This window comes from Mustelus asterias, chromosome 31 (genome assembly GCF_964213995.1).
Source record: "Mustelus asterias chromosome 31, sMusAst1.hap1.1, whole genome shotgun sequence".
Taxonomy (NCBI): Eukaryota; Metazoa; Chordata; class Chondrichthyes; order Carcharhiniformes; family Triakidae; genus Mustelus; species Mustelus asterias.
The window spans coordinates 5,343,093-5,475,224 of NC_135831.1; the positions used below are offsets into that span (position 1 = coordinate 5,343,093).

Genomic DNA, 132,132 nt, shown 5'->3' on the forward strand with positions numbered 1-132,132 from the left:
CATTCATGGGCTTCACTGCCTTCTTGCTTGGGGATTTAAATATAAAGAATAGCTCCTGGTTCCTAATGGTCTCTACCTGTTCCAAGCTAACTACAAACTGCCTTTTGCTACAAGGCTTTGTGAGGACCACTGTAGGTTTCTTCCTCTGGCTTTGAGCTGGGCAAATCTTCCAGCTGCTTTTCCCTTCACAAATTGCAAACTGAGCTCAAGCCTCTACCTGCATTCCATGCAGTGAACTATAGTTATTTTTAGTGTAGACTGCAGCTCACTGAGTTGGGAGAGCCAATGAAAATAAATGTTAGTCAGGCCTTCATTTTAAGCAGATTAAAATCCTAAAATTGCACCTGTCTATATTCCCAAACTGAACTGCTTGCTTCCATCAACAACCACACACACAGGAAAGTTAAAGAAAAGAACCATCTACCCCACCACACCACACCCCATAACAACATGGCATACTTTGGGATGTAAACAAATGATTTTACTTTCAGTACTACCCTTTTGATTCTGGAGCCCATATTGTCCAGGACTTGCTAAAACTGAAGTAGTCCATGTCCATATGCAGCAAGACCTGGACAACATTCAGGCTTGGGTTGAAAAGTAGCAAGTAACGTTCGTGCCATGCAAGGGCCCATCTCCAGCAAGAGGGAATCTAATTGTCATCCCTTGACATTCAATGGCATAACCATCTCTGAATCCCCTCACTACCAACATTGTGGAGGGTTTCCATTGGCCAGAAACTGAAGTGGACCAGCCACTTAATACTGTGGCTACAAGAGCAAGTCAGAGATTGGGAATCCTGCAGTGAGCATCTCTCCTCCGGACTCTCCAATCTCTGCCCACCATCTAAAAGTCTCAAGTTAGACGTCTGATGGAATACTCTCCACTCACTTGGATGAATGCAACTTCAACAACACTCCAGAAATGCACCACCATCCAGCACAAAGCACCCTACAAGGTTGGTTCCCCATCCTCCACCACTGTCACACAGTGGCAGCCGTCTGTATCATCTACAAGATGCAACTGCAGCAACTCACCAAGGGTCCTTCAGCAGCACCTTCCAAACCTGTGACCTCTACCACCTCGAAGGACAACGTCTCTTCCAAATCACTCACCATCCTGACTTGGGTCTATATCCCAGTTCCTTCACTGTCACTTGGTCAAAATCATGGAACTCCCTTTCTAACAGCACTGGGTGTACCTGTAGCGGTTCAAGAAGGCAGCTCACCAGCACCATCTCAATTAGGGATGGACAATAAATGCTGGCCTAGCCAGTGATGCCTACATCTTGTGAAAGAGTTAACAATGAATTTGTATTGCTAATGGAGTTGACAACTCTTACTCCAGACTCCCTGTGTCCATGTTGACAAAATTGCTTTCAGCTTCCTTTCATCTCAATTATACACATAATTGAAATCTTTTATGGGGCAGACCTTCTGGCTCTATTACACCAAGATAGAAGACCCCCTATTGTTTATGGCTTTCATACTGTAACTCTGACCTTGAAGTTACCTTTTAACTGTCATTAACTCTGTGCTTGTTTGAGTTGCATTTACATTCGAGTTATTTTACCAGTTTCTCAGCCAGATGCCTGCGTACTGTTTTTCTAATAAGCTAAAGGTTAGATTCTAAAATCTATACACCATCTATCTGACTTTTGCAATCTGGCGTAAATGGAATGAAAAGGTTTTATGGCGAATATCAGGTGGTTGTAGGGGGAGGAAACATAAATAATTGTGCACAATTCCTTATGATCTCTGGCTAAATGTTATTTTCCCTGTTTGTTTCACAGTGACTGCTAAAGGAAATTGCTGGATTCTCTCAATCTCCACATAACCTTCACCCCAAAACACCTGCATTCAGCACAGCAGCACACCATGGTTTGCATGTACTAAATATCCAAACCATTGTGTGCTGTTATGGGGAGTGTGGGGAAGTCTGGGTGACAGTGGGACAAAAAGGCTGCCTTCAGTGTTCCTGGGGTTTGTATGGAATGGAAACTTTATCTCTGCTTCACCCAGCATTAGCCAGCTAAGTGCATCTATGAATTCCACCTAGTTGTACTGTTCCATTTAGAAATTGGCCCAATTTATGACCAGGTGTGCCATTGTGATTCCTCCCTCACCCTCTCCCTCCCTCCCCCTTGTCCTTTTATATCACTGTTGTTGGGGCAGTAGTATGGTGGTAATGTTACTGGATTAATAATCCTGGATCAATGATCCAAAGACATGAATTCAAAGTCCACCATTGCAGCTGGGAAGCTTAAATTCAATGAATTAAATAAACCTGAAATAAAAAACTAGTCTCAGTAATGGTGACCATGAAACTACCAATTGTCATCAAAATCCATCAAACTTGTTGTTTAAGGAAGGAAATCTGCCATCTTTTCCCAGCCTGGCCTACATGCGATTTCCAGACCCCAGGCTATGTGATTGGCTTTGAATTGCCCTCTTAAATGGCCCACCAAGCCACTCAGTTGTATTCAAGCAGGTGTTTCACAGCCACCTTCTCGAGGGCATTTAGGGAAGGGCAGTGAATGCTGCCTTACCAGTGGCATCAACATCCTGTGAGAGAATAAATAAACTACCTTGGGTGGTCAGTGATTCCGCTGAACTGGTTATTATTCTCTTTCGGCTACACACACACAATCTACAGCCATTTATTTCTTATTACATTGACCGTAAGAATTTAGGTACTTTTTTTTTTGCTTTTAACTCCTTGAGAGCCCTCACTCCCCTATCTGTTCCCCACACAGCAAGATTGAACCTGGATTACTGCTGGTCTGCATGACTCCTGGAAGAGGTGGGAAGAATAATGGATTGGTATTTGTTAAACATTGAAGAGTAGTCTGAATTTGCATTTTTAACATATGCATGTGAATATGTCTCAAAACTAGTTAGAAATACCTTTAAGACACGTGCTTCATGAGATGATGCTTTCTGATGTGAGTCAAGCCAGTACATGAGCAGGGCTGCCTTGTTATGAAGGCATATTTCAATTATTACTGATACCTCCCAAATACCAATTGCTTCAGAAGGCCTGGTGCTGTCCACTCCACCCCTTCCAAATTAAAACCAAAACTTTTAATTCGGAACAATGTCGGCATTTTCTGATCACTAGTCAAAATTCTGGCGATGATCTTTGCGTCGTCGATGGAGACGGGAGGGGTGCCGGAGGATTGCGGATGTGGTTCCTATTTTCAAGCAGGGGAATAGGGATAGCCCAGGAAATTACCGACTGGTGAGTCTAACCTCAGTGGTTGGTAAGCTGATGGAGAAGATCCTGAGGGACAAGATTTATGAGCATTTAGAGAGGTTTAGTATAGAACATAGAACATAGAACATTACAGCGCAGAACAGGCCCTTCGGCCCACGATGTTGCACCGACCAGTTAAAAAAAAACTGTGACCCTCCAACCTAAACCAATTTCTTTTCGTCCATGAACCTATCTACGGATCTCTTAAACGCCCCCAAACTAGGCGCATTTACTACTGATGCTGGCAGGGCATTCCAATCCCTCACCACCCTCTGGGTAAAGAACCTACCCCTGACATCGGTTCTATAACTACCCCCCCTCAATTTAAAGCCATGCCCCCTCGTGCTGGATTTCTCCATCAGAGGAAAAAGGCTATCGCTATCCACCCTATCTAAACCTCTAATCATCTTATATGTTTCAATAAGATCCCCTCTTAGCCGCCGCCTTTCCAGCGAAAACAATCCCAAATCCCTCAGCCTCTCCTCATAGGATCTCCCCTCCATACCAGGCAACATCCTGGTAAACCTCCTCTGCACCCTCTCCAAAGCCTCCACATCCTTCCTGTAATGTGGGGACCAGAACTGCACACAGTACTCCAAGTGCGGCCGCACCAGAGTTGTGTACAGTTGCAACATAACGCTACGACTCCTAAATTCAATCCCCCTACCAATAAACGCCAAGACACCATATGCCTTCTTAACAACCTTATCTACTTGATTCCCAACTTTCAGGGATCTATGCACACATACACCTAGATCCCTCTGCTCCTCCACACTATTCAAAGTCCTCCCGTTAGCCCTATACTCAACACATCTGTTATTCCTACCAAAGTGAATTACCTCACACTTCTCCGCATTAAACTCCATCCGCCACCTCTCGGCCCAACTTTGCAACCTGTCTAAGTCTTCCTGCAAACTACGACACCCTTCCTCACTGTCTACCACACCACCGACTTTGGTGTCATCAGCAAATTTGCTAATCCACCCAACTATACCCTCATCCAGATCATTAATAAATATTACAAACAGCAGTGGCCCCAAAACAGATCCCTGAGGTACACCACTTGTAACCGCACTCCATGATGAATATTTACTATCAACCACCACCCTCTGTTTCCTATCCGCTAGCCAATTCCTGATCCAATTTCCTAGATCACCCCCAATCCCATACATCTGCATTTTCTGCAGAAGCCTACCATGGTGAACCTTATCAAACGCCTTACTAAAATCCATATATACCACGTCCACTGCCTTGCCCCCATCCACCTCCTTGGTCACTTTCTCAAAAAACTCAATAAGGTTAGTAAGGCACGACCTACCTGCCACAAAACCATGCTGACTATCACCTATCAATTCATTACTCTCCAAATAACTATAAATCCTATCCCTTATAATTTTTTCCAACATCTTGCCGACAACAGAAGTGAGACTCACCGGTCTATAATTCCCGGGGAAGTCTCTGTTCCCCTTCTTAAACAATGGGACAACATTCGCTAACCTCCAATCTTCTGGTACTATACCAGAGGCCAACGACGACCTGAAGATCAGAGCCAGAGGCTCTGCAATCACTTCTCTTGCCTCCCAGAGAATCCTTGGATAAATCCCATCCGGACCAGGGGATTTATCTATTTTCAGACCCTCCAGAATATCCTGCACATCCTCCTTATCAACTGTAATACTGTCTATTCTACTCCCTTGCAACCCAGTGTCCTCCTCAGCTATATTCATGTCCCCTTGCGTGAACACCGAAGAGAAATATTGGTTCAATGCTTCACCAATCTCCTCCGGTTCCACACATAACTTCCCTCTGCCATCTATAACTGGCCCTAAACTTGCCCTAACCAACCTTCTGTTCTTGACATACCTATAGAACGCCTTAGGATTCTCTTTAACCCTATCCGCCAAAGTCTTCTCATGTCCCCTTTTAGCCCTTCTAAGCTCGCTCTTCAACTCCCTCTTAGCCAATCTAAAGCTTTCTAGTGCACTACCCGAGTGCTCACGTCTCATCCGAACATAAGCCTCCTTTTTCTTTTTAACCAACAAAGAAACTTTTTTGGTGCACCACGGTTCCCTAGCCCTACCAATTCCTCCTTGCCTGACAGGGACATACCTATCACAGACTCGCAGTAGCTGCTCCTTGAAAAAACTCCACATGTCGGACGTTCCCAGTCCCTGTAATCTCCTAGTCCAACCTATGTTTCCTAATTCTCTCCTAATAGCCTCATAATTACCCTTCCCCCAGCTAAAACCACTGGCCCGAGGTTCATGCCTATCCCTTTCCATCACTAAGGTGAACGTAACCGAATTGTGGTCACTATCACCAAAATGCACACCAACTTCCAAGTCTAGCACCTGGTCTGGCTCATTTCCCAGCACCAGATCCAATATAGCCTCACCTCTAGTTGGCCTGTCTACATACTGAGTCAAAAAACCTTCCTGCACGCTTTGAACAAAAACTGACCCCTCTAACGAGCTAGAGCTATAACAATTCCAGTCAATATTAGTCAAGTTAAAATCCCCCATAACAATTGCCCTATTACTTTCACTCCTAAGCAGGATTGACTCAAGAATACTCAGCATAGCTTTGTCAAAGGCAGATCGTGCCTTACGAGCCTGGTGGAGTTCTTTGAAAATGTGACTAAACACATTGACGAAGGGAAGGCGGTAGATGTGGTTTATATGGATTTTAGCAAGGCGTTCGATAAGGTTCCCCATGCAAGGCTTCTAGAAAATGTGAGAGGGCATGGGATCCAAGGGGCTGCTGCCCTGTGGATCCAGAACTGGCTTGCCCAAAGGAGGCAGTGTGTGTGTATAGATGGGTCTTTTTCTAAATGGAGGTCGGTCACCAGTGGTGTGCCCCAGGGATCTGTTCTGGGACCCTTGCTGTTTGTCATTTTCATAAATGACCTGGATGAGGAAGTGGAGGGATGGGTTGGTAAGTTTGCCGACGACACAAAGGTTGGTGGGGTTGTGGATAGTCTGGAGGGATGTCAGAAGTTACAGAGGGACATAGATAGGATGCAAGACTGGGCGGAGAAGTGGCAGATGGACTTCAACCCAGATAAATGCATAGTGGTCCATTTTGGTAGGTCAATGGGATGAAGGAGTACAATATTAAGGGAAAGACTCTTAATACTGCAGAGGATCAGAAGGACCTTGGGGTCCGGGTCCATAGGACTCTAAAATCGGCCACGCAGGTGGAGGAGGTGGTTAAGAAGGCGTATGGTGTGCTGGCCTTTATCCATCGAGGGATTGAGTTTAGGAGTCCGTGGATAATTATGCAGCTATATAAGACCCTCGTCAGACCCCACTTGGAGTACTGTGCTCAGTTCTGGTCGCCTCATTCCAGGAAGGATGTGGAAAAGATTGAAAGGGTGCAGAGGAGATTTACAAGGATGTTGCCTGGATTGAGTGGCATGCCTTATGAGGATAGGCTGAGGAAGCTCGGTCTTTTCTCCTTGGAGAGGTGTAGGATGAGAGGAGACCTAATAGAGGTATATAAGATGTTGAGAGGTATAGATCGGGTGGACTCTGAGGCTTTTTCCCAGGGTGGAGATGGCTGCTACGAGAGGACACGGGTTCAAGGTGCTGAGGGGAAATGTTAGGGGGAAGTTTTTCACACAGAGGGTGGTGGGCGAGTGGAATCAGCTGCCGTCAGTGGTGGTGGAGGCGAACTCAATAGAGTCTTTTAAGAGACTCCTGGATGAGTACATGGGACTTAATAGGATGGAGGGTTATAGGTAGGCCTAAAAGGTAGGGATAAGTTCGGCACAACTTGTGGGGCCGAAGGGCCTGTTTTGTGCTGTAGTTTTCTATGTTTCTAAAAGAATCTACAGGATTGACAGTGTAAATGATCAGTGTCTCTGGAGCATCCAGAACTAAACTAATTCCGCTGTGGCACACAAATGTTTGCATGGAATCCAGTCACCACCTCATTTGCATCTGCAAGAACCAAAAATCTTCGTAAATATTGATGGGAGTAAAAAAATAACATAAATCAACCCCATCGAGCAGCAGAATTGGGGTGAATCACTTTTGGTGTCATCTCTACAGTGTTGGTGATGGATACTCGAACAGGCACCAGTTGTTTAAACTGATCCCTTCTGGAAAAGGTTTATTCATCCTCAACCTTTGCCGTGCACCATTAAAGAGGAATTACTCTTATCTCAGTGAGGAAAGCACATCTGCCAACGTGCCCCTTTAAGATGATCTTTCCCTGGTTTTGAACTAGTTATATTAATCACTGTCCCAAAATCCCAAACATTAGATCGGAAGGAATTCTATGTAAAGAATAATCAATGTCACCTATATAACAGAAAAACTTTCCATGTTACTTCATAGGGACAGGAGTTGGTCCTTGGGCACCTTGAGTTGCTTTGCCATTCAATAAGATATTTACTGATCTGACTGTGCTCTTAACTCCACTTTTCTATCTGAATTTATTCAATGACCCGGCTTCCACTGTTCGCTGTGGGAGAGAATTCCAAAGATTAATGACCCTCCGACAGAAGAAATTCCTCCTTATCTCTGATTAAATAAGACGCCCCTTATTTTTAAACTCTTAATTCTAGAGTCCCCCACGAGAGGAAACATCTTGTCAGCATCTATCCTGTCAAACTCAATCTCTGAATCTTGTAGGCTTCAATAAAATCACCTCTCATTCTTAATTCTGAGTATAGGCTCAACCTTTTCAATCTTTACAAGACAAACCCCGCATTCCAGTAATCCGCCGAATGAACCTTCTCTGAACTCCTTCAAATGCAAGTATGTTCCTCAAGGTGACCAAAACTTCCTCCTTACCTGCCTGCCTCCCTTCTTCTGAGGTGGTCAGCCAATCGCTCTGACTGCACTTCCTGAAGCTGCGGGGTGACCACGTGCTATTCATATACCTCTCGGCCTCGCGGATGCATCTCAGTGCCTCGAGCCGATACTTAACCCCCAAAACCCGGAGCTCACGTTGGTCAAACCTGTGGCACTTCCCGCCTATGTGGTTCTCCAGACTGTAAGGAGCGTCTACTAATTCCCATAAGCTGCAGCCAATACAACATGCAGGACTGAGTTCCGCTGTCATAACTTTAAAGACTCTTGTGTTAAATTTATGCCCAATAGAAATTTAATTAAGGTTCTTTTTAAAAAAAAATCTGGAACTCTGACCTTAATGTAGCTTTAAAGTGGAAAAAACAACTTACCCACTACCTGCTGAGTGTGTGTAGGGAGTGTTCTGCTCTCCTGTAGCTGTAACTTAATTCTCTATACTAGATCATGCCCCCTTATCTTCAAATTCCCAGTTAAGCCACTCTGTTGAGGGGCTACTCCATTTCAGAACCACTCTGAATTTATTCTGAGTTAAATTTTTGATAGGCAAGGATTTGAGGGTTGTGGGGACAGACCGGAAAGTGGAGTTGAGGTTGTCAGGTCCCAAGCCTTTGTCAGCCTTAAGTTCCTATTTTTCTTCTAGTAATAATGATCGTTTCAAACTCCTCCCTCCATTTTGTCTCTTGATTTTCTGCTATTCTGGGATGCTTATTCCTTCTGCTGTGAAGATGGATTCAAAATACCTGGCCTTTGCTGTTTCCTATTATTAATTCCCCAGTCTCTCTTTCTAAGGGTCTAATACTCAAGTACCCATTTCCTTTTTATTTACTTGTAGCAGCTTTTGCTCTCTGTTTTTATATTCTTGCCATTTTTCTCCTGTACTCCCAATCTCTCTCTTTAAAAATAATCCCTTGCTCATTTCTAAAACTTCCCCAGTCTTCTGGCGTACCACTAATCTTGGCAGTATTTTACACTTTCTAATTGAATACTATACTTTCATCCGTGGGCCACGGATGGTGCATCCTTTTGGGACCGTCTCCTGTCCCTCACCATGGACCAAATTCAGAGTTTCTAGCCTAAGGGGTAACATGTGTCCAGGTAACTTTCCCCCTTCCTGATGCATCAGTGTTCGAAGCTCAAACTCCAGTGCATCAACTCTGAGCCAAGGTTCCTCCAGCTGATGATACAGTTGCTGTGGGTCATCGAGTTCACCAGCTCCATACCACAGCTGCTACACATCTCTTGCCATGTTAACGAGTTAAGTTTAGAAATATCACTCATTATATAAATGTAATACAAAACTTATCGCCATTGTACCAGTTCTATCTACTGACCCGTTTATAGAGAGAAAACACACTCATTTGCTCAACTAATTAATACTCTCTGCCTTCAGTTCTCCTGTCCCACTGCTGGTTTCTGGCTCCATTTCTCAGACTACTTTTTTGTAAAAGAATCATAGAATCCTACAGTGCAGAAGGAGGCCATTTGGCCCAGCGAGCCTGCACCGACGACAATACCACCCAGATCCTATCCCCATAACCCCATGCATTTACCCTAGCTAGTTCCCCTGACACTAAGGGGCAATTTAGCATAACTAGTCCACCTAACCTGCTCATCTTTGGACTGTGGGAGGAAACCCATGCAGACACAGGGAGAATGTGCAGACTCAGCATAGACAGTGACCCACTACAGGTTCCAGGCGCTGTGAGGCAGCAGTGCTAACCACTGTGCCACCGTCCCACCCCAGAGGAAGTGTCAGCTTGGGAAGCTTTGGGCCAGAAAACATTCCCTCCTTAACCTAATTCCCAAGTTTACCCTGTGTCTCGGGCTGGACTCAGCTCTGAGTTGCTATCTCCGTGTTTGCTTACTTTGTATGCTTAGCAAGACCATCTCTATTTATACTAGCTGAAATTCTACAAAGCTGAGTCGGGCTTTGCTGGCTACAGAAATCCGTTTGAACTAGCGACCGTGTTAACTAACTGCAGCTGCCTCTCCAGCAGGGAACTTGTTTATCTCTGAGCAAGGCTAAGAAACATAACTGTAGATTGTCGTTAAATGCAAACATGACTGGATTTTACAACAAAAATAACCGTTCAAATTCCCCTCACTTACCAAATTCCAAAGCTTACTTTCCATCTCGAGTTGCGCTTAGTAACTAGTTGCTATCTTTGAGCTTGCTTACTCGGTGTGTTAATCGCCTCTATTTAGTAAGTGTAAGAAATCTCTGATCCCGAGGAGGAGAGATTAGGATGGGTGACCTGAAGCTTGATTAAGGAGATGAAAAATGATTTTCTTTCGACTGAGAAGGGCCAGCCTCTCGAAGAGGCGAAAGTAATTGATTATATCTTCTCAGTTGTAAACAGATTAGTCTAATTAGTCAACAAAAGAGTTTACAAGCTGTACGTGGAGGCTGATTTGGGTATAACTTTATAAGATAAGCTTCTGTGTGGAGTTGCACTTCAATTGATACAAGAGGTTTGTGCTATCTGCAGTGCTATATATAAACACCTCCATTAGCTGTATAGCACACTGTGCTCATTTGAGCTAGTGTGGAGAACATCCAGAACTAAACTGCATTATAGTCACAAGCTGATGCCAAGTTGGAAACGTAAATCCATACAGTGCCCAATTATGTTAGCTTTTCCCAGTGCCTGGAGCTATTTGTTTGAATTTGCATCTCGTGTCTGTAGAGGTTTATGTTTGTGTACACGTCGTTTTTGCTAAAGTCAGATAATCTTCGTGCTCCGACCATGGAAACTGGAGCCTTATCAATTCCAGCAGAGTTTTACTACATTTAGTGAACCTGCTTTGAGATGTTTCTTTAGTTGAGATGAAGGACTAAAGTCTACAATGCAGTCAGATTCACCGTGGACCAAAGGGGAGAGGGGATTCGGAAACCAAGATAGGCACCAAACTTGAATTTGGGTGATTGTATGTTAAAATTGAAGGCCAGTTTTTTATGGTGTAGTGAACCAAACTCTTGTGTATTAAATTGGGAAACTCTTGTGATGTAAGGTACAGCCAATTGTATGGCAAGTTTGCAGTGTTCAGTCAGTCATTTTTGCTGCTGGCCTACTTGAGTGTAGCTTTGCAGTTTAAGAACATTAAATGTCTATATTGCTTCTATAATATTTATACAGACAAGTGAAATATATAGTTTGCTGATGGATACACACAAACCATTTAACCCTCTGAATGGTTTCTAGCTACTGCACCCCATCTCTTTTTCTCAATCCTTCCACCAATGGAAGTTTCTCCCCGTGAATTCTGTTGAGACCCCTCAGCACTCTGTGCTACACCTGACGAATCCACCACTCCATGTTGACTGCGGTCTTTAAGATTCGAGCCAGATTCTTTTATGTCTGAAAAGTTTGCAGAGAAATCAGATTTGGAATGTTGTGGATTGAATTGCCCCTCTTCCCCAAACGAACTTGTGAACTTTAATAAAGCACGACCTGGTCAGAGATTGAGCCGTGAGGAACAGATTGTTTATAGCTTTCCTTATCCAGTGACTCGAGTTTAACCCGTTGACATTTATGTACATGTAAAATGCTTAAAATACATGTTTTAAAGATATTGGATTGTGCCGTTGTGTGTTTAATCAGATGGGTGGATGTGGGGTTTTGAGAAGCCCAGGTGTCGGGGTGAGAGAATGGAGCACACTGTCGACTCTGCTTTAGCAGCACATAAATATTGGCAGGTTCCAGTCCTGTCTTGCCAATATTGCGTGTGCTGCTCCAATATGGCTCGACGCTTACAGCAAATCGCAGAAGGAGCTCGTGGTTAATACGCAGAGGCCGCTTATTTCATCCTCAATGATGCTGTGTAAGAATCTCCTGTGAAAAATAAAAGCAAAAAAAAATCTGCTTAACAGTTCAGACTACTTTCTGGTTTTGTCTCCTGTCCTTTTGAATTAATATAGAAACTAGAAGCAGGAGGCGGCCATTTGGTCTTTCGAGCCTGCCCCGCCATTCATTTTGAGCATAGCTGACTATATTCTCGGTGCAGTGACCTTTGTGGTCTGTAATCTAATGCAGTGTCAAAATTCAATTCAGATTTTGCAACTTGGTGTGAATGATGTGGCAGTCTCCCCGTTACTGTATTATACTTTTAATCCAAAGGTTGAGTTTAAATCTCAGATAATTCTAGGCTGACACCAGAGAAATATGTTAGGGCCCCTGCTTATCCTGATTGTATTAATGATCTAGACCTTGGTTACAGGGCCTGTGAGGAGGATGGTGTAGAACTTCGAAGGACATAGGCTGGTGGAATGGGTAGAGAAGTTGAAGTGATTGTGCAGAGTGACAATATATAATGAAGAGTACAATTCTAGAGAAGGGTTTAGGGGCAGAGGAACCTGGCTGTATATGTGCATAAATCATTGATGCTTGTTGGAAACGTAGTGATTAATAAAGCATATACAGCATCTTGGGATTTACCAGTAGTGCCATAGAGTACAAAAGTAAGGAAATTATGTTAAAGTTGTACACAACTCTGGTTTGGCTTCAGTTGGAGTATTGTGTCCGGAACTTCAGGAAGGATGTGAAGGCATTAGGGAAGGTGCAGAAAAATGCAGTGGCTCCAGGGCTAAGGAACCTGGGTTATGTAGATCGATTGGGGTAGTTGGGACTTTTCTTTGAAGAAGTTTTGAGATTTGATAGAGGTATTCATGAGGGGTCTCAACCAAATTCATGGGGAAAAACTTCCATTGGTGGAAGGATTGAGAAAAAGAGGTAATTGGAAGTGTGGTGGAGGCACATTCAATTGAGGTATTCAAGAGAGAACTGAATTATCTTAAAAGGAAGTGCAAGGCTATGGGGAGAATGTGGATTGTGGCAATAGGTGAATTGCTGCTTCAGAAAGCTAGCACAGCCTGTTCTGTGCTGTAACTATTCTATGATTCTAGTCACATTCCTCTGCTATTTTACCACTGTGTAAATTTTTCCTCATTTAGCCAACATTGTTTTGAACATTATTGATTCTGCTTCCAAAAGCCCTTTCTGACTATTTGCTGGATAATTATTTTGCTGTCATGTTGTCTCTGGTTCTTTTGCCAATTACTTTGAATGTGTCCATTGATTTGCAACCTTTCTATCATGCAACAGTTTCTCCTTATTTACCCTAAAAAAACCATTCATGACTTTAACACCATTTTACTTATTTCTCTCCTCTCTGAACATTAACAGTTTCTTTAATCTCTCTACATAACTGAAGGTTTCAGATCTATGGTACCCTTGATGTGGAGATACCAGCATTGGACTGGGGTGGGCACAGTAAGAAGTCTCTCAATATCAGGTTAAAGTCCAACAGGTTTATTTGGAATCACAAGCTTTCGGAGCGCTGCTCCTTCAGGTGAGTGGAGAAGTAGGTTTCACAGACACACCATATATAGGCAAAGACACAACTGCAAGATAATGGTTGGAATGAGAGTCTTTTAAGATTCCTTTTAAGGTTGGAAGACTTTCATTCCAACCATTATCTTGCAATTGTGTCTGTCTATATATGACGTGTTTTTGTGAAACCTAATAAAGGAGCAGTGCTCTGAAAGCTGGTGATTCCAAATAAACCTGTCGGACTTTAACCTGGTGTTGTGAGACTTCTTACTGGTCTACCTTTGACATCCTTCCTAAAGTGTTGTGCCCAGAATTAGCCTTAATCATCCAGTTAGACTCTAACCAGAGATTTATGAAGGTTTGGCATAACTTCCTTGCTTTTGTCAGAACACACTTTCTGTATTTTCCCCTCAGTTTACACCCTGGGATGCCTCTGTCCCTGCATCATCTTTAAAGTTATACCGGTTAACTTGTATTCTCTCTTAATCACCACAAATCGCTATTAAATTCCATCTGCCATGTGTCTGTTGTTTCACTATTCTATATCCTCCTGAACTCTAGATTTTAGAGTCATTTCCAAACTTTGAAATTGTCTCCCTTAAACGCAAATCCAGGCTGTTAATTGTATATATCGAAAAGCTGTGGTCCTAATGCTGACCACTGGGTGACAGCATTGTGTACCCACCCACCCAGACAAAAACAAATGTTCACCAACATTGTCTCCTTTCTGGCCCGTGGCCAACTTCTAGGGTGTTTTGTAATTTTCGCAAGCCTGTCACTCTGCACATTAATAACGTTCACATCCCAGGAATAAATACAGCTGTCTGCATAATTTATCATTTTAACTCTGCTGTGTGTTAGACGGTGGCACCCAGAATTATGATGCCGCTTGTTCGAGAAGGAAAAGGAGGTTATCCTGTCTGTGCTGGCTTTTTAACAGAGCCATCCAGTAAACCACATGCTTCTTGCTCTTTCCCTATAACACCGCAAATCTTTCCTGTTCAAATGTTTATCCAGCTCCTGATAGAAAGTTACTACTGCGTCCGCTGCCATCACCCAGTGCTGGAAGCAGACTCCAGATAACACTGATTCTCCACATTGAAGTGCACCGAAAGGATTTTCACAGTAACTTCATTGCAGTATTAATGTAAGCCTATTTGTGACTCTAACGAAATAAACTTAAGCTAAAGCAGGATCAGTTCCAGAGTTAGGATACTTTTGCTAAATCGTTCTTTGGAGATGAGGGCAAATTTTAGTAAGTTTTTTTTTGGGGAGGAGGGGGAGAATTAAGTTGAGAATTAAGTTGAGCTTTGGCCGGAACTCGACTTACAAATACGTTTCTCTAGCAGCGTTCTGTTTGCTATTGCAGTTGTGCTCAGCAGAGTGGAGCGATTGCATCCCGGGTTGCTGCTTCCTGATCTTCATTGGGCCATGTGTTTAGGGGGGGGAGCACAGTTCATCTTCAGTCTCACGGTGTCTTCTGCTGGCAATCATTCCAGGACAAGTATCTCCGCAACGCGGTCTCTGCAATGGTCTGTAAGTGTGCACAATTCTTAGCAGCAGTAGTACTCTGATGTTTGATGACAGGGTGGAAAAATACACTCCGTGGTAAGGGGTGAGTCAAAACCACTTGAGAGGATCTCTCGCTCACCCAGCTGTGCAGTGCTTCTGGGGGGAGGGAGTTTCCTTCACTGATGACAGTGGAAGAGCATCAGGGAATTTCTCAGTCGCCACTGCCTGCTGTCCCTAGTTTGGAAGGAGTTTATGTCCATTTAAAACCCACAGCACCTACGCTTTCCTGCTGTGCACCGCTGAGGAGAGAGGTAGTCAGTACAAATTGACTTCAGCCCAAAATTTGTCCACGGGCGGGGTACGAGTACACACACAACCGAAAGGGTCTAACCACCAGGAAAGTCTGAACACGCTGGAGAAAATAAACCTTGAGGAGAGTTTTTTAAAAATAGGATAGACGTTTCTGCTTGTGAGGAAATACGAGTCATTGATAAATCGAGTAGGGAATTCAGCAACAACTTTACTCAGTGGCGAGTGTGAAACTTGCATTGAAGGGAAAGTTGTGTAAATATAAAGTCCACCCCCAAATGTTTTATCACCCCCCAGCCTTCCCACTCGCTCTTCCATCTAACTCTACTCCCTTTCCCACCCACCCCACATTTTCCTTCTCCCTCAAAACCCATGGATTAGCACAGAAGTTACCTTAAATCGCAGCCAGTAGGAGAACACTGCGGTCTTCTGTGTGCGCCTCAGACTGCAGCGCTCCCTGGGGATTGACTGGAGTGTCAGCCTCAGTCTCTGGTGTGGGACTCGACCCCACAACGTCCGATTGAGTCCCCGCTGACTATTGCTAACCGTTACCATCCTTCTCAGTGACAAGGTGTTGCCAGGTAACCTGCCCTGACAGCTTTTCCAACACAAATCACTGGACCAGGAAGTGTGCCGGAGTTCCCCCTTTCCTCACTGATTTGGGCCATTTTCTCCCCACTTTCTGCACATCAATTCCAGCCTATTTTTTAGCTGTTTCACTTGAATCTGCGAAACAGGAAGGATTAAGTGAAGATTGCGGGAGCAAACCTTTATCAAAATCGTTTCTTGTTTAAATAACCTTTCACAATGTACAATAAAAAAACTAATCACAGAACAAGTCTGCACCAATTCGTTAACCCCCCACCCCCCCGCTCGCCCAGCCAGCCAGCAGTCTCCAGCCACTGGCAAAGGTTTCCAGTTGATAAAGTGAGATTACTGAATATTATGCCAGAAAGCAGCAAATTCACCTCCTTCAGTCAAGTAAACCATCAGGATGGACCTCAGGCTCATTCAGCAGATAGGGGACAAGACCTCAGGCCATCACAAAATGTACTTTTGAATAATAATCAGTGGGTTTGAGAAACACAGAAGAATCAGGAAAACAATATCGGAGCAGCAAACACAGTCCCCCGGCACCTCCACTAGCAACATCTAGCAATGGGTGTAAACAGAGGGAGGTGGATACTCAGCCAGATATTGGAGTCCTCGTGCATCAATCACAAAGTAAGTACAGCAGGCAGTAAAGGCGGCAAATGGTATGTTGGCCTTCATAGCAAGAGGATTTGAGTATAGGGATATTTTGCTGCAATTCTACAGGGCATTGGTGAGACCACACCTGGAGTATTGTGTGCAGTTTTGGGGTCCTTATGAGGAAGGAGGTCCTTGCAGCGAAGGGAGTGCCGCAAAGGTTTATCAGGCTGATTCCTGGGGTGGCAGGTCGGTCATCTGATGAGCGACTAAGTTAGTTAGGATTATATTCATTCGAGTTTAGAAGAGTGATACAGTTCTCACAGGGTTAGACAGGGTAGATTCAGAAAGAATGTTCCTGATGATGGGGGAGTCCAGAACTAGAGGGTCATAGTTTGAGGATAAGGGGTAAACCTTTTAGAACTGAGGTGAGGAGAAATTTCTTCACCCAGAGGGTGGTGAATGTGGAATTCACTCCCACAGAAAGTAGTTGAGGCCAAAATGTGTGATTTCAAGAAGGAATTAGATATCGTTCTTGGGGCTAAAGGGATCGAGTGAATCAGGATATTGAATTTAATGATCAAAATGAATGGCGGAGCAGGCTTGAAGGGCCACGTCCTGCTTCTAGCTTCAATGTTTCCCCACACCCAGTATAAACTCAGATTGTGAAGTCTTGCTGTGCACTGATAGATACCAACTGGTGAACTTCCTGCCTGATATCATCCGACTGTTCACCCGAATAATCCATCTGCCCTCCAACCTCCTCTTCTTCTCTGACACCAATCTGACCACCTGATCTCTACCTATCATTTAAAAATCTAAACAGTCAACATGAAATAAAAGTTCATAGATCATAGAAACCCTACAGTGCAGAAGGAGGCCATTCGGCCCATCGAGTCTGCACCGACCACAATCCCACCCAGGCCCTACCCCCACATATTTTACCCGCTAATCCCTCTAACCTACGCATCTCAAGATTCTAAGGGGCAATTTTTTTTTAACCTGGCTAATCAACCTAACCCGCACATCTTTGGACTGTGGGAGGAAACCGGAGCACCCGGAGGAAACCCACGCAGACACGAGGAGAATGTGTAAACTCCACACAGACAGTGACCCGAGCCGGGAATCGAACCCAGGACCCTGGAGCTGTGAAGCAGCAGTGCTAACCACTGTGCTACCGTGCCGCCCGTGAAATTTCCCTAGTTGCCACAGTCCGGCGCCTGTTCGGGCCAATGCTCCTAACCGGCGCATCTTTCAAAATGTGGGAGGAAACCGGAGCACCCGGAGGAAACCCACGCAGGCACTGGGAGAACGTGCAAACTCCACACAGACAGTGACCCAAGCCGGGAATCGAACCAGGGTCCCTGGTGCTGTGAAGCAGCAGTGCTAACCACTGTGCCATCCCAATAAAGTTGTAGCTAAAGTAACGTCCAGCGTACAGAAAAAGCAAGTGGCTCAAATACTTGGGTAAATCCAGATACACATTTCAAAAACAAACATCTGCTCCCTCCCCCGTTAAAAGGAAATTAGATTTAACTTCTTTCTTTCAACATAATCTTTTTTTTCTCAAGTTGTTTTAGCCAGCTGTGACTCCATGTAAACCACATTTATTTGCTACAAGGATCCACAACTTCTCCAAGTTAGATACAGAGTAAAGCTCCCTCTACACTGTCCCCATCAAACACTCCCAGGACAGGTACAGCACGGGGTTAGATACAGAGTAAAGCTCCCTCTACACTGTCCCCCATCAAACACTCCCAGGACAGGTACAGCACGGGGTTAGATACAAAGTAAAGCGCCCTCTACACTGTCCCCCATCAAACACTCCCAGGACAGGTACAGCACGGGGTTAGATACAGAGTAAAGCTCCCTCTACACTGTCCCCCATCAAACACTCCCAGGACAGGTACAGCACGGGGTTAGATACAGAGTAAAGCTCCCTCTACACTGTCCCCCATCAAACACTCCCAGGACAGGTACAGCACGGGGTTAGATACAGAGTAAAGCGCCCTCTACACTGTCCCCCATCAAACACTCCCAGGACAGGTACAGCACGGGGTTAGATACAGAGTAAAGCTCCCTCTTTACTGTCCCCATCAAACACTCCCAGGACAGGTACAGCACCGGGTTGGATACAGAGTAAAGCGCCCTCTACACTGTCCCCCATCAAACACTCCCAGGACAGGTACAGCACGGGGTTAGATACAGAGTAAAGCTCCCTCTTTACTGTCCCCATCAAACACTCCCAGGACAGGTACAGCACCGGGTTGGATACAGAGTAAAGCGCCCTCTACATAGCCCTGAGTGTTTGATGGGGACAGTTGTCCTATCAAATTCCTATATCCCAGCTTTCACGGAATAGGTGTGGGGGGTGGTTCAAAGAATAAGGATCTACATTCACAGTTTAGGGAGATACTATCTCTACTTGGAAGCAATCGCAGAGATTGATACAGTTCCATAGGAACAGAAACATAATTTTTCTTTTTAGAAATGCAGAAAATAAAACAGCGTAAACATAAAATTCCACTGCGATCCAGATCTGCAAGCGATCCAATCCGGCAAATATTGCTGGAGGCAAGGTGGGAAGGCAGGATACAGGCAGAATGGTTCACAGAGCTCTGTGCTGTACATAGGCACGGTTCAGGAGAACTTCAACACTGGCTCCTCCTTGGTTGCAGATGTCAAGGACAAAGATGAACAGCATTTCCTCGAGGTCAGCTGCTGATCGGAGAATGTCACCTGGCAGCAAGCAAAACAATCATTTGTATTTTAAATCCACATTCCCAAGTCTATTTTCCCTTCTGTTTGTTTGCTTTTCAACACTAAGTCAGCTATGGCTCAGTGGGTAGCTCTCTATCTTCGTGGGCATCTCTATCTCTCACTGTGGATATCTCTTTCTCTGGGGTATCTCTCTCTCTCTCTCTTTCGATATCTATCTCTCTCTCTCTGTGTGGGTATCTCTCTCTCTTCCCCCTCCCCACCCCTCTGAGTAGATCTCGCGCTCTCTCTCTGTGGGTACATCTCTCTCTCTGTGGGTACATCTCTCTCTCCCCCTCTGTGGGTACCTCTCTCTCTCTCCCCCTCTGTGGGTATCTATCTCTCTCTGTGGGTATCTCTCTCCCTCTGTGGGTACCTCTCTCTCTCTCTCTCTGTGGGTATCTCTCTCTCTCACCTTAAGTATGTTCAAGGTGGAGATAGATTGTTAATCAGTAAGGGAATCCAGGGTTATGGGGATAAGACGGGAGAGTGGATTTGAGGATTATCAGATATGATCTGACTGAATGGTGGAGCAGACTCGATGGGCCGAATGGCCTACTTCTACATCCTGAGAGTCAGGGATCTAAGCTCCATTCTAGAGATTTGAGTTCATAATCCAAGCGCATAACATGGGCGTCAGCACACTGTCGTTTGTGGGATCTTGCTGTGTGCAAATGACAACAATCACCACACTGATTATCTCTGGAGCTTCAGGGTGTCCTGGGATTGTGATAAGCACTGCAGAATCACCAGTTCCTCCTTTGCTCCGAGTTCTATCCTCACTTCTCTCACTTGGTAGAGGCCTGGTTACTCCCTATGTGGCCACAAGTGAACCGAGGCAGCGAGTAGCAGCGCGCTATTAGACCGTTGGGTCGATCCACCAATAGGGGCTATTTGTTGATGATCAGAAAGAAGCTCAATGCCATCCAGGACAAAGCAGCCCCACTCGATTGGCATCCCATCCACCAACGTAAACACTCACTCCCTCCACCACTGAGGCACGGTGGCAGCCGTGTGTACCGTCTACAAGATGCACTGCATTCATTCACCAAGGCAGCACCTTCTAAACTACCACCTCACCCACCTAAAGGGACAAGGGCAGCAGAGACATGGGAACACCACCACCTGCAGGTTCCCCACCGAGTCGCTCACCATCCTGACTTGGAAATATATTGCCTGTTCCTTCACTGTCGCTGGGTCAAAATCTTGGAGTTCCCTGCCCAACAACACTGGGTGTACCTACACCACGTGGACTGCAGCGGGTTCAAGAAGGCGACTCACCCACCAGCTGCTCAAGGAGCCATTAGGGATGGGCAATAAATGCTGGGCCTAGCTAGTTGATGTCCATGCTCTGGATCTCCATACTGGCTGGCAACAGCAACTTACATTTATATAGCACCTTTAACATAGTGAAACATACCAAGGAAGTTCAGAGAACTGCTCATCAAGTGGGCTCCCAGCTGCGGAGGGGAGATATTAGGACAGGGGATTGAAAGCTTGTTCTGAGGTAGGTTTCCTGGAGGAGAGAGAGGCAGAGGGGTTTTCAGGGGGGGAATTTCAGAGCTCATGGTTCAGACCTGCACGGCCACCAGGGGTGGAGCGATGGAAATCGGGGATGTTCAAGAGAGCACAGAGATCTTGAAGAGTGGCAGAACTGGATAGGATTACAGAGATGGAGTGCGGGGGGCGGGGTGGATTTGAACACAAGGGGGACAGCTTAACGTTTTTAGGGTTGTTGGGGTCAGGATCCAATGTACACGCCAACACTATAGTTAAGAAAGTCCACCTACACCTCTACTTTCTCAGGAGGCTAAGGAAATTTGGCACGTCCGCTACGACTCTCGCCAATCTTTACGCCATAGAAAGCATTCTTTCTGGTTGTATCACAGCTTGGTCTGGGCTCCTGCTCTGCCCAAGACCGCAAGAAACTACAAAGGGTTGTGAATGTAGCCCAATCCATCACGCAAACCAGCCTCCCATCCATTGACTCTGTCTACACTTCCCGCTGCCTCGGGGAAAAGCAGCCAGCATAATCAAGGACCCCACGCACCTCGGACATTCTCTCTTCCACCTTCTTCCGTTGGGAAAAAGATACAAAAGTCTGAGGTCACGTACAAACCGACTCAAGAACAGCTTCTTCCCTGCTGCTGTCAGACTTTTGAATGGTCCTACCATACATTAAGCTGACCTAACTCTACATCCCATCAGTAACTGCAACACTATATTCTGCACTCTCTCATTTCCTTCTCTCCATATACTAGAACAAAGAACAAAGGAAAGTACAGCACAGGAACAGGCCCTTCAAGCCCATGCTGATCATGATGTCCTAACTAAACTAAAAATAAAACCTTCTGCCCTTACTCCATCCTTGTTCATGTACCTATCCAGATCGCTAATGCGCCTGCTTCCACCACCTCCTCTGGCAGCGTGTTCCAGGCACCCATCACCCTCTGTATGAAAAACCTCCCTCCACATCTCCCTTAAACTTACCCCCCCCCACTCACCTTGAACCTGTGGCCCCCTTGTAACTGACACTTCCACCCTGGGGAAAATACCTTTGACTATCTACCCTGTCTCTGCCTCTCATCATTTTGTAGACCTCTATCAGGTCTCCCCTCAGCCTCCATCTTTCCAGTGAAAACAATCCTAGTTTATTCAACCTCTCCTCAGTCAACACTCTCGAGACCACAGGCAACACCCTGGTGAACCTTCTCCAAAGCATCCACGTCCTTCTGGTAGTGTGGTGACCAGAACTGCACACAATACTCCAAATGCAGCCTAACCAAGGTTTTGTATAGCTGCAACTCTTGTACTCAATGTCCGGCAGATGAAGGCAAGCATGTCTTATGCCTTCTTAACTACCCTATAAATGGTATGTTTTGTCTGTAACAGCGCGCAACAAACAATACTTTTCACTGTATCCCAATAATAAATTAAATCAAATATTAAGTTGATTTTTCTCTAAACCCGAGCTATGACTACATTCTGCCCCAACTCCTTCTCCCCTATGTACTCTATGAACGGTATGCTTTGTCTGTACAGCGCGCAAGAAACAATACTTTTCACTGTATCCCGATACATGTGACAATAATAAATCAAATCAAATCCTTCTTCCCTATGTACTCTATGAACGGTATGCTTTGTCTGTATAGCGTGCAAGAAACAATATTTTTCACTCTATCCCAATACGTGACAATAATAAATCAAATCCTTCTCCCCTATGTACTCTATGAATGGTATGCTTTGTCTGTATAGCGCGCAAGGAACAATACTTTTCACTGTATCCCAGTACGTGACAATAATAAATCCTTCTCCCCTATGTACTCTATGAACGGTATGCTTTGTCTGTATAGCGCGCAAGGAACAATACTTTTCACTGTATCCCAGTACATGTGACAATAAATCAAATCCTTCTCCCCTATGTACTCTATGAACGGTATGCTTTGTCTGTATAGCGCGCAAGAAACAATATTTTTCACTCTATCCCAGTACATGTGACAATAAATCAAATCCTTCTCCCCTATGTACTCTATGAACGGTATGCTTTGTCTGTATAGCGCGCAAGGAACAATACTTTTCACTGTATCCCAATACGTGACAATAAATCAAATCCTTCTTCCCTATGTACTCTATAAACGGTATGCTTTGTCTGTATAGCGCGCAAGAAACAATACTTTTCACTGTATCCCAATACGTGACAATAATAAATCAAATCCTTCTCCCCTATGTACTCTATGAATGGTATGCTTTGTCTGTATAGCGTGCAAGAAACAATATTTTTCACTCTATCCCAATACGTGACAATAATAAATCAAATCCTTCTTCCCTATGTACTCTATAAGAACATAAGAACATAAGAAATAGGAGCAGGAGTAGGCCATCTAGCCCCTCGAGCCTGCCCCGCCATTCAATAAGATCATGGCTGATCTGACGTGGATCAGTACCACTTACCCGCCTGATCCCCATAACCCTTAATTCCCTTACCGATCAGGAATCCATCCATCCGCGCTTTAAACATATTCAGCGAGGTAGCCTCCACCACCTCAGTGGGCAGAGAATTCCAGAGATTCACCACCCTCTGGGAGAAGAAGTTCCTCCTCAACTCTGTCTTAAACCGACCCCCCTTTATTTTGAGGCTGTGTCCTCTCGTTTTAACTTCCTTACTAAGTGGAAAGAATCTCTCTGCCTCCACCCTATCCAGCCCCCGCATTATCTTATAAGTCTCCATAAGATCCCCCCTCATCCTTCTAAACTCCAACGAGTACAAACCCAATCTCCTCAGCCTCTCCTCATAATCCAAACCCGTCATCTCAGGTATCAACCTGGTGAACCTTCTCTGCACTCCCTCCAATGCCAATATATCCTTCCTCATATAAGGGGACCAATACTGCACACAGTATTCCAGCTGCGGCCTCACCAATGCCCTGTACAGGTGCATCAAGACATCCCTGCTTTTATATTCTATCCCCTTCGCAATATAGGCCAACATCCCATTTGCCTTCTTGATCACCTGTTGTACCTGCAGACTGGGCTTTTGCGTCTCATGCACAAGGACCCCCAGGTCCCTTTGCACGGTAGCATGTTTTAATTTGTTTCCATTGAGATAGTAATCCCATTTGTTATTATTTCCTCCAAAGTGTATAACCTCGCATTTATCAATGTTATACTCCATTTGCCATATCCTCGCCCACTCACTCAGCCTGTCCAAATCTCTCTGCAGATCTTCTCCGTCCTCCACACGATTCACTTTTCCACTTATCTTTGTGTCGTCTGCAAACTTCGTTACCCTACACTCCGTCCCCTCCTCCAGATCATCTATATAAATGGTAAACAGTTGCGGCCCGAGTACCGATCCCTGCGGCACGCCACTCGTTACCTTCCTCCAACCGGAAAAACACCCATTTATTCCGACTCTTTGCTTCCTGTCGGATAGCCAGTCCCCAATCCACTTTAACACACTACCCCCAACTCCGTGTGCCCTAATCTTCTTCAGCAGCCTTTTATGGGGCACCTTATCAAACGCCTTTTGGAAATCCAAAAACACCGCATCCACCGGTTCTCCTCCATCAACCGCCCTAGTCACATCTTCATAAAAATCCAACATGTTTGTCAAGCACGACTTTCCCCTCATGAATCCATGCTGCGTCTGATTGATCGAACCATTTCTATCCAGATGCCCTGCTATCTCCTCTTTAATAATGGATTCCAGCATTTTCCCTACTACAGACGTTAAGCTGACCGGCCTATAGTTACCCGCCTTTTGTCTCCTTCCTTTTTTAAACAGCGGCGTAACATTAGCCGTTTTCCAATCAACCGGCACTACCCCAGAATGCAACGAGTTTTGATAAATAATCACTAACGCATCCACTATTACCTCTGACATTTCTTTCAATACCCTGGGATGCATTCCATCCGGACCCGGGGACTTGTCCACCTTCAGTCCCATTAGTCTACCCAGCACTGCCTCTCTGGTAACATTAATTGTATTAAGTATTTCTCTAATTGTATTAAGTATTTCTCCTGCTGCCAACCCTCTATCGTTAATATTTGGCAAACTATTTGTGTCCTCCACCGTGAAGACCGACACAAAAAACTTATTTAAAGACTCAGCCATATCCTCATTCCCCACTATTAACTCCCCCCTCTCGTCCTCCAAGGGTCCAACATTCACTCTAGCCACTCTATTCCTTTTTATATATTTATAAAAACTTTTACTATCATTTTTTATATTAATTGCTAGCCTAGCTTCATAGTCTATCCTTCCTTTCTTTATCGCTTTCTTAGTCTCTCTTTGTTGTTTCTTAAATTTTTCCCAATCACTTGTTTCTCCACTATTTTTGGCCACTCTGTACGCAGCTGTTTTTATTTTAATACTCTCCTTTATTTCCTTCGTTATCCACGGCTGGTTCTCTCTTTTCTTACAATCCTTGTTTTTTGCTGGAATATATTTTTGCTGAGAACTGAAAAGGATCTCCTTAAAAATCCTCCACTGTTCCTCAGCTATCCTACCTGCCAGCCTGCTCTCCCAGTCTACCTTAGCCAATTCATCCCTCATCCTATCATATTTCCCTCTGTTCAAACAGAGGACACTGGTTTGGGACCAAACTTTCTCCTCTTCCATCTGAATCAGAAATTCGACCATATTGTGGTCACTAGACCCAAGAGGGTCCTTCACAATAAGATCCTTAATTCTACCTACCTCGTTACACAATACCAGATCCAAAATAGCTCGTTCCCTCGTCGGTTCCGTAACATGCTGTTCAAGGAAACTATCCCGACAGCATTCTAAGAACTCTTCCTCCATTCCACCCTTACCGACTTGAGTCTGCCAGTCAATGTGCATGTTGAAGTCCCCCATGATTATTGCCGTTCCGTTTTTACACGCATCCCTTATCTGCTTGTTTATAGCCCTCCCTACCTCAACATTATTATTTGGGGGCCTATATACCACACCTACTAGTGTCTTTCTCCCTCTACTATTCCTCATCTCTACCCATAATGATTCCACGTTTTGTTCCTCAGAGCCTATGTCATCCCTCAGTACTACCCTGATATTATCTCTTATTAATAGCGCGACCCCACCACCTTTTCCTTCCTGTCTATTCTTCCGAAACGCCTGATACCCCTGGATATTCATCTCCCAGTCCTGGTCACCTTTCAGCCACGTTTCTGTAATGGCCACTAGATCGTACCCACTTGTGCACGGTATGCTTTGTCTGTATAGTGCGCAAGAAACAATACTTTTCACTGTATCCCAATACGTGACAATAATAAATCAAATCCTTCTCCCCATGTACTCTATGAATGGTATGCTTTGTCTGTATAGCGCGCAAGAAACAATATTTTTCACTCTATCCCAGTACATGTGACAATAATAAATCAAATCCTTCTTCCCTATGTACTCTATGAACGGTATGCTTTGTCTGTATAGCGCGCAAGGAACAATACTTTTCACTGTATCCCAATACGTGACAATAATAAATCAAATCCTTCTCCCCATGTACTCTATGAATGGTATGCTTTGTCTGTATAGCGCGCAAGAAACAATATTTTTCACTCTATCCCAGTACATGTGACAATAATAAATCAAATCCTTCTTCCCTATGTACTCTATGAACGGTATGCTTTGTCCGTACAGCGCGCAAGGAACAATACTTTTCACTGTATCCCAGTACGTGACAATAATAAATCCTTCTCCCCTATGTACTCTATGAACGGTATGCTTTGTCTGTACAGCGCGCAAGAAACAATACTTTTCACTGTATCCCAATACATGTGACAATAATAAATCAATTCAATCAATCACCACGCAGTGGAGGACGCGGTGATCGTGCAAATTAGGACACGGGGGCTAATTTTGGATTAGATCGGGTTCAATGAAACCAATTCACTGCCTCCATTAACTCCCACTCCACCTGATGAAGGAACAGCCTGTTCCGAAAGCTAGTGGCTTTTGCTACCAAATGAACCTGTTGGACTTTAACCTGGTGTTGTTAAACTTCTTACTCCGTTAACTCTGTACAGACCAGGAATCAGACCTACAACTTCACTGAACTTAGCAAACTTGTTGAGCCATTGTGGAAAGGTTTGATCAGATTAACTGCAATCTCTTCATTCATTCCCCTCAATGCTGCAATAGACATGGGCAAAGAGCGCCCTCTCCTGGCTGCAACTAAGATTGCTCCTCACCGATCCTCTTACTCAGAGGGCTGGCTTGTGCCTACCATGGTGGGGTAAGTCGAGCTGAACCCCTCACAGTCAGGAGTACAATTCTCATTCTGGGCGGTTAGAAATAATGACAGCCCTTAGGTGAATGTCAACAAAGAGCTCGCTTGAAACTGCATATCCAGATGCATTTTTATCCTAACCTGCGCCTGTCATTCAAAGCACAGCAGCAAGAGGTTAATTTTTAATCGTCACAGACAGCGGCAGCCTTTTTCTTTAAATTTAAAGAGCGAGGCATCCAAACAAACTTCAGATTATGACAATTATGCAGATTTATCCACCTCTTCTAGAGAGAGACAGAGAGAGAGAGAGTTTGCTTCTACTCCTTCAGTTTGTGACTCCCACTCTGTGAATTAAAGCCCTCGCAACAACCAAAATGGGGTCTGTGTGAACTCAGCACTGAGTTCAAATGAAGTTTGGTTATCCCAACCCGGGCGCAGTAACAGCTGAATCTGTCCGAAGGGTGAGCTGATAAAAGTTTTTAATGAAAGGGATCATTACAGTAAAATTCTCGAACTCATTTCAAATTGCGGGGAAGACCAGAACTAGGAGGCCGGGAATACGCAACAGTCACAAATAAATTAAAGGAGAAACATCTTTACCCGGAGAGAACGTGGGACTCGCTCCCACGGGGAGTGGGGAGAATGTGCGACTCGCTCCCACGGGGAGTGGGGAGAATGTGCGACTCGCTCCCACGGGGAGTGTGGAGAATGTGGGACTCGCTCCCACGGGGAGTGTGGAGGATGTGCGACTCGCTCCCACGGGGAGTGGGGAGAATGTGCGACTCGCTCCCACGGGGAGTGTGGAGGACGTGCGACTCGCTCCCACGGGGAGTGTGGAGGATGTGCGACTCGCTCCCACGGGGAGTGTGGAGGACGTGCGACTCGCTCCCACGGGGAGTGGGGAGAATGTGCGACTCGCTCCCACGGGGAGTGTGGAGGACGTGCGACTCGCTCCCACGGGGAGTGTGGAGGATGTGCGACTCGCTCCCACGGGGAGTGTGGAGGACGTGCGACTCGCTCCCACGGGGAGTGGGAGAATGTGCGACTCGCTCCCACGGGGAGTGTGGAGGATGTGCGACTCGCTCCCACGGGGAGTGTGGAGGACGTGCGACTCGCTCCCACGGGGAGTGGGGAGAATGTGCGACTCGCTCCCACGGGGAGTGTGGAGAATGTGCGACTCGCTCCCACGGGGAGTGTGGAGGACGTGCGACTCGCTCCCACAGGGAGTGGGGAGAACATGCGGGAAGTGGTCGAGGTGAATAGTATCGAGATATTTAAGGGGGAAGCTGGATAAACACATGAGGGAGAAAGGAACAGGAGTATATGCTGGGGGGTGAGATGAAGTAAGATGGGGAGGAGGTGCAGTGGTGTGGGTTCGGTGTTTTGAATTTCCTGTCTTTCTGTTGTACCTTGTATGCTGTTCGAGGCTAACAATGTAGAGTGGCGCTGAGATGCACTGTCAGTGGACAGTTGGACTCTGTGCCCAGTGAGAGTCAGTGCCTTTGGGAGAGGGGAGTGAGAGCTGGAAGGGATATTTACCAGGAGAAGGTGGGGAGCTCTCTGCACACTCCGTGTCAATGTGACAGGGCTGTCTGAATGCAGGCCCTCCATGAGCCAGAATGGAGACGAGTGTGTTGCTGTGCTTGGCAGGATACATGACTCTGTGATCCAACCTGGGAACGATCGGGAGAAAGATGGCATCTAACGACAGTTCTTCATTTAGACCTGGAAGTGAGTGAGGATAAAACAATTAATATTCTGCCTCAACCTGCCTCGTCTCCCCAAGAGCCTGAGGGTTGAATCATAGAATCCGTACAGTGCAGAGGGAGGCCATTCGGCCCATCGAGTTTGTACCGACTTTCTGACAGAGTAACTGTCAGGGCCCTCTCCCTGTAACCCCACACATTACTAGAGCCAATCCACCGAACCTTCATATCTTTGGACTGTGGGAGGAAACCGGAGCACCCAGAGGAAACCCACGCAGACACGGGGAGAACATGCAGACAGTCAGGAATTGAATCTGGGTCCCTGACGCTGTGAGGCAGCAGTGTTAACAACTATGCCACTGTGCCGCCCCAGTCTTGGTTACATTAATCTCAGCTATGGGTTGGATATGATCACTCACTGGGGAAGACAAGGTTCATGCACCCGAGCACTGTCCAAACCACTCCCCACCATCCCCCTGTAGGAGCAGGTTTTGGATAGGACGGAGATAGACTGGCTCAGAACGCCCACTCAGGATGGACTTTTCCAGAGACTTCCACACTCAGAGAATGATTTGAAAAAGTAACTTCTATCTGCCTGCTGTCCAGATGTGTGTATGAGTGTGAAGAGCTGATGCACAGAGGTAGAATATGAACATCTCTTGCAGGAGATATCAGGAGGGTTGTTACTATCGGAACTATACTCCAGCAACATTCAGCAGCTTCTGGAGAGCTGAGGAACCAAATCTCCCGGGGATTAGAACTCAAGAGCACAGTTTAGCCCATCACAGCTGCCGTATCTTTACAAGAGGAACTCAAAACTAATCCCACTGCCCCGCGCTCTCCCCAGAGCCTTGTATCAATCCCAAACTAATCCGACTGTCCCGCTCTCTCCCCAGAGCCCTGTATCAATCCCAAACTAATCCCAATGTCCAGCTCCCTCCCCATCGCCCTGTATCAATCCCCAAACTAATCCCACTGCCCCACTCTCTCCGCATAGCCCTGTATCAATCCCCACTGTCCCATCGACTGCTCTCTAATACTGATTCCACTGCCCTGCACTGTCCCATCGACTGCTATCTAATACTGATCCCACTGTCCGGCACTGTCCCATCGACTGCCATCTAATACTGATCCCACTGCCCCATCGACTGCTATCTAACACTGATCCCACTGTCCCATCGACTGCTATCTAATACTGATCCCACTGCCCCGCACTGTCCCATCGACTGCTATCTAATACTGATCCCACTGTCCCATCGACTGCTATCTAATACTGATCCCACTGTCCCATCGACTGCTATCTAATACTGATCCCACTGTCCCATCGACTGCTATCTAATACTGATCCCACTGTCCGGCACTGTCCCATCGACTGCCATCTAATACTGATCCCACTGCCCCATCGACTGCTATCTAACACTGATCCCACTGTCCCATCGACTGCTATCTAATACTGATCCCACTGCCCCGCACTGTCACATCGACTGCTATCTAATACTGATCCCACTGTTCCAACGACTGCTATCTAATACTGATCCCACTGTCCCATCGACTGCTATCTAATACTGATCCCACTGTCCCATCGACTGCTATCTAATACTGATCCCACTGTCCCATCGACTGCTATCTAATACTGATCCCACTGTCCCATCGACTGCTATCTAATACTGATCCCACTGTCCCATCGACTGCTATCTAATACTGATCCCACTGCCCTGCACTGTCCCATCGACTGCTATCTAACACTGATCCCACTGTCCCATCGACTGCTATCTAATACTGATCCCACTGCCCCGCACTGTCCCATCGACTGCGATCTAATGCTGATCCCACTGCCCCGCACTGTCCCATCGACTGCTATCTAATACTGATCCCACTGTCCCATCGACTGCTATCTAATACTGATCCCACTGACCCATCGACTGCTATCTAATACTGATCCCACTGTCCCATCGACTGCTATCTAATACTGATCCCACTGACCCATCGACTGCTATCTAATACTGATCCCACTGTCCCATCGACTGCTCTCTAATACTGATCCCACTGCCTTGCACTGTCCCATCGACTGCTCTCTAATACTGATCCCACTGCCCTGCACTGTCCCATCGACTGCTATCTAATACTGATCCCACTGTCCCATCGACTGCTATCTAATACTGATCCCACTGTCCCATCGACTGCTATCTAATACTGATCCCACTGTCCCATCGACTGCTCTCTAATACTGATCCCACTGTCCCATCGACTGCTATCTAATACTGATCCCACTGTCCCATCGACTGATCTCTAATACTGATCCCACTGTCCCATCGACTGCTCTCTAATACTGATCCCACTGTCCCATCGACTGCTATCTAATACTGATCCCACTGCCCGCACTGTCCCAATGACTGCTCTCTAATACTGATCCCACTGCCCCGCACTGTCCCATCGACTGCTATCTAATACTGATCCCACTGCCCCGCACTGTCCCATCGACTGCTATCTAATACTGATCCCACTGCCCTGCACTGTCCCATCGACTGCTATCTAATACTGATCCCACTGCCCCGCACTGTCCCATCGACTGCTATCTAATACTGATCCCACTGCCCTGCACTGTCCCATCGACTGCTATCTAATACTGATCCCACTGTCCCATCGACTGCTATCTAATACTGATCCCACTGTCCCATCGACTGCTATCTAATACTGATCCCACTGTCCCATCGACTGCTATCTAATACTGATCCCACTGTCCCATCGACTGCTATCTAATACTGATCCCACTGTCCCATCGACTGCTATCTAATACTGATCCCACTGCCCCATCGACTGCTATCTAATACTGATCCCACTGCCCTGCACTGTCCCATCGACTGCTCTCTAATACTGATCCCACTGCCCTGCACTGTCCCATCGACTGCTATCTAATACTGATCCCACTGTCCCATCGACTGCTATCTAATACTGATCCCACTGTCCCCTCGACTGCTATCTAATACTGATCCCACTGTCCCCTCGACTGCTATCTAATACTGATCCCACTGTCCCATCGACTGCTATCTAATACTGATCCCACTGTCCCATCGACTGCTATCTAATACTGATCCCACTGCCCTGCACTGTCCCATCGACTGCTCTCTAATACTGATCCCACTGTCCCCTCGACTGCTATCTAATACTGATCCCACTGCCCCGCACTGTCCCATCGACTGCTCTCTAATACTGATCCCACTGTCCCATCGACTGCTATCTAATACTGATCCCACTGTCCCATCGACTGCTATCTAATACTGATCCCACTGCCCCGCACTGTCCCATCGACTGCTATCTAATACTGATCCCACTGTCCCATCGACTGCTATCTAATACTGATCCCACTGCCCCGCACTGTCCCATCGACTGCTATCTAATACTGATCCCACTGTCCCATCGACTGCTATCTAATACTGATCCCACTGTCCCATCGACTGCTATCTAATACTGATCCCACTGTCCCATCGACTGCTATCTAATACTGATCCCATTGCCCCGCACTGTCCCATCGACTACTATCTAATACTGATCCCACTGCCCCGCACTGTCCCATCGACTGCTATCTAATACTGATCCCACTGTCCCATCGACTGCTATCTAATACTGATCCCACTGCCCCGCACTGTCCCATCGACTGCTATCTAATACTGATCCCACTGTCCCGCACTGTCCCATCGACTGCTATCTAATACTGATCCCACTGTCCCATCGACTGCTACCTAATACTGATCCCACTGTCCCCTCGACTGCTACCTAATACTGATCCCACTGTCCTCTCGACTGCTATCTAATACTGATCCCACTGTCCCATCGACTGCGATCTAATACTGATCCCACTGCCCCGCACTGTCCCATCGACTGCTATCTAATACTGATCCCACTGTCCCGCACTGTCCCATCGACTGCTATCTAATACTGATCCCACTGACCCATCGACTGCTATCTAATACTGATCCCACTGACCCATCGACTGCTATGTAATACTGATCCCACTGTCCCATCGACTGCTATCTAATACTGATCCCACTGACCCATCGACTGCTATCTAATACTGATCCCACTGTCCCATCGACTGCTCTCTAATACTGATCCCACTGCCTTGCACTGTCCCATCGACTGCTCTCTAATACTGATCCCACTGCCCTGCACTGTCCCATCGACTGCTATCTAATACTGATCCCACTGTCCCATCGACTGCTATCTAATACTGATCCCACTGTCCCATCGACTGCTATCTAATACTGATCCCACTGTCCCATCGACTGCTCTCTAATACTGATCCCACTGTCCCATCGACTGCTATCTAATACTGATCCCACTGTCCCATCGACTGCTCTCTAATACTGATCCCACTGTCCCATCGACTGCTCTCTAATACTGATCCCACTGTCCCATCGACTGCTATCTAATACTGATCCCACTGCCCGCACTGTCCCAATGACTGCTCTCTAATACTGATCCCACTGCCCCGCACTGTCCCATCGACTGCTATCTAATACTGATCCCACTGCCCCGCACTGTCCCATCGACTGCTATCTAATACTGATCCCACTGCCCTGCACTGTCCCATCGACTGCTATCTAATACTGATCCCACTGCCCCGCACTGTCCCATCGACTGCTATCTAATACTGATCCCACTGCCCTGCACTGTCCCATCGACTGCTATCTAATACTGATCCCACTGTCCCATCGACTGCTATCTAATACTGATCCCACTGTCCCATCGACTGCTATCTAATACTGATCCCACTGTCCCATTGACTGCTATCTAATATTGATCCCACTGTCCCATCGACTGCTATCTAATACTGATCCCACTGTCCCATCGACTGCTATCTAATACTGATCCCACTGCCCCATCGACTGCTATCTAATACTGATCCCACTGCCCTGCACTGTCCCATCGACTGCTCTCTAATACTGATCCCACTGCCCTGCACTGTCCCATCGACTGCTATCTAATACTGATCCCACTGTCCCATCGACTGCTATCTAATACTGATCCCACTGTCCCCTCGACTGCTATCTAATACTGATCCCACTGTCCCCTCGACTGCTATCTAATACTGATCCCACTGTCCCATCGACTGCTATCTAATACTGATCCCACTGTCCCATCGACTGCTATCTAATACTGATCCCACTGCCCTGCACTGTCCCATCGACTGCTCTCTAATACTGATCCCACTGTCCCCTCGACTGCTATCTAATACTGATCCCACTGCCCCGCACTGTCCCATCGACTGCTCTCTAATACTGATCCCACTGTCCCATCGACTGCTATCTAATACTGATCCCACTGTCCCATCGACTGCTATCTAATACTGATCCCACTGCCCCGCACTGTCCCATCGACTGCTATCTAATACTGATCCCACTGTCCCATCGACTGCTATCTAATACTGATCCCACTGCCCCGCACTGTCCCATCGACTGCTATCTAATACTGATCCCACTGTCCCATCGACTGCTATCTAATACTGATCCCACTGTCCCATCGACTGCTATCTAATACTGATCCCACTGTCCCATCGACTGCTATCTAATACTGATCCCACTGTCCCATCGACTGCTATCTAATACTGATCCCATTGCCCCGCACTGTCCCATCGACTACTATCTAATACTGATCCCACTGCCCCGCACTGTCCCATCGACTGCTATCTAATACTGATCCCACTGTCCCGCACTGTCCCATCGACTGCTATCTAATACTGATCCCACTGTCCCATCGACTGCTACCTAATACTGATCCCACTGTCCCCTCGACTGCTACCTAATACTGATCCCACTGTCCTCTCGACTGCTATCTAATACTGATCCCACTGTCCCATCGACTGCTATCTAATACTGATCCCACTGCCCCGCACTGTCCCATCGACTGCTATCTAATACTGATCCCACTGTCCCGCACTGTCCCATCGACTGCTATCTAATACTGATCCCACTGTCCCATCGACTGCTACCTAATACTGATCCCACTGTCCCCTCGACTGCTACCTAATACTGATCCCACTGTCCCCTCGACTGCTATCTAATACTGATCCCACTGTCCCATCGACTGCTACCTAATACTGATCCCACTGTCCCATCGACTGCTATCTAATACTGATCCCACTGCCCTGCACTGTCCCATCGACTGCTATCTAATACTGATCCCACTGCCCGCACTGTCCCATCGACTGCTATCTAATACTGATCCCACTGCCCTGCACTGTCCCATCGACTGCTATCTAATACTGATCCCACTGCCCTGCACTGTCCCATCGACTGCTATCCAATACTGATCCCACTGCCCTGCACTGTCCCATCGACTGCTATCTAATACTGATCCCACTGCCCTGCACTGTCCCATCGACTGCTATCTAATACTGATCCCACTGCCCTGCACTGTCCCATCGACTGCTATCTAATACTGATCCCACTGCCCTGCACTGTCCCATCGACTGCTATCTAATACTGATCCCACTGCCCGCACTGTCCCATCGACTGCTATCTAATACTGATCCCACTGCCCTGCACTGTCCCATCGGCTGCTATCTAATACTGATCCCACTGCCCTGCACTGTCCCATCGACTGCTATCTAATACTGATCCCACTGCCCGCACTGTCCCATCGACTGCTATCTAATACTGATCCCAATGCCCTGCACTGTCCCATCGACTGCTATCTAATACTGATCCCACTGTCCCATCGACTGCTATCTAATACTGATCCCACTGCCCCGCACTGTCCCATCGACTGCTATCTAATACTGATCCCACTGTCCCGCACTGTCCCATCGACTGCTATCTAATACTGATCCCACTGTCCCATCGACTGCTACCTAATACTGATCCCACTGTCCCCTCGACTGCTATCGAATACTGATCCCACTGTCCCATCGACTGCTACCTAATACTGATCCCACTGTGCCCTCGACTGCTATCTAATACTGATCCCACTGTCCCCTCGACTGCTATCTTATACTGATCCCACTGCCCTGCACTGTCCCATCGACTGCTCTCTAATACTGATCCCACTGCCCTGCACTGTCCCATCGACTGCTATCTAATACTGATCCCACTGCCCTGCACTGTCTCATCGACTGCTATCTAATACTGATCCCACTGCCCTGCACTGTCCCATCGACTGCTATCTAATACTGATCCCACTGTCCCATCGACTGCTATCTAATACTGATCCCACTGCCCTGCACTGTCCCATCGACTGCTATCTAATACTAATCCCACTGCCCTGCACTGTCCCATCGACTGCTATCTAATACTGATCCCACTGTCCCATCGACTGCTATCTAATACTGATCCCACTGCCCTGCGCTGTCCCATCGACTGCTATCTAATACTGATCCCACTGCCCTGCACTGTCCCATCGACTGCTATCTAATACTGATCCCACTGCCCTGCACTGTCCCATCGACTGCTATCTAATACTGATCCCACTGCCCTGCACTGTCCCATCGACTGCTATCTAATACTGATCCCACTGCCCTGCACTGTCCCATCGACTGCTATCTAATACTGATCCCACTGCCCTGCACTGTCCCATCGACTGCTATCTAATACTGATCCCACTGTCCTGCACTGTCCCATCGACTGCTATCTAATACTGATCCCACTGCCCCATCGACTGCTATCTAATACTGATCCCACTGCCCTGCATTGTCCCATCGACTGCTATCTAATACTGATCCCACTGCTCCGCACTGTCCCATCGACTGCTATCCAATACTGATCCCACTGTCCCATCGACTGCTATCTAATACTGATCCCACTGCCCTGCACTGTCCCATCGACTGCTATCTAATACTGATCCCACTGCCCTGCACTGTCCCATCGACTGCTATCTAATACTGATCCCACTGTCCCATCGACTGCTATCTAATACTGATCCCACTGCCCTGCACTGTCCCATCGACTGCTATCTAATACTGATCCCACTGCCCTGCACTGTCCCATCGACTGCTATCTAATACTGATCCCACTGCCCGCACTGTCCCATCGACTGCTATCTAATACTGATCCCACTGCCCTGCACTGTCCCATCGACTGCTATCTAATACTGATCCCACTGCCCTGCACTGTCCCATCGACTGCTATCTAATACTGATCCCACTGCCCTGCACTGTCCCATCGACTGCTATCTAATACTGATCCCACTGCCCTGCACTGTCCCATCGACTGCTATCTAATACTGATCCCACTGTCCCATCGACTGCTATCTAATACTGATCCCACTGCCCTGCACTGTCCCATCGACTGCTATCTAATACTGATCCCACTGCCCTGCACTGTCCCATTGACTGCTATCTAATACTGATCCCACTGTCCCATCGACTGCTATCTAATACTGATCCCACTGTCCCATCGACTGCTATCGAATACTGATCACACTGTCCCCTCGACTGCTATCTAATACTGATCCCACTGCCCTGCACTGTCCCATCGACTGCTATCTAATACTGATCCCACTGCCCTGCACTGTCCCATCGACTGCTATCTAATACTGATCCCACTGTCCCATCGACTGCTATCTAATACTGATCCCACTGCCCTGCACTGTCCCATCGACTGCTATCTAATACTGATCCCACTGCCCCGCACTGTCCCATCGACTGCTATCTAATACTGATCCCACTGCCCTGCACTGTCCCATCGACTGCTATCTAATACTGATCCCACTGCCCCGCACTGTCCCATCGACTGCTATCTAATACTGATCCCACTGTCCCATCGACTGCTATCTAATACTGATCCCACTGTCCCATCGACTGCTATCTAACACTGATCCCACTGTCCCATCGACTGCTATCTAATACTGATCCCACTGTCCCATCGACTGCTATCTAATACTGATCCCACTGTCCCATCGACTGCTAATACTGATCCCACTGTCCCATCGACTGCTATCTAATACTGATCCCACTGTCCCCTCGACTGCTATCTAATACTGATCCCACTGTCCCATCGACTGCTATCTAATACTGATCCCACTGTCCCATCGACTGCTATCTAATACTGATCCCACTGTCCCCTCGACTGCTATCTAATACTGATCCCACTGTCCCATCGACTGCTATCTAATACTGATCCCACTGCCCTGCACTGTCCCATCGACTGCTATCTAATACTGATCCCACTGCCCGCACTGTCCCATCGACTGCTATCTAATACTGATCCCACTGCCCTGCACTGTCCCATCGACTGCTATCTAATACTGATCCCACTGCCCTGCACTGTCCCATCGACTGCTATCCAATACTGATCCCACTGCCCTGCACTGTCCCATCGACTGCTATCTAATACTGATCCCACTGCCCTGCACTGTCCCATCGACTGCTATCTAATACTGATCCCACTGCCCTGCACTGTCCCATCGACTGCTATCTAATACTGATCCCACTGCCCTGCACTGTCCCATCGACTGCTATCTAATACTGATCCCACTGCCCGCACTGTCCCATCGACTGCTATCTAATACTGATCCCACTGCCCTGCACTGTCCCATCGGCTGCTATCTAATACTGATCCCACTGCCCTGCACTGTCCCATCGACTGCTATCTAATACTGATCCCACTGCCCGCACTGTCCCATCGACTGCTATCTAATACTGATCCCAATGCCCTGCACTGTCCCATCGACTGCTATCTAATACTGATCCCACTGTCCCATCGACTGCTATCTAATACTGATCCCACTGCCCCGCACTGTCCCATCGACTGCTATCTAATACTGATCCCACTGTCCCGCACTGTCCCATCGACTGCTATCTAATACTGATCCCACTGTCCCATCGACTGCTACCTAATACTGATCCCACTGTCCCCTCGACTGCTATCGAATACTGATCCCACTGTCCCATCGACTGCTACCTAATACTGATCCCACTGTGCCCTCGACTGCTATCTAATACTGATCCCACTGTCCCCTCGACTGCTATCTTATACTGATCCCACTGCCCTGCACTGTCCCATCGACTGCTCTCTAATACTGATCCCACTGCCCTGCACTGTCCCATCGACTGCTATCTAATACTGATCCCACTGCCCTGCACTGTCTCATCGACTGCTATCTAATACTGATCCCACTGCCCTGCACTGTCCCATCGACTGCTATCTAATACTGATCCCACTGTCCCATCGACTGCTATCTAATACTGATCCCACTGCCCTGCACTGTCCCATCGACTGCTATCTAATACTAATCCCACTGCCCTGCACTGTCCCATCGACTGCTATCTAATACTGATCCCACTGTCCCATCGACTGCTATCTAATACTGATCCCACTGCCCTGCGCTGTCCCATCGACTGCTATCTAATACTGATCCCACTGCCCTGCACTGTCCCATCGACTGCTATCTAATACTGATCCCACTGCCCTGCACTGTCCCATCGACTGCTATCTAATACTGATCCCACTGCCCTGCACTGTCCCATCGACTGCTATCTAATACTGATCCCACTGCCCTGCACTGTCCCATCGACTGCTATCTAATACTGATCCCACTGCCCTGCACTGTCCCATCGACTGCTATCTAATACTGATCCCACTGTCCTGCACTGTCCCATCGACTGCTATCTAATACTGATCCCACTGCCCCATCGACTGCTATCTAATACTGATCCCACTGCCCTGCATTGTCCCATCGACTGCTATCTAATACTGATCCCACTGCTCCGCACTGTCCCATCGACTGCTATCCAATACTGATCCCACTGTCCCATCGACTGCTATCTAATACTGATCCCACTGCCCTGCACTGTCCCATCGACTGCTATCTAATACTGATCCCACTGCCCTGCACTGTCCCATCGACTGCTATCTAATACTGATCCCACTGTCCCATCGACTGCTATCTAATACTGATCCCACTGCCCTGCACTGTCCCATCGACTGCTATCTAATACTGATCCCACTGCCCTGCACTGTCCCATCGACTGCTATCTAATACTGATCCCACTGCCCGCACTGTCCCATCGACTGCTATCTAATACTGATCCCACTGCCCTGCACTGTCCCATCGACTGCTATCTAATACTGATCCCACTGCCCTGCACTGTCCCATCGACTGCTATCTAATACTGATCCCACTGCCCTGCACTGTCCCATCGACTGCTATCTAATACTGATCCCACTGCCCTGCACTGTCCCATCGACTGCTATCTAATACTGATCCCACTGTCCCATCGACTGCTATCTAATACTGATCCCACTGCCCTGCACTGTCCCATCGACTGCTATCTAATACTGATCCCACTGCCCTGCACTGTCCCATTGACTGCTATCTAATACTGATCCCACTGTCCCATCGACTGCTATCTAATACTGATCCCACTGTCCCATCGACTGCTATCGAATACTGATCACACTGTCCCCTCGACTGCTATCTAATACTGATCCCACTGCCCTGCACTGTCCCATCGACTGCTATCTAATACTGATCCCACTGCCCTGCACTGTCCCATCGACTGCTATCTAATACTGATCCCACTGTCCCATCGACTGCTATCTAATACTGATCCCACTGCCCTGCACTGTCCCATCGACTGCTATCTAATACTGATCCCACTGCCCCGCACTGTCCCATCGACTGCTATCTAATACTGATCCCACTGCCCTGCACTGTCCCATCGACTGCTATCTAATACTGATCCCACTGCCCCGCACTGTCCCATCGACTGCTATCTAATACTGATCCCACTGTCCCATCGACTGCTATCTAATACTGATCCCACTGTCCCATCGACTGCTATCTAACACTGATCCCACTGTCCCATCGACTGCTATCTAATACTGATCCCACTGTCCCATCGACTGCTATCTAATACTGATCCCACTGTCCCATCGACTGCTAATACTGATCCCACTGTCCCATCGACTGCTATCTAATACTGATCCCACTGTCCCCTCGACTGCTATCTAATACTGATCCCACTGTCCCATCGACTGCTATCTAATACTGATCCCACTGTCCCATCGACTGCTATCTAATACTGATCCCACTGTCCCCTCGACTGCTATCTAATACTGATCCCACTGTCCCATCGACTGCTATCTAATACTGATCCCACTGCCCTGCACTGTCCCATCGACTGCTATCTAATACTGATCCCACTGCCCTGCACTGTCCCATCGACTGCTCTCTAATACTGATCCCACTGCCCTGCACTGTCCCATCGACTGCTATCTAATACTGATCCCACTGCCCTGCACTGTCCCATCGACTGCTATCTAATACTGATCCCACTGTCCCATCGACTGCTATCTAATACTGATCCCACTGTCCCATCGACTGCTATCTAATACTGATCCCACTGCCCTGCACTGTCCCATCGACTGCTATCTAATACTGATCCCACTGTCCCATCGACTGCTATCTAATACTGATCCCACTGCCCTGCACTGTCCCATCGACTGCTATCTAATACTGATCCCACTGCCCCGCACTGTCCCATCGACTGCTATCTAATACTGATCCCACTGCCCTGCACTGTCCCATCGACTGCTATCTAATACTGATCCCACTGCCCCGCACTGTCCCATCGACTGCTATCTCATACTGATCCCACTGCCCTGCACTGTCCCATCGACTGCTATCTAATACTGATCCCACTGCCCGCACTGTCCCATCGACTGCTATCTAATACTGATCCCACTGCCCGCACTGTCCCATCGACTGCTATCTAATACTGATCCCACTGCCCGCACTGTCCCATCGACTGCTATCTAATACTGATCCCACTGCCCGCACTGTCCCATCGACTGCTATCTAATACTGATCCCACTGCCCTGCACTGTCCCATCGACTGCTATCTAATACTGATCCCACTGCCCTGCACTGTCCCATCGACTGCTATCTAATACTGATCCCACTGCCCTGCACTGTCCCATCGACTGCTATCTAATACTGATCCCACTGTCCCATCGACTGCTATCTAATACTGATCCCACTGCCCTGCACTGTCCCATCGACTGCTATCTAATACTGATCCCACTGCCCTGCACTGTCCCATTGACTGCTATCTAATACTGATCCCACTGTCCCATCGACTGCTATCTAATACTGATCCCACTGTCCCATCGACTGCTATCGAATACTGATCACACTGTCCCCTCGACTGCTATCTAATACTGATCCCACTGCCCTGCACTGTCCCATCGACTGCTATCTAATACTGATCCCACTGCCCTGCACTGTCCCATCGACTGCTATCTAATACTGATCCCACTGTCCCATCGACTGCTATCTAATACTGATCCCACTGCCCTGCACTGTCCCATCGACTGCTATCTAATACTGATCCCACTGCCCCGCACTGTCCCATCGACTGCTATCTAATACTGATCCCACTGCCCTGCACTGTCCCATCGACTGCTATCTAATACTGATCCCACTGCCCCGCACTGTCCCATCGACTGCTATCTAATACTGATCCCACTGTCCCATCGACTGCTATCTAATACTGATCCCACTGTCCCATCGACTGCTATCTAACACTGATCCCACTGTCCCATCGACTGCTATCTAATACTGATCCCACTGTCCCATCGACTGCTATCTAATACTGATCCCACTGTCCCATCGACTGCTAATACTGATCCCACTGTCCCATCGACTGCTATCTAATACTGATCCCACTGTCCCCTCGACTGCTATCTAATACTGATCCCACTGTCCCATCGACTGCTATCTAATACTGATCCCACTGTCCCATCGACTGCTATCTAATACTGATCCCACTGTCCCCTCGACTGCTATCTAATACTGATCCCACTGTCCCATCGACTGCTATCTAATACTGATCCCACTGCCCTGCACTGTCCCATCGACTGCTATCTAATACTGATCCCACTGCCCTGCACTGTCCCATCGACTGCTCTCTAATACTGATCCCACTGCCCTGCACTGTCCCATCGACTGCTATCTAATACTGATCCCACTGCCCTGCACTGTCCCATCGACTGCTATCTAATACTGATCCCACTGTCCCATCGACTGCTATCTAATACTGATCCCACTGTCCCATCGACTGCTATCTAATACTGATCCCACTGCCCTGCACTGTCCCATCGACTGCTATCTAATACTGATCCCACTGTCCCATCGACTGCTATCTAATACTGATCCCACTGCCCTGCACTGTCCCATCGACTGCTATCTAATACTGATCCCACTGCCCCGCACTGTCCCATCGACTGCTATCTAATACTGATCCCACTGCCCTGCACTGTCCCATCGACTGCTATCTAATACTGATCCCACTGCCCCGCACTGTCCCATCGACTGCTATCTCATACTGATCCCACTGCCCTGCACTGTCCCATCGACTGCTATCTAATACTGATCCCACTGCCCGCACTGTCCCATCGACTGCTATCTAATACTGATCCCACTGCCCGCACTGTCCCATCGACTGCTATCTAATACTGATCCCACTGCCCGCACTGTCCCATCGACTGCTATGTAATACTGATCCCACTGCCCGCACTGTCCCATCGACTGCTATCTAATACTGATCCCACTGTCCCATCGACTGCTATCTAATACTGATCCCACTGTCCCATCGACTGCTCTCTAATACTGATCCCACTGCCCTGCACTGTCCCATCGACTGCTATCTAATACTGATACCACTGTCCCATCGACTGCTCTCTAATACTGATCCCACTGCCCTGCACTGTCCCATCGACTGCTATCTAATACTGATCCCACTGTCCCCTCGACTGCTATCTAATACTGATCCCACTGCCCCGCACTGTCCCATCGACTGCTGTCTAATACTGATCCCACTGTCCCATCGACTGCTACCTAATACTGATCCCACTGTCCCCTCGACTGCTATCTAATACTGATCCCACTGTCCCATCGACTGCTACCTAATACTGATCCCACTGTCCCATCGACTGCTATCTAATACTGATCCCACTGCCCTGCACTGTCCCATCGACTGCTATCTAATACTGATCCCACTGTCCCCTCGACTGCTATCTAATACTGATCCCACTGCCCCGCACTGTCCCATCGACTGCTATCTAATACTGATCCCACTGTCCCATCGACTGCTACCTAATACTGATCCCACTGTCCCCTCGACTGCTATCTAATACTGATCCCACTGTCCCATCGACTGCTACCTAATACTGATCCCACTGTCCCATCGACTGCTATCTAATACTGATCCCACTGTCCCATCGACTGCTACCTAATACTGATCCCACTGTCCCATCGACTGCTACCTAATACTGATCCCACTGTCCCATCGACTGCTACCTAATACTGATCCCACTGTCCCATCGACTGCTATCTAATACTGATCCCACTGCCCTGCACTGTCCCATCGACTGCGATCTAATACTGATCCCACTGCCCTGCACTGTCCCATCGACTGCTATCTAATACTGATCCCACTGAACCGCACTGTCCCATCGACTGCTATCTAATACTGATCCCACTGCCCTGCACTGTCCCATCGGCTGCTATCTAATACTGATCCCACTGCCCTGCACTGTCCCATCGACTGCTATCTAATACTGATCCCACTGTCCCCTCGACTGCTATCTAATACTGATCCCACTGTCCCATCGACTGCTATCTAATACTGATCCCACTGCCCCACACTGTCCCATCGACTGCTATCTAATACTGATCCCACTGTCCCATCGACTGCTATCTAATACTGATCCCACTGTCCCATCGACTGCTATCTAATACTGATCCCACTGCCCTGCACTGTCCCATCGACTGCTATCTAATACTGATCCCACTGCCCCGCACTGTCCCATCGACTGCTATCTAATACTGATCCCACTGTCCCAACGACTGCTATCTAATACTGATCCCACTGTCCCATCGACTGCTATCTAATACTGATCCCACTGTCCCATCGACTGCTATCTAATACTGATCCCACTGTCCCATCGACTGCTATCTAATACTGATCCCACTGTCCCATCGACTGCTATCTAATACTGATCCCACTGTCCCATCGACTGCTATCTAATACTGATCCCACTGCCCTGCACTGTCCCATCGACTGCTATCTAACACTGATCCCACTGTCCCATCGACTGCTATCTAATACTGATCCCACTGCCCCGCACTGTCCCATCGACTGCGATCTAATGCTGATCCCACTGCCCCGCACTGTCCCATCGACTGCTATCTAATACTGATCCCACTGTCCCATCGACTGCTATCTAATACTGATCCCACTGACCCATCGACTGCTATCTAATACTGATCCCACTGTCCCATCGACTGCTATCTAATACTGATCCCACTGACCCATCGACTGCTATCTAATACTGATCCCACTGTCCCATCGACTGCTCTCTAATACTGATCCCACTGCCTTGCACTGTCCCATCGACTGCTCTCTAATACTGATCCCACTGTCCCATCGACTGCTATCTAATACTGATCCCACTGTCCCATCGACTGCTATCTAATACTGATCCCACTGTCCCATCGACTGCTCTCTAATACTGATCCCACTGTCCCATCGACTGCTGTCTAATACTGATCCCACTGTCCCATCGACTGCTCTCTAATACTGATCCCACTGTCCCATCGACTGCTCTCTAATACTGATCCCACTGTCCCATCGACTGCTATCTAATACTGATCCCACTGCCCGCACTGTCCCAATGACTGCTCTCTAATACTGATCCCACTGCCCCGCACTGTCCCATCGACTGCTATCTAATACTGATCCCACTGCCCCGCACTGTCCCATCGACTGCTATCTAATACTGATCCCACTGCCCTGCACTGTCCCATCGACTGCTATCTAATACTGATCCCACTGCCCCGCACTGTCCCATCGACTGCTATCTAATACTGATCCCACTGCCCTGCACTGTCCCATCGACTGCTATCTAATACTGATCCCACTGTCCCATCGACTGCTATCTAATACTGATCCCACTGTCCCATCGACTGCTATCTAATACTGATCCCACTGTCCCATCGACTGCTATCTAATACTGATCCCACTGTCCCATCGACTGCTATCTAATACTGATCCCACTGTCCCATCGACTGCTATCTAATACTGATCCCACTGCCCCATCGACTGCTATCTAATACTGATCCCACTGCCCTGCACTGTCCCATCGACTGCTCTCTAATACTGATCCCACTGCCCTGCACTGTCCCATCGACTGCTATCTAATACTGATCCCACTGTCCCATCGACTGCTATCTAATACTGATCCCACTGTCCCCTCGACTGCTATCTAATACTGATCCCACTGTCCCCTCGACTGCTATCAAATACTGATCCCACTGTCCCATCGACTGCTATCTAATACTGATCCCACTGTCCCATCGACTGCTATCTAATACTGATCCCACTGCCCTGCACTGTCCCATCGACTGCTCTCTAATACTGATCCCACTGTCCCCTCGACTGCTATCTAATACTGATCCCACTGCCCCGCACTGTCCCATCGACTGCTATCTAATACTGATCCCACTGTCCCATCGACTGCTATCTAATACTGATCCCACTGCCCCGCACTGTCCCATCGACTGCTATCTAATACTGATCCCACTGTCCCATCGACTGCTATCTAATACTGATCCCACTGTCCCATCGACTGCTATCTAATACTGATCCCACTGTCCCATCGACTGCTATCTAATACTGATCCCATTGCCCCGCACTGTCCCATCGACTACTATCTAATACTGATCCCACTGCCCCGCACTGTCCCATCGACTGCTATCTAATACTGATCCCACTGTCCCATCGACTGCTATCTAATACTGATCCCACTGCCCCGCACTGTCCCATCGACTGCTATCTAATACTGATCCCACTGTCCCGCACTGTCCCATCGACTGCTATCTAATACTGATCCCACTGTCCCATCGACTGCTACCTAATACTGATCCCACTGTCCCCTCGACTGCTACCTAATACTGATCCCACTGTCCTCTCGACTGCTATCTAATACTGATCCCACTGTCCCATCGACTGCTATCTAATACTGATCCCACTGCCCCGCACTGTCCCATCGACTGCTATCTAATACTGATCCCAATGTCCCGCACTGTCCCCTCGACTGCTATCTAATACTGATCCCACTGTCCCATCGACTGCTACCTAATACTGATCCCACTGTCCCATCGTCTGCTATCTAATACTGATCCCACTGCCCTGCACTGTCCCCTCGACTGCTATCTTATACTGATCCCACTGCCCTGCACTGTCCCATCGACTGCTATCTAATACTGATCCCACTGCCCGCACTGTCCCATCGACTGCTATCTAATACTGATCCCACTGCCCTGCACTGTCCCATCGACTGCTATCTAATACTGATCCCACTGCCCTGCACTGTCCCATCGACTGCTATCCAATACTGATCCCACTGCCCTGCACTGTCCCATCGACTGCTATCTAATACTGATCCCACTGCCCTGCACTGTCCCATCGACTGCTATCTAATACTGATCCCACTGCCCTGCACTGTCCCATCGACTGCTATCTAATACTGATCCCACTGCCCTGCACTGTCCCATCGACTGCTATCTAATACTGATCCCACTGCCCGCACTGTCCCATCGACTGCTATCTAATACTGATCCCACTGCCCTGCACTGTCCCATCGGCTGCTATCTAATACTGATCCCACTGCCCTGCACTGTCCCATCGACTGCTATCTGATACTGATCCCACTGCCCGCACTGTCCCATCGACTGCTATCTAATACTGATCCCACTGCCCTGCACTGTCCCATCGACTGCTATCTAATACTGATCCCACTGTCCCATCGACTGCTATCTAATACTGATCCCACTGCCCCGCACTGTCCCATCGACTGCTATCTAATACTGATCCCACTGTCCCGCACTGTCCCATCGACTGCTATCTAATACTGATCCCACTGTCCCATCGACTGCTACCTAATACTGATCCCACTGTCCCCTCGACTGCTATCGAATACTGATCCCACTGTCCCATCGACTGCTACCTAATACTGATCCCACTGTCCCCTCGACTGCTATCTAATACTGATCCCACTGTCCCCTCGACTGCTATCTTATACTGATCCCACTGCCCTGCACTGTCCCATCGACTGCTCTCTAATACTGATCCCACTGCCCTGCACTGTCCCATCGACTGCTATCTAATACTGATCCCACTGCCCTGCACTGTCTCATCGACTGCTATCTAATACTGATCCCACTGCCCTGCACTGTCCCATCGACTGCTATCTAATACTGATCCCACTGTCCCATCGACTGCTATCTAATACTGATCCCACTGCCCTGCACTGTCCCATCGACTGCTATCTAATACTAATCCCACTGCCCTGCACTGTCCCATCGACTGCTATCTAATACTGATCCCACTGTCCCATCGACTGCTATCTAATACTGATCCCACTGCCCTGCACTGTCCCATCGACTGCTATCTAATACTGATCCCACTGCCCTGCACTGTCCCATCGACTGCTATCTAATACTGATCCCACTGCCCTGCACTGTCCCATCGACTGCTATCTAATACTGATCCCACTGCCCTGCACTGTCCCATCGACTGCTATCTAATACTGATCCCACTGCCCTGCACTGTCCCATCGACTGCTATCTAATACTGATCCCACTGCCCTGCACTGTCCCATCGACTGCTATCTAATACTGATCCCACTGCCCTGCACTGTCCCATCGACTGCTATCTAATACTGATCCCACTGCCCCATCGACTGCTATCTAATACTGATCCCACTGCCCTGCATTGTCCCATCGACTGCTATCTAATACTGATCCCACTGCTCCGCACTGTCCCATCGACTGCTATCTAATACTGATCCCACTGTCCCATCGACTGCTATCTAATACTGATCCCACTGCCCTGCACTGTCCCATCGACTGCTATCTAATACTGATCCCACTGCCCTGCACTGTCCCATCGACTGCTATCTAATACTGATCCCAATGTCCCATCGACTGCTATCTAATACTGATCCCACTGCCCTGCACTGTCCCATCGACTGCTATCTAATACTGATCCCACTGCCCTGCACTGTCCCATCGACTGCTATCTAATACTGATCCCACTGCCCGCACTGTCCCATCGACTGCTATCTAATACTGATCCCACTGCCCTGCACTGTCCCATCGACTGCTATCTAATACTGATCCCACTGCCCTGCACTGTCCCATCGACTGCTATCTAATACTGATCCCACTGCCCTGCACTGTCCCATCGACTGCTATCTAATACTGATCCCACTGCCCTGCACTGTCCCATCGACTGCTATCTAATACTGATCCCACTGTCCCATCGACTGCTATCTAATACTGATCCCACTGCCCTGCACTGTCCCATCGACTGCTATCTAATACTGATCCCACTGCCCTGCACTGTCCCATCGACTGCTATCTAATACTGATCCCACTGTCCCATCGACTGCTATCTAATACTGATCCCACTGTCCCATCGACCGCTATCGAATACTGATCACACTGTCCCCTCGACTGCTATCTAATACTGATCCCACTGCCCTGCACTGTCCCATCGACTGCTATCTAATACTGATCCCACTGCCCTGCACTGTCCCATCGACTGCTATCTAATACTGATCCCACTGTCCCATCGACTGCTATCTAATACTGATCCCACTGCCCTGCACTGTCCCATCGACTGCTATCTAATACTGATCCCACTGCCCCGCACTGTCCCATCGACTGCTATCTAATACTGATCCCACTGCCCTGCACTGTCCCATCGACTGCTATCTAATACTGATCCCACTGCCCCGCACTGTCCCATCGACTGCTATCTAATACTGATCCCACTGTCCCATCGACTGCTATCTAATACTGATCCCACTGTCCCATCGACTGCTATCTAATACTGATCCCACTGTCCCATCGACTGCTATCTAATACTGATCCCACTGTCCCATCGACTGCTATCTAATACTGATCCCACTGTCCCATCGACTGCTAATACTGATCCCACTGTCCCATCGACTGCTATCTAATACTGATCCCACTGTCCCCTCGACTGCTATCTAATACTGATCCCACTGTCCCATCGACTGCTATCTAATACTGATCCCACTGTCCCATCGACTGCTATCTAATACTGATCCCACTGTCCCCTCGACTGCTATCTAATACTGATCCCACTGTCCCATCGACTGCTATCTAATACTGATCCCACTGCCCTGCACTGTCCCATCGACTGCTATCTAATACTGATCCCACTGCCCTGCACTGTCCCATCGACTGCTCTCTAATACTGATCCCACTGCCCTGCACTGTCCCATCGACTGCTATCTAATACTGATCCCACTGCCCTGCACTGTCCCATTGACTGCTATCTAATACTGATCCCACTGTCCCATCGACTGCTATCTAATACTGATCCCACTGTCCCATCGACTGCTATCTAATACTGATCCCACTGCCCTGCACTGTCCCATCGACTGCTATCTAATACTGATCCCACTGTCCCATCGACTGCTATCTAATACTGATCCCACTGCCCTGCACTGTCCCATCGACTGCTATCTAATACTGATCCCACTGCCCCGCACTGTCCCATCGACTGCTATCTAATACTGATCCCACTGCCCTGCACTGTCCCATCGACTGCTATCTAATACTGATCCCACTGCCCCGCACTGTCCCATCGACTGCTATCTAATACTGATCCCACTGCCCTGCACTGTCCCATCGACTGCTATCTAATACTGATCCCACTGCCCGCACTGTCCCATCGACTGCTATCTAATACTGATCCCACTGCCCGCACTGTCCCATCGACTGCTATCTAATACTGATCCCACTGCCCGCACTGTCCCATCGACTGCTATGTAATACTGACCCCACTGCCCGCACTGTCCCATCGACTGCTATCTAATACTGATCCCACTGTCCCATCGACTGCTATCTAATACTGATCCCACTGTCCCATCGACTGCTCTCTAATACTGATCCCACTGCCCTGCACTGTCCCATCGACTGCTATCTAATACTGATCCCACTGTCCCATCGACTGCTCTCTAATACTGATCCCACTGCCCTGCACTGTCCCATCGACTGCTATCTAATACTGATCCCACTGTCCCCTCGACTGCTATCTAATACTGATCCCACTGCCCGCACTGTCCCATCGACTGCTGTCTAATACTGATCCCACTGTCCCATCGACTGCTACCTAATACTGATCCCACTGTCCCCTCGACTGCTATCTAATACTGATCCCACTGTCCCATCGACTGCTACCTAATACTGATCCCACTGTCCCATCGACTGCTATCTAATACTGATCCCACTGCCTTGCACTGTCCCCTCGACTGCTATCTAATACTGATCCCACTGCCCCGCACTGTCCCATCGACTGCTATCTAATACTGATCCCACTGTCCCCTCGACTGCTATCTAATACTGATCCCACTGTACCATCGACTGCTACCTCATACTGATCCCACTGTCCCATCGACTGCTATCTAATACTGATCCCACTGTCCCATCGACTGCTACCTAATACTGATCCCACTGTCCCATCGACTGCTACCTAATACTGATCCCACTGTCCCATCGACTGCTATCTAATACTGATCCCACTGCCCGCACTGTCCCATCGACTGCTATCTAATACTGATCCCACTGCCCTGCACTGTCCCATCGACTGCTATCTAATACTGATCCCACTGCCCGCACTGTCCCATCGACTGCTATCTAATACTGATCCCACTGCCCTGCACTGTCCCATCGACTGCTATCTAATACTGATCCCACTGTCCCATCGACTGCTATATAATACTGATCCCACTGTCCCATCGACTGCTATCTAATACTGATCCCACTGTCCCATCGACTGCTATCTAATACTGATTCCACTGCCCTGCACTGTCCCATCGACTGCTATCTAATACTGATCCCACTGCCCTGCACTGTCCCATCGACTGCTATCTAATACTGATCCCACTGCCCGCACTGTCCCATCGACTGCTATCTAATACTGATCCCACTGTCCCCTCGACTGCTATCTAATACTGATCCCACTGCCCCGCACTGTCCCATCGACTGCTATCTCATACTGATCTCACTGTCCCATCGACTGCTATCTAATACTGATCCCACTGTCCCATCGACTGCTATCTAATACTGATCCCACTGTCCTGCACTGTCCCATCGACTGCTATCTAATACTGATCCCACTGCCCTGCACTGTCCCATCGACTGCTATCTAATACTGATCCCACTGCCCTGCACTGTCCCATCGACTGCTATCTAATACTGATCCCACTGTCCTGCACTGTCCCATCGACTGCTATCTAATACTGATCCCACTGTCCTGCACTGTCCCATCGACAGCTATCTAATACTGATCCCACTGCCCTGCACTGTCCCATCGACTGCTATCTAATACTGATCCCACTGTCCTGCACTGTCCCATCGACTGCTATCTAATACTGATCCCACTGCCCTGCACTGTCCCATCGACTGCTATCTAATACTGATCCCACTGCCCTGCACTGTCCCATCGACTGCTATCTAATACTGATCCCACTGCCCTGCACTGTCCCATCGACTGCTATCTAATACTGATCCCACTGCCCCGCACTGTCCCATCGACTGCTATCTAATACTGATCCCACTGTCCCATCGACTGCTATCTAATACTGATCCCACTGCCCCGCACTGTCCCATCGACTGCTATCTAATACTGATCCCACTGTCCCATCGACTGCGATCTAATACTGATCCCACTGTCCCATCGACTGCTATCTAATACTGATCCCACTGTCCCATCGACTGCTCTCTAATACTGATCCCACTGTCCCGCACTGTCCCATCGACTGCTATCTAATACTGATCCCACTGCCCTGCACTGTCCCATCGACTGCTATCTAATACTAATCCCACTGTCCCATCGACTGCTCTCTAATACTGATCCCACTGTCCCATCGACTGCTATCTAATACTGATCCCACTGTCCCATCGACTGCTATCTAATACTGATCCCACTGCCCGCACTGTCCCATCGACTGCTATCTAATACTGATCCCACTGCCCCGCACTGTCCCATCGACTCCTATCTAATACTGATCCCACTGCCCTGCACTGTCCCATCGACTGCTCTCTAATACTGATCCCACTGTCCCATCGACTGCTATCTAATACTGATCCCACTGTCCCATCGACTGCTATCTCATACTGATCCCACTGCCCCGCACTCTCTTTACAGTCTTGTACGAATCCACAAACTGCTTTATTCCAGCAAGTCTGATTAGGATCAGAATCGCCTGCACAAATTGCCGCTATGTGCTGATAACAGCGGTGAAAGCTTGACTTTCTTACCGAGAATGGTCATGGTGTAGTATCCGTGGCAGCAGAATGGTTCGCAGCGTTCCAGATCCGCAGTCTGAGCAGCTGGGCTTCCAGTCAAACTGGAGGGCTGGAGCCCGAAGGTTTGGAGGAGGAAGGCTTTGTCCCGGAAGTGGAATCGGCGCGCCACCATGTGCGAGATGTTCCCGCGGTGAGGGATGTGCTCACGCTGGGGTGGGCATTCGGCCAGGGAGGCGATGGGCAGCTCTGAGCAGGGGCTGCCTGTACCTGGCATCGTCTCTGTATCATCCGGGCCTGTACAGAACTCCTGGCAAGCCTTGCTGAAGCTGAGGCCTTTAAAAGAAGGAAGAAAGACGGCATTTGTAGTAGTCCACGTTTACACCGCGGACTGCTTCACAGACAGCAGTTTATTTTAGCAACGCACTCACTGCTGTGTAAGTAAATGCGGCAGCCATTTTGTGCACAGCCCAATGCCACAAGCAGCAACGGCAAAATGGTGACGATGATATTATTAATGTTTGAGAAAGGAACTCTGAGGAGACCACAAGGAAAACTCTCTGCTCTTCCTCATCTAGGACTGTGGCCTCGTTTGAATTGGACAGATGTACAGCGTCAATGTTTAACATCGCAACCCTCAGGACTGAACAGACAATTTAGCCAGGGTTAATTTTTGGATACGGTTGAAACGCACAATATGAGAGCAATAGAAATTCAGAGTACAGCACCTCAGCTCCAGCCTCTTCTATCTGCCATCTCTTTGCAAGATTAATCCCAAACTGCCCGCCCTCCCCCCATAGCCCTGCATCAATCCCAAACTAATCCCACTGCCCCGCTCTCCCCCCATAGCCCTGCATCAATCCCAAACTAATCCCACTGCCCCGCTCTCCCCCCATAGCCCTGCATCAATCCCAAACTAATCCCACTGCCCCGCTCTATCCCCATAGCCCTGCATGAATCCCCAAACTAATCCCACTGCCCCGTCCTCTCCTCATAGCCCTGTATCAATCCCCAAACTAATTCCACTGTCCCGCTCTCTCTCCACAGCCCTGTATCAATCCCAAACTAATCCCAATGTCCAGCTCCCTCCCCATAGCCCTGTATCAATCCCCAAACTAATCCCACTGCCCCACTCTCTCCCCATAGCCCTGTATCAATCCCCAATCTAATCCCACTGCCCCGACTCTCCCCACAGCCCTGTATCAATCCCAAACTAATCCCACTGCCTCGCTCTCTCCCCACAGCCCTGTATCAACCCCCAAACTAATCCCACTGCCGCGCTCTCTCTCCACAGCCCTGTATCAATCCCAAACTAATCCCAATGTCCCGCTCTCTCCCCACAGCCTTGTATCAATCCCAAACTAATCCCACTGCCCCACGCTCTCCCCATAGCCCTGCATGAATCCCCAAACTAATCCCACTGCCCCGCTCTGTCCCCATAGCCCTGTATCAATCCCCAAACTAATCCCACTGCCCCTCTCTCTCCCCATAGCCCTGTATCAATCCCCAAACTAATCCCACTGCCCCGCTCTCTCCCCACAGCCTTGTATCAACCCCCAAACTAATCCCACTGCCCCGCTCCCTCCCCACAGCCCTGTATCAATCCCCAAACTAATCCCACTACCCCACTCTCCCCATAGCCCTGTATCTATCCCCAAACTAATCCCACTGCCCTGCTCTCTCCCCACAGCCCTGTATCAATCCCCAAACTAATCCCACTGCCCCGCTCACTCCCCACAGCCTTGTATCAATCCCCAAACTAATCCCACTACCCCACAGCCCTGTATCAATCCCCAAACTAATCCCACTGCCCCACTCTCTCCCCATAGCCCTGTATCAATCCCAAACTAATCCCACTGCCCCACGCTCACCCCATAGCCCTGTATCAATCCCCAAACTAATCCCACTGCCCCGCTCTCTCCCCACAGCCCTGTATCAATCCCCAAACTAATCCCACTGCCCCGCTCACTCCCCACAGCCCTGTATCAATCCCAAACTAATCCCACTGCCCCGCTCTCTCCCCATAGCCCTGTATCAATCCCCAAACTAATCCCACTGCCCCGCTCTCTCCCCATAGCCCTGTATCAATCCAAAACTAAGCCAACTGTCCCGGTGTCTCCCCATAGCCCTGTATCAATCCCCAAACTAATCCCACTGCCCCGCTCTCTCCCCATCGCCCTGTATCAATCCCCAAACTAATCCCACTGCCCCGCTCTCTCCCCATAGCCCTGTATCAATCCCCAAACTAATCCCACTACCCCACTCTCCCCATAGCCCTGTATCAATCCAACACTAAGCCAACTGTCCCGGTGTCTCCCCATAGCCCGGTGCCAATATCAGATTAATCCCACTGCCCCGCTCTCCCTATATCAATCCGACTCGATCTCCCATACATACATATATATATATATATATGTATGTAGAGATAATTCATATTTGTAATCACATTAATGACCTGGGGAGAATGCAAAGGACACATTTTCAGATGACATTAAGCTCAGAAACTGAGAATGTAAGAACAGCCCCCAGGGGGACCTCGAATAGTGAAATGGGCAGACAGTGGGCAGATGAGGTTTCATTCGAGATATCTTAAGTGATTCATTTCGCTTGGATGAATGAGGATAGCCATTGTAAAGGAAATGGAAGAGAGAGAGAGAACCATTGCATTTTTAAAAGTTGTTGTCATGGTGCAGAAGGCACTGCCCAAAAACAGAATAACCTTCAGAAGAGAATCGGATAAATACTGGAAGGGAAAACATTGATAGGGCTGGGGAGGCTGGGGGGGCAGGGGGGGATAGAGAACAGGGACTAATCTTGCTCAACTAAGAGCCAGCACCAACACAACGGGTCGAAGAGCCTCCTTCTGTGCTCTAGGAATCATCATCCTATGGAACAATCCACTTTTATCCATGACTATTGCATCGGACAGTTGGGACATTCACTATCTATACTTGTTCAGGGAGGGGAACCTGCCAACAGATAATATCACTCACGTGAACCTCTCAATGAACCTGACTGCTTTTTGGGGTGGAGGGGGAATTAACTCCTTTCCAAGCTGTGTTCCGACGAATGCAGCAGGGTTGAGATGGTTCTGGAATGCAGCAGGGCTGAGATGGTTCTAGTTAAGCACTCTTTCTCTCTCTCTCTCGCCACACCATTATTCCCAGAAAACTCATCTCCAAACTCCATGGCCTGGGCCTTGGCTCCTCCCTCTGCAATTGGACCCTGAACTTCCTACCCCATAGACCGCAATCAGTAAGGATAGGAAGCAACATCTCCTCCATGATCATCCTCGACACCAGTGCCCCACAAGGCTGTGTCCTCAGTCCCTTATTATGTTCCTTATACACCTATGCCTGTGTGGCTAAATTCCCCTCCAACTCGATTTTCAAGTTTGCTGATGACACCACCATAGTGGGTCGGATCTCAAACAATGATGAGACAGAGTACAGGAAAGAGACAGAGAATCTGGTGAACTGGTGCGGCAACAATAATCTCTCCCTCAATGTCAGCAAAACGAAGGAGATTGTCATCAACTTTCAGGAAGCGTAAAGGAGAACATGCCCCTGTCTACATCAACAGGGACAAAGTAGAAATGGTCGGGAGCTTCAGATTTCTAGGTGTCCAGATTACCAGCAACCTGTCCTGGTCCCTCCACACCAAAGCTATAGTTACAAAAGCCCATCAACGCCTCTACTTTCTCAGAAGACTAAGGAAATTTGGCATGTCCGTTACGACTTTCACCAATTTCTACAGATGCGCCATAGAAAGCATTCTTTCTGGCTGTATCACAGCTTGGTCTGGCTCCTGCTCTGCCCAAGGCCCATTACGGCCACTGCAACGGACTGACTGACAGCACTTCCAACAGTGCAGCACTCTCACTCCTGGCACTGGGAGTTGTTGTACCCAAGTTTCTGGAGTGGGACTGGAATCCGTGCCCACTTAGAGATGAGAGTGACGTGCATGGAGCCATGGCTACAGGTTAAGAACAGAGTTAAACAGTGGGTTGTGCAAGGAGGCAGCTATGTGTTCAAACCTTGCCCAGGACTTCCAGCACGGTTCACGTTCCTCTCACAAGTTTGTGGACGGGGGGTCGGAGGCCGATCCTCACCACTTGATCCTGTATCTTTACCGAATCTAGGTCAAAAAGGAACCAGTTAGATGGTGCTCTATACTCTGTGCTACATTCGCTAAATGCTGCGCAGGGAAGAGGTTAGGTGAGGCGAGATGTTTCAGATCACGACAACTCACTGTGGAAAGATAAATCTCCTCACCTCCTCCTCTGGTTCGATTGCTAATGATTTTATATTAGTCTTCTGTTCACTGCAGGTGGCACAGTAGTTAGCACTGCTGCCTCTCAGCGCCAGGGAACCGGGTTCGATTCCGGCCTTAGTCACTGTCTGTGTGGAGTTTGCACATTCTCCTCGTGTCTGTGTGGGTTTCCTCCGGGTGCTCCGGTTTCCTCCCACAGTCCAAAGATGTGCAAGCTCGGTGGATTGGCCGTGCTAAATTGACCCTCCGGACAGGGGGTTATGTGGGGTTACGGGAATAGTGCCTGTGTGGAATTGTGGTCGGTAAAGACTTGATGGGCTGAATGGCCTCTTTCTGTACTGTAGGGATTCTATTGGATTCGATGATTCAGCCACCAATACTCTGGTCATCAACACTTTCCAATCCCTCCCTACTGAAGAAATTATCTGCCTTTCTGTTTTTCTAATTTAAGTGGATATCTCCACATTTTTTCAGATTATATTCCGCCTGTCACGTACTTGTTCATTCACTTAGTCTGTTTAATCCCCTTGAAGCTTCTGTATCCTCCTCACAGTTCACATTCCCACCCAATTTTCTGCCATCAGCAAACTTGGAAATATTCCATCTGGTCCCCACATTAATATCATTGATAGAGTTTGTGATTAGCTGGGGTCCTCAAGCACTGATCCTTGCAGTGCTCCATTATTCATAGCTCACCAATCTAAGCATGGTCTGTTTATCCTTCCTCCGTTTCCCGCCAATTAACTAATCCTCAAACCACACCAGTATATTACCCCCCAATCCCATGTGCTCTCATTGCGTTTACTAACCTCTTGTGTGGAACCTTATCAAAAACCTTCTGAAAATCCAAATACACACACCACACCCAACTGGTTCTCCTGTATCTAATATATTTTAGGGGTGGCACAGTGGTTGGCAGTGCTGCCTCACAGCACCAGGGACCCGGGTTCGATTCCCGGCTTGGGGTCACTGCCTGTGTGGAGTCTGCACGTTCTCCCCGTGTCTGTGTGGGTTTCTGCCGGGTGCTCCGGTTTCCTCCCACAGTCTGAAAGACGTGCTGGTTAGGGTGCATTGGCAGTGCTAAATTCTCCCTCAGTGTTACCCGGACAGGCGCCGGAGTGTGGCGACTAGGGGATTTTCACAGTAACTTCATTGCAGTGTTAATGTAAGCCTGCTTGTGACACTAATAAGGTTTAAATTTTAAGTGTATAGTATTGTGTGTAATTGGATGCAAGTACGGAACATGAACTGGGCAGGGGGTTCACTTGTGTCCCTACAAAAGGGGCACAGACTGAACCTGTGGTTGTTGGGTTAGGAGGTATGTGCCTATAATGTGAAACTCCGTAAATAAATGCTGATAAAATTGTGTATAGATTGACTCTAGTTCCATCCTTCACCAACCGGCTTCCTGGAATAAAGCTCAGCGACTCCGAATGCATGGAGACAGAGGGAGACAGCATCGGGTACACCTCCCCACCCACATGCCACACAACCACCATGGTCAAATTGCCACTTTAAACTTAACCATCTAGATGATTCAGTCAATGGACCTGGGTGAGGGGTCAGCCCCCCGGGTGAGGGGTCAGTGCCCCCCCCGGGCGAGGGGACAGTGCCCCCCCCCGGGCGAGGGGACAGCCCCCCGGGCGAGGGGTCAGTGCCCCGGGCGAGGGGACAGTGCCCCGGGCGAGGGGTCAGCGCCCCGGGCGAGGGGACAGTGCCCCGGGCGAGGGGACAGTGCCCCGGGCGAGGGGTCAGCGCCCCGGGCGAGGGGTCAGCGCCCCGGGCGAGGGGTCAGTGCCCCGGGCGAGGGGACAGTGCCCCGGGCGAGGGGTCAGCGCCCCGGGCGAGGGGTCAGCGCCCCGGGCGAGGGGTCAGCGCCCCGGGCGAGGGGACAGCCCCCCGGGCGAGGGGACAGTGCCCCCCCCGGGCGAGGGGACAGTGCCCCCCCCGGGCGAGGGGACAGTGCCCCCCCCGGGCGAGGGGACAGTGCCCCCCCCGGGCGAGGGGACAGTGCCCCCCCCGGGCGAGGGGACAGTGCCCCCCCCGGGCGAGGGGACAGTGCCCCCCCCCGGGCGAGGGGACAGTGCCCCCCCCGGGCGAGGGGACAGTGCCCCCCCCGGGCGAAGGGACAGTGCCCCCCCCGGGCGAGGGGACAGTGCCCCCCCCCCGGGCGAGGGGACAGTGCCCCCCCGGGCGAGGGGACAGTGCCCCCCCGGGCGAGGGGACAGTGCCCCCCCCGGGCGAGGGGACAGTGCCCCCCCCGGGCGAGGGGACAGTGCCCCCCCTGGGCGAGGGGACAGTGCCCCCCCGGGCGAGGGGACAGTGCCCCCCCGGGCGAGGGGACAGTGCCCCCCCCCGGGCGAGGGGACAGTGCCCCCCCCGGGCGAGGGGACAGTGCCCCCCCGGGCGAGGGGACAGTGCCCCCCCCCGGGCGAGGGGACAGTGCCCCCCCGGGCGAGGGGATAGTGCCCCCCCCCCGGGCGAGGGGACAGTGCCCCCCCGGGCGAGGGGACAGCGCCACGGGCGAGGGGACAGTGCCCCCCCCGGGCGAGGGGACAGCGCCACGGGCGAGGGGACAGCGCCCCGGGCGAGGGGACAGCGCCCCCCCCGGGCGAGGGGACAGCGCCCCCCCCGGGCGAGGGGACAGTGCCCCGGGCGAGGGGACAGCACCCCCCCCGGGCGAGGGGACAGCGCCCCCCCGGGCGAGGGGACAGTGCCCCCCTGGGCGAGGGGACAGTGCCCCCCTGGGCGAGGGGACAGTGCCCCCCTGGGCGAGGGGACAGTGCCCCCCTGGGCGAGGGGACAGCGCCCCCCCCGGGCGAGGGGACAGTGCCCCCCTGGGCGAGGGGACAGTGCCCCCCCGGGCGAGGGGACAGTGCCGCCCCGGGCGAGGGGACAGCGCCCCCCCCGGGCGAGGGGACAGCGCCCCCCCCCGGGCGAGGGGACAGTGCCCCCCCCGGGCGAGGGGACAGTGCCCCTCTGGGCGAGGGGACAGTGCCCCCCCCGGGCGAGGGGACAGTGCCCCCCCCGGGCGAGGGGACAGCGCCCCCCCCGGGCGAGGGGACAGTGCCCTCCCCGGGCGAGGGGACAGTGCCCCCCCCGGGCGAGGGGACAGTGCCCCCCTGGGCGAGGGGACAGTGCCCCCCTGGGCGAGGGGACAGTGCCCCCCTGGGCGAGGGGACAGTGCCCCCCTGGGCGAGGGGACAGTGCCCCCCTGGGCGAGGGGACAGTGCCCCCCTGGGCGAGGGGACAGCGCCCCCCCCGGGCGAGGGGACAGTGCCCCCCTGGGCGAGGGGACAGTGCCCCCCCGGGCGAGGGGACAGTGCCGCCCCGGGCGAGGGGACAGCGCCCCCCCCGGGCGAGGGGACAGCGCCCCCCCCGGGCGAGGGGACAGCGCCCCCCCCGGGCGAGGGGACAGTGCCCCCCCCGGGCGAGGGGACAGTGCCCCCCCCGGGCGAGGGGACAGTGCCCCTCTGGGCGAGGGGACAGTGCCCCCCTGGGCGAGGGGACAGCGCCCCCCTGGGCGAGGGGACAGCGCCCCCCCCGGGCGAGGGGACAGCGCCCCCCCCGGGCGAGGGGACAGTGCCCCCCCCGGGCGAGGGGACAGTGCCCCCCCCGGGCGAGGGGACAGTGCCCCTCTGGGCGAGGGGACAGTGCCCCCCTGGGCGAGGGGACAGTGCCCCCCTGGGCGAGGGGACAGTGCCCCCCCGGGCGAGGAGACAGTGCCCCCCCCGGGCGAGGGGACAGTGCCCCCCCCGGGCGAGGGGACAGTGCCCCGGGCGAGGAGACAGTGCCCCGGGCGAGGGGACAGCGCCCCGGGCGAGGAGACAGCCCCCCCGGGCGAGGGGACAGTGCCCCCCCCGGGCGAGGGGACAGTGCCCCGGGCGAGGAGACAGTGCCCCGGGCGAGGGGTCAGCGCCCCGGGCGAGGAGACAGCCCCCCCGGGCGAGGGGACAGTGCCCCCCCGGGCGAGGAGACAGTGCCCCGGGCGAGGGGACAGCGCCCCGGGCGAGGAGACAGCCCCCCCGGGCGAGGGGACAGTGCCCCCCCCGGGCGAGGGGACAGTGCCCCCCCCGGGCGAGGGGACAGTGCCCCCCCGGGCGAGGAGACAGTGCCCCGGGCGAGGGGACAGCGCCCCGGGCGAGGAGACAGCCCCCCCGGGCGAGGGGACAGCGCCCCGGGCGAGGGGACAGTGCCCCCCCCGGGCGAGGGGACAGTGCCCCCCCCGGGCGAGGGGACAGTGCCCCCCCCGGGCGAGGGGACAGTGCCCCCCCCGGGCGAGGGGACAGTGCCCCCCCGGGCGAGGGGACAGCGCCCCCCCGGGCGAGGGGACAGCGCCCCCCCGGGCGAGGGGACAGCGCCCCCCCGGGCGAGGGGACAGTGCCCCCCCGGGCGAGGGGACAGTGCCCCCCCGGGCGAGGGGACAGTGCCCCCCCGGGCGAGGGGACAGTGCCCCCCCGGGCGAGGGGACAGTGCCCCCCCGGGCGAGGGGATAGTGCCCCCCCCCGGGCGAGGGGACAGTGCCCCCCCGGGCGAGGGGATAGTGCCCCCCCCCCGGGCGAGGGGACAGTGCCCCCCCGGGCGAGGGGACAGCGCCACGGGCGAGGGGACAGTGCCCCCCCCGGGCGAGGGGACAGCGCCACGGGCGAGGGGACAGTGCCCCGGGCGAGGGGACAGTGCCCCCCCCGGGCGAGGGGACAGCGCCACGGGCGAGGGGACAGTGCCCCCCCCGGGCGAGGGGACAGTGCCCCCCCCGGGCGAGGGGACAGCGCCCCCCCCGGGCGAGGGGACAGTGCCCCCCCCGGGCGAGGGGACAGTGCCCCCCCCGGGCGAGGGGACAGTGCCCCCCACCGGGCGAGGGGACAGTGCCCCCCTCGGGCGAGGGGACAGTGCCCGCCCCGGGCGAGGGGACAGCGCCCCCCCCGGGCGAGGGGACAGCGCCCCCCCGGGCGAGGGGACAGTGCCCCCCCCGGGCGAGGGGACAGTGCCCCCCCCGGGCGAGGGGACAGTGCCCCCCCCGGGCGAGGGGACAGCGCCCCCCCCGGGCGAGGGGACAGCGCCCCCCCCGGGCGAGGGGACAGTGCCCCCCCCGGGCGAGGGGACAGTGCCCCGGGCGAGGGGACAGCGCCCCCCCCGGGCGAGGGGACAGCGCCCCGGGCGAGGGGACAGTGCCCCCCCCGGGCGAGGGGACAGCGCCCCGGGCGAGGGGACAGCGCCCCCCCCGGGCGAGGGGACAGCGCCCCCCCCGGGCGAGGGGACAGTGCCCCGGGCGAGGGGACAGCACCCCCCCCGGGCGAGGGGACAGCGCCCCCCCGGGCGAGGGGACAGCGCCCCCCCCGGGCGAGGGGACAGTGCCCTCCCCGGGCGAGGGGACAGTGCCCCCCCCGGGCGAGGGGACAGTGCCCCCCTGGGCGAGGGGACAGTGCCCCCCTGGGCGAGGGGACAGTGCCCCCCTGGGCGAGGGGACAGTGCCCCCCTGGGCGAGGGGACAGTGCCCCCCTGGGCGAGGGGACAGTGCCCCCCTGGGCGAGGGGACAGCGCCCCCCCCGGGCGAGGGGACAGTGCCCCCCTGGGCGAGGGGACAGTGCCCCCCCGGGCGAGGGGACAGTGCCGCCCCGGGCGAGGGGACAGCGCCCCCCCCGGGCGAGGGGACAGCGCCCCCCCCGGGCGAGGGGACAGTGCCCCCCCCGGGCGAGGGGACAGTGCCCCCCCCGGGCGAGGGGACAGTGCCCCTCTGGGCGAGGGGACAGTGCCCCCCCCGGGCGAGGGGACAGTGCCCCCCCCGGGCGAGGGGACAGCGCCCCCCCCGGGCGAGGGGACAGTGCCCTCCCCGGGCGAGGGGACAGTGCCCCCCCCGGGCGAGGGGACAGTGCCCCCCTGGGCGAGGGGACAGTGCCCCCCTGGGCGAGGGGACAGTGCCCCCCTGGGCGAGGGGACAGTGCCCCCCTGGGCGAGGGGACAGTGCCCCCCTGGGCGAGGGGACAGTGCCCCCCTGGGCGAGGGGACAGCGCCCCCCCCGGGCGAGGGGACAGTGCCCCCCTGGGCGAGGGGACAGTGCCCCCCCGGGCGAGGGGACAGTGCCGCCCCGGGCGAGGGGACAGCGCCCCCCCCGGGCGAGGGGACAGCGCCCCCCCCGGGCGAGGGGACAGCGCCCCCCCCGGGCGAGGGGACAGTGCCCCCCCCGGGCGAGGGGACAGTGCCCCCCCCGGGCGAGGGGACAGTGCCCCTCTGGGCGAGGGGACAGTGCCCCCCTGGGCGAGGGGACAGTGCCCCCCTGGGCGAGGGGACAGCGCCCCCCCCGGGCGAGGGGACAGCGCCCCCCCCGGGCGAGGGGACAGTGCCCCCCCCGGGCGAGGGGACAGTGCCCCCCCCGGGCGAGGGGACAGTGCCCCTCTGGGCGAGGGGACAGTGCCCCCCTGGGCGAGGGGACAGTGCCCCCCTGGGCGAGGGGACAGTGCCCCCCCGGGCGAGGAGACAGTGCCCCCCCCGGGCGAGGGGACAGTGCCCCCCCCGGGCGAGGGGACAGTGCCCCGGGCGAGGAGACAGTGCCCCGGGCGAGGGGACAGCGCCCCGGGCGAGGAGACAGCCCCCCCGGGCGAGGGGACAGTGCCCCCCCCGGGCGAGGGGACAGTGCCCCCCCGGGCGAGGAGACAGTGCCCCGGGCGAGGGGACAGCCCCCCCGGGCGAGGGGACAGTGCCCCCCCCGGGCGAGGGGACAGTGCCCCCCCCGGGCGAGGGGACAGTGCCCCCCCGGGCGAGGAGACAGTGCCCCGGGCGAGGGGACAGCGCCCCGGGCGAGGAGACAGCCCCCCCGGGCGAGGGGACAGCGCCCCGGGCGAGGGGACAGTGCCCCCCCCGGGCGAGGGGACAGTGCCCCCCCCGGGCGAGGGGACAGTGCCCCCCCCGGGCGAGGGGACAGCGCCCTGAGCGAGTGGTCAGCGCCCCCCCCGGGCGAGGGGACAGTGCCCCCCCGGGCGAGGGGACAGTGCCCCCCCGGGCGAGGGGACAGTGCCCCCCCGGGCGAGGGGACAGCGCCCTGAGCGAGTGGTCAGCGCCCCCCCCGGGCGAGGGGACAGCGCCCTGAGCGAGTGGTCAGCGCCCCCCCCGGGCGAGGGGACAGTGCCCTGAGCGAGTGGTCAGCGCCCCCCCGGGCGAGGGGACAGTGCCCCCCCGGGCGAGGGGACAGTGCCCCCCCGGGCGAGGGGACAGTGCCCCCCCGGGCGAGGGGACAGTGCCCCCACCCGGGCGCGGGGTCAGCGCCCCCTGAGCAGAGATGAAGTTTATTGGTCACAGTGTTGAGTGAAGGCTCCCGTTACCTTGCCGATCCCTGTTTTTTCCTGCGGGTTGGTCCCTTCCTTTTCCTTTTCTGTGACGGGCCCACTTGTTTTCCCAGAGGAGTTCCATTCCTGAAATATCAAGATGCAGTTTATTCAGCCAGTCGCTCCTCCAGCACAGAGCAGCTGAGGCTCGCTGTGGATGTTAAGTCACAACGGCTATGGCGGGCGGCTCTGTCAGGAAGGATGGAAAAGGCTGATTATCAGACAAGGCCTCCTGGAAGGTCAGCGGTTGTGTAGTCAGGAGAGAGACTAGTCTAACCCTGTGTCAGTTTCACAAACACTGCATTCCCGGTCTTGGCCACAGGATGAAGCAAAGATAAGTTACCATGACAAATACCAAAAAAACAGGATATGGTGACATATTATGCTAATGAAGGAGACAGTTTTCTATTGGCAAAAGGCTATGCTATGATTGGTGGACGATGTCTACAAATTAAGGATTACAAAGTTGTTCATTTCTCAGTTGCTGTAATTAACTATAACTGCTGATTGTATGAATCAACGGAACACCGAGCAGTGCATTGCGCTGAATGCGTGTTCTCCTTGCGAGTGAATTATAAAGCTCGGAGATTGAGAACTCCCCGTGCATTCTCTGGTTAATCCTCAACACTCCCATCCCTCGTCTCAAAGCTAGCTCTTGTTCCGAGATCAAGCCTCACTGCGGAGGCTTGATCTCAGCCTCAGAAGGATGTGGAGGCTTTGGAGAGGTTACAGAAAAGATTTACCAGGGTGTTGCCTGGTCTGGAGGGCATTAGCTATGAGGAGAGGTTGGAGAAACTTGGTTTGTTCTCATTGGAACGACGGAGGTTGAGGGGCGACCTGATAGAAGTCTACAAGATTATGAGAGGCATGGACAGAGTGGATAGTCAGAAGCTTTTTCCCAGGGTGGAAGAGTCAATTACTAGGGGGCACAGGTTTAAGGTGCGAGGGGCAAGGTTTAAAGGAGATGTACGAGGCAGATTTTTTACACAGAGCGGTGGGTGCCTGGAACTCGTTGCCGGGGGAGGTAGTGGAAGCAGATACGGTAGTGACTTTTAAGGGGCATCTTGACAAATATATGAATCGAATAGGTATAAAGGGATATGGTCCCCGGAAGGGTAGGGGGTTTTAGTTCAGTCAGGCAGCATGGTTAGAACATAGAACAGTACAGCACAGAACAGGCCCTTCGGCCCACGATGTTGTGCCGAGCTTTATCTGAAACCAAGATCAAGCTATCCCACTCCCTATCATCCTGGTGTGCTCCATGTGCCTATCCAATAACCGCTTAAATGCTCCTAAAGTGTCTGACTCCACTATCACTGCAGGCAGTCCATTCCACACCCCAACCACTCTCTGCATAAAGAACCTACCTCTGATATCCTTCCTATATCTCCCACCACGAACCCTATAGTTATGCCCCCTTGTAATAGCTCCATCCACCCGAGGAAATAGTCTTTGAACGTTCACTCTATCTATCCCCTTCATCATTTTATAAACCTCTATTAAGTCTCCCCTCAGCCTCCTCCGCTCCAGAGAGAACAACCCTAGCTCCCTCAACCTTTCCTCATAAGACCTACCCTCCAAACCAGGCAGCATCCTGGTAAATCTCCTCTGCACTCTTTCCAGCACTTCCACATCCTTCTTATAGTGAGGTGACCAGAACTGCACACAATATTCCAAATGTGGTCTCACCAAGGTCCTGTACAGTTGCAGCATAACCCCACGGCTCTTAAACTCCAATCTCTTCCTCAAAAACATAGAACCATAGAAAATTACAGCTCAGAAACAGGCCTTTTGGCCCTTCTTGTCTGTGCCGAACCATTTTATGCCTAGTCCCACTGACCTGCACTTGGACCATATCCCTTCACACCCCTCTCATCCATGAACCCGTCCAAGTTTTTCTTAAATGTTAAAAGTGCATTTACCACTTTATCCGGCAGCTCATTCCACACTCCCACCACTCTCTGCGTGAAGAAGCCCCCCCTAATATTCCCTTTAAACTTTTCTCCTTTCACCCTTAACCCATGCCCTCTGGTTTTTTTCTCCCCTCGCCTCAGCGGAAAAAGCCTGCTTGCATTCACTCTATCTATACCCATCAAAATCTTATACACCTCTATCAAATCTCCCCTCAATCTTCTACGCTCCAGGGAATAAAGTCCCAGCCTATTCAATCTCTCTCTGTAACTCAGCTTCTCAAGTCCCGGTAACATCCTTGTGAACCTTCTCTGCACTCTTTCAATCTTATTTACATCCTTCCTGTAACTAGGTGACCAAAACTGTACACAATACTCCAAATTCGGCCTCACCAATGCCTTATATAACCTTACCATAACACTCCAACTTTTGTACTCGATACTCCGATTTATAAAGGCCAATGTACCAAAGGCACTCTTTACGACCCTATCCACCTGTGACGTCACTTTTAGGGAATTCTGTACCTGTATTCCCAGATCCCTCTGTTCAACTGCACTCTTCAGAGTCCTACCATTTACCCTGTATGTTCTACTTTGATTTGTCCTTCCAAAGTGCAATATCTCACACTTGTCTGCGTTAAATTCCATTTGCCATTTTTCAGCCCATTTTTCTAGTTGGTCCAAATCCCTCTGCAAGCTTTGAAAACCTTCCTCACTGTCCACTACACCTCCAATCTTTGTATCATCAGCAAACTTGCTGATCCAATTGACCACATTATCATCCAGATCATTGATATAGATGACAAACAACAATGGACCCAACACCGATCCCTGCGGTACACCACTAGTCACAGGCCTCCACTCAGAGAAGCAATCCTCCACAACCACTCTCTGGCTTCTTCCATTGAGCCAGTGTCTTATCCAATTTACTACCTCCCCATGTATACCTAGCGACTGAACCTTCCTAACTAACCTCCCATGAGGGACCTTGTCATGGCCCCTCTCCTTGGTGAACACTGAAGAAAAGTATTCATTCATCACCTCGCCTATCTCTACTGACTCCATACACAAGTTCCCACTACTGTCCTTGACCGGCCCTAACCTCACCCTGGTCATTCTTTCATTCCTCACATAAGAGTAAAAAGCCTTGGGGTTTTCCTTGATCCGACCCGCCAAGGACTTCTCATGTCCCCTCCTAGCTCTCCTAAGCCCCTTTTTCAGCTCATTCCTTGCTAACTTGTAACCCTCAATCGAGCCATCTGAACCTTGTTTCCTCATCCCTACATAAAGCTTCCCTCTTCCTTTTCACAAGACATTCCACCTCTTTCGTGAACCATGGTTCCCTCACTCGGCCATTTCCTCCCTGCCTGACAGGGACATACCTATCAAGGACACCCAGTATTTGTTCCTTGAAAAAGTTCCACTTTTCATTAGTGCCTTTCCCTGACAGTTTCCGTTCCCATCTTATGCCCCCTAATTCTTGCCTAATCGCATCATAATTACCTCTCCCCCAATTGTAAACCTTGCCCTGCCGTACGGCCCTATCCCTCTCCATTGCAATAACAAAAGACACCGAATTGCGGTCACTATCTCCAAAGTGCTCTCCCACAACCAAATCTAACACTTGGCCCAGTTCATTTCCCAGTACCAAATCCAATGTGGCCTCACCTCTTGTCGGCCTATCCACATATTGTGTCAGGAAACCCTCCTGCACACACTGCACCAAAACTGCCCCAAAAAGGTTCCAATCAATATTTGGAAAGTTAAAGTCCTCCATGACAACTACCCTGTGACCCCCACACATATCCATAATCTGCTTATCCATAATACATCCATAATCTGGTCGGTGCAGGCTTGGAGGGCCGAAGGGCCTGTTCCTGTGCTGTAATTTTCTTTGTGCTGTTTCCAAGTCTGGCTCATTCTTCCCCCCTAACCATTCTTTAACTCCCGCAGTTATTTCCCTGCTTCCCAAACCCAAACGGGTTTAAAAGCCGATTTTGGTGTCGCTGCTCACAACTGTTTGACACCATTTCCAACCTTGGTCACATTTTGCCAGGTTATTGCTGCTGATGCCAGTCAGGTATTGATACCTGAGCTGTGTGAGGCAGTCTCTCAGTGCCAGGAAGGTGAGAAAACCTCCTGTCTGTGACCTGGCCTTAGCCCTGGCAGCAACGTAATGGGTTTTTTGGGAGACTGGGTATAAGAGCAATTCTTACTCCTGCACGGTCACCAGCATCACCCCGCCCTCCCGCACAGAAATGTGTGGTTGGGTGCACATCAGGCTACACCACAACGCCCCTCAAGTGTCCAGTTATTACCAGAGGGAGCTTTGAACCCAGACACCGAAGGTTGATCACCACTTGGCAGGAGGAATCCAATGCGGACCAATAAGAGGTTGTTTCCTTGAGCCAGCGATATAACTGACAAAAAAAGCTCGATGTGGACCCCTAGAAATATTTTATATTTCCTGCAACAAATATGTGGGGCAGTGGCACAGTGGGTTAGCGCTGCTGCCTCACAGCGCCAGGGACTCGGGTTCAATTCCGGCCTCAGGTCACTGTCTGTGTGGAGTTTGCACATTCTCCCCGTGTCTGCGTGGGTTTCCTCTGGGTGCTCCGGTTTCCTCCCACAGTCCAAAGATGTGCAGGTTAGGTTGATTGGCCATGCTAAATTGCCCCTTAGTGTCCAAAGATGTGCAGCTTAGGGAGATTAGTAGGGTAAATACCTGGGGTTACGGGGATTGGGTCTGAGTGGGATTGTGGTGTAGCTTCGATGGGTTGAATGGGATTCTATGATTCTTCTACGATTCTAAATACACCCCCGCCTTCATCCACCATCACCCCACCATCACCCCTAGTTCCTGCCCGGCCCACCTTCGCGTCCCCCCCCCCCCGCGCCCTGCCTCCACCCCCCCCCCCCCCTCCCCAACGCCCCCCCCCCCCACGCCCTGCCTCCACCCCTACGCACCAGCTTCACAAATACAAATATCCTGCAACAGAAAAATTCCACCTCCTCCACACACGGAAAATAAGCCTCACCTCTTGACGGGACTTTTATTTCCTGCTGTGCCCAGGAACGATCGGTCATCATCAAATAATTCTTCAAACTCCACGATCCCTCCAATGGCCGGCTCACTGGTGGCACAGGCTCCAGCAGACTGGAAAACAAACACCTCTTGAGAAAAAGAATCCCTCAGCGACTAGTGGCCAGGCTGGATCACAGGACAGCAAACCCTCCTGCTGTACCCTCGGGAAAGCTGCTTCACTGAAGCCTCTGTCAGTGTGTCTATTACCCAAGCACACCAGCTCTAAGGGTTGGCCTGGTGGTATTATCGCTAGACTATCAATCCAGAAACCCAGCTGGGGGACCCGGGTTCGAATCCCGCCACGGCAGCTGGTGGAATTTGAATTCAATAAAAAATATCTGGAATTAAGAATCTACTGATGACCCGTTGTCGGAAAACCCCATCTGGTTCCTTTAGGGAAGGAAATCTGCCGTCCTTACCCGGTCTGGCCTACATGTGACTCCAGAGCCCACAGCAATGTGGCTGACACTCGACTACCCTCGGGCAACTAGGGATGGGCAATAAACACTGGCCCAGCCAGCGACGCCCGTGTCCCACGAATGAATAACAAAAGGTGCTGTTGTTAGCTTTGCAAGATAGTTATAGTTTTGCATACTCATACTAAAGAGAAAATTATCTTTCTGTAACAGCTTTGGGAAGTTTGAAAACTCTCCACAGCCGATGATTAAGTCACTATTGTGATGGAGGGAGTCAATTTGCACGCAGACAGTTCCCATATGACAGCGAGCAGAAAACCTCTTTTCCACGGGTGTCAGTTGCGGGATATATATCAGCCAGGATATTTCATCAATGAAATAGTGGCTGTCAGATCTTTTATGCACACCTTTTGGGGCAGATCAGGACTGGGGTACCTTCTAATGGTGCAAAACCCCCTCATTCCCCCCTGGAATGTGAACCTGGAACCACGGCTCAGTTTTCTGGAGTGAGACTTGAATCCACAGACCTCATCGTGTAAGCCCTGGCACAAGATGTGTGTGAGAGACGGGTAATCCTGCCCTAGTGATTCCACCATACATACAGGGTGGCACAGTGGTTGGCACTGCTGCCTCACAGAGCCAGTGACCCCGGCCTCGGGTCACTGTCTGTGCGGAGTCAGCACATTCTCCCCGTGTCTGCATGGGTTTCCTCTGGGTGCTCCGGTTTCCCCTCTCAGTCCGATGTGCAGGTTAGGTGGATTGGCCATGCTAAGTTGCTCCTTAATGCCTGCAGCAACACCCACTCCGCCTCCGCCACCTCCCCCCCCCTCCCCACCCCCCACACACCTCCACAACCACACCTGTCATTGGGTACAATTCTGGTACAATTTCCCAATGCCTTCACCACTAAGTCGTCACTGAACAGCCGTTTAAGCAGTCTGGTTACCTCTCCATCCACCCTGGCCAGCGGCTGGTATTTGACAGACAGGATTCGTCCCTGGACAGTGACCTGCCTGTATTCACGGTACTCCAGCTGATTCACAAGCTGCTTTAACTCAGACATCGTAGTCAGGGGGCATCTGCCTGAGAAACAAAGAAGTTATTGCTGTTTAAGTAAAAACTCTCTCTCCTAAATCCCCCAGTTCCTTTCCTGAAGGCACTGCCAGTTCACATATCGACAAACATGACCAGAGCAGAATGAATAGCAAGCCCTTCACACAGTACAAATTTACAGCACAGACTGAGAACATTTGGCCCATCCTGCCATAGAATATTTGACTGGGCAATCAGTGGAGTGATATTACTGAGGGAGTGTCGCACTCTACTCCCTCAGTACTGACCCTCTGACAGTGCGACACTCCCTCAGTACTGACCGTCTGACAGTGCGACACTCCCTCAGTACTGATCCTCTGACAGTGCGGCACTCCCTCAGTACTGATCCTCTGACAGTGCGACACTCCCTCAGTACTGATCCTCTGACAGTGCGACACTCCCTCAGTACTGATCCTCTGACAGTGCGGCACTCCCTCAGTACTGACCCTCTGACAGTGCGGCACTCCCTCAGTACTGACCCTCTGACAGTGCGACACTCCCTCAGCACTGACCCTCTGACAGTGCGGCACTCCCTCAGTACTGACCCTCTGACAGTGCGGCACTCCCTCAGTACTGACCCTCTGACAGTGCGACACTCCCTCAGTACTGACCCTCTGACAGTGCGGCACTCCCTCAGTACTGACTCTCTGACAGTGCGGCACTCCCTCAGCACTGACCCTCTGACAGTGCGGCACTCCCTCAGTACTGACCCTCTGACAGTGCGACACTCCCTCAGCACTGACTCTCTGACAGTGCGGCACTCCCTCAGCACTGACCCTCTGACAGTGCGGCACTCCCTCAGTACTGATCCTCTGACAGTGCGGCACTCCCTCAGCACTGACCCTCTGACAGTGCGACACTCCCTCAGCACTGACCCTCTGACAGTGCGACACTCCCTCAGTACTGACCCTCTGACAGTGCGACACTCCCTCAGTACTGATCCTCTGACAGTGCGACACTCCCTCAGTACTGATCCTCTGACAGTGCGGCACTCCCTCAGCACTGACCCTCTGACAGTGCGGCACTCCCTCAGCACTGACCCTCTGACAGTGCGACACTCTCTCAGCACTGACCCTCTGACAGTGCGGCACTCTCTCAGCACGGCACTCTCTCAGCACTGACCCTCTGACAGTGCGGCACTCCCTCAGCACTGACCCACTGACAGTGCGACACTCCCACAGTACTGACCCTCTGACAGTGCGACACTCCCTCAGCACTGACCCTCTGACAGTGCGACACTCCCTCAGTACTGATCCTCTGACAGTGCGACACTCCCTCAGTACTGATCCTCTGACAGTGCGACACTCCCTCAGCACTGACCCTCTGACAGTGCGACACTCCCTCAGTACTGATCCTCTGACAGTGCGACACTCCCTCAGCACTGACCCTCTGACAGTGCGACACTCCCTCAGTACTGATCCTCTGACAGTGCGACACTCCCTCAGTACTGATCCTCTGACAGTGCGGCACTCCCTCAGCACTGACCCTCTGACAGTGCGACACTCCCTCAGCACTGACCCTCTGACAGTGCGACACTCCCTCAGTACTGACCCTCTGACAGTGCGACACTCCCTCAGTACTGATCCTCTGACAGTGCGACACTCCCTCAGTACTGATCCTCTGACAGTGCGGCACTCCCTCAGCACTGACCCTCTGACAGTGCGGCACTCCCTCAGCACTGACCCTCTGACAGTGCGACACTCTCTCAGCACTGACCCTCTGACAGTGCGGCACTCTCTCAGCACTGACCCTCTGACAGTGCGGCACTCCCTCAGCACTGACCCACTGACAGTGCGACACTCCCTCAGCACTGACCCACTGACAGTGCGGCACTCCCTCAGCACTGACCCTCTGACAGTGCGGCACTCCCTCAGCACTGACCCTCTGACAATGCGGCACTCCCTCAGCACTGACTCTCTGACAGTGCGGCACTCCCTCAGCACTGACCCTCTGACAGTGCGGCACTCCCTCAGTACTGACCCTCTGACAGTGCGGCACTCCCTCCAGCACTGACCCTCTGACAGTGCGGCGCTCCCTCAGCACTGACCCTCTGACAGTGCGGCGCTCCCTCAGTACTGACCCTCTGACAGTGCGGCGCTCCCTCAGTACTGACCCTCTGACACTGCGGCACTCCCTCAGCACTGACCCTCTGACACTGCGGCGCTCCCTCCAGCATTAGGCTGGACGTCTACACGTGATGGTCGAGCCTGCAACCATCTGCCTCACAGTCAAGGCAAACAGCAAGAGAGAAGGGATGGTGCAGAAGGTAAATCTGGTGGGACGTCAATAATCTCTCCCTCATTGTCAGTAAAACAAAGGAGATTGTCATTGATTTCAGGAAGCGTATTGGAAGACATGTCCTTGTCTATATCAACGATAATGAAGTGGAAATGGTCGAGAGCTTCAAGTTTCTTGGTGGTCGTCGAAATCATAGAATCCCTACAGTGCAGAAGGAGGCCTTTTGGCCCATCAAGTCTACACCAACCACAATCCCACCCAGGTCCTATCCCCGTAACCCCACGTATTTACCCTGCTAGTCTCCTTGACACTAAGGGGCAATTTAGCACGGTCAATCAACCGAACCTGCATATGTGGGAGGAAACCGGAGCACCCGGAGGAAACCCACGCAGACACGGGGAGAAAGTGCAGACTCCACACAGACAGTGACCTGAGGCCGGAATCGAACCCGGGTCCCTGGAGTTGTGAGGCAGCTGTGCTAACCTGCTGTGTCACCGTGCCGCCTGGTATGTGCACAGCAACATACCAGTTGTTGGTCCAGATCACCAACAACCTGTCCTGGTCCCTCCACACCGACACTATCGTTAAGAAAGCCCACCAACGCCTCTACTTTCTCAGAAGACTAAGGAAATTCAGCGTGTCAGCAACGACCCTCACCAACTTTTACAGATGCACCATAGAAAGCATTCTTTCTGGTTGTATCACAGCTTGGTCTGGGCTCCTGCTCTGCCCAAGACCGCAAGAAACTACAAAGGGTTGTGAATGTAGCCCAATCCATCACGCAAACCAGCCTCCCATCCATTGACTCTGTCTACACTTCCCACTGCCTCGGGAAAAGCAGCCAGCATAATTAAGGACCCCACGCATCCCGGACATTCTCTCTTCCATCTTCTTCCACCGGGAAAAAGATACAAAAGTCTGAGATCATGCACCAGCCGACTCAAGAACAGCTTCTTCTCTGCTGCCGTCAGACTTTTGAATGGACCTACCTTGTATTAAGCTGACCTTTCCGTACACCGTAGCTACGACTTTAAAACTACATTCTGCACTCTCTCCTTTCCTTTTCCCCGTGTACTCTATGAAGGGTATGTTTTGTGTGTATAGCGCGCAGGAAACAATACTTTTCACTGTATCCCAATACATGTGACAATAATAAATCAATTCAAAATACACAACACCCCACGTGAGTGGCACTGGGTTCCTCACCGAGGATTTCACGTCGATAATCTCGCTCGCTCGTGGGGAGGGGAGGATAGTTGTAAGATCCACCAATCAGAGTGCGGCACAGTCTGTCCCTTTCCTCATCCTTGGCCGATTGTATCCACTGAATAAACTCTTTTACCTTTCTCTGTCTCACATATAGTTTTCCTTGATGATGCCCTGAAGGAGGTGGGGGGAAAATAAAAACCTATTAAGCTCAAGAGTGGAGACTTAAGGCAACAAGTTACTTCTGTGCTCAGAGAGCGGTGGAGCTGGTCATTACTATCATACCCGGTGCATTCCTGGCTCCGAGGTGGACAACTATAAATGCCTGAAGTTCACCAGTGCTCACAGGTTTGTCAGTCATTCTGTGCCCTTCACTGGTCTCCAGCTGGGCCAGCAGTTGTCTACCTGTTACTTCAATTGGCCCAAATCAAAAACGAGACAAAGTCCGTGGCCGCTAGGTTTGGGATCATGTAAATGTATAAATTAGGAGCAGGAGTGGAGAATTCAGCCCCTCGAACCTGCTCTGCTATTCAACAAGATTGTGGCTGATCTGATTGTAACCTCAACCTCACATTCCCTGCTGAACCCCAGTAACCTGTCGCCCCGAGGACCTGTCGCCCCGAGGACCTGTCGCCCCGAGGACCTGTCGCCCCGAGGACCTGTCGCCCCGAGGACCTGTCGCCCCGAGGACCTGTCGCCCCGAGGACCTGTCGCCCCGAGGACCTGTCGCCCCGAGGACCTGTCGCCCCGAGGACCTGTCGCCCCGAGGACCTGTCGCCCCGAGGACCTGTCGCCCCGAGGACCTGTCGCCCCGAGGACCTGTCGCCCCGAGGACCTGTCGCCCCGAGGACCTGTCGCCCCGAGGACCTGTCGCCCCGAGGACCTGTCGCCCCGAGGACCTGTCGCCCCGAGGACCTGTCGCCCCGAGGACCTGTCGCCCCGAGGACCTGTCGCCCCGAGGACCTGTCGCCCCGAGGACCTGTCGCCCCGAGGACCTGTCGCCCCGAGGACCTGTCGCCCCGAGGACCTGTCGCCCCGAGGACCTGTCGCCCCGAGGACCTGTCGCCCCGAGGACCTGTCGCCCCGAGGACCTGTCGCCCCGAGGACCTGTCGCCCCGAGGACCTGTCGCCCCGAGGACCTGTCTCCCCGAGGACCTTTCGCCCCGCCTTGTTAATCAAGAATCTAACTCACTCTTAATAATATTCACAGACACTGCTTCCACTACCTTTTGTGGAAGAGAGTTCCACAGACTCACCACCCTCATACTAAAATTCTCCCCATCTCTGTCTTAAATGATTGACCCCTTATTTTTAAATGGTGTACCCTCCCCCCAGTCCTAGATCTGTGCCTCGAACAGTGGAAAATGACACTGCAGTGCATGAGGCTTCCTCCTTTCACAGACAGAGTGTAATTCTATTGTGGGATTGTTCCCCGTCCTCCTGTCAATTCACCACTCTAAACAGCACCAGATCTCAGATAAAAAGGATTCTTGCCCATCCAGACCACCTCTCAAAAGCAGTCACCTCATTCCGTTCCCACCGAACAGTCCTCTTGGCAGTGTACATACCATTGACATATACCTGGCTGTATTCGGTGGTGAGCAGGTAAGGGAATGTTGTCTGTCCACTGGGATCGATCACTTGGCAGTCCACCCTGACATTCGTGCACACAAGCAAGGTCACTTAAACCAGAGAAAACAAGAAAAAAACTTCACAGCAAGTATTTTATCTGAATCGTTCTGTTTATCTTGGATCATATTTACTACAAGGTTGAACCAGAGAATCCCTACAGTGCAGAAGGAAGTCATTCGGCCCATGGAATCGGCACCCTCTTTGGCAGAGCATCTTACCCAGGTCCACACCCTGCCCTATCCCCCATAACCCCATGAATTTACTCTGCTAATCCCCCTTACCGACAGATCTTTGGACACTAAGGGGCAATTTAGCATGGCTAATTCCCCTAACCTGCACATCTTTGGACACTAAGGGCCAATGTAGCATGGCCAATCGCCCTAACCTGAAAATTTTAGACACTAAGGGGCAATTTAGCATGGCTAATCCACTGAACATGCACATATTTGGAGTGTGGGAGGGAACTGGAGCACCCGGAGGAAACCCACGCAGACACGGGTAGAATGTGCAAACTCCACACAGACAGTGACCCGAGGCCGGAATTGAACCCGGATCCCTGGCGCTGTGAGGCAGCAGTGCTAACCACTGTGCCACCCATGCGCACTTTCAGGTGGGAGGTTAAACCTTTCAGATGAATGGACTGAAAAGATCCCACGATATGGGAGACAGGCTGGGGAGTTCTCTCAGTGACGCGGACCACAAGGCAAACAATCTGCTCATTATCAGATTGCTGTTTGTGGAATCTTCCTGTGGACAAACTGGCCTCCACATTGTCTATATTATAAACTGTCTACACATTGGTTGCAATGCACTTTCGGACACCCTGAGGTTATGAAACTAGGTCGTTAACAGTTTCACATCAAACAACAGAGTGAAGTATGTAACTACGGCTTTTCACCAAGGCCGGATGCGTGTCAGAGATGTGCAGCCTCTTACCAGTATTGTCCGCCAGGCTGCACGGGGATATCTGAGCCTGAATCTCAGGCTGCGAGGTGGAGAACAGTTTCAGGACAAAAGGTTCTGATGCCGTCCCATCGACCAGGTGGACCCAGCGGTAAACCAGGAATTCATCAGAGCGCTCTGCGAAGATCAAAGGAGGAGAATCGGGAATTAACTAGTTCATACAAAGTGTGTAGGCTCTTCCCAAAGAAGAGCATTTATCACGCTAGGTGCCTGGGAGTGAGGTACAGGGAGTGAGGGGTGCCTGGGAGTGAGGTACAGGGAGTGAGGGGTGCCTGGGAGTGAGGTACAGGGAGTGAGGGGTGCCTGGGAGTGAGGTACAGGGAGTGACGGGGGCCTGGGAGTGAGGTACAGGGAGTGACGGGGGCCTGGGAGTGAGGTACAGGGAGTGACAGGTACCTGGGAGTGATGGGTACCTGGGAGTGAGGTACAGGGAGTGACGGGTACCTGGGAGTGAGGTACAGGGAGTGACGGGTACCTGGGAGGGAGGTACAGGGAGTGACGGGTACCTGGGAGGGAGGTACAGGGAGTGACGGGTACCTCGGAGTGAGGTACAGGGACAGACTGCCTGGGGGAGTTAACGTACACACCTGGGTTACGGATACGCTCCTGTCTACCGACAAAGGTAACAAGGCCAATAATGTCGCACAGATCTCCGGAGCGAAGGTCGGACAACTCCTTCCTGCAGGAAGAAACAGGATCTAATTACTAATTCATTAGTGACAGTCGCTTCATCGTACAGAATTTGGTACGGCTGAAAAAAAAAGAGACTCGCCATCAAAACTTTTCCTTTTTGCACTCATCAGGACAGATGCAAGAATACCAAATTTTAAAGGGAAGAATGGTTTATACTCTTCTAAAGAGTTGTCGTGTTGGACTCAAACCTCAATTCTGTCTCTCTCACCATCGAATCGGCTGATTCTTCCGGTTTTCATTTCAGATCTCCAGAATCCGCAGCATTTACTTTTATTTTAGTCGGGTTAGCTGATGTCATGGAAATGTCATATTTTTCCTTTGGTCATATCACTGTCATAATTCTTACATGCTGGAAGACCGTCATGTTAGAGTGTGAGTACGGTAACTGGAGTAAGCAACAGGGTGACTGCCAGAGTTTAACCGACAGTAAGAAGTGGTTTTGATATGTTAATGAGCCAAGAGCAACTTCAATTAGAATTTTACATGAAGCAGTAACAGGAGTCATTATGATTCGAGTTGTTTTGGTTCAAAGGGGGATATCATAGAATCCAAAGTGCAGAAGGAGGCCATTCAGCCCATCAGATCTGCACCAACAACAATCCCACTCAGGCCCTATCCCCGTAACCCTACATATTTACCCAGCTAATCCCTCTGACCTATGCATCCCGGAACACAAAGAGGCAATTTAACCTAATCCACACACCTTTGGACGGTAGGAGGAAACCGGAGTACCTGGAGGGAACCCACGCAGACACGGGGAGAATGTGCAAACTCCACACAATGACCCAAGCTGAGAATCAAACCCACGTTCCTGGAGCTTGTGAGGTAGCAGTGCTGACCACTGTGCCACCGTGCCGCCCAGAAAACCCACGCAGACACGGCAAGAACGTGCAAGCTTCACACAGAGAGTCACACTAGGCTGGTCCCTGACACTGTGAGACAACAGTGCGAGCCCTGTGCTGCCTGGTTACACAGGTTGTAAAAAAAAAATCTAAGTAGGTATGGTAAAGAAGCCAAAAGCTAAAGTAAAGAAATAATTATAGTCAATTCTGGGAGGAAAGCATTTCTAGAGGGATTAGAAACGCAGAAACATAGAAACTAGAAGCAGGAGATGGCTATTCGACCCTTCGAGCTTGCTCCATCATTCATTTTGATCATAGCTGATCATCAAATTCAATATCCTGATCCTGCCTTCCTCCCCCCTCCAATATCTCTCGATCCCTTGAGCCCCAAGAGCTATGGTTGGTTGAAAGTAATAGAGAGATCAGAGGGAGTGAATGTATTTAAGGAAATCCTGAAGCCTAAGTAAGGAGGTAGCGGCTTAGATCTCCCAGAAGACAATGCGAATCAGGCCAGAACAGGGCCTCAAACGACACCCCAAGAGAAAATGGCACTGTGTGGTAACAATTTCTGAAATTCTATAGATTTCAAAATTTAAAAGAAGTTGCTGAACAGAAAAGGGGAAGATTAGCTCCGAGGGGAGTTTAGGTTAAGATCTGTTGGAATTGTTAGACCAGAAGACCATAAGACATAGGGTTAGGGTTAGGAGCAGAATTAGGCCACTCGGCCCATCGAGTCTGCTCCGCCATTCAATCATGGCTGATATTTTTCTCATCCCCATTCTCCTGCCTTTTCCCCATAACCCCTGATCCCCTTATTAATCAAGAACCTATCTATCTCTGTCCTAAAGACACTCAATGACCCGGCCTCCACAGCCTTCTGCGGCAAAGAGTTCCACAGATTCACCACTCTCTGGCTGAAGAAATTCCTCCTCATCTCTGTTTTAAAGGATCGTCCCTTTAGCCTGAGGTTGTGCCCTCTGGTTCTAATTTTTCCTACTAGTGGAAACATCCTCTCCACGTCCACTCTATCCAGGCCTCACAGTATCCTGTAATTTTCAATAAGATCCCCCTCATCCTTCTGAACTCCAACGAGTACAGACCCAGAGTCCTCAACCGTTCCTCATACGACAAACTCTTCATTCCATTGTTAAAGTACCAAGTGAAGCCATTCTGGTGTTTAAGTGCAATTTTGTTTTATTCCTATTCTTTATCGTTACTAAACATTTACTTTATATAAAATCATCACAAGTAGTCAGGGACATCATTTCCAGATTTCAGAACCTCTTCATATCCTCCAAATTGCAAAACCATTTTATAGAATAGAATAGAATCCCTACAATGCCAAAGGAGGCCACTTGACCCATCGAGTTTGTACCAACCACAATCCCACCCAGCCCTTATCCCCGTAACCCCCATGCATTTAGCCTAGCTAGTCCCCCTGACACTAAGGGGCAATTTAGCATGGCCAACCTCACCCGCACAGTCTTTGGACTGTGGGAAGAAACTGGAGCACTCGGAGGAAACCCATACAGACGGGAGAGCGTGCAGACTCCAATCAGTCAGTGACCCAAGCTGGGAATCGAACCCAGGTCCGTGGCGCTGTGAAGCAGCCACGGTTTCACCACATTTTGGCAGCTGTGTCCCCTTGGGATTTGGGCAGCTTGGCATTCACCATCAGCCGTGCCATAACACTGAAGCCTGCCTTCTACTGCTGTGCATTACATCCCTCTGGGTACAAAGGCTAGAATGCCACTTTTTGATTTATTTACTGTAACTGTTCATGGACTCTCTTTGGACCTCCACTGTCTCTCGCTTTTCACCATTTAGTGTATACTCTGCTCAGTCCTGTTGAGGTCCAAGGTGGAGAAGCTCACACTTGCCCACAATGGAATCCATTTGCCACAAGTTGCACATTCACTGAATCTATAGATTCTTTGCAAAGTCATGCTTCCATTTAGGTTGCTTACAATGTCACCCATCTTTGATTATGTGTTTTTCTGTCCCATCGTCTCCAAGTTGTTAGAAACATGGTGAATATTCGAGACCACAATAAAGATCCTTGTGGGACACTACCTGTCAATTTCTGCCAATTAGATAGCCTGTAATTATCTCTACTCTGTGTCCGGATGAAACCCCCGCAGACACGAGGAGAATGTGCAAACTCCACACAGACAGTGACCCAAATCGGGAATCGAACCCAGGTCCCTGGCACTTTGAGACAACAGTGCTAACCCACTGTGCCACCCCATCCACTACAGTCAGGTCTTCAAGGAAATTCAATCAAATTCATCAAGCATGACCTACCCTTTACAAAGGGCGGCACGGTAGCACAGTGGTTAGCACTGCTGCTTCACAGCTCCAGGGACCTGGGTTCGATTCCCGGCTTGGATCACTGTCTGTGTGGAGTTTGAACATTCTTCCTGTGTCTGCGTGGGTTTCCTCCGGGTGCTTTGGTTTCCTCCCACAGTCCAAAGATGTGCGGGTTAGGTTGATTGGCCATGCTAAAATTGCCCCTTAGTGTCCTGAGATGCGTAGGTTAGAGGGATTAGTGGGTAAAATATGTAGGGATATGGGGGTAGGGCCTGGGTGGGATTGTGGTTGGTGCAGACTCGATGGGCCGAATGGCCGCTTTCTGTACTGTAGGGTTTCTATGATTTCTATGACTTGCTCTCTCTAACCAGGTGTTCAAGGAGTTGGATAACTCTTGATTATCTTTGATTATAGATACTCTAGTAATTCCCTCACCACGGGTTATAATTACCTGATTTCCCCCCTCACCATTCTTAAACAATGTTCTCAGTTTATTTATCAGTGTCACAAGTTGGCTTACATTAACACTGCAATGAAGTTACTGTGAAAATCCCCGAGTCGCCACACTCCGGCGCCTGTTCGGGTAACACCGAGGGAGAACTTGGCACGGCCAATGCACCCTAACCTGCACATCTTTCGGACTGTGGGAGGAAACCGGAGCACCCGGAGGAAACCCACGCAGACACGGGGGGAACGTGCAGACTCCGCACAGTGACCCAAGCCGGAAATCGAACCCGGGTCCCTGGCGCTGTGAGGCAGCAGTGCTAACCACTGTGCCACCCAGAGTAAGGGAATTACATGTGCGATTTTCCAATCTAAAAGAACGGCTCCAGAATTGGGAAGATAATAGTTCGGACACCTGCATTTTTCCTCTGCTATTTCCTTTAAAACTCTAGGATGGGAACGATCCATAAAATTCCTGCAGTACAGAAGGAGGCCATTTGGCCCATCAAGCTTGCACTGACAACAATCCTACCCAGGCCCTATCCCCGTAACCCCATGCATTTACCCCCCCCTAATCCCCCCGACACTAAGGGGCAATTTAGCATCAACCTAACCCACACATCGGATCCTGGAGATCTGTCACGGTTTAGTGCCATTTTTCTCTTCATCGTTGTTTGGCTTACGTTAATTTGGTTACTTAGCAGAAATCAGAAAGTGTGCGCTACCTGGTGGCAAAGCAATACTGCAGTGATGGTAACTGCCATTCTTCTCTGACACTCCTGGAATTGATCACAGCAATTTCAGCCGCCGGGTTCCTTGGGTTTAAATTTAGCTCTGCAAAGAGTGCAAAGGTTAAAGGGCAAAGGTGAAACGTGGTATAAAAGGTCGCTGACACATTATCGTAGTTTAAAAAACTATCTTGTGTGGATAGACATACGTGGGGTTACAGCGTAGGAGGTAACGTAACTGGGCACCCATTTAAAGATCCTCTATTCTGCCCTGTCTATGCAAGATTTTGGCTTCCATTTTCTGCTTAAGGCTTAAACTCTAAAACAGAAACAGGCCTGGAGGAACTTGGAGATAAAAGACATAAGCACTGATGAGAAGCTCCACTCCAAACAGTGCTGAGGGATCGCTGCAATGTCCAAAGTGCCACGCTTTGGCTAAGACCTTAAACCAAGGCCCCTGTCGGCACACTATCCCTGAGGTCAGGGGAATTCTCAAAGATAACTTGGTCAATATTTATCCCTCAGTCAACCTGACAAAAATGGCTGATTGTCATGGTGCCATGCACAGATTGGTTGGGATATTCCTCAAGAACACAAGAATTAGGAGTAGGAGTAGACTATTAGAGCATTCAGTCAACATTAAGAGCATTCAAATGGTTATTGGATAAACATATGGATGATATTGGAATAGTGTAGATTAGAGGGGCTTTAGATTGGTTCCACTGGTCGGTGCAACATCGAGGGCCGAAGGGCCTGTACTGCGCTGTAATGTTCTATGTTCTAGACTATTCAGCTCATCGAGCCTGCCCCGCCATTCAATGCCATCATGGCTGATCTTGGGCTTCAACTCCAGATTCCCACCCGCTCCCCATATCCCTTAATTTCCCGAGAGACTAAATGTCCACCTAGCCTTAAATATATTTAACAATGGAGCATCTGCAACAATAGATTCCCACAGATTCACAGTGAAGTAATTTCTCCTAATCTCAGTCCTGTTGGACAGGCCTCTGTGCTAAGACTGTGCCAGACTGTCAGATTCCCCCAGCAGCGGAAAAAATCCCTCACTGTCCACCCAATAAACCCCTTCAGAACCTTGTCTGAGATCACCCTCTCATTCTTCCAAAGGCCAGAGTATCAGCCCAATATACTTAGCCTCTCAGCATAGCACAGGGACCATCTAGATAACCTTTGTCGAACTGCTCCCCAGTACAAGTATATCCTTTCTTAAATATGGGGACCAAATTACTCCATATGTTGCCTCACCAAAGTCCTGTACAAATATAACAGGACTTTCTTATCCTTGTATTATAACAGACATGACATGGCATGATATGACTACTCTTCAAATGTACTTTATTAGCCGTGAAGCATTGTAGAATGTCCTGATGAGATGAGAGTTGGCACAGGTCTGGAAATGCTCCCTTTCTTTAAATGTTCACATTTATTTTATTCGTGTCACAAGTAACATAGAAACCCTACAGTGCTGAAGGAGGCCATTCGGCCCATCGAGTCTGCACCGACCACAATCCCACCCAGGCCCTACGCCCACATATTTTACCCGCTAATCCCTCTAACCTACGCATCCCAGGACTCTAAGGGACAATTTTTAACCTGGCCAATCAACCTAACCCGCACATCTTTGGACTGTGGGAGGAAACCGGAGCGCCCGGAGGAAACCCACGCAGACACGAGGAGAATGTGCAAACTCCACACAGACAGTGACCCGAGCCGGGAATCGAACCCGGGACCCTGGAGCTGTGAAGCAGCAGTGCTAACCACTGTGCTACCGTGCCGCCGTGCTACCGTGATGTAAGTAGGCTTACATCAACACTGCAATGAAGTTGCTGTGAAAATCCCCTGGTCGTCACACTGTGGGAGAATTTAGCACGGCCGATCCACTTAACCAGCACATCTTTGGACTGTGGGAGGAAAGCGGAACACCCGGAGGAAACCCACGGAGAACCTGCAGACGCCGCTGGGAATCGAACCCGGGTCCCTGGCACTGTGAGGCAGCAGTGCTAACCACCATGCTGCCGTGCCCATGGACATGTGGACAAAATTGAAATAGTTAACACAGTTTTCCAGCAGAACTGTGACACGGCAAGTATGCGGGTGTGTGATTCTTAATGTCGGCACTTTCAGCTTCTCTGCTTTTGAAGTTACTGAGATATGGTTGCAGCGTCTCACGCACATGGCCATTCTTGAATCAAGGGGGTGAGGGAGGTGCGGTTTAACCTGAGGGCTGCTTTAACTCTGAGAGACATCAACACAATGTCCAGTCCTCTGTTCACTCGACAACCAGACCCTTTTTAACAAGGACAGCGATTCATGACAATGGATGAATCAAACCACACCCAAATGATCAGCACGGAGGCTTCCTCTGATAAACCATAAGAATCTGGGATAAATGAACTGAGTCACAGCCCCAAAGCCCAAACCTTTCATGCTTTTGCACTGAACTAGCATTCTCATTCTCCATGCTCGCAGGGACAACTGCAATAAAGAATTGAATTGAGGATAGGGTTCAAGCAAAGTTTGGGGTGAAGCAGAAGGAGCTTTACTCTGTATCTAACCCCGTGCTGTACCTGTCCTGGGAGTGTTTGATGGGGGACAATGTAGAGGGAGCTTTACTCTGTATCTAACCCCGTGCTGTACCTGTCCTGGGAGTGTTTGATGGGGGACAGTGTAGAGAGAGCTTTACTCTATATCTAATCCCGTGCTGTACCTGTCCTGGGAGTGTTTGATGGGGACAGTGTAGAGGGAGCTTTACTCTGTATCTAAACCCCATTCTGTACCTGTCCTGGGAGTGTTTGATGGGGGACAGTGTAGAGGGAGCTTTACTCTGTATCTAACCCCGTGCTGTACCTGTCCTGGGAGTGTTTGGTGGGGGACAGTGTAGAGGGAGCTTTACTCTGTATCTAACCCCGTGCTGTACCTGTCCTGGGAGTGTTTGATGGGGGACAGTGTAGAGGGAGCTTTACTCTGTATCTAACCCCGTGCTGTAGCTGTCCTGGGAGTGTTGGATGGGGACAGTGTAGAGGGAGCTTTACTCTGTATCTAAACCCCATTCTGTACCTGTCCTGGGAGTGTTTGATGGAGGATAGTGTAGAGAGAGCTTTACTCTGTATCTAACCCCGTGCTGTACCTGTCCTGGGAGTGTTTGATGGGGGACAGTGTAGAGGGAGCTTTACTCTGTATATAACCCCGTGCTGTACCTGTCCTGGGAGTGTTTGATGGGGACAGTGTAGAGGGAGCTTTACTCCGAATCTAACCCTGTGCTGTACCTGCCAAAGGAATATTTGATGTGACAATATGAGCTAGACAGTGGTTAACACTGCTGCCTCACAGCGACAGTGACCTGGGTTCGATTCCTGGCTTGGGTCACTGACTGTGTGGAGTTTGCACGTTCTCCCCGTGTCTGCATGGGTTTCCTCCGGGTGCTCCAGTTTCTTCCGACACTCCTAAGATGTGCGGGTTAGTATGTTATTGACCATGCTAAATTGCCTTTTAGTGTCAGGGGGACCAGCAGGGTAAATATGGGGAGGTTACGGGGATAGAGTCTGGGTGGGATTGTTGCCGGTACAGACTTTAATGGCCGAATGGCCTTCTTCTGCACTGTAGGGATCCTGTGATCTGAGAGTTTTTTCTAAGGCTGATTCACACTGTACTTGCTTTGTGTGAGTGTTTGTGGGGACAGTAGCAAGGGAACCCTACTCTTTGTCTAAAAGTGCTAATGCAGAACCAATAACTTAAACATTTGTAAAAGCAAAAGATATGATGCAGATATCCACTCTGATAACTTGCTGCGCTGTTCACTGTACCTAGAACTGGCTCTTGTGTCACTTCAGGGTCTTGTCCCATCCGTGTGGCGTAACTTTTCTTCACAATGTAGTTGTGCAGACGGATCACCATCCCTGGTTCCAGATGTTTGTACCAGTCCATACACAGGGAGTTCCACAACACCACTGTCACCGACCACGATTTATCTGCTACCAGGAACTTGGCCTATGGGATAGAAATCGGGAACAGGTAGAGGAAAATAGAAGTGTTGTTCGTAGAAATCATAGAAACCCTACAGTGCAGGAAGAGGCCATTCGGCCCATCGAGTCTGCACCGACCACAATCCCACCCACGCCCTACCCCCATATCCCTACATATTTTACCCGCTAACCCCTCGAACCTACACATCTCAGGACACTAAGGGGCAATTTTAGCATGGCCAATCAACCTAACCCGCACATCTTTGGACTTTGTTGTTTTAAAGTACTTTGTAAGTACTCAGAAACTATTTGATTCTCACAGCAGTGCTTGGCCCTGACATCTGCACACATGCATATTTCAGCCAGGGATCCCTGGCTGGTGATGATCAGAAACAATGGGCAGTGGAATTAGTCCCTGAGCTACTGAACGAGCAAAATTGCTAATTTTTTCATGCCTAACTGAAAATGTCTGAACCATGTTCAGGGTTGTGGGTTTTAAACAAAAAGAAAAGATGTGGTTTACACACATAAATTCAAACTTAAATCAATAGCTTTATTCTAGGGGCTTTTGCCTGTACAGAGTACAAAATGAAGCTAAAACAGCAACCTGTGCAACACCCTAATGACATCGCCCTCAAATCACGTGATCAACTCCTGAAGCAATCATGCAACCATTTAAATATATAACAAAAGGGCCAACGACGAGCAAGGTTTATAGGGGCGGCCCCGAGCAGGGGTTAGAGGGACGGCCCCGAGCAGGGGTTAGAGGGACGGCCCCGAGCAGGGGTTAGAGGGACGGCCCCGAGCAGGGGTTAGAGGGACGGCCCCGAGCAGGGGTTAGAGGGACGGCCCCGAGCAGGGGTTAGAGGGACGGCCCCGAGCAGGGGTTAGAGGGACGGCCCCGAGCAGGGGTTAGAGGGACGGCCCCGAGCAGGGGTTAGAGGGACGGCCCCGAGCAGGGGTTAGAGGGACGGCCCCGAGCAGGGGTTAGAGGGACGGCCCCGAGCAGGGGTTAGAGGGACGAACCCGAGCAGGGAGTCAAGGGGTTAAGCTTGAGCAGCGGTGGAAAGACTAATGCAGAGTTGGGGGAAGGTAGAAAGGATACAAAAGAAGTAAGCAGCATGATAAAATGGATTTTAAAGGAACATTTTGCAAGGTGAAATGATTTTGAGCTTAGTTCCTAGGAACGGAGTGATAATGGATTAACAAGTGGCAGAGTGAAAGGTGTGGAGCACACAAAGCAGACGGTGCACTGTGGAGCAGGAGGCTGGAGTGCTTCGCTGAGGCAGAGTGGAGAGAAGCCACGGACTGGCTGCAAAGGAGATCAAGAACCTTCAGACCAAGTTGCCAGTGAGCACGGAGAATCTGTAGAGGGTGTGGAGGGAATGTGCCACCTTGGAGCAGGTAAGATGGTGAGAACTAACCACCAACGTGAGTTCTTCCATCAATTCTATGGGAGCAGAATGGGTCTCAGCCCTTCGTTCCCTCACTGTGAGCCGGCACACCTTCTCCGGGCACTTGCATGAGGACAGACATCTGGTCAAGACGCTGAAGAGTTCCAAGTGCCCAGGGACATATACCCAGCAGGAGTGAAGTGTGGTGCAGAGGTATAGCAATAATGGCGTTTACCTGGAATGGGCATTCCGAATATCGGTCAGGTCGTCCAAAGTGATAGAGTCTGAACTTGCGGAGGATACGGACAATCACTGGCGGAAGGTCCTTTCTCTTTGGCCAGATGTGATCTTCCAGCTGTTTCAGGTTGATATAACGCGATCCTGCGTACATCCAGCAAAAACAAAATCAAAGGCCAGGTCAATACCTGTATTGTGCACCCACAACATCCATCCCCCTTGTGCTCCCCCCTGTTATCATACAGCACAAGAGGGGGCCATTGGGCCCATCATATTGTGTCAGCTCTTTGAAAGAGGTATCCAATTAGTCCCACTAATTCCTGCCTGATCGCCATTAGCCCTGCGCTTTCCCCCCTTATCAAGTATTTATCCAATTTTCTTTTGGAAGTTACTGGTGTACCTGCTTCCATCGCGCTTTCAGGCAGCTCATTGTGGAAAAGAATGTCTCCTCACCGGCGCGCTGGAGATTTTGCCACTTATCTTAAATCTTAAGACTCCATCCCTCATTCCAGCAGAGACAGTTTCTCCCAGTCTAATCTATCAAAACCATTCATGACTTTGAACGCCTCCACATTAACCTTCATAGAATCCTACAGTGCAGAAAGAGGCCATTCGGCCCATCGAGCCTGCACCGACAACAATCCACCCAGGCCCCATCCCCATAACCCCGCTAATCTCCCGAACACTAAGGGGCAATTTAGCATGGCCAATCAACCTAACCTGCACATCTTTGGACTGTGGGAGAAACCTGGAAGAAACCCACGCAGACACGGGGAGAAGGTGCAAACTCCACACAGACAGTTACCTGAAGCTGGAATTGAACCCGGGTCCCTGGCGCTGTGAGGCAGCAGTGCTAACCACTGTGCCACCGTGCCATGAAGTTGAAGCCCTAGATCAGCCATGATCGTATTGCATGACACAGCAGGCTCGACAGGCCATCTGGTCTACTCCTGCTCCTATTTTGTACATTCTGAGGACAAATGCAACTTCTCTAATCTCTCCACTGGGACACTGTAAGGCAACCAGTACCTCACCCTGTGTGGCTGCACAGCCAGCTACCAACATACACTTACATCCTTAATTCATCACGACCCGGGTGTAGCCATTGTTATTGTCCACTCCTAGTTATCCTGAGCAGTGATGATCATGATACTGTTGGTTTTTACCACCGAGCAACTTGTTAAACCAGTCTAGAGGGCATGAAGAGACAGCCACATCATGTGGACTGCAGTCACTTGGGCAAGGCCGGCAGCATCCCTTTCCTGAACTGGTTAAGGTTTGACAACAATCCAATGATTCGCTCGCTGATGCCAGACCACAAATGACCCACATTTACTGACCTTTCCATTGTGGATTTGAACTCAATCTCGAGACTGCTCAACGGAAACATCAAACCCATCACTCAGTAACAATTCAGTTCAATTTCCTCAAGATGCAGATAAAACCAAACAAACATTGTCTCCAATAGCTCAGCAAGTAAGAGCGGCACTGCTGCCTCACAGCGCCAGGGACCCGGGTTCGATTCCCGGCTTGGGTCACTGCCTGTGTGGAGTCTGCACGTTCTCCCCGTGTCTGCGTGGGTTTCCTCCAGGTGCTCCGGTTTCCTCCCACAGTCTGAAAGACGTGCTGGTTAGGTGCATTGGCCGTGCTAAATTCTCCCTCAGTGTTACCCGAACAGGCACCGGAGTGTAGTGACTAGGAGATTTTCACAGTGACTTCATTGCAGTGTTAATGTAAGCCAACTTGAACACTGAATACCAGCAATGGTAGGTAACCTTTCTTTGGCCCCAAAGTTTCTGCAGCTCCTCAACCATCATGGCCAATTCTGGTCTTACACTTTCCTATACAAGTCAATGAACAATGCTCTGAAGCAGGGGAGGTTTTAATCGTCCCTATAGTTATCTGATAGCCAGTACTGCCAGGGTGCCGGTAATCCTGCCTAACTAAACCTGAGAGTTTTGCTACTTGTTTGTACTGGAGGATAGCTAATGTGGTCCCGTTATTTAAGAAGGGTAGGAAGGATAACCCGGGAAATTATAGGCCGGTGAGCTTGACGTCTGTGGTAGGGAAGTTGTTGGAGAGGATTCTTAGAGATAGGATGTATGCGCATTTAGAAAGGAATAAACTCATTAACGGTAGTCAGCATGGTTTTGTGAGAGGGAGGTCATGCCTCACTAACCTGGTGGAGTTTGTTGAAGAAGTGACTAGAATGGTTGACGAGGGAAGGGCCGTGGATGTCGTCTATATGGACTTTAGTAAACCGTTTGACAAAGTCCCTCATGGTAGGTTAGTGCAAAAGGTTGGATCTCATGGGATAAAGGGGGAGGTGGCTAGATGGGTGGAGAACTGGCTTGGTCACAGAAGACAGAGGGTGGTAGTGGAAGGGTCTTTTTCCGGCTGGATGCCTGTGACTAGTGGTGTTCCGCAGGGCTCCGTATTGGGACCTCTGCTGTTTGTGATTTATATGAACGATCTGGAAGAAGGTGTAACTGGGGTGATCAGTAAGTTTGCGGACGACACGAAAATGGCTGGACTTGCAGATAGTGAGGAACATTGTCAGAGACTACAGAAGGATATAGATAGGCTGGAAATTTGGGCAAAGAAATGGCAGATGGAGTTCAATCCAGATAAATGTGAAGTGATGTATTTTGGTAGAACTAACGTAGGGGGGAGCTATACGATAAATGGCAGAACCATAAAGGGTGTAGATACGCAGAAGGACCTGGGTGTACAAGTCCACAGATCCTTGAAGGTGACGTCACAGGTGGAGAAGGTAGTGAATAAGGCATATGGCATGCTTGCCTTTATAGGATGGGGTATAGAGTATAAAAGTTGGGGTCTGATGTTGCAGTTGTATAGAACGTTGGTTCAGCCGCATTTGGAATACTGCGTCCAGTTCTGGTCGCCACACTACCAGAAGGACGTGGAGGCTTTGGAGAGAGTGCAGGGGAGGTTTACCAGGATGTTGCCTGGTATGGAAGGGCTTAGTTATGAGGAGAGATTGGGTAAACTGGGGTTGTTCTCACTGGAAAGACGGAGGATGAGGGGTGACCTAATAGAGGTGTACAAAATTATGAAAGGCATAGATAGGGTGAACGATGGGAAGCTTTTTCTCAGGTCGGTGGTGACGTTCACGAGGGGTCATAGGTTCAAGGTGAGGGGGGGGGGTGGTTTAACACGGATATCAGAAGGACGTATTTTACACAGAGGGTGGTGGGGGCCTGGAATGCGCTGCTGGGCAAGGTGGTGGAGGGGGAACGTTTAAGACTTATCTAGATAGCCACATGAACAGAGTGGGAATGGAGGGATACAAAAGAATGGTCTAGTTTGGACAGGGAGCGGCGCGGGCTTGGAGGGCCGAAGGGCCGGTTCCTGTGCTGTATTGTTCTTTGTTCTACCATCTTCCAACTGCCTTGTCAAGTTTCTGGAACAATTGCTCCTGCTTCCTCAATATGGAGGCTTTTACGAGTGAGAAAGTATGAATCCTATTGGATGAGGATTGGATCTGGCTTACTGATCTGCACCAGCATCCTTGCCTCGGAGTCAGAGGGTTGTGGGGTCACGTCTCCAGAGACTAAAGGCTGGCATCCACAGTGCAGCACCGAAAGGCCGACAGACTTACATTTCTATAGCGCCCTTCAGAACCTCAGGACATCCCAGTACGTTTTGTGCCCAATTCATGACTTTTTGAAGTGTCGTCACTTGTTGCAGTGCAGGAAAGTCGCACAGCAAGCTCCCACAGACACCAAATTTATAACAACCAGAGTTAGTATGATGTTAACTGATGGATAAATATTGACCACCACCACCACCCCCTGCTCTCTCCCTCCCCCCCCACCCCACCACTACCCCCCGCTCTCCCCCCCCCCCCCACTACCCCCGCTCTCTCCCCCCCACCCCCGCCCCCCCCCCCCCCCCCCCCCCCGAACTTCCCTATTTTTCTTTGAACAGCAACTGTAGCAGTGTTTACTTCCACCCGGGGCTGGGTTGTACGTCTCATCTGAAAGGTGGCATCTCTCACAGTGCAGCGCTCTCTCAGTAAACCATTGGTTGCAAAGCGTTTTGGGAGGTGCTGGTACCGTGTGCGATGGAACAATGACGCAAATTTCTTTCTTTAAGGTGTTAAACCTGCCAGCGCTTGTGCACAACTTCTGATCGTGAGTTTCAAATCAGTGAAAGATGTGGGTGGGTGGAAAGGCACACTGAGGCTCAGCTGAAACAGGAAATGAGTGATGTGAGTTAGAACATAAAAGCATTTAAGAGGCACCTTGACAGATACATGAATAGGCAGGGAATAGAGGGACCGCGTAGCGGCATAAGGTCTTTAGTCTGGAAATGCGTCATGTGTCGATGCAGGCTTGGTGAGCCAAAGGGCCTGCTCCTGTGCTGTACTTTGTATGACAGAGAATTCAATCTATGAGCAGTTTTTTAAATTCATTCGTGGGACATGGGCATTGCCGGCTGGGCCAACATTTATTGCCCATCCCTAGTTGCCCTTGGAGGGCAGTTGAGAGTCAACCAGAACTCACTAAAAATTGTTTGCAATTATCAATTTTAGTATCAACCTCCCTGAACTTTCTAATGATGTAAGGTTGCAATTTCACATTTAAATCTCTCTGGAATTGGACAGTGCAGTCACTACTGGTACCTCAGTAAAATGTAATGTTCGGTGGGAGGGATTTTCACACAGTGGCCACTTGAACCAAATTGGAGTGGCGACACAGTCCTTCCAAATTTGGATTGCAGGTAAATAATTCAGGCCCAATGTGGTCCAGGCCATCCTCAGTGTTACAACATTCGAGTTACCACAATTGGCACTAACAACATTTAAATTTTTTTGGGGAGTTTCAAACATAGAAGATAGGAGCAAAAGGAGGCCATTCGGCCCTGCTCCGCCATTCATTACAATCATGACTGATCGTCCAACTCAACAGCTTTCTCCCTATACCCATTGATCCCATTCGCCCCAAGTGCTATATCCAGCCGCCTCTTGAATACATTCAATGTTTTGGCATCAACTACTTCCTGTGGTAATGAATTCCACAGGCTCACCACTCTTTGGGTGAAAAAATGTCTCCTCACCTCCGTCCTAAATGGTCTACCCCGAATCCTCAGACTGTGACCCCCTGGTTCTGGACTCCCCCGACCATCGGGAACATCCTCCCTGCATCTACCCTGTCTAGTCCTGTTAGAATTTTATAAATCTCTATGAGATCCTCCCCTCTCATTCGTCTGAACTCCAATGAAAACAATCCTAACCTAGTCAATCTCTCCTCATACATCAGTCCCGCCATCCCCGGAATCAGCCTGGTAAACCTTCGCTGCACTCCCTCGAGAGCAAGAACATCCTTCCTCAGAAAAGGAGACCAAAACTGCACACAATACTCTCGGTGTGGCCTCACCAAGGCCCTGTATAATTGCAACAACACATCCCTGCTCCTGTACTCGAAACCTCTCTCAATGAAGGCCAACATTCCATTTGCCTTCTTTACCGCCTGCTGTACCTGCATGCTTACCTTCAGCGACTGATGCACAAGGACACCCAGGTCCCTCTGCACACTCCCCTCTCCCAATTTACAGCTGTTCAGGTAGTAATCTGCCTTCTTGTTTTTGCTTCCAAAGTGAATAACCTCACATTTATCCAAATCATACTGCATCTGCCATTGGTTTGCCCACTCACCCAACCTGTACAGATCATTCTGAAGGATCAACTTTCAACTTTACAATGTTGGTTTTGACTTTACGATGCCACGCCAGCCCATCTGTTATATTCCTATAAATATGACTTATAAATTTGACATGTTTTGAACGAGCCTTGAGAAGTTGTGAAACCTCTTGCTGAAACCACACCCCCGGCACCCTTCACTCATCAGGTCGACAAGTCGCTATGGAGAACAGTCAGAGGCCCCCACCGGCAGTGTACTGCCTGGCCAAACTATAGCCCAGAACCCGGAAAACTGAGAAACGAGGCCACAATTTGCCGGTAAAAGTCCTGCCTGGATTACAATGGAATTTCTCGCACCTGTGATCCAAAGCTTTTAGCTCGGCAAGCTGGTGTGGCCCACCAGCAGAGGCCTAAACGTATCAGGACATCGAAACGTCTAAAACCCACTGGTTGCAATGTGCCGGTACAAACGCGGTCTTGTCCTGTTGGCTGAACCAATCCCCCATTTCTAACCCTCTCCTTCGGGGAAATCGTTTCCGACTTACGACGGTTTGACGTACGACGCGGTTTCCAGGGACTAACTGTGGCGTAGGCCCGAGGATTGCCCGTACTGAGAGTGCTCCACTGCTTAGGATGCCGTCCTTTTGGATGAGCCACGATACCGAGGACTCCCCTGCCAAGATCCTAAAACCACATTTCGAGGGGGAGGGGGAGACATGGAAGTTCTCCTGAACAGAGGATCTCCACGGGTTGTGGTAGGGTCCTTTAATGTTTCCGAGACAGAGCTAGATAAGTTCCTGATTAACAATGTAGACCAAGTGTATGGGGGGGCGGGGGGGGGGGGGGGGGGGGGGAGGAGAAATAGAGGGGGTGGAGGGAGGGGGGGGGGGATGTTAGTAGGAAGGCTGTTGAGGCCGCATTCAGATCACACATGATCTTATTGAATGGCGGAGCAGATCAAGGGGCGAGTGGCCTACCTCTGCTACTATTTCGCATGGCCCGATGTTTAGCCGACACACGTTATCTCACGGTCATAGAATCATAGAATTCCTATGGTGCGCAAAGAGGCCATTCGGCCCATTGAATCTGCACCAACTCTCTGACAGAGTATCTTTACTCTGGCCCTATCCCCGTAACCCCACGCCTTTACCATGGATAATCCCATTAACCTACACATCTTAGGACACTAAAGGGCAATTTAGGATGGCCAATCCACCTAACCCGCACATCTTAGGACACTAAAGGGCAATTTAGGATGGCCAATCCACCTAACCTGCACACCTTTGGACACTAAGGGGCAATTTAGCATGGCTAATCCACACACCTTTGCAGTGTGGGAGGAAACTGGAGAACCCGGAGAAAATCCACGCAGACACGGGAATGTGCAAACTCCACACAGACAGTCATCGTTGGACGGAATCGAACCTGGGTCGCTGGCACCGAGAGGCATGGGTCTCCTCCGGGTACAGTGGTTACCTCACAATCTAAAGATGTGCGGGCTAGGTTGATTGGCCATGGTAAATTGCCCTTTAGCGTTGGGGGAATTAGCAGGGTAAATACGTGGGGTGATGGGGATAGGATCTGGGTGGGATTGTTGTCAGTGCAGGCTTGAGGGCTTCTTTCTGCACTGTAGGGATTCTATGATATCTATGTCAAGATCAGGATGTGGAGATACCAATGTTGGACTGGGGTGCACAAGATGAGGTGTCACACTTCACCCGACGAAGAAGCAGCGCTCCAAAAGCTTGTGATTTCAAATAAAACTGTTGGACCATAACCTGGTGTCATGTGACCTCTCATCTCCGTAAAGGTTATTAAGTCATTGCTGTTTCTGGGAGCTTGCTGGCCACAGATTGACGGCCAGGCTACTGCAGTTCAAAGAACAGTACAGCACAGGAACAGGTCTTTCGGCCCTCCAAGCCTGCGCCGACCATGATGCCTGCCTAACCTAAAACCGTACGCACTTACAGAGTCCGTATCCTTCCATTCCCATCCTATTCATGTGTTCGTCTAGTTGCCCCTTAAATTCCGCTATTGTACCCGCTCCCACCACCTCCCTGGGCAGCGCGTTCCAGACATTCACCACCCTCTGTGTAAAAAAAACTTGCCTCGCACATCTCCTCTAAACTATTCCCCACGCACCTTAAACCTAAGCCCCCGAGTACTTGACTTTTCTACCCTAGGAAAGAGAATCTGACTATTCACTCTGTCCATGCCACTCATAATCTTGTAAACCTCTATCAGGTCACCCCTCAACCTTCGTCGTTCCAGTGAGAACAAACCAAGTTTCTCCAACATCTCCTCATAGCTAATACCCTCTAGACCAGGCAACATCCTGGTTAACCTCTCCAAAGCCTCCATATCCTTCTGGTAGTGCGGCAACCAGAATTGTACACAATATTCCAAATGAGGCCTAACTAAGGTTCTGTACATCTGCAGCATGACCTGCCAGTTTTTATATTCAATGTCCCGACCGATGAAGGCAAGCGTGCCGTATGTCTTCTTGACTATCTTCTCCACCTGCGTTGTCATGTTCAGTGATCAGTGAACACGTACGCCCAGATCTCTCTGCCTGTCAATACTCCGAAGGGTTCTACCATTTACTGTATAATTTTTACATGCATTGGACAACTTCACATTTGTCCGGATTAAACTCCATCTGCCAGTTCTCCGCCCAAGTGTCCAAACGGTCTATATCCTGCTGTATCCTCTGACAGTCCTCTTCACTATCTGCAACTCCATCAATTTTTGAGTAATCTGCGAATTTACTAATCAAACCAGCTACATTTTCCTCCAAATGATTTATATATACTACGAACAACAAAGGTCCCAGAACTGATCCCTGTGGAACACCGCTAGACACAGCCTTCCATTCAGAAAATCACCCCTCTACAACTACCCTCTGTCTCCTATGCCCAAGCCAGTTTTGTATCCATCTTGCCAGCTCTCCTCTGATCCCATGTGACTTCACCTTTTGTACCAGTCTACAATGAGGTACCTTGTCAAAGGCTTTGCTGAAGTCCATGTCTACAGCATCCACTGCCTTTCCCTCATCTATCATGTTCGTTGCTTCCTCGAAAAACTCGATCAAGTTAGTGAGGAACAACCTCCCCTTCACAAAACCATGCTGTCTATCACTAATAAGTCCATTTGTTTCCAAATGAAAGTAAACCCTGTCCCTAAGAATCTTTTTCCAATAATTTCCCTACCACTGACGTAATGCTCACCAGCCTACGTCCTGGATTATCCCTGCTGCCCTTCTTAAACAATGGAACAACATTGGCTATTCTCCAGTCATCTGGAACTTCACCTGTAGCCGATGAGGATACAAAGATTTCTATCAAGGCTCCAGCAAATTCCGCCCTTGCCTCCCTCAGTATTCTGTGGTAGATCCATAGAATTTTATAGTGCAGAAGGAGGCCATTCGGCCCATCAATTCCACACCAACCACAATCCCACACTATCCATATAACCCCATGCATTTACCCTATCTAGTTCCCCGACACGAAGGAGCAATTTTCCATGGCCAATCCACCTAACCCCCACATCTTTGGACTGTGGTAGGAAACCGGAGCACCCGGAGGAAACCCACGCAGACACGGAGAGAACGTGCAGACTCCACACAGACAGTGACCTGAGGCCGGGAATCGAACCCGGGGTCCCTGGCGCTGTGTGAGGATCCAGTGCTAACCCACTTGTGCCACCCATCAGGCTCTGGGGACTTATCTACTTTGATGCTTTTTCAGCCCAGCAGCTCCTCCTCATCTCCAGAGTGCCCAGCGCGCTGCACCCAACAGGGGTTATGCCAAGCGCGGTCACCCAGTGGGTATCGATTGGACATTCGTGACTCGGCTGGAAATTGAGACGTCCCTAAGAAACGAGAGATCCTGGTGGTGCAGTTCACCTTCGAGTGGCTGCGCATGGTGCCCTGGGGGTCGTTGGTGCCAGGCTTCCCCATAGTAGTTGGCACTGTCCCACAGGGGCAGGTAGTAACGCCTCTTGGCTCTGATGGGCAGCTCTGGACCCTGGGCTGCCTCCTCCCCCTGGCCGAAGACCAGCAGCTTCTGCACTTTCACCATCTCAGCCGCAGGGGGCGCAGCGGCGCCGTTACCCGGTGAGACCAGCCGGGCCTCCAGCAGGACGAAGACCCGCCGGGCGCCGCCCAGCCGCCGCTCGTCGTACTCGAGGCCCAGGCGCGCCTCCCGCAGCTCGGAGCCGCAGCGCAGCCGGTTGCGGCGGACCAGCGAGTTGAGGGCCGGGTGTAGGACGGCCCGCAGGCGGCAGTGACCGTCCGACAGGCCCAGGTCGTATAAATCGCCGCCGCCGCCTGAGGCCTCCAGCAGGCCGCCGCCGCTGCCCGGGTCCCGCGGGTATCGCTCCACCGACAGCACGTGGATCGCCGCCGGGCAGGCCGGTGGCCAGCTGACAGGCCCGCAGCCGGTCGGTAAGCCGGGAAACATCGCCCGGAAAGCGCAGCCGCCCGCTGCCGCCGCCATCTTGGTGTAGGTTGAAGCCGACGGGCTCAGTGACGCCATTGCGTCATCGTGTTGCGCACTGTCACAATGGTGGTGACGTGTGGCATCGCAAGGTTGGGGGGCGTGGTGGCGTCACAATGTGGATGACGTCACAATGTGGGTGACTCATGGTCAAGCTCACCCATTGAGACCAGAAGCAGGAGGAGGCTGTTCGGCCCTTCCAGCCTGCCCCGCCATTCATTATGATCATGGCTGATCATCAAATTCGATATCCTGATCCAGCCTTCCCCCTCATATTGCTCGATCTCTTTAGCCCGAAGACCTGTGCCTAATTTCTTCTTAAAATCACACAACCTTCTGGCCTCAGCTGGGCCCAGCTGAGTGGCAGCGACTGGATGCGGGTGTTTCTTGGGGGCCTTTGCTTTTCCTGATACGTATTAATAATCCAGGTCCTGGTGTGCCGGAGACAATTTGTGCCCTTGAAAGCCGTGCGGGTTAGGTGGATTGGCCATGCTAAATTGTCCCTTAGTGTCAGGGGGACTAGCAGGGTAAATACGTAAGGTCACAAGGGTAGGGCCTGGGTGGGATTGTTGTCGGTGCAGACTCAATGGGCTGACTAGCCTCTTTCATAGTTTCAGAGGCAAGGACAACAGGAAACTGAATCCACTTATAAAAGAACACACGGGAGAATCAGCGCCGAGCAACTATAACAACATGCCCAGATATGAGCTCGCATTGATTCTGAAAGCCATGCAGCGGACAGAGAAAGTTGCTGCCGTACGTCGCACGGTGGAGGCATTACTGAAGCAGAGAGCGGTGGTGAGGAACCTGGAGAGCTTGGGAGAACGGAGCCTGCCATACAACATGTCCAAACACAATCTGCGGCACACCAGCGCCGGATATTTCTTAGTGGATTTTGACGCCCCTTCTACCATTATCCCAACTGTGTTGGATCAGTTAGGACGTGACATAGATGTAATCAGAACTTCGATATTCAAACACCGCACCCCAGAGACCAATGAAACCTGCGCAGGAATGACCAACCCAACTACGAAGCAAAATTGCATTCCAGAAAGAAATGATATCATGTCATAAGTCAATTAACTATTTAAAAGAACTTATGTCCATGTATTCGATATTGAAAGCTGTAATTTTATTAAAGGAGAAAAGTTTTGGGAAAAAAACGACTTTGTGGGAGTGAATTCCACACATTCACCACTCTCTGGGTGAAGAAATTTCTCTTCACCTCAGTTCTAAAAGCTTTACCCCTTATCCTCAAACTATGACCCCTAGTTCTGAGCTCCTCCACCATCAGGAACATCCTTTCTGAATCTACCCTGTCTAATCCTGTTAGAATTTTATAAGTTTCGATGAGATCCCCTCTCACTCTTCTAAACTCCAGTGAATATAATCCTAGCCGACTTAATCTCTCCTCATCTGATAGACCTGCCATCCCAGGAATCAGCCTGGTAACCCTATACTTGCACTCCCTCTATCGCAAGGACATCCTTCCTCAGGGGGTGGCATTGTTGGTCAGGGAAAATGTTACAGCGGTACTCAGGCAGGATAGATTAGGGAGCTTGTCTACAGACGCCCTATGGGTGGAGCTGAGAAACAGGAAAGGTATGACCACATTAATGGGGTATTATAGACCACCCAATAGTCAGCGAGAATTGGAGGAGCAAATCAGCGGAGAGATAGCTGACAACTGCAAGAAACACAAAGTTGTGATAGTAGGGGATTTTAATTTTCCATATATAGATTGGGACTCGCATACTGTTAAAGGTTTAGACGGTGTAGAGTTTGTAAAATGTGTTCAGGAGAATTTTCTACATCAGTATATAGAGGTGCCAACTAGAGAGGATGCGATATTGGATCTCCTATTGGGAAATGAGTTAGGGCAGGTGACGGATGTGAGTGTGAGGGAACACTTTGGATCCAGTGATCATAATGCCATTAGTTTCAACCTGATCGTTGATAAGGATAGATCTGGTCATCGGGTTGAAATTCTGAACTGGAAAAAGGCCAAATTTGATGAAATGAGAAGGGATCTGGGAAGTGTGGATTGGCACAGGCTGTTCTCTGGTAAGGATGTAAATGGAAAGTGGGAGGCCTTCAAAGGAGAAATTTTGAGAGTGCAGAGTTTGTACGTTCCTGTCAGGATTAAAGGCAAAGTAAATAGGAATAAGGAACCTTGGTTCTCGAGGGAGATTGTAACACTGATTAGGAGGAAGAGAGAGTTGTATGAAATGTACAGGCAGCAAGGAACAGATCAGATGCTCGAGGAGTATAAAAAGTGCAAAAAGCTACTTAAGAGGGAAATCAGGAGGGCTAAAAGAAGACATGAGGTTGCTTTGGCAGACAGAGTGAAGGAAAATCCAAAGAGCTTCTATAGGTATGTTAGGAGGAAAAGGATAGTGAGGGATAAAATTGGTCCTCTTGAAGACCAGAGTGGTACACTGTGTATGGAACCAAAAGAGATGGGGGAGATACTAAATGGTTTTTTTGCATCTGTATTTACTGAGGAAACGGGCATGGAGTCTACGGAAATAGGGCAAACTGGTAGGGAGGCCATGGAACCTTTACAGATTAAAGGGGAGGAGGTGCTTGCTGTCTTGAGGCAAATCAGAGTGGATAAATCCCCAGGACCGGACAGGGTATTCCCACGGACCTTGAGGGAAGCTAGTGTTGAACTTGCAGGGGCCCTGGCAGACATATTTAAAGTGTCAGTATTCACGGGGGAGGTGCCGGATGATTGGAGGGTGGCTCATGTTGTTCCGTTGTTTTAAAAAAGGTTCCAAAAGAAATCCGGGAAATTATCGGCCAGTAAGTTTGACGTCGGTGGTGGGCAAGTTATTGGAAGGTGTGATAAGGGATAGGATCTACAAATATTTGGATAGACAGGGACTTATTAGGGAGAGTCAACATGGCTTTGTACGTGGTAGGTCATGTTTGACCAATCTATTACAGTTTTTCGAGGAGGTTACCAGGAAAGTGGATGAAGGGAAGGCAGTGGATGTTGTCTACCTGGATTTCAGCAAGGCCTTTGACAAGGTCCCTCATGGGAGGTTAGTTAGGAAGGTTCAGTCGCTAGGTATACATGGGGAGGTAGTAAATTGGATAAGACACTGGCTCAATGGAAGAAGCCAGAGAGTGGTTGTGGAGGATTGCTTCTCTGAGTGGAGGCCTGTGACTAGTGGTGTGCCGCAGGGATCGGTGTTGGGTCCATTGTTGTTTGTCATCTATATCAATGATCTGGATGATAATGTGGTAAATTGGATCAGCAAGTTTGCTGATGATACAAAGATTGGAGGTGTAGTGGACAGAGAGGAAGGTTTTCAAAGCTTGCAGAGGGATTTGGACCAACTAGAAAAATGGGCTGAAAAATGGCAAATGGAATTTAACGCAGACAAGTGTGAGATATTGCACTTTGGAAGGACAAACCAAAGAAGAACGTACAGGGTAAATGGTAGGACTCTGAAGAGTGCAGTTGAACAGAGGGATCTGGGAATACAGGTACAGAATTCCCTAAAAGTGACATCACAGGTGGATAGGGTACATTGGCCTTTATAAATCGGAGTATCGAGTATAAAAGTTGGAGTGTCATGGTAAGGTTATATAAGGCATTGGTGAGGCCGAATTTGGAGTATTGTGTACAGTTTTGGCCACCTAGTTACAGGAGGATGTAAATAAGATTGAAAGAGTGCAGAGAAGGTTCACAAGGATGTTGCCGGGACTTGAGAAGCTGAGTTACAGAGAGAGATTGAATAGGTTGGGACTTTATTCCCTGGAGCGTAGAAGATTGAGGGGAGATTTGATAGAGGTGTATAAGATTTTGATGGGTATAGATAGAGTGAATGCAAGCAGGCTTTTTCCACTGAGGCTAGGGGAGAAAAAAACCAGAGGGCATGGGTTAAGGGTGAAAGGAGAAAAGTTTAAAGGGAATATTAGGGGGGGCTTCTTCACGCAGAGAGTGGTGGGAGTGTGGAATGAGCTGCCGGATAAAGTGGTAAATGCGGGGTCACTTTTAACATTTAAGAGAAACTTGGACGGGTTCAAGGATGAGAGGGGGGTGGAGGGATATGGTCCAAGTGCAGGTCAGTGGGACTAGGCATAAAATGGTTCGGCACAGACAAGAAGGGCCAAAAGGCCTGTTTCTGAGCTGTAATTTTCTATGGTTCTATAAGGCGACCAAAACTGCACACAATACTCCAGGTGTGTCCTCATCAACAGCCTGCACAATTGCAGCAAAACATCCCTATCCCTATATTCAAATCCTCTCACTATGACGGCCAACATACCATTTGCCTTCTTTACTGCCTGCTGTACCTGCACGCTTACTTTCAGAGACTGAGTATTCTTTATTCATTTTTATTTATTAGTGTCATAAGTAGGCCTACATTAACACTGCAATGAAATCCCCCTAGTTGCCACACTCCGGCGCCTGTTCAGGCGGACAGATTAGAACCCTGCAGTAACAAAGTTCTTCACCTCAAGAAGGCAACACTGACCTCGGGAGGGGTGGGGAGTGGTTGCATGTGTGGATTGACCAGAATGGTACTGGGGTTAAAGGCCTTAAATTCTAAGGACAGGCTGCACAGTCTAGGCTGGCATTCCCTCAAGTACAGAAGATTAAGGGCGGCACGGTGGTTGGCACTGTTGCCTAACAGCACTCGGGTCCTGGGTTCAATTTCAGCTTTGGATGACTGTGTGGAGTTTGCAAGTTCTTCCTGTGTCTGCGTGGGTTTCCCCTGGGTGCTCCGGTTTCCTCACACACTCCAAAGATGTGCGGGTTAGGTGGATTGGCCATGCTAAATTGCCCCTTAATGTCCAAAGATGAGGAAGGTAGGAGATTAGCGGGGTTAATGTGTGGGGTTACGCGGATGGGGTCTGTGTAAGATGATCCCTTGGAGAATTGGTGCAGACCCGACGGGCTGAATGGCCTGTCTCTGCCCTGTCGGGATTCTGGGGTAACACTGAGGGTGCATTTAGCACGGCCAATGCACCCTAACCAGCATGTCTTTCAGACTGTGGGAGGAAACCAGAGCACCCGGAGGAAATCCACGCAGACACGGGGAGAAGGTGCAGACTCAGCACAGACAGTGACCCCCAAGCCGGGAATCGAACCCGGGTCCCTGGCGCTGTGAAGCAGCAATGCTAACCACCGTGCCGCCCCAAGTTCCACCCACAGATTTTAGTGTCAGACTTGGTGACCACATTGCAAAACACCTTCGCTCTGAGTCCAAGCAGGACCCAAACCTCCCTGTCGCTTGCCACTCCAACACCACCCTATCCTTGTCCTTTTGCAATGTCCATGTGAAGCCCAACTAAAACTGGAGGAACAGCATCTCGTCTTACAATTGGGCACTTTACAGCCTTCCTAGACTGAGTTCAGCAACTTCAGAACATCAACTCTCTCTTTCATCCATTTCCATTTATTTTATTTCATTTCTTATTTACATCTTATTCATCCACTTTTGATTTGATTTATTATTGTCACATGTATTGGGATACAGTGAAAAGTATTGTTTCTTGCGTGCTATACAGACAAAGCATACCATTCATAGAGTACATAGGAGAGAAGGATTTGATTTGATTCATTATTGTCACATGTATTGGGATGCAGTGAAAAGTATTGTTTCTTGCGCGCTATACAGACAAAGCATACCGTTCATAGAGAAGAAAAGGAGAGCATGCAGAATGCAGTGTTACAGCCATAGCTAGGGTGTAGAGAAAGATCAACTTAATGCAAGGTAGGTCCATTCAAAAGTCTGATGGCAGCAGAGAAGAAGCTGTTCTTGAGTTGGTTGGTACATGTCCTCAGACTTTTGTATCTTTTTCCCGACGAAAGAAGGTGAAAGAGAGTATATCTGGAGTGCGTGGGTTCCTTAATTATGCTGGCTGCTTTTCCCGAGGCAGCGGGAAGTGTAGACAGAGCCAATGGATGGGAGGCTGGTTTGAGTGATGGACTGGGCTTCGTTCATGACCCTTTGTAGTTTCTTGCGGTCTTGGATAGAGCAGGAGCCATACCAAGCTGTGATACACCCAGAAAGGATGCTTTCAATGGTGCATCTGTAAAAGTTGGTGAGAGTTGTAGCTGACATGCCAAATTTCCTTAGTCTGAGAAAGTAGAGGCGTTGGTGGGGCTTTCTTAACTATAGTGTCGGAATGGGGGGACCAGGACAGGTTGTTGGTGATCTGGACACCTAAAAACTTGAAGCTCTCGACCCTTTCTACTTCGTCCCTATTGATGTAGACAGGAGCATGTTCTCCTTTACGCTTCCTGAAGTCGTTGACAATCTCCTTCGTTTTGTTGACATTGAGGGAGAGATTATTGTTGCCGCACCAGTTCACCAGATTCTCTATCTCATTCCTGTACTCTGTCTCGTCATTGTTTGAGATCCGACCCACTATGGTAGTGTCGTCCGCAAACTTGAAAATCAAATTGGAGGGGAATTTGGCTGCACAGTCATAGGTGTATAAGGAGTACAGTAAGGGGTTGAGGACACAGTCTTGTGGGGCACCAGTGTTGAGGATGATTGTGGAGGAGATGTTATTGCCTATCCTTACTGATTGTGGTCTATGGGTTAGGAAGTCTAGGAGGCAGTCACAGAGGGAGGAGCTGAGGCCCAGGCCACGGAGTTTGGAGATGGGTTTTGTAGGAATAATGGTGTTGAAGGCTGAGCTGTAGTCAATAAATAGGAATCTGACATAGGTGTCCTTGTTATCTAGGTGTTCCAGGGTTGTGTGCAGGGCCAGGGAGATGGCGTCTGCTGTGGACCTGTTGCGGCGGTCGGCGAACTGTAGTGGATCCAGGTTGTCCAGGAGGCCGGAATTGATTCGTGCCATGACTAACCTTTCGAAGCATTTCATGATGATGGATGTCAGAGCCACCGGACGATAGTCATTAAGGCACGCTGCCTGGCATTCCTTTGGTACAGGGATGATGGTGGTCTTCTTGAAGCAGATAGGGACCTCAGATTGTTGTAAAGAGAGGTTGAAGATGTCTGTGAATATCCCCGCCAGCTGATCCGCGCAGGATCTGAGTGCTTGTCCGGGTATCCCATCCGGGCCAGTCGCTTTCCATGGGTTGACTTTCAAGAAAGCTGCTCTGACATCTGCAATGGTGACCTCGGATACTGGTTCCCCTGAGGCTTCCAGGGTGGGAAAGCATGCTCTCGCTGACCTCTTGCTCAAAACGGGCACAGAATGTGTTGAGCTCATCAGGGAGGGGTGCGTTTTTATTTTTATTACTTCATTACTTTTATTTCACTTATTTTAAAGTAACTTATTACTTTATATTATTTTTCCCCATCTGTAATCTTGCTCTCCATCTTGTCTTCCAACCTCCCTCCCCCACCCGCCCCCTGAGCCAGCTGAAGACATTATCCAACCGTTGATCATGTTGCTTCTCTTCCTGCGACAGCTTTCTGTGCACAGATTGGCTGCCCAAGTTTCCTACATTATAACAGTGGCTAAGTTTCAAAAACACTTTGTGAAATGTTCTGGGCTGATCCCAGAAGGGAAGGATACAAATCTTGTCTTTTCTTTTAGCTTGGATGGCACTGTCGCACAGTGGTTAGCTCACAGTGCTGCCTCACAGCGCCAGGAACCCGGGTTCAATTCCGGCCTTGTGTAACTGTGTGGAGTTTGCACGTACTCCCCCGTGTCTGCGTGGTTCCGGGTACTCCAGTTTTCTGCCACACTTCAAAGATGTGCGGGTTAGGTGGATTGGCCATGCTAAATTGCCCCTTAGTGTCCAAAGATGTGCAGGTTAGGTGGATTGGCCATGCTAAATTGCCCCTTAGTGTCCAAAGATGTGCAGGTTAGGTGGATTGGCCGTGCTAAATTGCCTCTTAGTGTCCAAAGATGTGCAGGTTAGGTGGATTGGCCATGCTAAATTGCCCCTTAGTGTCCAAAGATGTGCAGGTTAGGTGGATTGGCCGTGCTAAATTGCCTCTTAGTGTCCAAAGATGTGCAGGTTAGGTGGATTGGCCATGCTAAATTGCCTCTTAGTGTCCAAAGATGTGCAGGTTAGGTGGATTGGCCATGTTAAATTGCCTCTTAGTGTCCAAAGATGTGGAGGCTAGGAGGATTGACAATACTAAATTAAACCTTAGTTTCCAAAGATGGGCGGGTTAGGTGAATTGGCCATGATAAATTAATCTTTAGTGTCAGGGGAACTAGCAGGGTAAATATGTGGGGTTACGGGGAAAGGGCCTGGGTGGTATTTTTGTCAGTGCAGGCTCGATGGGCCGAATGGCCTCCTCCTGCACTGTACGGATTGTATGATTTGTCAACCAAATTCCAGTCACTGACCAGAACTTGACATTGCAGGGATCGCCTATCACAGGACACGATGCGTGGGGGGTGGTTCTGTAATGCTAAGATACAACGTGGCACCAGTTGCCCGAGTCTCAAATACTTGCTAGAACCTTGACGTTCACATGACAACTCATCATGCCCTCAGCTTTGAAATCCTGCGAGGGAAGTGGCGATTCTAAATGACCGTCTGGAATCACAAGTGAGACAGCTGAGAGATTTGGAATTACTGACATTGTTGGCTCATTCGCCACCTGACGACAGCATAGAAACATAGAACACTGCCAGGCACCCACTAAACATCCAAGCTCACAGGTCCAATTCGAACACATACAACTGACACCAGCCTACAGCCTCGAATCTTGGACCATCCGTCACAAGGCTGGCAATGAGGAAATCGGCCAGCACTGCGATGGTGGCAGCTCTCTGTCTGGCTCTGGCCTTGAAGGCCGAAGGCTGCATGTTGTGCGCTTTCCCGCATAAAATGATAAGGGATAGATTTGAGAGGCTGTGCGCCAAGTACAAGGAATTGACAGGGATGACAAACTGTACCACGCATTCCGACGCAGAACTGAACAAGTTTCTATTTGGTGAGGTTATCTGTTATGGAATAGAATCACTGAACAGCACAGCACAAGAGAGGCCATTTGGCCCATCGAGTCTGTGTCGGCACTGTTTATTTCTGTCTTAATTAAAACTTTTTCTCTCTTGCCCTCCACCCACACTCCCCCCCCTTCCCTCACCCATATATATTTCTCAGAATTACCACATCCCCACATGACCAGGGAAGTCTCCTTACAAATCCATCTGATTAGCACCTAGACTAATATCCTTAACCACGCAGACAATCTGACTTCAGTTTAATTCAATTGGTTTCCCCCTCACACAGGCCCACAAGGCTGCTTCACAGAGTAGCACAACAGACATACGAAATATTAACAGTGAACCATCTCTTGTCACACAGAAATTAAAGCTAATGGCCGGATTTTTACCGCTCGTAGAACGGCATTCTCTTTTGGCCTCGGAGTCAAGTACCAACCGCCTCAAGAACAGCTTCTTCCCTGCTGCCATCAGACTTTTGAATGGACCTCCCTGTATTAGGCTGATCTTTCTCTGCACCCTAGCTATGACAGTAACACGACATTCTGCACCCTCTCCTTTCCTTCTCCCCTCTGTACTCTGAACGGTATGCTTTGTCTGTATTGCGCGCAAGAAAATACTTTTCACTGTATCCCAGTACATGTGACAATAATAAATCAAATAATGGTGACCACGAAACCACTGGATTGTGGTAAAAACCAATCTGTTACCAATGTCCCGTTAGGGAAGGAAATCTGCCGTCTTTACCCGGTCTGGCCTCCACGTGACTCCAGACCCACAGCCAATGTGACTGACTCTTAACTGTCCCTCTGAAATGGCTGAGCAAACTCCTCAAATCAAGGTCAACTGGGGATGGACAACAAATGTTGGCCTTGCCAGTGGTGCCCGCAACCATGCGCATTGTCAATGAAAGGCCTCGCTTTCACCTCTGATACTCTTTGTTTTTCTGCCCAGATGAAGTGTCGGTGGACATGATCTCGGAAAAGGTGCATCGAGTCCTCCGAGTAATAGGTAGCCTTGATTTTTCTGCCCGTATGTTACGCCACAGATACTAATCTAGTGGAGGACTGTCACAATCTCTGCCACTGTCTCCACAGAGATCAACCAGACTCTGACAGACCTGCCCATCTTTTGGAATTGGTTGTACGAAGTAAAGCTTCCAAAGTTGACCCAAGAGGGTGAGAAGACCTTTGCTATTAATATGTATTTTTGCAATGATTATCCTAAGCCTGAGTGCAGGTGCTAACTGAGGTGTGAACGATACTCACTAGACAAGAGTGACTGAGGTGGGAGCCAGGTGCCTTCTGTAGGGTGGCACGGTGGTTGGCACTGTTGCCTCACAGCGCCAGGGACCTGGGTTTGATTCCAGCCTCGGGTCACTGTCTGTGTGGAGTTTGCACGTTCTCCCCGTGTCTGCGTGGGTTTCCTCCGGGTGCTCTGATTTCCTCCCACAGACCAGAGATGTGTAGGTTAGGTGGATTGGCCATGCTAAATTTCCCCTTGGTGTCTAAAGATGTGCAGGTTAGGTGGATTGGCCATGCTAAATTGCTCCTTAGTGTCCAAAGATGTATAGGTTAGGTGGATTGGCCATGTTAAATTGTCCCTTAGTGTCCAAAGATGTGCAGGTTAGGGGGATTAGCCATGCTAAATTGCCCCTTAGTGTCCAAAGATGTGCAGGTTAGGGGATTAGCGGGGTAAATGTCTGGGGTTACAGGGATAGGGCCGGGGTATGATGCTCTGTCGGAGAGTTGGTGGAGACTCAAAGGCCTCTTTCAGCACTGTAGGGATTCTTATATTTTTACCTCTGGGGATAAGAATCTGGCAAATCCCACAGCTAAATATCCCCATCCATCCCTTCATAGGGGTGAAACAGGATGGAGGAACCCATAGTCAACAGATTCAATCGAACCGCTGGATGCTAATCCAGTGTCGCGGCCTGGTGCAGTGTCTGGGGCTGGCCAGAGTGAGGCACTAACCCCTTCACCTTCTGCCTTTTGATTCGCCCAATCTAATATCTCCTCGGTCTCAGGTTCCATTCCAATAATGCTCTTGGCAAGCGCCGTGGCTCGTTTCCTGACATTATAGGTGCTATATAAATGCAAATTGCTGTCACTGATAATTCTTTCTTTTGTTTCTGCAGCCATGTGTGCCCCCAGATGCAGTGAGTAGAAGCTACAGCCCCTTGTTAGCAGACAATGTGTCCGAGTTGGGATGGGCAGCCTGGAGGTTGTGCGTTCGAACCCCCTCTATATGGAAACGCTCAAACTGAATTCTACAGAGAATTCAGTGTGTGCAGGGCAACTGGGTTTACTCTGAGGGAACAGAGAGCAATACCGGGCAGGGGGGGTGTAAAACCTGCGCGATTCTTGCTCATTGAGATCACTTAGGGTGGCACCGTGGTTAGCACTGCTGCCTCAGAACACCAGGGACCCGGGCTCGATTCCCGGCTTGGGTCATTGTCTGTGTGGAGTTTGCACATTCTCCCGTGCCTGCGTGGGTTTCCTCCAGGTGCTCCGGTTTCCTCCCACAGTCCAAAGATGTGCAGGTTAGGTGGATTGGTCATGCTAAATTGCCCCTAGTGTCCAAAGATGTGCAGGTTAGGTGGATTGGCCATGCTAAATTGCCCCTTAGTGTCCAAAGATGTGCAGGTTAGGTGGATTGGCCGTGCTAAATTGCCCCTAGTGTCCAAAGATGTACAGGTTAGGTGGATTGGCCGTGCTAAATTGCCCCTTAGTGTCCAAAGATGTGTAGGTTGGGTGGATTGGCCATGCTAAATTGCCCCTAGTGTCCAAAGATGTGCAGGTTAGGTGGATTGGCCCTGCTAAATTGCCCCTAGTGTCCAAAGATGTGCAGGTTAGGGGGATTGGCCGTGTTAAATTGCCCCTTAGTGTCCAAAGATGTGCCGGTTAGGGGGATTGGCCATGCTAAATTGCCACTTAGTGTCCAAAGATGTGTGGTAAAGGGTTACAAGGATGGGGAGGAGTTCTGGGTAAGATGCTTTTTTGGAGAGTGAGTGCAGGCTCGATGGGCCGAATGGCCTCCTTCTGCACTGTAGGGATTCTATAATTCGAGTTTCCCTCTCCCCTCCCCCACTGTATCATGTGGATTTCCCAATGACACCATGGTAGAATCATACTCTCTTAAATCACACAGTTTATGAATATCCCCAGGTTTAATTCCTGCTTTGTTCGGAGTGTCTTTACTGGGATCCTTTGTTCCTTCATTGAGTGATAAGGGATGCTTTGTCCCCTTGTGTAAGCTTTAATCATTTAACATTTCCCATTTAAACTTCCCACTTAAACAACAACAAAAAATTAATTGGGTGAGGACTTACAAAGTGGACAAATGCTTGGACTATCAGAGTGTGTGTGTCTGTGTGTGTGTCTGTGTGTGTGTGTCTGTGCATGCGCATTTGTGTGTATGTGTTGTTTGAGTGTGTGTGTGCATATGTGTGTGTGTGTGTGTGTGTGCATGTCTGTGTGTGTATATCTATGTGTATGTGTATATATTTGTGTGTGTGAGTGTATATCTGTAAGTGTGTGTGTGAGTGTGTATGTATCTGTGTGTGTGTATATCTGTGTTTGTACAGATGTGTGTGTGAGTATATTTCTGTTTGTGTGTGTGTGCATATCTGTGTGTGTATATCTGTGTGTGTGGGTGTATATCTATGTGTGAGTATATATTTGTGTGTGTTTGAGTGTATGTATATATTTGTGTGTGTGTGTGTCAGTGTGTATCTGTGTGTTCGTGTATTTGTGTGCCTGTGTGCGTGTGTATGTATATATCTGTGTGTGTGTATGTGTGTATCTGTGTGTGTGTGTGAGTGTCTGTGTGAGAGTGAGTGTGTGTGTGTGTCAGTGTATCTGTGAGTGTGTGTGTGTATCTATGAGTGTGTGTGTCTGTGTGTGAGAGTGAGTGTGTGTGTCAGTGTGTGTGTATCTGTGAGTGTGTGTGTGTATCTGTGAGTGTGTGTGTGTCTGTGTGTGAGAGTGAGTGTGAGTGTGTATCTGTGAGTGTGTGTGTGTGTGTATCTGTGAGTGTGTGTGTGTGTGTATCTGTGAGTGTGTGTGTCAGTGTGTGTGTATCTGTGAGTGTGTGTGTGAGTGTGTGTGTGTGAGAGTGTGTGTGTCTGTGAGTGTGTGTGTGAGAGTGTGTGTGTGAGTGAGTGTGTGTGTCTGTGAGTCTGTGAGTGTGTGTGAGTGTGTGTGAGTGAGTGAGAGTGAGAGTGTGAGTGAGAGTGTGAGTGAGAGTGTGTGTGAGTGTGTGTGTGAGTGTGAGTGTGAGAGTGAGTGTGTGTGTGAGTGAGTGTGTGTGAGCGAGTGTGTGTGTGAGAGAGTGTGTGTGTGTGTGAGTGAGTGTGTGTGAGTGTGTGTGAGTGAGTGTGTGTGTGAGTGTGTGTGTGAGTGTATCTGTGAGTGTATATATATATATATATACGTGAGTGTGCAAAAATCATCCTCCTGTGGCTTTGGCCTGTTGTCGATCTCCTGCCTCCCTCTGTGCCTGCGTAGGGGACTCCACCACGGTTATAAACTGCAGCTCGTGTCAGGAGGAGGAGGTGAATTGTTGGAGCCTGAAGACTTGCTGGCCAAGTGAGTGACTGCCTCCTCCCCAGCCCTCCCCCCACCCTCACACCCTGCCCTACCCCCACCTCGCCTTCTCCCATCCTCCCCCTCCCCCACCCCCATCTCATAATGCACCAGGATCCAGATCCACAGTTTCCCCAGACACGGAGCAGGTGACAAGGGCTTGGGTTGTCAGGGACTGGGCTGGAGGTGGAGGTGGGAGTGGGGCGAGGTGGGGGGGGGGGGGGGGCACCTCATCTGAGTAAAACTCCGCAGGCTCTCTCCTGGCGACTGGCTAGAGGGAGCCAGCGTTCCGAGGTGAGAGACTCTGACGAGTTGAAGACCTGACTGTAGTGGATGGGGCGGCATGGTGGCACAGTGGGTTAGCGCTGCTGCCTCACAGCGCCAGGGTCCCAGGTTCCATTCCCGGCTCGGGTCACTGTCTGTGCGGAGTCTGCACGTTCTCCCCGTGTCTGCGTGGGTTTCCTCCAGTTTCCTCCCACAGTCCAAAGATGTGCGGGTTAGGTGGATTGGCCGTGCTAAATTGCCCCTCAGTGTCAGGGAGATTAGTTGGACATGTACGTGTGGTTACAGGGATAGAGTCTCATGGGATTGAGGTCTGAATCGGCTCAATGGGTCAAATGGCCTCCTTTTGCACTGTAGGGATTCTATGAGCATCCAGTGACCCAAAGGCAAAACTAAACTCACCTTCTAGCCCCTGACCCAACACAATGAGCTGATGGTACCCCCCCCCCGCCCCCGGCCATTCTCCTCCTAACCCCCTCCCAGCCAAACCGCCCCCCCTCACCCCCTGGCCTCCCACTAAGATAGAGACTTAGGCTGGAGCTGCCGTTGTGAGTGTAGCAGGACAGGAAGGCAGTGGGATAGGAGGGACGGAGGCAGTCTAAGGACAGCAAAGAAAGCTTCAGTACCTCTGAGATAACCATCTATCTGGACTCCGATTGCCCAACTCTATATGCCCCTCACACAGTCGAATAGTCCCAACCCCATTACTAGGGCCTTGTTTTTAAAGTTTATTTATTAGTGTCACAAGTAAGGTTTACATTAACACTGCAACGAAGTTACTGTGAAAATTCCCAAATCACTACACTCCAGCACTTGTTTGGGAGAATTTAGCACGGCCAGTGCACCTAACCAGCACATCGTTTGGGCTGTGGGAGGAAACTGGAGCACCCAGAGGAAACCCACGCAGACACGGGGAGAACGTGCAGACTCTGCACAGAGACCAAGATAGGGAGAGCATGGGTGAGGGGTGGGTAGAGGGGCGAGAGTGGGATGAATTGGTAGAGCTCTTTCAAAGAGCTTTCACCAGGACGATGGGCTGAATGGCCTCCTTCTGGGCTGTAAGATTCTAACATTCTGTTTTATTCTTCCAGACAGGTTAGACCTGAACGAATCCATTTATCTAATTGTCGGCTTGTCGGCAGGCTCCATTTTAATTGGGTGCATCACGTTGATTTTCGAGTAGGTCAAAGAAGATTGCCAGAGAATTACAGCACAGCGACAGGCTATTCAGCCCAACTACTCTGTGCTGGTGTTCAGGCTTCGTAAAGCCCCCTCCAAACCCCCTTTCATCTTATCAGCCGAACCTTCTGATCCATTTCCCCAAAATCTGTTTGCCTAACTTCATAGAATCCCTCCAGTGCAGAAGGAGGCCATTCAGCCCATTAACAGAGCATCTTACCCAGGCCCAACCCCACCCTGTCCCCATAACCTCAGGCATTTATCCCACTCACCCACCTAACGTACAAATGGATACTAGGATGCTAACAGGACTTGATGTTTGATTATAAGGAGAGGCTGGATGGACGGGGACTTTTTTTCCCTGCAGTGTAGGAGACTTAGGGGTGATCTTATAGAGGTCTATAAAATAATGAGGGGCATAGATCAGCTAGATAGTCAATATCTTTTCCCAAAGGTAGGGGAGTCTAAAACTAGAGGGAATAGGTTTAAGGTCAGAAGGGAGAGATGCAAAACGGTTCAGAGGGGCTATTTTTTTCACTCAGAGGGGGGTGAGTGTCTGGAACGAGCTGCCAGAGGTAGTAGTGGAGGCGGGTACAATTTTATCTTTTAAAAAGCGTTCAGAGAGTTACATGGGTAAGATGGATATAGAGGGATATGGGTGTAATGCGGGCAATTGGGACTAGCTTCGGGGTATTAAAAAATGGGCGACATGGAAAGTTGGGCCTGTTTCCATGCTGTATGACTTTATGACACGAAGGGGCAATTTAGCATGGCCAATTCACCAAACCTGCACATCTATGGACTGTGGGAGGATTGTTTGGGACCAAGTCATTCTGGATTTAGGAATTTTCTGGACTATAAAATGACATTGGAATGCTCAAGCACGTCAACCTTAAAAATATTATTTCACGGGATGTGGGTGTCGCAGACAAGGCCATTACCCACCCCTAATTGCCCCTTGAACTGAGCGTCTCACTCGGCCACTTCAGAGGGCAGCTAAGAGTCAACCACATTGCTGTGGTTCTGGAGTGACATGCAGGCCAGACCGGGTAAGGGTGGCAGATTTCCTTCCCGAAAGGAAAATTAGTGAACCAGATGGGTTTTTATGACAATCGATCATTGTTTTATCAACTTTTTAGCTGGATCCAGAACTGGCTTGCCCAAAGGAGGCAGAGAGTGGGTATAGATGGGTCTTTTTCTAAATGGGGGTCGGTCACCAGTGGAGTGCCCCAGGGATCTGTTCTGGGACCCTTGCTGTTTGTCATTTTCATAAATGACCTGGATGAGGAAGTGGAGGGATGGGTTGGTAAGTTTGCTGACGACACGAAGGTTGGTGGGGTTGTGGATAGTCTGGAGGGATGTCAGAAGTTACAGAGGGACATTGATAGGATGCAAGACTGGGCGGACAAGTGGCAGATGGACTTCAACCCAGATAAATGCGTCGTGGTCCATTTTGGCAGGTCAAATGGGATGAAGGAGTACAATATAAAGGGAAAGACTCATAGTACTGTAGAGGATCAGAAGGACCTTGGGGTCCGGGTCCATAGGACTCTAAAATCGGCCCCGCAGGTGGAGGAGGTGGTTAAGAAGGCGTATGGTGTGCTGGCCTTTATCAATCGAGGGATTGAGTTTAGGAGTCCGGGGATAATGATGCAGCTATATAAGACCCTCGTCAGACCCCACTTGGAGTACTGTGCTCAGTTCTGGTCGCCTCATTACAGGAAGGATGTGGAAAAGATTGAAAGGGTGCAGAGGAGATTTACAAGGATGTTGCCTGGATTGAGTGGCATGCCTTATGAGGATAGGCTGAGGGAGCTCGGTCTTTTCTCCTTGGAGAGACGTAGGATGAGAGGAGACCTAATAGAGGTATATAAGATGTTGAGAGGCATAGATCGGGTGGACTCTCAGAGGCTTTTTCCCAGGGTGGAAATGGCTGCTACAAGAGGACACAGGTTTAAGGTGCTGGGGGGTAGGTACAGGGGAGATGTTAGGGGGAAGTTTTTCACACAGAGGGTGGTGGGTGAGTGGAGTCGGCTGCCGTCAGTGGTGGTGGAGGCAAACTCAATAGGGTCTTTTAAGAGACTCCTGGATGAGTACATGGGACTTAATAGGATGGAGGGTTATAGGTAGACCTAGAAGGTAGGGATATGTTCAGCACAACTTGTGGGGCCGAAGGGCCTGTTTTGTGCTATAGTTTTTCTATGTTTCCATGTTTCTAATTCCAGATTTATTATTGGATTTTAAAATCCCACCAGGTGCCCGTGACCACAGAGGATTCACCCAGCCTTCTGGATTACTAATCCAGTGACGATACCACCATCTCCCCAAAGCTTTAAACATCTCATTGATGCACATAAGAGTGATTAAACACTGGAGAACACTGATGAAAAATTGCTTTATCTGAATCATTTACTCTGTATCTAACCCCGTGCTGTACCTATCCTGGGAGTGTTTGATGGGGACAGTGCAGAGGGAGCTTTACTCTGTAACCCCGTGCTGTACCTATCCTGGGAGTGTTTGATGGGGACAGTGCAGAGGGAGCTTTACTCTGTAACCCCGTGCTGTACCTATCCTGGGAGTGTTTGATGGGGGACAGTGTAGAGGGAGCTTTACTCTGTATCTAACCCCGTGCTGTACCTGTCCTGGGAGTGTTTGATGGGGGACAGTGTAGAGGGAGCTTTACTCTGTATCTAACCCCGTGCTGTACCTGTCCTGGGAGTGTTGATGGGGACAGTGTAGAGGGAGCTTTACTCTGTATCTAACCCCGTGCTGTACCTGTCCTGGGAGTGTTTGATGGGGACAGTGTAGAGGGAGCTTTACTCTGTATTTAACCCCGTGCTGTACCTGTCCTGGGAGTGTTTGATGGGGGACAGTGTAGAGAGAGCTTTACTCTGTATTTAACCCCGTGCTGTACCTGTCCTGGGAATGTTTGATGGGGGAGAGTGTAGAGGGAGCTTTACTCTGTATCTAACCCCATGCTGTACCTGTCCTGGGAATGTTTGATGGGGGACAGTGTAGAGAGAGCTTTACTCTGTATCTAACCCCGTGCTGTACCTGTCCTGGGAGTGTTTGATGGGGGACAGTGTAGAGGGAGCTTTACTCTGTATCTAACCCCATGCTGGACCTGTCCTGGGAGTGTTTGATGGGGACAGTGTAGAGGGAGCTTTACTCTGTATCTAACCCCGTGCTGTACCTGTCCTGGGAGTGTTTGATGGGGGACAGTTTAGTAGAGGGAGCTTTACTCTGTATCTAACCCCGTGCTGTACTTGTCCTGGGAGTGTTTGATGGGGGACAGTGTGGAGAGAGCTTTACTCTGTATCTAACCCAGTGCTGTACCTGTCCTGGGAGTGTTTGATGGGGATAGTGCAGAGAGAGCTTTACTCTGTATCTAACCCCGTGCTGTACCTGTCCTGGGAGTGTTTGATGGGGACAGTGTAGAGGAAGCTTTACTCTATCTAACCCCGTGCTGAACCTGTCCTGGGAGTGTTTGATGGGGACAGTGTGGAGGGAACTTTACTCTGTATCTAACCCCGTGCTGTATCTGTCCTGGGAGTGTTTGATGGGGGACAGTGTAGAGGGAGCTTTACTCTGTATCTAACCCCGTGCTGTACCTGTCCTGGGAGTGTTTGGTGGGGGACAGTGTAGAGGGAGCTTTACTCTGTATCTAACCCCGTGCTGTCCCTGTCCTGGGAGTGTTTGATGGGGACAGTGTGGAGAGAGCTTTACGCTGTATCTAACCCCGTGCTGTTCCTGTCCTGGGAGTGTTTGATGGGGACAGGGTGGAGAGAGCTTTACTCTGTATCTAACCCTGTGCTGTATCTGTCCTGGGAGTGTTTGATGGGGACAGTTGCTGTTTTTTAATAAAATGCTGGTGTTGTTCCACTTAAGCATAAAAAAATCATATTGGTTGAAAATGAAATGAAAAATAATTATTCTCATCAAACATTATGACCCATCTCTGTCTCTAAAGCCTCACTGTATTTAATGGTATCTGCTTCACAGTGAAAGCAATTCTCTCTGATATGATTATCAGTATACTTGTTATTGTGTTCCAATCTGGCGCTTTGCTCCAATGCTCCAGTGTTTAGCACTGCTGCCTCACAGCACCAGGGACCCGGGTTCGATTCCCGGCTTGGGTCACTGTCTGTGCGGAGCCTGCACATTCTCCCCGTGTCTGTGTGGGTTTCCTCCGGGTGCTCCGGTTTCTTCCCCCAGTCCAAAAATATGCGGGTTAGGTTGATTGGCCGTGCTAAATTGTCCCTTAGTGTCAGGGGGATTATTAGGTTAGATGTGTGGGGTTACGGGAATGGGGCCTTGGTGGGATTGTTGTTGGTACAGACTAGATGAGCCAAATGGCCTTCTTCTGTACTGTAGAGATTCTCTGATTGGCCAGTCTGACTTTGTGAAGGGTTATGGAGTGCAGCTCAAAGACTGACCGTCATGTCGGAGCTGTCACTGTGAGATACTACAGCTACAGCCCTCTGTCATTTTCTTGCGTCCCCTCCAAGCTTTTCCCTGGCTCTGCGGGTGTTTCAAAATCTGTTCACCCCGAATCCCATCATCAGCGCAATGGCTCCCACCCTCTCGCCTCTGAGTCTGAACCCTGTGCCCAGCACCACTGCAGAAACCTGAATTCGCAATCCAAGCTGATTCACCCCGGTGCAATACGGAAGGAGTGCTGCGCTGTCGGAGGTACCGCCTTCCTGAAGGAGGTATTAAACGCAGGCTCCCGTCTGCCCTCTCTCTGGATGAACGAAGATATCACGGCATTCTTCAAAACAAGGGCAGCGGGGAAGTTCTCCCGGTATCCTGGGGTCCAGAGCCCATCCAACAACCAACATCAGTAAAAACCATTAAATCCATCCGCCTCCTGCTATGCACAAGTTGGCAGGTGCTGTTTCAGAATTACAGGAACTCAAAAAAGGCACTTCGTTGGCTGTCAGACTTCCTGAGTAAGAAGTTTAACAACACCAGGTTAAAGTCCAACAGGTTTATTTGGGTGTCGTAGTTTGCAGGAAGACTTAGACAGGTTGCAAAGTTGGGCCGAGAGGTGGCGGATGGAGTTTAATGCGGAGAAGTGTGAGGTAATTCACTTTGGTAGGAATAACAGATGTGTTGAGTATAGGGCTAACGGGAGGACTTTGAATAGTGTGGAGGAGCAGAGGGATCTAGGTGTATGTGTGCATAGATCCCTGAAAGTTGGGAATCAAGTAGATAAGGTTGTTAAGAAGGCATATGGTGTCTTGGCGTTTATTGGTAGGGGGATTGAATTTAGGAGTCGTAGCGTTATGTTGCAACTGTACACAACTCTGGTGCGGCCGCACTTGGAGTACTGTGTGCAGTTCTGGTCCCCACATTACAGGAAGGATGTGGAGGCTTTGGAGAGGGTGCAGAGGAGGTTTACCAGGATGTTGCCTGGTATGGAGGGGAGATCCTATGAGGAGAGGCTGAGGGATTTGGGATTGTTTTCGCTGGAAAGGCGGCGGCTAAGAGGGGATCTTATTGAAACATATAAGATGATTAGAGGTTTAGATAGGGTGGATAGTGATAGCCTTTTTCCTCTGATGGAGAAATCCAGCACGAGGGGGCATGGCTTTAAATTGAGGGGGGGTAGTTATAGAACCGATGTCAGGGGTAGGTTCTTTACCCAGAGGGTGGTGAGGGATTGGAATGCCCTGCCAGCATCAGTAGTAAATGCGCCTAGTTTGGGGGCGTTTAAGAGATCCGTAGATAGGTTCATGGACGAAAAGAAATTGGTTTAGGTTGGAGGGTCACAGTTTTTTTTTTAACTGGTCGGTGCAACATCGTGGGCCGAAGGGCCTGTTCTGCGCTGTAATGTTCTATGTTCTATGTTCTAGGTTTATTTGGTAGCAAAAGCCACACAAGCTTTCGGAGCTCCAAGCCCCTTCTTCAGGTGAGGAAGAAGGAAGGAAGGAACTCACCTGAAGAAGGGGCTTGGAGCTCCGAAAGCTTGTGTGGCTTTTGCTACCAAATAAACCTGTTGGACTTTAACCTGGTGTTGTTAAACTTCTTACTGTGTTTACCCCAGTCCAACACCGGCATCTCCACATCAAGACTTCCTGAGGTCATGAAAGGCGCTACAGAAATGCAATCTTTCCTCTTGATGAATATTCCACAATCTGAAATGTTTCTCTCTGTCACACACACACACACACACACACAGTTGAGCTGCAAAGTAATTTACAGCCTTTCCTGTTGCCATTGCAGGTTTCCAGCTCCCCCAGCGCTCCAATTCCTAATGAACATCCCTTTTTTCTGTCGTTAAACAGATCAAGGAGGCTGCGGGATCCGGTGGATAAAGAGGTCGGATAGAGAGGCCGACTTTTACTCACACGCCTCGGAACCAAGTGGCGGGGAGAAAGCGGGAGTTGCCAGTAGATTACGACACTTCTGTATAAATCCCAAACTGCCTTCACTAAATCAATTCGTCACTCTCGGAGAAGTTTGGGAATGGTCTCGATTCCCAGTTCTGGGGCTGGGATTTACACCACGTACATTGTGAAGACCCTGTTGCCTTCCCGTTATTGTCTGATAATATGTTTCTGCTGATGTTATCCTGGGCTGACCTCTAAGTCCACAATAAATGAAATGATGCAATAAGTTCACTGGCAGTGTTTATGTGTGATATATAGAATAGGGTGTTACTGTCCAACTCAAGTCACTGACGCTGTGGATAAAGGCACTCAAACTCTCGAATTATTGAACTACAAATCTCCTTCTTGTACTTTTCCAAGTTACCACAAAATTACACCAGGCATCAAACTTTGTTATACATAACTTTTACAGATGCACCATAGAAAGCATTCTTTCTGGTTGTATCACAGCTTGGTTTGGCTCCTGCTCTGCCCAAGACCGCAAGAAACTACAAAAGGTCGTGAATGTAGCCCAATCCATCACGCAAACCAGCCTCCCATCCATTGACTCTGTCTGCACTTCCCGCTGCCTCGGGAAAAGCAGCCAGCATACTCAAGGACCCCACGCACCCCGGACATTCTCTCTTCCACCTTTTTCCGTCAGGAAAAAGATACAAAAGTCTGAGGTCACGTACCAACTGACTCAAGAACAGCTTCTTCCCTGTTGCCATCAGACCTTTGAATGGACCTACCTTGCATTAAGTTGATCTTTCTCTACACCCTAGCTATGACTGTAACACTACATTCTGCACTCTCTCCTTTCCTTCTCTATGAACGGTATGTTTTGTCTGTATAGTGCGCAAGAAACAATACTTTTCACTGTATCCCAATACATGTGACAATAAATCAAATCAAATCAAAGTAACTAAGCTCTGACCTACCTTGTTATGTTTTAATAACCTGTTGGACTTTAACCTGGTGTTGTTAAACTTCTTACTGTGTTTACCCCAGTCCAACGCCGGCATCTCCACATCATGACTACCTTGTTTTATACACACAAGTATTCATGAGGTATCAAAGCTTTACAAAGTTTCCAACCTCACGATTTGGACTTGGAGTTACTCTCCAAAGCAAGGCGAATGAACCACATTCCATCCTGATGGACTTTGTTCAATATCTCTGAGTCCCAGACTTGGTCTTGCTTCTACCGTGGTTGGTTCCAGGTTACTGCTGTCAATATCTCTGTGTCTCTTCTTCTTATAGAAATTCCACTGGCACTGATCATAGAATCTACTTTGCAGAAGGAGGCCATTTGGCCCATCGAGCCTGCACCGACAACAATCCCACCCAGGTACTGTCCTATCCCCGTAACCCCACATATTTACCCTCCTGATTCCCCCTGACATTAAGGGGGAATTTATCATGGCCAATCAACCTAACCCGCACATCTTTGGACTCACGTACACACAGGACATAGAAACATAGAACATAGGGGCAGGAGTAAGCCATTTGGCCCTTCGAGTCTGTTCTGCCTTGATCATGGCTGGTCATCCAACTCAATAGCCTGATCCCACCTTCCCCCCCATATCCTTTGACCCCCTTCGCCTCAAGAGCTATAATTGAACTGCTTCTTGAAAACATTCACTGTTTTGACCTCAACTACTTTCTGTGTCAGCAAATTCCACAGGCTCACCACTCTCTGGATGAAGAAATATCTCTTGGTAAATTGTTCCTTAGTGTCCAAAGATGTGCAGATTAAGTGGATTGGCCAATGCCAAATTGCCCGTAAGTGTCCAAAGATGTGCGGGTTAGGTGGATTGGCCATGCTAAATTGCCCCTGAGTGTCCAAAGATGTGTAGGTTAGGTGGATTGACCAGGCTAAATTGCCCCTGAGTGTCTAAAGATGTGTAGGTCAAGGGGATTGGCCATGCTAAATTGTCCCTTAGTGTCCAAAGATGTGCAGGTTAGGTGGATTGGCCAGGCTAAATTGCCCCTTAGTGTCTAAAGATGTGTAGGTCAAGGGGATTAGCCATGCTAAATTGTCCCTTAGTGTCCAAAGATGTACAGGTTAGGTGGATTGGTCATGCTAAATTGCCCATTAGTGTCCAAAGATGTGCCGGTTAGGTGAATTGGCCATGCTAAATTGCCCCTTGTGTCCAAAGATGTGCAGGTTAGGTGGATTGGCCATGCTAAATTGCCCTTTAGTGTCCAAAGATGCGTAGGTTAAGGGGATTGGCCATGCTAAATTGTCCCTTAGTGTCCAAAGATGTGCAGGTTAGGTGGAATGGCCATGCTAAATTGCCCCTTAGTGTCCAAAGATGTGCGGATTAGGTGGATTCGCCATGCTAAATTGCCCCTTAGTGTCCAAAGATGTGCGGGTTAGGTGGATTGGCCATGCTAAATTGCCCCTTAGTGTCAGGGGAGGTTAGCATCATAAATATGTGGGTTACGGGGATAGGGCCTGGATGGGATTGTTGTCGGTGCAGACTCGATTGGCCCGATGGCCTCCTCCTGCACTGTAGGGATTCTATGATTCTATTTCACCAGTCTGTGTCCTGAAGTCTTATTATGCTCCCTGATTCTGAGTCTTGGGCCAGTCAGCACGTATATGATGGATCGAATGGCCTCCTTCTGTCCACTGCCATTCATAAGAACATAAGAAATAGGAGCAGGAGTAGGCCATCTGGCCCTTCGAGCCTGCCCCGCCATTCAACAAGATCATGGCTGATCTGAAGTGAATCAGTTCCACTTACCCGCCTGCTCCCCATTACCCCTAATTCCCTTATCGATCAGAAAACTATCTACCCGTGATTTAAACATATTCAACGAGGAAGTCTCCACCACTTCAATGGGCAGAGAATTCCAGAGATTCACTACCCTCTGAGAGAAGAAGTTCCCCCTCAACTCTGTTCTGAACCGGCCCCCCCTTATTTTGAGGCTGTGCCCTCTAGTTCTGGTTTCCCTTCTAAGTGGAAAGAATCTCTCCACCTCTACCCTATCCAGCCCCTTCATTATCTTATATGTCTCTATAAGATCACCCCTCACCCTTCTAAACTCCAACGAGTACAGACCCAATCTGTTTAATCTCTCCTCATAAGCTACACCCCTCATCTCCGGTATCAACCTGGTGAACCTTCTCTGCACTCCCTCCAAGGCCAATATATCTTTTCGCAAATAAGGGGACCAAAACTGCACACAGTACTCCAGTTGCGGCCTCACCAGTGCCTTGTACAGTTGCAGCAAGACCTCCCTGCTTTTATATTCTATCCCCCTCGTGATAAAAGCCAACATTTCATTCGCCTTCTTGATCACCTGCTGCACCTGCAGACTGAGTTTTTGCGATTCGTGCACAAGGACCCCTAGGTCCCTCTGCACAGTCGCACAATGTAATTTTTCTCCATTTAAATAATATTCCAATTTACTATTATTTCTTCCAAAGTGGATAACCTCACATTTGCTAACGTTATATTCCATCTGCCAGATCCTCGCCCACTCGCTCAGCCTATCCAAATCTCTCTGCAGACTTTCCGCGTCCTCCACGCAATTCGCTTTCCCACTCACCTTCGCGTTGTAGGCGGGCATAAATTTTGTGGGTATTAGGATTAGAATATTTCTTAAACTATAACTCGATAAATGAAGCAAAACAGGACAGCATTCAGCCAGAAAGGTGTGAGTAAGGCAAGCAGGCATCTTTTAAACACAGAAACCAGGTTGACAAAGACTCAGGAACTCGCATCAATATGCTATTCAGAAAATACCATGAGACCTGGAAAACTTCCTGACATCCCATCAAACACCCATTGTCCAAAGGAATTCAGAGACATAAAGCAATTATCACACTCTTAAACCAAACTTTACATATTAAAACTCTAGACCAGAAAACCCATTAACGGGATAACTATAAAAGAAAACCATTTACACATCAAACTCCACACCCACAAACCTATTGAAACAGGATGATTATATCAGGAAACCACTCACAAACCATTTACATATCAAAACAGATCGTTACTATAACTGTACTCCGTTTTGGCAGGCAAGCAGAGTACTTTTCGGGACTGTCTTGTCTGTGTCCTGATTGTACCTCCGTCGACGTAAAACACTATAATAAACTGTGCTGCTATCAATCTTGGCTCTGGGTGCGAGTGGTGTGGTATCTGTTCACTCGCGCTAACAATTGGGGGCTCGTCCGGGATCGTGACCGCCGCTGGAACATCGCCTCTCAAACACTGGGTGAGTATCTTTACTCATTTAAAGTCCGCGGGAATTCCCAGTGCCAGCGGTGTTCCACGGCTGCCGCGATCTGAACTTGTGAACAGAGCCCGATCGAGAGCTGCACAGCGGGGTAGGTTCTTCTTTGGGCGGGTGAGCGGGGTCGCGAATTGTAATTGATTGTGTACTGTTGCATTCCGCGTATCCCTGACAGCGGACCCGACCAGACATTAGCTGACCCAAAAGGTACCTAAGGAAGACAAGGGTTAAGTGGCCGGGAGGCCGGGAGGACGTCCAGGGTTAGGGCCAATGAACGCGGACTCACGAAGTTCGGTTTAAGTCCAGGCGCTGCAAGTCGGGTAGGACCTCTGCAGGCGCGAAAGTCTGGGCCACTGGAAACAGATCCGCGAGGAGTCTGCTACATGTCCGGGCGCTACTAAGTCTGGAGCCTCTGTGAGTGCTTCGGGCACTACAAGCAGGAGACCTCTGGTAGCGCGAAAGAACGGCTACACGCCGGGGGAACTCCTACCTGCGGTCAATCCCACGCTTGTCCGCACCCAGGTCAGGGTGATTCCCGGGGAGATAGGGAAACGGCGAGCCTCTGTGGATTGATTTAGCGGTAGGATTTGGTCAGGAAAGAGTGGCCCCCGGCCCCTGTAGTCGTGGTCAGAGCCCCCCCTGTCTCTGTGAGCGGTGATCTCCCCGTTACATGCAGGACGGGCTCTGCGTGTTACTGCTGAAGGTTTAAAGGTACTGACAGTGGAAACACCAAACCAGGAACCCCAGGGATACCTACACAAGTATCTGTGGGAAGCACCAAACCAGGATTAGTACACCACTGATCTTAGCTAAGAGATTCGACATGGATAGCATTGAGACCATTTTTGAATGGGGGCCGGAAGGGTCCCTCACCCGCTATCTAGCAGATAAAAACAAGAACCTAATTAAAAGCATGATTAAAACAGGGGGGAGTCCCCCGGTAACCACCGATCCCCCAAACGCCAAAGCAGCACCTCTTAAGATCGAATGTATCCCAGGGGGACAAGGGAGAGACGGGCGAGGAAGGCAGGCCCAAATTAAAATGACTTATGTGTCACTCTCGCCAGGGGGCACTATGAAATTACTAGAAAAGCTCCCAACCCTGCAGCCCAGGCACAGTAACGTAATTTTTTGGCAAAAGATGAAAGGGATGCAACTGTGCCACAACTTACACAACCGAGATATAGCAGGGTTAGTAAGAGCCAAGATGCCCGAGAATCACTGGGCTCGGCTCCGGGCAGAACACCAGAATGGGACTTGGTGTGCAGACCTAGACGGGAGCCGCCGGGAGCAGGAACAGGCTCTGACAGGCTTTAAAAACGATATCATCCTGACCATGGGGGAGGTCCCCGTGAGTTGGAGTGTAATAGTAGGAGTAACGCAGAAAAAGGAGGAAGGGGCTCAGGAATACGGGCGACGAAAATTCGATGCCTTTGTAGCCCACGGAGGAATGCCAGATGCAGATAGACAGAACCCGGCATTCCTCCGGTTATATAGGGATGGGCTGAGCCCAGCACACCAAGCTATCCTAAAGACAGGATTGGTAAACTTTAACACCTTCAATGAATTAGAAAACTGGGCTGTCACTGTAGACAACCAGCAAAGGAAAACACAGGGCGCCAGAGTAGGGATATCAGCGGTAGGAACTGAAGGAGGAAATTGCTACAGGTGCGGGGAATTAGGCCATTTCAAAAGGGAATGCCGAGCTATGATCCCGCACCCTCCTAATACAGGTAATAAGTGCGGCAGAATCGGACACACCGAATCTACCTGCAAAGACAGAAGGATCCCAAGGAGAGAGAGAGCGCCCCCGAAGAGACTGGAGAAAACCCCGGCAAGCGCCCCAGATATAAGGGAGAATGAGGTGGTTTCGGACCCAGCGCACCTCAGCCACCAGCAGCTGCTGGACATTATACAAACCTTGGCGGCACAAAAATTTGCATGAGTGGCATCGGCCCCCGCCCCGGGAACGGACCCCCGTATCTGGGTGAATGCATCGTTAGGGGGCCGGCGATGCAAAATATTAATAGATACGGGGGCTTCGATATCCCTCACCAACATGGCACTACCCACCACCCACCGTTCCATAGTAGTAGTAGGAATAGGGGGGGATAGGACTATAGCATATCAGAGCGAAGCAGTGTTACTTGAGGTAGAGGGGATCATACTCCCCGTACACTTCTGGGTGGGCCCAAATGAAGAAGGGACAATTTTGGGAATAGACCTCCTGGGAGAGTTAGGAGCAGTGGTGGACGCTTTCAATAAGCGCCTGCTGTGGACGGCAAGGAAAGAACACAAGAGCGGGATCCAAGGATACTGGGTCCCTAATAAGAACGTAGCAGCCATAGGCATGGGGGCTCCGGCTCCGACGGCCCGAGACTGGAAGAAGGAGGGACTAGTGGGACTCTTATGTCAAGCACTACCCCGGGTCTGGGCTACAGGCAAGCAAGACTGCGGTCTCGTCACAATCCTTCCTTTACAAATACAAGGACCAGCCCATGCCCCTCATAAACAATATCCCATAAAACCCGAGGCGTTACAGGCAACCGAAACAATCGTCCAGGCTTTGGTTAAACGGGGCATCCTGAGACCCACCGTGTCCCACACAAATTCCCCGATGTGGCCCGTCCGTAAGCCAGACGGGAACTACCGACTAACCATCGACTATACCGCCCTGAATAAGGTCACCCCAAAGGAACACCCTATCGTTGCGAGCCCGGCCACTATATTTAACGGACTGCGACCTGAATATTGTATCTTCTCCGTGCTAGACATAGCAAACGGATTCTGGTCAATTCCACTCCACCCAGACTCCCAGGAGAAGTTTGCCTTCACCTGTGGAGGTGGACAGTACACCTGGACCCGTCTCCCCCAGGGATTCCACAATAGCCCCAACATATTCCACCGGGTTATGAGCAAAGCCCTCGAAAATTGTAACTTATCCCCCTATGAGAGCGCTTTTCTCCAATATGTGGATGACATCTTGATCGCCTCCACTAACCCGACGGGGCATTTGGGAGCCCTGTCAGTAATCCTGCGGGGCTTACAAACAGCAGGATTTAAGGTTAACCCAACCAAAGCACAACTCGCAAAACCAGAGGTCCGATATCTGGGGCATTACATAAGTCAGGGAAAGAAAACCCTTCCCACGGACCGAAAAACAGCAATTGCCAACATGACCCGTCCGAACACAGTTAGGGGGGTGCGTAGGGTAATGGGACTCTTTAATTACTGTCGGAATTTCATCGATCAGTTTGCATCCATAGCAGAACCTATCCAGCGATTGGTAAAAGGGGGGAGACCTCTGCTCAAGTGGCCGAGCTTATAGCATTAACAAAGGCCCTTAGCGCAGGAAGGGACAAAAGGGTAAACATATACACGGACAGTCAATATGCGTTCGGGGTGGTTCACGACTATATGATAGCATGGAATAGGCGCGGATTCATTACCGCAGCGGGGGGACACACTTCACAGGCAAGGTAATGAAACACGCATGTAAAACCTTAGGGATCCGACAGCGGTTCCATATACCATACCACCCCCAGAGTGCTGGAATGGTAGAGAGAATGAATCGCACCCTCAAGAACACGATAGCAAAAACTATCGCAGAAACAGGTCAGGGGTGGGTAGATGTCCTTCCCTGTATCCTGATGCGCCTACGGGCCACCCCAGGTCGAACCATAGGGCTCACCCCGTTCGAACTAATGACCGGGAGAGCAATGCGACTCCCCGAAAACATCGTCGTGGGAGGGGAAGAAATGACACCCCTCCGGGACAAGCTCAAACGATATGTGCAACACTTAGATTCACAACTCCGAGACCTGCACCACACAGCCAGGGACCAGCAAGCCATTAGAGACCAGGCTAAAAAGGAAAATGTCAGTCATACCCCCACCCTCCCTCGAGTAGGGGATAGGGTTTTGATTCGGATTGCCCCAGACCGACCCGGGTTTGCACCGAAATGGATGGGACCCCACGAGGTTATCCTTACCAGCGATACATGTGCGTGTGTCGATGTGAAAGGAAAAGGCCGATGGAAACATTGGTCGCAATTAAAATCCTATCACCACGGGGAAAGAGGACAGAGCAGACTGACTGAAAGGACAGAGGATGCTCCGTCCACTCCACGTATTGGCCCTTAACCATCTTTGTCCTTACAGCGGAAATCGAAATAACAACCTTTATTTTCCAACACTAAAGGAACTATATGCCAACCGAGGCATGAATGTATATATGTAGATAGAAATAAGAATAAGATAAGTAAGACAAGTTCATCACCTAATATGAACCTAACGACTGGCGGCCACCAGGTTTTATATATCCTCCCCCAACCCCTCTCCAGAACCATGTGGACCACTTGGAGGATGATCCTCGCGGCGACCTTCCTGACGAGTGTGGCACCCGAAGAACACCCCATCTACCCGCGATTCCACGGGGTAGCCTTCAACACATCCGAGGCACTCTGTGTGCCAGCTGGACCGGACCCTATGAACAGTAGAACTTATCTTAACGCATGGCTACAAGTTTACCCGGGTATCAACGAGATCTGCTTCACTTGCACTTTAGAAGGACTCCGAACATGCATTCAACAGCGGGACCTCCAGAACAGAGACCAGTGCGTTTTTGGGACTCTCTGCGCCCTCCCCGACAACCCACAAGAGGCCCGACCACAGGACACTTTGAATTCAAACATGGACATTTGCGGCTATTACGGACCTGTTGAGGCTCCCGCAGTCTCATTGTATGTATGTTTTGCACCGCTTCCAACGCGGGCCCCCACGACCACAAGGCCCGAAATCTTACCCTGTCCCTTGCAAAGCAGGGGACCGGAGGGAGGACTGGTGTTGTGGAACGAGGGGGAAATTGTGTACGACAACGTAAAACATGAGGTGGTACCTGTCCTGATCGACATTTCAGGAATCCAGGTACCCAGGCATTGCTCAGAACGGGTACAGAACTTGTATCAGATGTTAGAGAGAGAGACCATAAAACGGGCCATTGACGCAATGGGGGCCACACACTACAGGGGAAACATAAACACCAACACATACCGAAGCAAACGGGGTATTATCAATGATATGCTCACAGGGCTGAATACAGGAGACACAATGATTAACTCCATTGACATCCAGGGCCTCAACAGTAAAATTGAACAGCTGAAAGGGGTAATGAAAAACATATTACAGCGGTCATTAGACCAGCAGGCGGAACAAGCATTCTTAGGGGAAGCGGGCGCCCATATCCAACTAGATGGGATTGCAGTGTTAGAAGCACATGCCCGAACTATCAATCGCCTCATAGACAGGGAAAGGGAAGACACTGCCCGGGTACAACAGGGACAGTTATGCCATGCATATGGTCAGTGGATGGTGGCACAAATACGACACAATTTGGACCAGGTACACAGGGGGGAAGTGCCCGATTGGATCGACAGCGCCCAACTAGCGCAACTCGCAGATCAGAAGGGGGTGCTGGATGACCGGACCCTGAAGGGGATGACACGAGTATATCCAGTAATCCCCGACTGCGAGGTTAGTGAGGGCACCGGGATAGGAATGGTTCTGCTAATTCCAACGGTCACACAGGACGCTGGACCATTCCCCATCTTCCGAATTGAAAATATTGGTGTTGTTAGGGGCAATGCTTCCCTCCGCTACCACATAACCGAAAACATGGCCATCTCCAAACATGGCATAATGTCCAGTGTTTCTCTCGCAGGGTGCAAGCAGAGGGGAGAGGTCACCATCTGTCCTCACCCACTGAGACAAGGAGAGGCAGCAGAATGTGGGTTTAACCGAACACAGGACTGCACCTTAGAGATTATACCCGTAGACCCACATTTCGCCCGGGCAGGATACGGGGGGCGGGGTAGATACTGTGTAGCCACCACACGTACATCATTCACATATAACGGATTAACATGCCCAATCCCCGACCCTAACTTCTGTTTTACCCCTCGCAAGCCAGTCACTATAGGTCAAGCTCACATCACCAATATCCGAAATAGGCAGACCATAGCCTTTAATGCCACAGACCCCCTAAAAGACAACCTAAGAGACTACCAAGAACCCGAGCAAGCCCCCATCCCACACCTGACCGAAGTCCTAAGGGAGCTCCGACTTAAAGTAGGACACTCCGTCCGATTATACCACCGGTTACAGTCACACATCAAAACCTTGGAACAAGATACCGAGACGGCGTTACGAAGTCAAACATGGGTACAGAAGGTGTGGGACTGGGGTCTAAATGTAAACATCCACCCCTGGGTCCGAATTACATCGCACACACTGGTGGTCATCCAACTCATCTTAGCCCTTTCCTGGGGATTGGCTACATGTTACACCTACCGCCAGCGGAAGAGAATGAAAGCACATAAGAACTTAGTTAGAACAATTGGTATGATGGGGCAGGTAACCAAGCGGGATGATTACTCCCGCCTACACATGATTTGACAAACTCCGGGACTTCCCTAAACTGTACGACTGCAGCGTACGGAGGCAGGAAGCACCGGACACAAAATATAATAAAGGGGAGAAAGATCGGTTAGAAAAGTGAAAAGGAAATAAACAACAAAAATTCACTTTTGACCGACAGGGGGGACTGTAGGCGGGCATAAATTTTGTGGGTATTAGGATTAGAATATTTCTTAAACTATAACTCGATAAATGAAGCAAAACAGGACAGCATTCAGCCAGAAAGGTGTGAGTAAGGCAAGCAGGCATCTTTTAAACACAGAAACCAGGTTGACAAAGACTCAGGAACTCGCATCAATATGCTATTCAGAAAATACCATGAGACCTGGAAAACTTCCTGACATCCCATCAAACACCCATTGTCCAAAGGAATTCAGAGACATAAAGCAATTATCACACTCTTAAACCAAACTTTACATATTAAAACTCTAGACCAGAAAACCCATTAACGGGATAACTATAAAAGAAAACCATTTACACATCAAACTCCACACCCACAAACCTATTGAAACAGGATGATTATATCAGGAAACCACTCACAAACCATTTACATATCAAAACAGATCGTTACTATAACTGTACTCCGTTTTGGCAGGCAAGCAGAGTACTTTTCGGGACTGTCTTGTCTGTGTCCTGATTGTACCTCCGTCGACGTAAAACACTATAATAAACTGTGCTGCTATCAATCTTGGCTCTGGGTGCGAGTGGTGTGGTATCTGTTCACTCGCGCTAACAGCGTCATCAGCAAACTTGAATACCCTACATTCAGTCCCCTCCTCCAGATCATCTATGTAAATAGTAAACAATTGAGGCCCCAGTACCGATCCCTGCGGCACGCCACTGGTCACCAACTGCCAACCAGAAAAGCACCCATTTATCCCAACTCTCTGCTTCCTGTTAGATAGCCAATCCCCAATCCACGCCAACACCTTACCCCTAACTCCGTGGACCCCAATCTTCTGCAGCAACCTTTTGTGAGGCACCTTATCGAACGCCTTCTGGAAATCTAAAAACACCACATCCACTGGTTCCCCTCTGTCAACCGCACTAGTGACATCTTCATAAAAGTCCAGTAGATTCGTCAAACACGACTTTCCCTTCATGAAGCCATGCTGCGTCTGCTTGATCGAACCATTCTTATTCAGGTGCTCTGTTATTTCCTCTTTAATAATGGACTCTAGCACCTTCCCAACTACGGACGTTAAGCTAACCGGCCTGTAGTTACCCGCCTTTTGTCTACTTCCTTTTTTAAACAGCGGCGTAACAGTAGCTGTTTTCCAGTCAGCCGGCACTACCCCAGAGTCCAGCGAATTTTGATAAATTACTACTAACGCATCTGCTATTACCTCAGCCGTTTCTTTCAGTACCCTAGGATGCATTCCATCCGGGCCCGGGGACTTGTCTACCTTCAGTCCTATTAGTCTACCAAGCACCACCTCCTTAGTAACAGTAATTGTATTAAGGACCTCCCCTCCCACCAACTCTCGATCTCTAATATTCGGCAAACTATTTGTGTCTTCCACCGTGAAGACCGACACAAAGAACTTATTTAAAGTCTCAGTCATTTCCTCGTTTTCCACTATTAAATCCCCCCTCTCATCTTCCAAGGGTCCAACATTCACTCTAGCCACTCTATTCCTTTTTATATACTTGCAAAAACTTTTACTATCATTTTTTATATTTTGAGCTAGTTTCGTTTCATAATCTATCTTTTCTTTCTTAATCGCTTTCTTAGTCGTTCTTTGTTTTTCTTTAAAGCTTTCCCAATCCACTAATTCTCCACTATTTTTGGCCACTCTGTACGCATCTGATTTTATTTTAATACTCTCCTTTATTTCCTTCGTTATCCACGTCCGGTTATCCTTTTTCTTACAGTCCTTCTTTATCACCGGAATATATATTCTCTGACTCTAACACTCTCCTGAAGAATCTTGAGATGCTAGTGCTGTGTTACAGTCCTATATAAATGCAAGTTTTCATTTTGCTATTTCCTGAAGGTCTTTGATGTTTCGAGGCTGCAATGTCGCACCGTTGCCACCAGGCGGTCCTCTTGCACAGAAAACGCTGGAAAGTTAGCTCAGCACTTTGCAAACTTTGGGTGTGATTTTCCGCGCGCACCTGTGGCATGTTTCGCGGAGGCGGTCTGCCATTGGCTGGCAGAGGATTCAGCCTCTGTCAACGGGGTTTCCCGTTCTATGTCCCCTCCCCCCCCCCATCC

General features: G+C 50.1%; 2 protein-coding genes and 1 pseudogene across 5 annotated transcripts; 2 read left to right on the plus strand and 1 right to left on the minus strand.

Moving 5' to 3' along the window:
* Window positions 1-8,503: 8,503 nt before the first annotated feature.
* On the minus strand, window positions 8,504-98,449 carry LOC144481732 (RPA-related protein RADX-like). Of its 3 annotated transcripts, XR_013495764.1 has the most exons (16): window positions 97,274-98,446; window positions 87,703-87,848; window positions 85,915-86,098; window positions 82,091-82,199; window positions 77,664-77,755; window positions 77,050-77,193; window positions 76,050-76,163; window positions 74,482-74,655; window positions 70,892-71,028; window positions 69,483-69,601; window positions 64,532-64,621; window positions 56,980-57,080; window positions 52,959-53,279; window positions 28,435-28,620; window positions 18,360-19,150; window positions 17,823-18,288 (listed from the first exon to the last, which is right to left on the minus strand). XR_013495764.1 is itself a non-coding variant. In XM_078200880.1 (15 exons), the coding sequence occupies exons 1-15, from the start codon at window positions 97,902-97,904 to the stop codon at window positions 11,871-11,873; spliced, it is 2,583 nt and encodes an 860-aa protein (XP_078057006.1). In that variant the 5' UTR covers window positions 97,905-98,449; the 3' UTR covers window positions 8,504-11,870. The 3 variants fall into 3 exon arrangements, 2 of the variants coding, with proteins under 2 accessions (XP_078057006.1, XP_078057005.1); XM_078200880.1 differs by lacking the exons at window positions 17,823-18,288; window positions 18,360-19,150 and adding an exon at window positions 8,504-11,905 and having other exon boundaries at window positions 97,274-98,449; XM_078200879.1 differs by having other exon boundaries at window positions 17,823-19,150.
* Window positions 97,675-99,015, plus strand: LOC144481740 (small ribosomal subunit protein bS6m pseudogene; annotated as a pseudogene). Its single transcript, XR_013495767.1, has 2 exons — window positions 97,675-97,871; window positions 98,477-99,015. The product of XR_013495767.1 is annotated as a small ribosomal subunit protein bS6m pseudogene (transcript).
* A 7,539-nt stretch (window positions 99,016-106,554) lies between these two features.
* Window positions 106,555-119,376, plus strand: LOC144481645 (sperm-egg fusion protein TMEM95-like). Its single transcript, XM_078200778.1, has 5 exons — window positions 106,555-106,756; window positions 107,721-107,777; window positions 107,864-107,944; window positions 111,278-111,358; window positions 119,107-119,376. The coding sequence occupies exons 1-5, from the start codon at window positions 106,555-106,557 to the stop codon at window positions 119,337-119,339; spliced, it is 654 nt and encodes a 217-aa protein (XP_078056904.1). The 3' UTR covers window positions 119,340-119,376.
* The last annotated feature ends 12,756 nt before the right edge of the window (window positions 119,377-132,132 follow it).

Coding starts and splice junctions, on each gene's coding strand:
- LOC144481732 (XM_078200879.1), bottom strand. CDS start 97,904: ATGGCGTCACTGAGCCCGTCGGCTTCAACCTACACCAAGATGGCGGCG. Junction 86,099..87,702: donor ATTCGGAATGCCCATTCCAG/GTAAACGCCATT, acceptor TCTATCCCATAG/GCCAAGTTCCTGGTAGCAGA. Junction 57,081..64,531: donor AAAAAACAGGGATCGGCAAG/GTAACGGGAGCC, acceptor TTTTTGACCTAG/ATTCGGTAAAGATACAGGAT.
- LOC144481645 (XM_078200778.1), top strand. CDS start 106,555: ATGAGGAAATCGGCCAGCACTGCGATGGTGGCAGCTCTCTGTCTGGCT. Junction 106,757..107,720: donor ACTGAACAAGTTTCTATTTG/GTGAGGTTATCT, acceptor TTTTCTGCCCAG/ATGAAGTGTCGGTGGACATG. Junction 111,359..119,106: donor CCTGAAGACTTGCTGGCCAA/GTGAGTGACTGC, acceptor GTCGTTAAACAG/ATCAAGGAGGCTGCGGGATC.